The 124,437-nt window shown below is 36.8% G+C and overlaps 2 protein-coding genes across 4 annotated transcripts; one reads left to right on the top strand and one right to left on the bottom strand.

The window, feature by feature from the left end:
- Positions 1-3,960: 3,960 nt before the first annotated feature.
- ptprea (protein tyrosine phosphatase receptor type Ea) lies at positions 3,961-99,655 on the bottom strand. 3 transcript variants are annotated; one of them, XM_058406623.1, is made up of 21 exons: positions 99,501-99,655; positions 61,748-61,963; positions 40,669-40,728; positions 38,972-39,068; positions 38,324-38,397; positions 32,097-32,233; positions 30,818-30,908; positions 29,755-29,831; positions 29,541-29,577; positions 28,851-28,948; positions 27,771-27,890; positions 26,182-26,345; positions 23,759-23,894; positions 22,150-22,299; positions 21,879-21,972; positions 10,492-10,568; positions 9,796-9,930; positions 9,411-9,539; positions 7,960-8,111; positions 6,642-6,777; positions 3,961-4,901 (listed from the first exon to the last, which is right to left on the bottom strand). In XM_058406623.1, the coding sequence occupies exons 3-21, from the start codon at positions 40,721-40,723 to the stop codon at positions 4,827-4,829; spliced, it is 2,034 nt and encodes a 677-aa protein (XP_058262606.1). In that variant the 5' UTR covers positions 40,724-40,728; positions 61,748-61,963; positions 99,501-99,655; the 3' UTR covers positions 3,961-4,826. The 3 variants fall into 3 exon arrangements, with proteins under 3 accessions (XP_058262606.1, XP_058262607.1, XP_058262608.1); XM_058406624.1 differs by lacking the exon at positions 99,501-99,655 and adding an exon at positions 72,033-72,170; XM_058406625.1 differs by lacking the exons at positions 38,972-39,068; positions 40,669-40,728; positions 61,748-61,963; positions 99,501-99,655 and adding an exon at positions 38,522-38,677.
- A 12,034-nt stretch (positions 99,656-111,689) lies between these two features.
- Positions 111,690-115,129, top strand: LOC131363888 (clarin-3). The gene is made up of 3 exons (XM_058406853.1): positions 111,690-112,035; positions 112,812-112,997; positions 114,223-115,129. The coding sequence occupies exons 1-3, from the start codon at positions 111,804-111,806 to the stop codon at positions 114,495-114,497; spliced, it is 693 nt and encodes a 230-aa protein (XP_058262836.1). The 5' UTR covers positions 111,690-111,803; the 3' UTR covers positions 114,498-115,129.
- Positions 115,130-124,437: the final 9,308 nt, after the last annotated feature.

Below are 124,437 nucleotides of genomic sequence, written 5' to 3'. Positions count from 1 at the left end.
ACCTACAAGCAAAACCTCCTACTGAACACCAAATTATAGCAGCAACTTAATAGACTGGATGAGGTGAGTTCGATGAAGCCTTTCTCTCTCACACAAACACACAGAGAGAAAGGCACAGGATTATGCTTTTCCATGACTACATAATAATTACATACAGTATGGGCTACAAACAGCGCACTTATCTGTATCTGGGTCAACTGCAGGCACAAGAAACATACAGTGATGGGACCACAATCAATCAGTTTGTTATATTTGTTATCATTTATTATTTGAATTCTTGAATCTGACTGGTGTTCAGGTATTAATTTTCCGTAGCAGCAGCTCGGACAGGAGTTACGGCTATAATTCCATTCACAGGGTGACATTAATGCGCTCGTTCTAATTTGTTTCTATGTTTTTATTGCAACAGCTAATTTATAGGTACTCGTTTCCTTTTGAGTCTGGTTCTTCATCATATCGTCTCAGGGAGATTTTTCTAGCTACCTCCACCTCTGGCTTAATCATTAGAATTAAATATAAATCTTTATTTTTTTTATTTTTTTTATCCAGATTTTTTTGTACAATTTTTTTATTACAAAGTCCATTGATAAAAGCGCTATGCAAATAAAATTGGATGGAGTTGAACTGTAGCTATTAATGAGCTTGTTTTAATGATTTCTATAGTAACAGCTCATTCACAGGGACTTATATAGAAGCGATATGTAGCACCAGGATGTGTATTACACACTGATAAAAGTGCATTACTGTTGATATGATGAAGCTTTTTGTATTCTGTATTGTGAAATCTTGTACAGTATGTCAGAGATTTCAGCAGGGTTTAACTTTTACACCATGGATCTTGAAGTGATCTGGAGTTTTAACATCGCTCTACCATGTTGCTGATTATTAATATACTAAAAGAGCACCATGTATTTTTCCTTATGTATTAGTAATGTGTTGCCCTCACTGATTGTTATGTGGTTAAGGTTCTTTAACTGGGCTTTCAGGAAAGGCCATTAGTACTCTGCTTTGTGTTTAGGTTAAATGCTGTGTCTCCAGCCAGTCCCTAAAAGTAAAAACACGATGTTTGTGTAAACCCTGTAGTGCTTTGTTACAAAGGGAACTCAATCAGGAGCAGCAGTTATATTAGTTCATAACTACACTTGCTCATGACCTGATTTGATTGTTGCCCCTGTTTGTAAATGGTGCTGTCAGAGCCTTGTCTCAAATGCACAGTTTCATTAGGATGAGTGTGGGAAAGAAGCCATGTTTTCATCTTAACCTCCTGCAATGTTTAATACTTCTGTATGAAATTAGAAAGCCCCAAAATCATTTGTCTTGATCACATGTAGTTCATGCGGTTCATGCTTTTATGGTTGCGTCTGACTTCATAATGTGTAAGTTTGTTTTCAGTGAGAATGCTGATTCTGGAATAAAAATAAATAAATAAATAAATAAATTAATAAATAAATAAATAAATAACACATTATTATTATTATTATTATTATTATTATTATTATTATTATTATTATTATTATTGGTGGTGGTAATATTATGGTAATATTATTTAAAATTAATTTGGAATAAGATTTGATCTGATTTGATTTGATTAAAATTAAATAAGGTATGAGGAAGGCAAGCAATGGCTGCACAAATGGTCTCATGATGATCTCAACCCAATACTGACACCTAGTGGTGAATTCACAGGGTTGCAAGAAGGAAGTTAAAATGATGTTTATTTCTGCTCTTTTCACTTGTGGAGGTTGAGGGGGGTGATATAAGGTGCTCTAGAGGCTCAAGTTTGTATCATGCACACATTATACAACTAGACCAGGTCTCATTAACTGCTGTCCTGGAGCACAGTCTGGTGATTTCTGTATAACAGACACTTGACAACAGCTACAGTAATGATTTTACACCCATTACAACCGGGTAACCTTACTCCATCACTAACCTTCCTCAAATATGATCTAATTTAACAAGCTAGCTTGGTGAGGTAATGCTTCAGAAAAAAAAGTTGGCTAAGTAGCCTAGCTGAATTCTTTGAGTATGACTTTGAGTGTCACTGGCAATACAAACATTACTTTTAAAGCAGCTGAATAAAACTTCTTTACAGACACTCTTAGCAATGTTATTAACTGCCAATGATTTTCTGTGCCAGTGAATTGATTTCTCCAAGACAATCGCACATATCTAACATTACATGAATCTGTTCCTTAACAAATGACAATGTCTGAAAACAAAACGTTTAGCTGAATAAAGTTAGCATGACCTAAATTAGCTAAATTATGTCTGGATTCTTGGCAGCCCTACAGCATTAGGTTCAACAACGTGTTTATCTAATTTACTCAAATTTACCAATTCAATATATGCTTTCTGAAGAGTTTTATTCATTTGGTTCATTTGATTGGATTCTACTGACAACATATCTTAGAGGATGAGGCCTTGCACAAAGAAAGCCATACCCAAGTGTTCACCAATCTGTAAGTCAGAGACATGAGGCATGATTTTATTTTAAAGGCTTCTATCACGTTAGCTAGCTATCAAAGTCAATCAATCACTTTAAATAGAAAACAGATAAATAAGCCTGCCAGCTATGTGAACTCTAAACTGAAGGGAAATTCCAGTGACTAAAATCTTTTGGAATGATATTAAGAAAGAAATGTGACAACATACAAAAAGAGAGATCATTTTTAACCCTCAATGTACCTCATGTAAACACTGAACTTTTGTGTTTTGCTAATCGCTAACACAGTGATCAAGGTTTGTACCTGTTTTCAATCTTTTGCTCATATTTAGTCTGAATAATGCAAACTATTACGAAGGTGAACGTATTTTTTTAAAATTATAATAAAAAAATATTTATCTCGATCACAAAACCTGCTGGAGAAAAGAAGGAAAAGACATATAGCAAAGGGCAGATTTCAGTAATTAAAGTTGTAATATAATAGCGGCAGGGGAAGTAGTCTTGACTATCGAAAGTTTGACTTATATATAATGTTTCTATTTACTGTTTTTCTATTATCTATTTTCTATTCCATCTATATATTCTTTTTGTTTCTAACATATATATAAATAGATAGAAGAAAAGAAGACCAACCCAGGTGTTGCTAAACACACAACATCTGATACGAAACACCAACAACTTAAGTAATCTTTGTTCATTAAAAAAATAAATAAAAAAGCCACACAATACGCAATGCGAGTTATTTACACTTGGTCACATTTCTCACAATGCTGATTCCTCATGTTTCACTGTATATAGCATATAAAACATAATGCTATTCATAGAAAAACCATCAATGCCAGGATTGTGTGATGCCACATCCTATTTTTTATCCATTTATATTTATATTTATTATTAAGGAACAACCATGAAAGTAGCAAGTTCCTTTTCTCACTCACATTTTAGCAGCTATAAGCAGGCTCCGTCATCAGCTTCTATTTTTTTATTTGCTCTTGATGTCAACACACACCCAAAAAAAAGTTATATTCCCAAGTAATGTAATCTGGGTGAGTCTCTTACAAACTGCTGATACTGGAGACTAAAGATTAAATACTGTATATTTCCTAACAGAAAAATTCACAGTATTAACATGTTGAACAATGTGTATTTGTTCCTTTATTATTTATAAGTATCTATGAAAGCTGTGAATATGTTGTTATTATGGAAAGGATAACGTATTGCAAGGACATTAACAGAAACCAGTACAACCGACAGAGCTGCTGTTATAGAAAATTAATCACCACCTTCTGACCGGTGGGAATTTAACAGAGGTGGACTGTGGTTTAACAAAAATGAACTTGTAGATTAAAATCGAGGTATTTTTAATGTATCTTTAAAGTCATCCCAAAGGAGGAAATGTATCTTTAAGAGTTTGAGAGTGAAGTAATTCCTCTTTTTCGAACTTCTCTAAAAACCTTCGTGTGTTGTGACTACTCTCGTAACGGCCTCAGACAAAAAAGAACACACAGAGGAAATTGTTTATATATATCATTCTTTAATAACCCATTTCATTTGAATATCCTTGGCATTGTGCAATGATCTGTAATCAATGTGCTTTTAAAAAGCCCATGCAGCTTTTCCAACCTTCAGACAGGTACGAAAGCCTCAGCTTCCATTTACAAAACCGTCAGTTGTGTTTCAGAAACGCTGCCGATGCTGCCTGCCGCTTTCCGGGTGCGAATGAAAAATGGGCGGGTTCCTATCTCACCGAGTGTGAAATCACTCCGATACAAATTCTGATACAAAATCTGTCTTTTTTTGTTTGTTTGTTTTTTCCACAAGATAGACTCACTGAGTTTTGAAGGTATTCGTTGAAACTTATACATGGCTGCGATTGTTAGATTTTTTAAAGTTAAAGAAAAATAACATTAAAAAAAAAAGGACACTACTGATGATGCCAGTCGTCTTAATATGTACGACATCGTGTCTAAATAAATAAAAGTTCAAACATCAACATAAACATTTTAAAATATGTAAGAATGGACTGTAAGCAATAATACATAAATACATTTACAATACCTACAGCTTTACAAATTTTTACACAGGTTAAAAAAAAATAAAAAAATTGAAACCGTTACGTCATTAAGACCCAGGATTAAGCGAGAAATCAAAACTGTGTTTGATGGAATGATACGACGAGGTGTGAAAGACACAGACCTTATATACTTAGAGATACAAACCTTTGTGTAGCTTTTAGTATATGACATTGTATTACAGACAGATATGATCTTTAGAGGACAAGTGCATAGCAAAATAGAAGCAAAGTTTATCCAGTTATGGGCGTAAATTCCTGACCGACTGGTATAAAAACACTGAACAGAAACATTTAAGGCAAATTTGATCATTTGAAATTGGCATAGTCTGAGAAAATGTCGACAAAGTCCTGTACCACTCTGTAGCAGAAGTCATACTGTTCCTACAAAGAAAGGAAGAATAATAAGGAGCATTAAATAGTGAATCTCAGAGCCGTGATCACAGCACGTTCAGATCTACAGAACATTTTGGACACGAATTCAGGGAAAAACATATGCTGCTATAATCAGTTTTCCAAAGTAAATTGTTTCTAGGTATCTATTCATGAAAATGCTGAGGAGGATCAAACTAAGAGGAAGGGCAAGGTTGACCATGTAGCTATGGATGATGTCATGTTGCATGAATGACAGTCCAATGTGGCAGTCAATAACGCTCAATAAAGAAAAATAAATGTGATACACAACCCCGGAATATCAACTCAGACTGTATATGACTGTAGACTGTAACATAACTTTTTCTTTTTTATTGAGATTTAACATTACTTTTTCTTTTTTATTGAGATTTAACATTACCTTTTCTTTTTTTATTGAGATTTAACATTACCTTTTCTTTTTTTATTGAGATTTAACATTACCTTTTCTTTTTTTATTGAGATTTAACATTACCTTTTCTTTTTTTATTGAGATTTAACATTACCTTTTCTTTTTTTATTGAGATTTAACATTACCTTTTCTTTTTTTATTGAGATTTAACATTACCTTTTCTTTTTTTATTGAGATTTAACATTACCTTTTCTTTTTTTTATTGAGATTTAACATTACTTTTTCTTTTTTTTATTGAGATTTGACATTACTTTTTCTTTTTTTATTGAGATTTAACATTACTTTTTCTTTTTTTTATTGAGATTTGACATTACTTTTTCTTTTTTTTATTGAGATTTGACAACTTTTTTCTTTTTTTATTGAGATTTAACATTACTTTTTTATTTTTTTATTGAGATTTAACATTACTTTTTCTTTTTTTATTGAGATTTAACATTACTTTTTCTTTTTTTATTGAGATTTAACATTACCTTTTCTTTTTTTATTGAGATTTAACATTACCTTTTCTTTTTTTATTGAGATTTAACATTACCTTTTCTTTTTTTATTGAGATTTAACATTACCTTTTCTTTTTTTTATTGAGATTTAACATTACTGTTTTCTTTTTTTAACTGAGATTTAACATTATTTTTCTTTTTTTATTGGGATTTAACATTACTTTTTTATTTTTTTATTGAGATTTAACATTACTTTTTTATTTTTTTATTGAGATTTAACATTACTTTTTCTTTTTTTATTGAGATTTAACATTACTTTTTCTTTTTTTTATTGGGATTTAACATTACCTTTTTCTTTTTTTAACTGAGATTTAACATTACTTTTTTTTATTGAGATTTAACATTACTTTTTCTTTTTGTATTGAGATTTAACATTACGTTTTCTTTTTTTATTGAGATTTGACATTACTTTTTCTTTTTTTAACTGAGATTTAACATTACTTTTCTTTTTTTATTGAGATTTGACATTATTTTCTTTCTTTTTTTGATGAGATTTAACATCACTTTTTTATTTTTTTATTGAGATTTAACATCACTTTTTTATTTTTTTATTGAGATTTAACATTACTTTTTTTATTATTGAGATTTAACATTACTTTTTTTCTTTTTTTAGTGAGATTTTATTTGACTTCTGGTCTACACCAAGGTTTTCACAGAATTCAGCTCTAAAATGACTGAAATTAAATTAAATTAATTACTTATAAATAAACAGACGGTACTAGAATTCACAGAAACATTTTTAACAGCTTTTCCTAAGGGAAAAGGATCCTTTGTGAATCTGGTCATGGGAGGTTTAGTACATACCACAGTCTGCACCATGTGTGGCCGCTGCATTCGCAAACTCTTCACAGTCTGAAAGACGTCCAGCAGGCCCTCTGCCTTCACACGCTCCAGAATATTACTGAGGGCAATAAACGTACCGGTCCGACCCGCTCCAGCACTACACACACACACACACACACACACACACACACACACACACACAAATTGAGAATGAATGCGTACAGAGTTATAAACACATCCAGCTTTCTAAATTTTGTTGATTTATTTATTTCATTTGATAAATAAAATTTGACTTGACACATTCCCTCAACTCAGGAAACACAGGAAGATCTCCTCAACCCTGAGTTCAGCAAGTAACATCAAATCAACATGGCTACTCAGTGCACAGTAAACAAAGCACTTCCTTACTTTTAGATATGTAATGCCGAGCTATTATTTCCTTTAGAGCAATCAACCTACTGACAAAATAGCTTTTTAAATCAAATCAGGAAATATACATCACTCATCTCATTTAGCATGTTAGCTTGTTGCTAACAGAAATATGAACATGGAGGTGTCCATGTGTCTGTGTTTGACTTTGCAACTCAAACAAAAAAAAGTTATATAAAATAATGAGTTACATAATAAAGTCGCACATTTCACAAGCTTTCAAAATCTAGAAAACCAGTGCAACTGGCAATGTTGCAAGACCAAATATATGTAGTTAAATTAAATGTTAGCTATGTTTATGTCTAAGCCTAAAGACATCAAATATATTTCACATGCATGACTTTATTCATCTGCTGCTACGTCTATATCACAACACCGTTCTCTCTACTCTTCTTCTTCTTCGTTCTTATTTTCTCTACACTTATTTTCAGTACCATGCACAGGCCCTGTGTAAACACACAGTTATACTGTTGTGTCCTGCAGAAACAATATTTTGTCCCAATGTAACCAAGTTAGATGGAGGAATAACAATAAAATCCACTTGACCTAACTTGGTGACCCAGATCTAAAATTACACAAGTGAAAAAAGCTATACTGAGGAAAGTTCATGAATCGTGATTAGTATGCAGGTCATTTGAGCAATTTGTATAAGATGCCCAGAAATCCATGTGAAGCATTGACTATGCACAAGCCTGAACAAAGATGATGTTTCCAGATTTGGCAAACATAGCCAACTTCAGTCATCGATTCTAGCTATGACCTTATTTCCAGTAGGATAGTGTGCCATATTACAAAACACACACCTGTCATTATAATGAAATAATGAAATAAAGACCTAACTAGATAAAGTGATCATTGACGGAAGGGTAAAGTATGCATGTCTGTGTGTGTGTGTGTGTGTGTGTGTTACCTGCAGTGTACGACAATAGGATGGTTTCCTGATTGCTGTTGCTGTTTCTGCACCGCAGCAATGATGTCGATCATTCCCTTCCCCTCTGCTGGAATTCCAATCTCCGGCCAGCCGTGAAAGTGGAAGTGACGGACCAATCGTGTCTCCTTCTCCTGCTCCACACAAAACAACTCACATTAGAGCTGAGATGAAATTAAACATCTCTATACTATAATATCTGTACGATGTTATTGGCTATGTAGTATTGAGGTATACACTCACTGAGTACTTTTTCAGGAACACTATAATAATAATAATACTGGGTAAGGCCTCACTTGGTGTGAATTCCACAAGATGTTGGAAATATTCCTTTCAGATTCTGGTCCATGATGATATGATATGAATCACACAATTACTGCAGATTTGTAAGAGCACTTTCATGTTGTGAATTTGCTCTACTCAACTGTGTTCTACTGGATCAGACCTAGTACCTGGGAAGGCTAATGAAGAACACTGAACTTATTGTCATGTTCATGAAACTAGTTTAAGATGACTTTTCTTTTGTGACATGGTGTGGTGTATTATCAGCTGGAAGAAGCCATTAGAAGATGGTAAATGGTGGCCATGAAGAGATGCGCATGATTCAACAAAACTCAAATAGGCTGTGGCATTCAGGTGATGATCGATTGGTCCAAAGTGTGCCAAGAAAACATTCCCCGCACCATTACACCACCTCCTCCATCTTGGCCTGTTGAATCAGATTGGATCCATGGATTCATGGTGTTGGCACCAAATTCTGATCCTACCATCTGTGAGCCTTAGCAAAAATCTAGATTCCTCAGACCAGGCTAGGTGAGTCTCTGCCCACTGCAGCCTCAGCTTCCTGTTCTTGGCTGACTAAGGAGAAACCGTATCTGATCTTCTGCTGTCACCTCAAGGTTAGACATGTTGTGCATTCTGAGATGCTTGTTTGCTCAACATATTTGTACAGGATTGTTATCTGAGTTACTGTAACCTTTCTCTGAGCACATACCAGTCTAGCCATTTTCTGTTGCTCCCGCTCATCGACAACGTGTTTTTGTCCACAGAACTGCTGCTCATTGTTTTGTTTTTTTCTTTATTGCACCATTTTGAGTAAACTCTAGAGATTGTTGTGTGTGAAAATCTCAGGAGATCAGTAGTTCTGGAAATACTCATATCAGCCCATCTGGCACCAGCAATCATGCCACGGTCAAAATCACTGAGATCAGATTTTTCTCCCCATTCTGGTGGTTGATGTGAGCATTACTTGAATCTGCTGCATAATTTTATGTTCTGCGCTGCTGCTACAGGATTGGATGATTAGATATTTGCATAAATGAGTAGGTGTACAGGTTTTTCTTAAGTTTGCAATGAATTAACTGTACTGATATACACCTTTTATATTTCTTTTCTATAAATACCAGTAAACACACACACACACACACACTTACCGGGTCATATGTGAGTACCAGATCTCTGAGACTGAAAGTGTCATCACACTGAGTATCAGCTTTGATTTCCACTGTGTAGTCTCCATATTTCACTGAGTCTTCTGTAGGCCAGTACTGACAACACTTATCCTGCACAACACACACACACACACACAATAATATTTAATATTACATCTTTATTAAAGACCTTGTTTCGAACCTCTAAATGGTCGCATGTAGATAACTACTTATTTATTTATTTATTTTAAAAAATTTGGTACGTAGATTAAAGTTAAGATTAGGTTTATTTCTATCATAGCATTAATTAGATTAATTTGCATATGTCAGAGGGACAGCTTCAGAGAATAGAAATAAAGTGTGTGTGTGTGTGTGCGTGTGTGTGTACCTGTTCTCTCTCTTGGAGTTCTGTCAGCATGACTATGGAATGACATTTCCATTCCCAAACCATCCTCCAGAAATCTTCCACCGTGTGGGGTAAAGGACCTTGTGTCGCTATGAAGTAGTCTTTTTGCCTGTAGCCCTGTCACAACCGAACAAAACCATTCAACACACACAGACACACACATACACACAGACAAAATCAGTACACAGTAATGTACACAGCAAATAGTAAATACAGTAAATATACTAGGAAGTATGAAAGCTATTGTGGAATATTTTATCTTGAATTTATGATTTAATATTATGCAATTGTGACTTTGTCTTTCCTCACGCTTGCGAGTCAATATCCACGATTTATTGTGTAGATATTAACAAGTTGCCATTGTGAGATAATAGTAAGCAGTTGTGAGATCAAAAGTCACAATTGAGAAATATATAGTTGCAATTGAGAGCTCACATTTGCAAGATAAATCAGCACAATTATTTCGTATCAGGCTTCCACAGTTATTAGTTATAGGATATAAAACTAATATATCCTATAACATCTAGAGTTATTGGATATAGAATATTTAAAAATGATTCATTGATTAAAATCCTTTTTGTCAACAGTAAACGGTAACATAAATGCTATAACTATAATAAAACCACAAAAATCATTCATCAGTAAACAATTAGAACAAAAAAAAAAAAAAGGACTCACATCAATAAAAGATGCATTAATGTAGTCAGTGAATTCCTGCCCTCTCCTCATGGATAGGATCACCCTGTTAAAATCATCTACAATAAAGAAGACGGAAAACAATATAGAACGTGTGAATTGTGAAATATATAAAGAGTGCTTTTAGCAACACTGTTCAACTTTTAGCAATATTGTTCCACTTATTAGCATTGCTCTACTGCTATCACCACAAGTTCTAGCTATTAGCAACACTTTGTTAGTTATTAGCACTGTTCTAACTAGCACTGTTCAAGTTCTAGTTATTAGAAACACTGTTCTAGCTAGCAGAACTGTGTCTAACTATTAGCGGCAGTTTTCCAGTTCTAGCTATTAGCAACACTGTTCTAGTTAACAGCAACACTGTTCCAGTTCTAGCTTTTACCAACACTGTTCTAGTTAATACTAACACTGTTCTAGATAATAGCAACACTATTCCAGTTCTAGCTTTTACCAACACTGTTCTAGTTAATACTAACACTATTCTAGATAATAGCAACACTGTTCCAGTTCTAGCTTTTAGCAACACTGTTCTAGTTAATACTAACACTGTTCTAGATAATAGCAACACTATTCCAGTTCTAGCTTTTAGCAACACTGTTCTAGTTAATACTAACACTATTCTAGATAATAGCAACACTGTTCCAGTTCTAGCTTTTACCAACATTGTTCTAGTTAATACTAACACTATTCTAGATAATAGCAACACTGTTCCAGTTCTAGCTTTTACCAACACTGTTCTAGTTAATACTAACACTGTTCTAGATAATAGCAACACTGTTCCAGTTCTAGCTTTTACCAACACTGTTCTAGTTAATACTAACACTGTTCTAGATAATAGCAACACTGTTCCAGTTCTAGCTTTTACCAACACTGTTCTAGTTAATACTAACACTGTTCTAGATAATAGCAACACTGTTCCAGTTCTAGCTTTTACCAACACTGTTCTAGTTAATACTAACACTATTCTAGATAATAGCAACACTGTTCCAGTTCTAGCTTTTACCAACACTGTTCTAGTTAATATTAACACTGTTCTAGTTAATACTAACACTGTTCTAGATAATAGCAACACTGTTCCAGTTCTAGCTTTTAGCAACACTGTTCTAGTTAATACTAACACTGTTCTAGATAATAGCAACACTGTTCCAGTTCTAGCTTTTACCAACACTGTTCTAGTTAATACTAACACTGTTCTAGATAATAGCAACACTGTTCCAGTTCTAGCTTTTAGCAACACTGTTCTAGTTAATACTAACACTGTTCTAGATAATAGCAACACTGTTCCAGTTCTAGCTTTTAGCAACACTGTTCTAGTTAATACTAACACTGTTCTAGATAATAGCAACACTGTTCCAGTTCTAGCTTTTAGCAACACTGTTCTAGTTAATACTAACACTGTTCTAGATAATAGCAACACTGTTCCAGTTCTAGCTTTTGCCAACACTGTTCTAGTTAATACTAATACTGTTCTAGATAATAGCAACACTGTTCCAGTTCTAGCTTTTAGCAACACTGTTCTAGTTAATACTAACACTGTTCTAGATAATAGCAACACTGTTCCAGTTCTAGCTTTTAGCAACACTGTTCTAGTTAATACTAACACTGTTCTAGATAATAGCAACACTGTTCCAGTTCTAGCTTTTAGCAACACTGTTCTAGTTAATACTAACACTGTTCTAGATAATAGCAACACTGTTCCAGTTCTAGCTTTTAGCAACACTGTTCTAGTTAATACTAATACTGTTCTAGATAATAGCCACACTGTTCCAGTTCTAGCTTTTAGCAACACTGTTCTAGTTAATACTAACACTGTTCTAGATAATAGCAACACTGTTCCAGTTCTAGCTTTTAGCAACACTGTTCTAGTTAATACTAACACTGTTCTAGATAATAGCAACACTATTCCAGTTCTAGCTTTTACCAACACTGTTCTAGTTAATACTAACACTGTTCTAGATAATAGCAACACTGTTCCAGTTCTAGCTTTTAGCAACACTGTTCTAGTTAATACTAACACTGTTCTAGATAACAGCAACACTGTTCCAGTTCTAGCTTTTACCAACACTGTTCTAGTTAATACTAACACTGTTCTAGATAATAGCAACACTATTCCAGTTCTAGCTTTTACCAACACTGTTCTAGTTAATACTAACACTGTTCTAGATAATAGCAACACTGTTCCAGTTCTAGCTTTTGCCAACACTGTTCTAGTTAATACTAACACTGTTCTAGATAACAGCAACACTGTTCCAGTTCTAGCTTTTAGCAACACTGTTCTAGTTAATACTAACACTGTTCTAGATAATAGCAACACTGTTCCAGTTCTAGCTTTTAGCAACACTGTTCTAGTTAATACTAACACTGTTCTAGATAATAGCAACACTGTTCCAGTTCTAGCTTTTAGCAACACTGTTCTAGTTAATACTAACACTGTTCTAGATAATAGCAACACTGTTCCAGTTCTAGCTTTTAGCAACACTGTTCTAGTTAATACTAACACTGTTCTAGATAATAGCAACACTGTTCCAGTTCTAGCTTTTAGCAACACTGTTCTAGTTAATACTAACACTGTTCTAGATAATAGCAACACTGTTCCAGTTCTAGCTTTTAGCAACACTGTTCTAGTTAATACTAACACTGTTCTAGATAATAGCAACACTGTTCCAGTTCTAGCTTTTAGCAACACTGTTCTAGTTAATACTAACACTGTTCTAGATAATAGCAACACTGTTCCAGTTCTAGCTTTTAGCAACACTGTTCTAGTTAATACTAACACTGTTCTAGATAATAGCAACACTATTCCAGTTCTAGCTTTTAGCAACACTGTTCTAGTTAATACTAACACTGTTCTAGATAATAGCAACACTGTTCCAGTTCTAGCTTTTACCAACACTGTTCTAGTTAATACTAACACTATTCTAGATAATAGCAACACTGTTCCAGTTCTAGCTTTTGCCAACACTGTTCTAGTTAATACTAACACTGTTCTAGTTAATACTAACACTGTTCCAGTTCTAGCTTTTACCAACACTGTTCTAGTTAATACTAACACTGTTCTAGATAATAGCAACACTATTCCAGTTCTAGCTTTTAGCAACACTGTTCTAGTTAATACTAACACTGTTCTAGATAATAGCAACACTGTTCCAGTTCTAGCTTTTACCAACACTGTTCTAGTTAATACTAACACTGTTCTAGATAACAGCAACACTGTTCCAGTTCTAGCTTTTGCCAACACTGTTCTAGTTAATACTAACACTGTTCTAGATAATAGCAACACTGTTCCAGTTCTAGCTTTTAGCAACACTGTTCTAGTTAATACTAACACTGTTCTAGATAACAGCAACACTGTTCCAGTTCTAGCTTTTAGCAACACTGTTCTAGTTAATACTAACACTGTTCTAGATAATAGCAACACTGTTCCAGTTCTAGCTTTTAGCAACACTGTTCTAGTTAATACTAACACTGTTCTAGTTAATACTAACACTGTTCTAGATAATAGCAACACTGTTCCAGTTCTAGCTTTTGCCAACACTGTTCTAGTTAATACTAACACTGTTCTAGCTTTTACCAACACTGTTCTAGTTAATACTAACACTGTTCTAGATAACAGCAACACTGTTCCAGTTCTAGCTTTTGCCAACACTGTTCTAGTTAATACTAACACTGTTCTAGATAATAGCAACACTGTTCCAGTTCTAGCTTTTACCAACACTGTTCTAGTTAATACTAACACTGTTCTAGATAACAGCAACACTGTTCCAGTTCTAGCTTTTGCCAACACTGTTCTAGTTAATACTAACACTGTTCTAGATAATAGCAACACTGTTCCAGTTCTAGCTTTTAGCAACACTGTTCTAGTTAATACTAACACTGTTCTAGATAATAGCAACACTGTTCCAGTTCTAGCTTTTAGCAACACTGTTCTAGTTAATACTAACACTGTTCTAGTTAATACTAACACTGTTCTAGATAATAGCAACACTGTTCCAGTTCTAGCTTTTGCCAACACTGTTCTAGTTAATACTAACACTGTTCTAGTTAATACTAACACTGTTCTAGTTAATACTAACACTGTTCTAGCTTTTACCAACACTGTTCTAGTTAATACTAACACTGTTCTAGATAATAGCAACACTGTTCCAGTTCTAGCTTTTACCAACACTGTTCTAGTTAATACTAACACTGTTCTAGATAATAGCAACACTGTTCCAGTTCTAGCTTTTGCCAACACTGTTCTAGTTAATACTAACACTGTTCTAGATAACAGCAACACTGTTCCAGTTCTAGCTTTTACCAACACTGTTCTAGTTAATACTAACACTGTTCTAGATAATAGCAATACTGTTCCAGTTCTAGCTTTTGCCAACACTGTTCTAGTTAATACTAACACTGTTCTAGATAATAGCAACACTGTTCCAGTTCTAGCTTTTGCCAACACTGTTCTAGTTAATACTAACACTGTTCTAGATAATAGCAACACTGTTCCAGTTCTAGCTTTTACCAACACTGTTCTAGTTAATACTAACACTGTTCTAGATAACAGCAACACTGTTCCAGTTCTAGCTTTTACCAACACTGTTCTAGTTAATACTAACACTGTTCTAGATAATAGCAACACTGTTCCAGTTCTAGCTTTTGCCAACACTGTTCTAGTTAATACTAACACTGTTCTAGATAACAGCAACACTATTCCAGTTCTAGCTTTTACCAACACTGTTCTAGTTAATACTAACACTGTTCTAGATAATAGCAACACTATTCCAGTTCTAGCTTTTACCAACACTGTTCTAGTTAATACTAACACTGTTCTAGATAATAGCAACACTGTTCCAGTTCTAGCTTTTGCCAACACTGTTCTAGTTAATACTAACACTGTTCTAGATAACAGCAACACTATTCCAGTTCTAGCTTTTACCAACACTGTTCTAGTTAATACTAACACTGTTCTAGATAATAGCAACACTATTCCAGTTCTAGCTTTTGCCAACACTGTTCTAGTTAATACTAACACTGTTCTAGTTAATACTAACACTGTTCTAGTTAATACTAACACTGTTCTAGCTTTTACCAACACTGTTCTAGTTAATACTAACACTGTTCTAGATAATAGCAACACTATTCCAGTTCTAGCTTTTGCCAACACTGTTCTAGTTAATACTAACACTGTTCTAGATAATAGCAACACTGTTCCAGTTCTAGCTTTTAGCAACACTGTTCTAGTTAATACTAACACTGTTCTAGATAACAGCAACACTGTTCCAGTTCTAGCTTTTGCCAACACTGTTCTAGTTAATACTAACACTGTTCTAGATAATAGCAACACTGTTCCAGTTCTAGCTTTTAGCAACACTGTTCTAGTTAATACTAACACTGTTCTAGATAATAGCAACACTGTTCCAGTTCTAGCTTTTAGCAACACTGTTCTAGTTAATACTAACACTGTTCTAGTTAATACTAACACTGTTCTAGATAATAGCAACACTGTTCCAGTTCTAGCTTTTGCCAACACTGTTCTAGTTAATACTAACACTGTTCTAGTTAATACTAACACTGTTCTAGTTAATACTAACACTGTTCTAGCTTTTACCAACACTGTTCTAGTTAATACTAACACTGTTCTAGATAATAGCAACACTGTTCCAGTTCTAGCTTTTAGCAACACTGTTCTAGTTAATACTAACACTGTTCTAGTTAATACTAACACTGTTCTAGATAATAGCAACACTGTTCCAGTTCTAGCTTTTGCCAACACTGTTCTAGTTAATACTAACACTTTTCTAGCTTTTACCAACACTGTTCTAGTTAATACTAACACTGTTCTAGATAACAGCAACACTGTTCCAGTTCTAGCTTTTGCCAACACTGTTCTAGTTAATACTAACACTGTTCTAGATAATAGCAACACTGTTCCAGTTCTAGCTTTTAGCAACACTGTTCTAGTTAATACTAACACTGTTCTAGATAACAGCAACACTGTTCCAGTTCTAGCTTTTAGCAACACTGTTCTAGTTAATACTAACACTGTTCTAGATAATAGCAACACTGTTCCAGTTCTAGCTTTTAGCAACACTGTTCTAGTTAATACTAACACTGTTCTAGTTAATACTAACACTGTTCTAGATAATAGCAACACTGTTCCAGTTCTAGCTTTTGCCAACACTGTTCTAGTTAATACTAACACTGTTCTAGCTTTTACCAACACTGTTCTAGTTAATACTAACACTGTTCTAGTTAACAGCAACACTGTTCCAGTTCTAGCTTTTACCAACACTGTTCTAGTTAATACTAACACTGTTCTAGATAATAGCAACACTATTCCAGTTCTAGCTTTTACCAACACTGTTCTAGTTAATACTAACACTATTCTAGATAATAGCAACACTGTTCCAGTTCTAGCTTTTAGCAACACTGTTCTAGTTAATACTAACACTGTTCTAGATAATAGCAACACTATTCCAGTTCTAGCTTTTAGCAACACTGTTCTAGTTAATACTAACACTATTCTAGATAATAGCAACACTGTTCCAGTTCTAGCTTTTGCCAACACTGTTCTAGTTAATACTAACACTGTTCTAGTTAATACTAACACTGTTCTAGATAATAGCAACACTGTTCCAGTTCTAGCTTTTAGCAACACTGTTCTAGTTAATACTAACACTGTTCTAGCTTTTACCAACACTGTTCTAGTTAATACTAACACTGTTCTAGCTTTTACCAACACTGTTCTAGTTAATACTAACACTGTTCTAGATAATAGCAACACTGTTCCAGTTCTAGCTTTTACCAACACTGTTCTAGTTAATACTAACACTATTCTAGATAATAGCAACACTGTTCCAGTTCTAGCTTTTACCAACACTGTTCTAGTTAATACTAACACTATTCTAGATAATAGCAACACTGTTCCAGTTCTAGCTTTTACCAACACTGTTCTAGTTAATACTAACACTGTTCTAGATAATAGCAATACTGTTCCAGTTCTAGCTTTTGCCAACACTGTTCTAGTTAATACTAACACTGTTCTAGATAATAGCAACACTGTTCCAGTTCTAGCTTTTAGCAACACTGTTCTAGTTAATACTAACACTGTTCTAGATAATAGCAACACTGTTCCAGTTCTAGCTTTTACCAACACTGTTCTAGTTAATACTAACACTGTTCTAGATAATAGCAACACTGTTCCAGTTCTAGCTTTTAGCAACACTGTTCTAGTTAATACTAACACTGTTCTAGATAATAGCAACACTGTTCCAGTTCTAGCTTTTAGCAACACTGTTCTAGTTAATACTAACACTGTTCTAGATAATAGCAACACTGTTCCAGTTCTAGCTTTTAGCAACACTGTTCTAGTTAATACTAACACTGTTCTAGATAATAGCAACACTGTTCCAGTTCTAGCTTTTGCCAACACTGTTCTAGTTAATACTAATACTGTTCTAGATAATAGCAACACTGTTCCAGTTCTAGCTTTTAGCAACACTGTTCTAGTTAATACTAACACTGTTCTAGATAATAGCAACACTGTTCCAGTTCTAGCTTTTAGCAACACTGTTCTAGTTAATACTAACACTGTTCTAGATAATAGCAACACTGTTCCAGTTCTAGCTTTTAGCAACACTGTTCTAGTTAATACTAACACTGTTCTAGATAATAGCAACACTGTTCTAGTTAATACTAACACTGTTCTAGCTTTTGCCAACACTGTTCTAGTTAATACTAACACTGTTCTAGATAACAGCAACACTGTTCCAGTTCTAGCTTTTGCCAACACTGTTCTAGTTAATACTAACACTGTTCTAGTTAATACTAACACTGTTCTAGTTAATACTAACACTGTTCTAGCTTTTACCAACACTGTTCTAGTTAATACTAACACTGTTCTAGATAATAGCAACACTATTCCAGTTCTAGCTTTTACCAACACTGTTCTAGTTAATACTAACACTGTTCTAGTTAAAACTAACACTGTTCTAGATAATACTAACACTGTTCTAGATAACAGCAACACTGTTCCAGTTCTAGCTTTTACCAACACTGTTCTAGTTAATACTAACACTGTTCTAGATAACAGCAACACTATTCCAGTTCTAGCTTTTACCAACACTGTTCTAGTTAATACTAACACTGTTCTAGATAATAGCAACACTGTTCCAGTTCTAGCTTTTAGCAACACTGTTCTAGTTAATACTAACACTGTTCTAGATAACAGCAACACTGTTCCAGTTCTAGCTTTTACCAACACTGTTCTAGTTAATACTAACACTGTTCTAGATAATAGCAACACTATTCCAGTTCTAGCTTTTACCAACACTGTTCTAGTTAATACTAACACTGTTCTAGATAATAGCAACACTGTTCCAGTTCTAGCTTTTGCCAACACTGTTCTAGTTAATACTAACACTGTTCTAGATAACAGCAACACTGTTCCAGTTCTAGCTTTTACCAACACTGTTCTAGTTAATACTAACACTGTTCTAGATAATAGCAACACTATTCCAGTTCTAGCTTTTGCCAACACTGTTCTAGTTAATACTAACACTGTTCTAGTTAATACTAACACTGTTCTAGCTTTTACCAACACTGTTCTAGTTAATACTAACACTGTTCTAGATAATAGCAACACTATTCCAGTTCTAGCTTTTACCAACACTGTTCTAGTTAATACTAACACTGTTCTAGTTAAAACTAACACTGTTCTAGATAATACTAACACTGTTCTAGATAACAGCAACACTGTTCCAGTTCTAGCTTTTACCAACACTGTTCTAGTTAATACTAACACTGTTCTAGATAACAGCAACACTATTCCAGTTCTAGCTTTTACCAACACTGTTCTAGTTAATACTAACACTGTTCTAGTTAATACTAACACTGTTCTAGTTAATACTAACACTGTTCTAGTTAACAGCAACACTGTTCCAGTTCTAGCTTTTACCAACACTGTTCTAGTTAATACTAACACTGTTCTAGATAATAGCAACACTGTTCCAGTTCTAGCTTTTAGCAACACTGTTCTAGTTAATACTAACACTGTTCTAGATAATAGCAACACTGTTCCAGTTCTAGCTTTTAGCAACACTGTTCTAGTTAATACTAACACTGTTCTAGATAATAGCAACACTGTTCCAGTTCTAGCTTTTAGCAACACTGTTCTAGTTAATACTAACACTGTTCTAGATAATAGCAACACTGTTCCAGTTCTAGCTTTTAGCAACACTGTTCTAGTTAATACTAACACTGTTCTAGATAATAGCAACACTATTCCAGTTCTAGCTTTTACCAACACTGTTCTAGTTAATACTAACACTGTTCTAGATAATAGCAACACTGTTCCAGTTCTAGCTTTTAGCAACACTGTTCTAGTTAATACTAACACTGTTCTAGATAACAGCAACACTGTTCCAGTTCTAGCTTTTACCAACACTGTTCTAGTTAATACTAACACTATTCTAGATAATAGCAACACTGTTCCAGTTCTAGCTTTTACCAACACTGTTCTAGTTAATACTAACACTGTTCTAGATAATAGCAACACTATTCCAGTTCTAGCTTTTACCAACACTGTTCTAGTTAATACTAACACTGTTCTAGATAATAGCAACACTGTTCCAGTTCTAGCTTTTGCCAACACTGTTCTAGTTAATACTAACACTGTTCTAGATAACAGCAACACTGTTCCAGTTCTAACTTTTACCAACACTGTTCTAGTTAATAGCAACACTGTTGGAAATAAATAGAACAGTGCTGCTAATAAGGAACAGTGTTGATAATAGCTGGAAGAGTGTTGCTACATATGATGCATATGACTGTGCCACTGGATAATAGTATAGTGTAATAATATGTGTAAGCTTGCAGCCTATTAACTCGATTTGACTTAGCGTGAGCTTCTCACTGCTGGTGCACATTAGTGTGGCAGGAAGGACTTTAATGGGTGAGGAAAGGAAGTGTGATTTCAGATTCACTTCCCTGTAAACAACAGACACATGTTGCTCTTGGATACCAACAAGCACGAGGTAGTATGGTGATTTTCAGTTTAGCAGAACAAACAAGAATATTTTTATAGCAAATATAAATATAACGCATTATGTTAGGAAAGAGGTGCATGGCTGTTAAATGTAAGATAATATAAAGTGCAAATGAAGTCCATACTTTAATCTTTAATCTAGCAGGGCTTGTGTCATTTAATAATGTGTTTGTTGTGTATGAGTCTAAACAGACGTACAGCAATTTATGCACTGTGTACATGCATACAATGCAATCCAAAAGTATTGGCACCCTTCATGAAGATGTGCAAAAATAAAATAAAATGAATAAAACATACAGTGTGAATCTTTGAGGCCAAACATTTATATGATTCTATAGTTTTAAATGTTTGTGTGTGTGCGTGTGAGAGAGAGAGAGAATGTGGTCATGAAACCAATTCCTGGCAAATTTCCACTGTTCAATTGTTCAGAGATATGAAACGTCTCATTACTGCCCTAATTTCTTATATATTTATATATCCACTACCTAATTTATCCAGCTGTTTCTTTTAGTATTGAAAGTTTTCTGGGGGTTTTTCCATAGCAACATATGGCAAGATATTTTTCCATATTTTTTTGTGCAACCTCATATTTATACCCTGGAGAAACAGAACATGAAAAACAACCATTTTTCACATTCTTATGATCAGATTTTAAATAGATAGATAGATAGATAGATAGATAGATAGATAGATAGATAGATAGATAGACAGATAGACAGATAGATAGATAGATAGATAGATAGATAGATAGATAGATAGATAGATAGATAGATAGATAGGGTGCCAACAATTCGGGAGAGCGCTGTATGTATATATGTATGCAGGGCATTTGAGGATTACACAAAACGTGTACAAATATTATTTTTATTAAAAACTGGGAAACCAATAAATTGGGAATCTAATAGAATTTCATCTGTGTGCATGCTCTCCTCACTGTTTATTTGTTGTGATCTTCATGAAAAAAATCTTCATGTAATAAGAAGTGCATGTATTACCACATTCATCTCAAATGTTACACAACCTGCACTTCTTTCATGTTATGTAATTGAGCTTTTCCACTTCTTCCTAGTGGCTTGTGAACTGCAGCCAGTGATTCCCACAAAGCATGCAGTCCAGTGTGTGAAAATGTGACAAAAAGCTACAGGTTAAGTAAACTGAAAGTCCATTTTCAGCACAACATGAGACCATAGTGTGGCCACATCAAGTTGCACCTTTCTCAAGTTGCATTTTCACATCTCTTCACGTTTGGCTCTTAGTATCTTGTTGCTGTGACTACAGAATATCGTCATATTCCAGATTATTTTCTAAGGCTTTTCAGAACCTTTCCAGCCAAAATACTTACATGGAATAATCTGGAGCACTCGGTTCTTCTTCATATTCGCCGGTAGATTTCCCGTTCTCATGTTTTCCTTCATAATCCGCATGTTGGTCAGCTTCTGCAAACAGGAGAAGTGAAGCATTCATCTGTGAAACTGATAAATATGGACACTTCATGAAATGCTTTGATGGACTACTTTCAAAGCCACATTTGTAAATGGGATTCATTGTGTCACCGTGTCGTGTTTCAGCTGTTGGTTTCAGTTCCTCTTCCACCACTGAGGCATTGTACTCACCTTAAACTCATCCTCGAGCCCTAGACGGTCGAGCGGTGCACAGGTGTTGTGCAGTTTGTCCAGATGTCCCTCTAGGGAGGACACGTCCAGCTCGGTGTCCCCGTACAGGAAGTACTCCAGCAGGGCCTGGTAGATGAACGAGTACTGCATCTGCACATACACATAAACATACACATACCCACACACACCACAGTTAGAGGAACTGGGAGGGGAAAATCCCACCAAGATGCATGCATGTATAATTAGAATTGTCACTGGGGATTTCCCTAGACACCATCGTTTGGATTTTTATAGCAAATGAATATTACAAGATATTTTATCATGGAGGATAATAGATGATGGATGACGGTCAGTGTTTTTCTTATGATCGTCAAGGATTCTTATATATTTTACTGCGTTGTCACATCTACAGTATTGTTTCTTTATTTATTTAACAGGAATAATAGCTGTAACACTTTATTAAAGGTCACAAAAGATGAAATGTACATAGAGCTCCTAGCTGATGCCACAGTCCCAGGTTAGGCTTTTACAAACGTGTGGATATATTTCTGTAAAAAATCATCATTGAGGATACTGATACTAGAAACTTTTTCTCTGGCTGCCTGCTTCCTTGAGAAATGACTATAAAATGTTATTTGTTTTTTAATCTCTTAATTATAAAACTCCTACTATGGTGCAAACCATGTCTTAAGAGCCTCTAGTGCTAAACACTTTAGGCAAAACTTAACAAGAGAGTCAGGCACTATCTATCTCAGATAAGGAAAAAAAAAACCAAATAATCAAAAAATAAGAAAATAAAACTTATACTTATATATAATAAAACTTAACTCATATTATTGTAAAAATTAGAATATAAATACAGTAGACAACATTAAAATAATTTAAAATTATAATTATAATATACACTTATGTTTTATATAATTATGAATAATTTATTATTATTTTCTGTCTATATAGTATTTGCATGTCTTATTATTTTATCAATGTATTTTACTTCACACAATAAAACATTATGAAGCTTATTAATATAATAATTATTATTATTATTATTATTATTATTGTTGTTATTATTAATTTGAGATCTTTTTATGTGTGTTCGCAAAATGTTTTTGCTTTAAGCTAGTATTTCACCCTCATATTAATAACCTTGTCTAGAATGGACCATGGCTTTAATTTTTGTTATAAATATATGTTATAAATTTACTCAAATAGAAAAGTTTGTGTTCCATCCAGTTAATCCAAACTTACAGCTTTTATTTCCAGCCATATACTTTCCTATTTCATTAAAAAAAAATATCTGGTAGTTATAGTCACTCTACTTGGGTATCTCTGTTAGACTGACAAGGAAATGTGTAAATGCAGAGGTGTGAATAAACAATGACCTTGTTATTACCAACATTCTGGTAGTCATGAGCAGCAAAGTGGTACAGTACAAGCGAAGGTCCTGAGGCTAAAATTAATACCTCTATGTTTTTTTTATTTATCTTCGATGTACTGTATGCGTTAGATGAACTATTAATGTTATTGTGTAGTTAGCAGGACATTTCCTTTGAGTATTGCCAGCCTTGCCAGTGCAAGGGAGAACACCACTAGAAGATGGCAAACTTACGTCTGTCTGTACAAGTTGTGATCGCTGGTCTCTGATTTTGGACACGAACCCAAATACATCAATCTTTTGTTCCTCGTGCATCATGTCAATCATTGCGTCGATAACGATGAAGGTACCTGTCCTTCCAACCCCAGCACTGAGAGAATACACACACACACACACACACACACACACACACACACATATACATTTTATATACATACACGCATGCATGAGAACAAGCAGACTTTATAATAAATAGAAACATATGATCACACTTCCTTCTCCTACATGGCTGCTGTGAATTCCCCCTCTCAGCTCGATGTATTTTTAAGTTTGTTACCTAATGTGTTCACATATTCTGACTTCATCCCTTGATTAATTTGTCTTTCATGTTCCATGTCTCATAGAAAAGTCTTGTTCATTGTTAATGCGAATATCTGTGCCTTAGTGTCTCTTGTTCCATGTTTTTAGCTTCCAGTTGTGCTTCTGTCTTTAGAATGCTGGTGTTCTTGTTTAAGATTATAGACCATTATACTTTGCCACCTGTTACTTGGCCATTAGATTGCCCTAAACAAACAACAAACCAATTGAACATACTTCTGACCCTTCACATACTGTATGTTACAAAAACTGAGTAGATTAACAGACAACAACTTTAATATTCATTGTACCAAACTGACTAGATATTTTAGATTACAGTTTGTGATCTTAGAAATGAATAACATACATATACATATAATACAAAGGTCTAACTTTTATTAAAAACAGTACGTATAGAGTTGATGTGTATATTATTCATAAATATGGACAAACAGAAAATAGTTTATAGGGAAATAAGGGTATTGTACTTGTCCTTGAAACACTTTCTTTTGTATAGATAAGCAATGTAACTTCCTGAACATCAGTTTAGTTAAGCAATGATATCTGTCAACATGTTTCTCACAAGAGCTGATTTTTAAAGAAAAAGAGAAAAAAAAAAAGGTTTAGCTCCTTTAGTTCTTGTTCAAGTTAGTTAGCCCAGAGAAGGTATCGTCAACATAATCAAACGAAACTATCAATCCTTTGCACAAAATACAACATCATTACAAAAAGAGGAAATTTGGACAGCAGCCACTAGTAAACAAATCCACTTAAATGGTTGAATGTTGCTATTCGCCAGCATAGCAAGTGTGTGTGTGTGTGTGTGTGAGTGGTACTGTGTAAAACACAGTAAAGATCACAGTGTCAGAGTTAGAACATACACACTCCTGCGACACTGGAACATGACACACAACTAGATCAGAGGCTGCTTGATCAAACTCTCAGACTCCTGACCTACATATTTCAGAGTTTTTTTTTCTCTCCTAACTACACAACATCGTGAATAGCCCTGAGTTCGCCTAATTCAAATTATATGGTAATCGCTTTGAATAATGCATCATTGTCTGCTAAAATAAATTATACATGCATGACGGATACCTTCCAAATGACACTGGGGGGGTCCGCAAGGTCTTCTGAATAATGGTTATGCAAAAATTGGCCTTTTTCCAAGAGTATAACATAAGTGTCTACTTTCATAGTTAGCCTTAATAAGGCTGTTTGAGCATTGTTAAAAAATATAAATAAATCAATGGAAATAATAATAACAATAATAAAATAATAATAATAATAATAATAATACACTATAGATTTCTGTAATGCCCAGTAACAGTAACCCTTTATAATTCCTGGCATCCCTTCTTCTATCTCAATATTCCTTCTAGTACCTTTACTCTAGTAACAGAAGAATTATTAAAGTATTATTATTAAAGTATTTGTAAAATAACATGCTCTACAATAAACTAAATATTACACTAAATATTACACTGTGGTGGTACGGAGTTAAACATTAAAAAATATTCTCTTTTCAGCTTGAGATTTAAGAATCTGTCAGTGTGATCTGGTATTAAACTTGATAATAATTTTAATTTATGGATTAATTAATATAATAAATGTTACTCATTTAGAATATATTATGATCAAATATTTATGTCTGAAATAGTTCAGTTTAAAATGCAATTTTTTTTTTCCTTTCTTCACACACCAGATGCATAAAGACATGTGACCTTTTTCCTTTTACATCAGTTTATCTGTCATTTTCCACTTCAGTAGCACTAATATAGATTGTAAAAGATGGTTTGCTTTTAAGAGTCTCTGTGTTGAGCTGCACTGTTCTTTTTTTTCTCACATTTCCTTTTCTATACTATGAGATACTTTAGCTATTTCACTATTTTTTTTAAACCTGCTGTGTTTACTCTGTAACTGAGATTATTACCCAATTCTGACTAACACAATATTCTAAGGAACTTGTTTAGCAAAAAAGAGCAGAAGTTCAATTAGAATTGGGATTGAACCTGCACTGAAGGGCACATGTTAAGCAGCAGGGTTGTGTCTCTATGTGTTGTTCGTGTAAGGTTGCCTACCTGCAGTGCACCACGATGGGACCTGCATATGACGGGTTCACCTGCTTGACTTTCTTGAGGAACTTGAGCATGCCAATGGGCGAGAAGGGCACGCCGAAGTCTGGCCAGCTGGTGAAGTGCAGCTGTGTGACCAGGCGAGGGGTTTTAGAGCCATCACTAGCTTGCTGGGGGAGGAGGAGAGAGAAAAAAGATTTTCTTTTTTATTTAATAAAGCCTACAATAATTAATTCTTCTAAACTAGCAGAATGACCTACAGTTATCTCTTAAGAACTCTGTGTGACCTTCTCTTCCCTACTAATTAGATTAAAATCCTCATGTAATTTGTCATGTTTTATAATATAACAACTATCAGGAGAAAGCCCTGAGCACGGTTCACGGAATTACAATCTGCGCTGATGAATTCTCAAACCTCACTGGTCAGAAAGCTTTGATTAACTTTTTATAACAGCAGCTCTGACAGGAGCGTTGGCCGTAATTCACACGTTCATATTAATGCCTTTGTTCTCATCCATTATCTTTCTATAGTAACACATTCTACATAAAAAAAAAACATGTGTAACTGATCATTTATTTAAGCTTTAAAACATTTTTAGAAAGAGACTCTAGTGTCAGGTAAAGCTGTGCTAATGTTTTCGGATTGGCGAAAGCTTCGGCACAGGCGGCTTTGTGCTACACTGTGATACAAGCTGTGGTGTTTTGTGTGTTTTTTGTCACTTTAGTGAAGTGGAATTAATTTGAATTGCAGACATTTTACAACATTAAAAGGAACTATACGTGGATAAAAGGTGTGCCCCATACAGTAATGGCTTAATAACTGTAATAGCTGAGATGTGGTAGCTTAGTGGTGAAGGTTGTGAGTATAAATCCCAGGTTTACCAAGCTGCCACTGCTGGGCCCCTGAGCAAGGCCCTTAAACACTTAAAAAAAATGGCAGAAATGTAATGTAATAAGCTTTAGCACATTAACTGATATCAGAGAAAAGAGGTGCTTTTATAGGAATATGGGTAACTTTATCCACTCCATAATTTTTTCTATTTCCTATTACAATTACATCTCGTCTTACTTACAATTTATGTTCCTCAATACACCTAATGTTTCGTAACATAACACAATGGGAAGCTACGTGGACACTGGAGACAATGGACATGCCTACTGACTTTGCATATCCGACTACCACATTGCAAATTGTACAAACATTTCTGCACAGTGTATTTATGACTTATTTATGACCTCCCTGACCAACATGTAAACATTTTTATACAGTTAATCCATACAGAGACCCAGTTTCATGTTTGTAAAAGACTTAAGAGCTATCTAGATGCACATTCATTCTTTTATTCATGTTATTTGTGAGTATTGTCCTGCTCTTGTGTTAAGTCCCTGTTGTTCGTGTGGTGTGGCTATTAAATAAATGTGCCCTTTCTACAACAACCTATTATAACACAAAAGAATAGAATGATAGAGCTACAGTATAAAAGCTGCTTTTGCTTTAAAAGGATTCCAAAATCATGAAGAATGAGTTTTTTCTATAACTCTTTAAATATTCAATGACATTTTGTTGCTTTTGCCGTCACACACTTGAGACTCACATATTGCACACAGAATTTGCGTATCGTGTAATCAACCAGCGCAGTGATGTCCTCCACAGCGACTCGCACGTTCCCATATGTCCAGCACCCCTTGTCAGGCCAGTACTGGTAACACTTGTCCTAGATTGAAGAGCAAAGTGAACAAATTTGTACTCTAAGGTGAACAACACTGTACACAAAACTGCAGATTTGTTTATCATTAATGTGGTTTCATAAACAGCCAAAAGGGAGCCAGAGCTTTTAAAAAGGTGACTTCTGAGCCTCAGCGGTGTTGCACAAACTCAATCAGTGCTGCCTGTCACTGAGAATTAGTCAGCCTGAGCTTGATGGATAATACACACATAATGACACTCGGCTGAATAATTATGAGAGGATTTTATTAGCCATTATTTAATTATCGATTCAGCACCCAGACCAAAGCTGATTTAACTTGCACCTCCATTTGTGCTTTATTGATTAGTGGGAGCTGTAGAAAGGGTGCCCAAAGACACGAGAGAGAGAGAGAGAGAGAGAGAGGAAGAGGGAGAGAGAGAGAGAGAGAGAGAGAGAGAGAGAGGGAGAGAGAGAGAGAGGGAGAGTATGCACATCTGAAAGTGAGGCTATGAGTGGGATTTTCCTGTACAGTACTGTGTATAAGAAAGAAAGAAAGAAAGAAAGATCACAACTATTTCCAGTAAAGAGTAGCAAGTAAATTCAGTTCAATATTTGATGTGATCATCCTCCTCCTTAAAAAACTGCATCATTTCTCTTAGATGCTGTCATGCAGCTGGATGAGGAAAAACATCTGGTAGGTTGTTTCAAGCCGTGAAGATTTTTGAGACTCAGAGATCAAAGCATATGTTGCAGAACCCCTTGTACGTCTTTTCACTAGATAGGACAGATAAGTGTTCTTACTGTTTGGGAAGATTGTTTGACAGTATACAGGGGCATGAAATGCACATCATAGGCAAAATGTACATACTAAACCGGATGGGCGGTGGGGGGGGGGGGGGGGGGTAAACTGTTGAAAAATGTTCTGTTTGAGTTGTGCAGCTGGCACCGGACGTGTAAAGACCTGAACATGTGTATGAGAGGACTTACCTCTTTCCTCTCTTTCAAGTTGGTCAACATGACAACTGTAGATGATTTCTGTTCCCATATCATTCTCCAGAAATCAGCAGAAGTCTCTTGTTTTGGTCCTAACACACACACACACACACACACACACACACACACACATACAAAACAAATTCAATCTTGTAACCAAATCTCATCTGCGGAAAAATGCAGAAATCGTAAACAGAGCAGATTTCAGATTTGTGGCCTGATTAGATTCCATTTTACAACAATAATATCAAGAGAAGATTTGGTTACATTTCTACTACATCAAGCCCTGACGGTACTTCTGGCTTAATATTAACGCAGTGCTCAGTCGACACGCTACCGTTTTTAAAAAGGTGCGTAATTACAGGAGATGTCTATTTCTAACATTTATACAGGAAGTGGGAACAGTCAGAGGTAAAGCTGTAAATGTTAAGCTTTCTGACATTCAGGCAGTTGCATCTGTCTTGGTAACCACATAAAATCTTATTCACTCGGAAAAAAAAAAGAGATAAAACCTAGTGACAGAACAACTCTTTATAGATGTTATAAGTTCTAACTTGTTTCATAAATGTTCCACAACTTAAAAATAAATAAATAACATAATGTTTCACGTTGAGCTAGATGTCACTGATTATTTTCTGATAACTTCCTGTCCTTTAGGTTTTATTCCTCCCACGATATGCTTACCTTGTGCTGCGATGAATTTCTTTTTATCTTTGTAACCCTGTGAGACACAAAGCAGACTTTAATTCAAACAGCCTGAAAATGAATCACAATCAAAATAGTAAATGATGTTTATATATTATAGATTATTTATATATACATATATATATATATAATTTTATTTTATTTATTTATTTATTTATTTTTTCATGCAATGCAATGATAGAAGGATACTTACATCTATATACGAAGCATTTATATAATCTGAGTGTGGAATGCCATCTATCTGTGTCAACACTATTCTGGAATGATCATCTGATTAGCAAAAACAGAGAGTGTTTAGTGTTTAGTTGAACCAGGCTAAGCATTTTTTTTTTCAGCTGCATTTATGAAAGATTAGAAAGTGACCCCTCACAGCTCTAAACATGTCTGTGATAAACCTTTTAAAACCGCAAACACTACAAATGAAAGTGAGAAACTGCTGATTTTCTGTTTCTTTTTTTTTCCAGCAAAATACGCTGTACTGCAGAGCACCGTTTGTGCTCTTAAAAGCGATATTTTAGTCAAACTTAACATTTACACCATTTTTCCTTACATCTTCGGTCCGCTCCTTTATTATTTCACTACAGCTACCGTTAGCTGACGATGCTGATTAGCGAGGGAATCTTATAGCCGCTAGTTTTAGTAGCATGAAAACTGCAAATCATCACTCGGGATTTGTTCTTGTGTTAGACTGATGTGTGCGGTTTCTGAAATGTCATGCACTGCTGTGAAAACGTGAAAAGCGTGTGTTGTGTATGAGTAAAAGTGCATCCACGGCTAAATCCTCCACAGTGTAGATATTAGCTGAAGTGCAGCTCTAAACATTGCTTGTTTTTGTGCAACTTTCACACATCAGACGTGTTGGTTTATACATCTAACGACCTTTCGAAAACTAATTATTCACATCAAGGTGATGAAATAGGATTTATAAATAGTGCTCCTGCGTTGCATATGTTCGTTGAAGTTAACGTTTTACTGGTTTACAGGTTAGCACATGCACTCGAAAATGTGAGGATGACTAATTGAAATGCAAAAGAGAAAGAGAAGTACAAAAAAAAAAAAAAAAAACGTGTTCACTACGATTGCTATATGCTAGAAACATGACAGGTTGGTCTGATGCCTCAACACAGAGACAGGAAATACACAGAAGCAGAAAACCACAAACACAGACTCTGCGTAAACTGAGTGCATAGCCACTGACTATCTGAAGAGAAAGAGTAAGAAAGAGAACGATAGATGGAAGAAAAAAAAACACTCACATGGGAGAATATTGGGATATCTGTTCTTCTCTTTGTTATCATCTTTGTTTGCCTCTTCGTATGTGCCTTGTGGGTTTCCGCTTGGTAACGACTGCAACGGCACAGAATAGATATAGTATGTAGGAAAAAAGTGCAAAAGCTCTAGATGCTCTGTTGTCCAACTCAACTTGTTTAAATGTAAATGAATGCTATAGTGGCCAAAATTAATGGCACCCGCCTAAAATGTTTATAAAGTAATACATTCTATCCTATATATAAAGACTATACACCAAGTAAGTTTTTGCAAATACAGAAGCATTATATCGTTTTACTGGTATCAGAATGATCAGCATGCTTACAAATAATATGCTGGCTCTGGAGGAAATAACAGCTTTGTGTAATATCTAGCAAGGTCAAGTGATTTTAGTCCATTCCGTCATGCAGAATATTTAAGCTCATTGATGTTTGTGCATGTGGCATTTTTTCACACCAGTTGGATTCAAATCTGGAGATTTTGTGATTTTCTTTTTAACCATATCTGTATAAATTTGGGATAGATTTTATAGATTTTCCTTCACTGATGATTTCATTTGAACAGAACTTCAACAGAAGGTTATCTACTGGAACATATTTTTGTTAGAACAACAGTATGTAATTGTTGGGAGTGGGTTGTTCTGAATTATTATGGGCCATGTTTATTTAGTTCACTAACTTATTCTTAAGGGCATTCTACATGTGCTTTGTTTAGCATGTGCAGCTACTTCCTGTTTGGTGCAGACAGCTTAAGTATCCATTAAGACTACAGGACATAAACATCCTTTCCATGAGAAACGGAATTCATTCATAAAGTATGTGGTGGCTGAATCACCAGCCAATGATTCAATTAAGATGGCTATGGAATGACTCGTGAATCATCTGCCTTAAATTGTAAATTGGGTAATTCTTCAGTGACTCACCAGTGAGTGAACCAATGTCAAATGATTCCCATCCATCAGAATTACATTTAAACATGGTGGGAAGCAAATGCTTCTGAATTTCTACTGAATGTGCTGCTTGTGTGTGTCTAGCTGAACTTATAATCAGGTGACAGTTTTCATAATACAAAGTCATTCTGTTTACTGACGACAAATATTTTCAACTCTGTAAAAAGCATTAGCGTTTCTGTTGACTTTGTTGCTACCAAACAAAGTCACCGAAGAGGAAAGACATCACATGTAAAAACTGGCACTGAGGCTCTCTTAATGCTTTTTTCAGACTCTATGATCTTCTTTAATCAGCACCAAAGAAATAGGGAACTCACGTTGTATTCTTCTCGTAAGAGTTTCCCATCATCCGCCGACCGGACGCGGTACTCGTCCTCCAGGTTGTCTACGGGTAGGGGGAAATAGGTTTTGGATGTGGAGGGCGATCTCTGCAACAAAACCACCGTCTGTGCCTCTGTAACAAAATGAGAGGAGAAAATTAAAGTGTAAGACTTCGGATATAGAATCATCTTCCAATTCAGAGTTTGTTTATTCATTTATTCTTCTGAAGTAAGCAATTCTGGTCAGGGTTCCAGTAGATTCTAAGCCTATCACAGGTGCATTATGTGCTAGATGGGAAAACACTAGACGGGAAATCGGTCAACCACAAGGTTTTTCTCTCTCTCTCTCTCTCTCTCTCTCTCTCTCTCTCTCACACACACACACACACACACAAACACACACACCTGGAGTACTTGAAGAAAACCCACATGGACAGTAATCTCGAGATCAACACAAATACTTCCTGCTGCACCTGCTCCCCTGAGTATATTATTTTAGCATTTGTTGCTATATTAGCATTTGTTATGTTTCAATAATTATTTTTTGATCAATCATTCATTCTTTTTTACATGGTTACTATTCTATAATAATCCACCAAACTGAAATACATTAATAAAGAACAGTTTAGGTCATCTATATTTCTACATTTTCTATAATCAGACTATCCAGTGTCATCAAGATGAGGAAGAATTCCCTTTTGTGTCTGGTTCCTCTGAAGGTTTTTTTTTTTACTCATATCATCTCAGGGAATTTTTCCTTCTCTCCATCACCTCTGGCTTGCTCATTAGGGATAAATATAAATTTTAAATGTATTATTTATATCCTGAATTTACACTACCTTTTAAAAGTTTGGGATCACTTGGCAATTTCCTTGTTTTCCAGTTGTGCACCTGAGCCTCTCACTCCTTTTTCTGTTCTGGTTAGAACCAATTTGCGATGTTCTATGAAGGGAGTATAGACCGCAGCATGGAAAGCTAAGTTCTTACTATTAAAAGAACAAAAGTTCTTTCTTTCTGGTCATTTTAAACCTGTAAAAAAACCACAAATCCTGATGCTCCAGATACTAAACTAACCTAAAGATGGCCACTTTCATTGCTCCCTTAATCATTACAACAGTTTTCAGCTGTGCTCACACAATTGCAAAATGTTTCTCTAATAGTCAATCAGCTGTATAAAATAATTAACTTGGATTAGAGAAAAATAACATGAGACTGAAACAGAGCACTGATGGTTGCTGATAATGGGCCTCTGTGCGACAATGAAGATCTTTCTTTAAAAATCGTCTGATTAATTTTATGTTTTTGAAATGGATAAAAATGAGTTTTTCTTTGGAAAACCAGAACATTTCCAAGTAATCTCAAACTTTTCAACGGTAATGTGTACATATTTCTGTAAAGCTGCTTTGCGACAATGTCCGCTATAAAAAGTGACATCTTAAATTAAATGATATGCTAAATTATTTCTTAATTATTAAGCAATATAGAAGATCTGATTATTGCACCCCATCACCGACTAGGATTAACAACAATAAGATCAACAAATGACTCTAACAGCAAATTGAGTAGAAATTAAAATCCTCTAAAATTAGTTTACATTCAGGGAATCATTAAAGTCATTTTAATTAAAGTGAACCTGCAGGAATTATTGAATTTTCTGAGCGATAAAACACTGCATGATAGCACCCATTACTTGTTACATGCTTGTTAACATAGAGAGCACAACACAATCCCAGTCCAAATAACAACACACACACACACAGTCACAAGAATACAACAGAAACCTGCGTGAGGTGAAAGACCCAGAAACTCTTACTTTAAAAATTTTAAAGTAAATGTGAGAATGACACTTTTTGTCACTTTTTAGTTCTTTGATTTTATCTCTAAAGCGATCCTTAGAAGTTCCACATAAATCCAGAGGTTCTATGCATTCATACACAGGATCTGTGTAGAACAGAGTGTTTCCTAATATATACACTACCAGGCAAAAGTTTGGACACACCTTTTAATTCAATGTTTTTTGTTTAGAGATTTATTTTCTACATTCTACAACAATACTGGAGATTTCAAAACTATGAAATAACACACACGGACTTAAGTAATCCATATGTAATGACAACAAAAAACGGTCAGGTGTTCTGGAATGGTTCTTGCAAGAACAGTAAAGTGTCAAGTGCATTTGCAAAACCCATCAAGCACCATGATGAAACTGGCTCACATGAAGACCATCCCAGTAAAGCAAGACCAAAACTTACCTCTGCTGCAGAGGAGAAGTTCATTTAGAGTTACCAGCCTCAGAAATCACCAATTAACAGCACCTCAGATTAGAGCCGTTATGAAGGCTTTACAGAGCATCAGTAGCAGACATATCTCAATATCAACTGTTCAAAGGACATTATTGTGTATTTCGACCGCCTTCAGCATTGTTTTACAATGTAGAAAGAAATAAACATCAGGAAAGACCATGGAATTAGAAGATATGTCCAAACTTTTAACTGGTAGTATATATAGCTCTGGAAAAAATAAGAGACCACTGCAAAATGCTTATGTTTTTTTCTTACAGGTGCATGTTGATGAACAGTTTTGTTAATTTTTTGTGAACTGCTGACAATATTTCTCCTAAATTCAAAATATAACTATTGTTATTTAGAGTGTATATTTAAAGGAAATGACAACACATAAAAATAACCCAAGATCATGCAGTATCTGCAGAGCTTTAATAACTCAAATAAAACAAAATGCAAATAATGTGTAAACAAATTGTGTTAATGCTTTGGCTACATAACATTAAGAAATCAGTATTTGGTGGAATAACCCTGATTTGCATGCGTTTTGGCTCCATGCTCTCCACCAGTTTTTCACATTGCTGTTGGGGAACTTTATACCACTCAGCTTTGTAACAGCTCAGCTTTGCTTGATGGTTTGTGACCATCCTTCTTTCTCTTGATGGTTTTCAACAGGGTTCAAATCTGGAGATTGGGCAGTGGTCTCTTATTTTTTTCCAGAGCTATATATATATATATATATATATATATATATATATATATATATATATATATTAGAAGCCATGACTCCTTAATTATCCAAAAAACCTTAAAGAACTATTTTGTCTTGATTGATTTTTTTCTTAGACAGGCTCTACTGAAGGGACCTCTGATTAAAAGTGTTGCCCATAGTTTTATGACGTTTTTGTTTTCACACCTTGCCACTATAATTATTTGTGAGATATGAATATCTAGTATATGAATAGATAGTGTGAAGTGCTGGACATGCGTTGCGTTTAGCAGATGAAGCATGTTTTATAAAGCAAAAAAAATAAAAAAAATGCCAGGCCGGGTGACCAGTAGTAAGACTTTGTGTGAACAGAGTGATTTGCATATTATTTAGAGAGATCTACTTCATTATTCAGAGAGTTTCATTTTAAACTCCAACTATGGAATCATAAAAGTAGGAATCAGCAATGAATGAGAGTCATGAGAACTGTGAGTCATGTGGTTAGGACTTGCACACAGGCTTAAGGGAATTCATTTGCCAGACTCAATAAAATGGGTTGTTTAAATGAAATACTTCATTCCTTTATCACGAACAAGGCTAGCATTACATACTTGGATAGGACCGATGTCATATAGCATCACTATAATCATTTTAAGTTGAGTAATCTTAAACGCTACTTATTGTATAAAGTGTTTATCTAGATATAAATACTAAACACTGCAACTTGCACAATTGTTAACACGGATAATAGGCACAGGCTTGGAGCTGCGTGTTAAATAGGTTTTAAAGATACGCAGTTGACCTGCTGGACATGACGGGAATTATTCATAGCTTCCACTAAGAGTGTTTCTGATTGCTCCTATTTGAGAATTCAAGAAATATGTGCAAAATGAGAAATTAAATAAAATGAGAAATTCATGCCAAATTACAGTCCAGGTCAAGTAGTAGGAATAATGTTCAGGTTACAAATGATCACCCCATTAAAAGTCAGTCATAACTGTAGAATATATAAATGTCTCAAATTATCAAAATTGAGCCAATCAAAGTTTATATATTCACATTAGGAGTTCTTGATGATTAGCGGATTACACATCAGGTAAGACGAAGACTGGAGGTAGATATATTTGAGATTTCTATAAATAAAATCCAAAATGGTCACACGCTCACTCGTATAAAACTTGCCCATGGCAAACTCTTTACTGTTTGCATTCATGGAAATAAACACGCAACTTTATGACATCGGTTTCATGAAATTACGCACGTAAAATCCTGAGTAATATTTTTAATCAACGCACATGATAATCATTTCAAAATCATCTCAAAACTTTAACCTCTTTTATGACAAACTCCTCTAAAAGTGTTGTAAGGAGGTTTTTCTTAAGGATTCTTGAGGATTTCTTAACTAATCTTTCTTAGCCAATTTTCCACAAAACATCCTTGTCGTCATTGTTCTTCATAGAACTAGAGAACTAAAAAAAAATAGTGTTTCTCAACTAAAATACCCAAACAGTCACTTCCTGTTAAAGCTATAATGAGGTCAGTGCAGAAATGTTCAGCAAGTCAATATTAATTTACTGCTAATTACAGATGCATGGCACCATTGGGGTTGGGTGGGTTAGCAGTACAATTCTGTATTAGTACCAGTTTGGAACTTGCTACTTAAGTGGAGTTTATGCTAGCTTCATGAGCTAAGTGATGAAAGAAAGACAATATTATAATTTTTTCAATATTATAGTTAATCAAACATGCTTATTATTACATAGTCCAACAGTATAGAAATAACAATGACCTTTTCCCAGATTTCTTTTTAAAAAAAATCTTAATTCTGGATAATCCCTGAGTTACAGTTTAACCCACACTTGAAAATATTTTACAGTATGCACACTGTTTTTAAGGGCCTGCCCGATTTTACAGGTAGACAGCTGCAAACTAGAATTATATCTAATTTTTCATAGCTCCTCTACCATCCATCAGCATCACTTTCTGACCACAGCAATGCCATGAGTGTATATTTCTGGGTGGTGGATTGTTTCTTAGATGAGCATTACCACCTGAAACAGTACACCTGTAACACTACAACACACTGCCATGTCATTGTCACTGCATCCAAGTGGTGTAGACATCATATTATAGCAGTACTACATATAACAGGATGCCTTGTGCCGTCGTGAAGTTGTGTATATATATCACACACACACACACACACACACACACACATATATATATATATATATATATATATTTATTTATTTACCCCGTTAAACCTGTTTCAGTTTGTTTAATGCTGTTGTTTGGCCACATTGTGTTTAAGAAACATGGGAAAATCTCACTGAATAATCTCACACAGACCATATAACACCAATTATCATTATCATTACCAATTTGTGCCTTTATAATTTCTCAATTTCTTGACAAGGTTAGTGCTGAAACGCTGAAAAATGAAGAAAGCACAATCAGTCTTGGTGTTACGGTATTTCTAAAGAGTAGATCGAAGCTATAATTTCACCGTAGTTACTGAATAAAGGATGTGAATTTTAAAGGACAGGAATCTGCCAAAGACTGCAGGACTGAAGGAACTGAAATCTTTAAATTGTCCATCAACCTATGACACTTTATGTAATACTGTACAGGGTTCCTTAGTTAAAAGGTACTGATCATGAGACATGTAGGATTCCCACGCATGAGAAGAAATAGGAAATGGTACCTGAGCTGCAAAAACTACCTTTATGACCGTGAAGAGAAAAATGAATCTAACAGGCAAGGCAAAGAAAAATAACAACCTGATAACAAGACACCCTTCTTTCATTTTCTTTAAATCCTAATTCTCTCAGATCTCCACTAATTAAAACCAAAACATTTAATCAAACACTCACTCCGTACAGCATTTGTCATGTCTAATTATAGGTTTACTACAAACTACCTCACCATCCTGGACAAATAAGCCTCTGAAGAACTATTTAACAAACCCCAAAGGAAAAGACTTCATTTGAATGAACTGTTGATTTCATTCTTAGTCACAGCTTCTTGTTCATCAGTCTGGAGCGAACGCCAGCGCTTTACATCCGGTTCTGAATGCAAATAAACAGTGAGCTACTGAGAAACCACGTCACATTCTCATCTCAGTGTGCTTCCACCGACTTGATACAGAAGTGTATGTGACAACTGCTAGTATCTTTCAACTCTTTTCAGTAGAGTGTGATCGAGACAGAAGTTTAAATGACAGCTCACAGTACCTTGTTCTTCCAGAATGCCATTTGGTATCTTCTTGTCGACTACAGTGATGTCGGCTTTTTGGCGGTTTTTGAACCTAGGCACATAAAAACAACAGTGATAAGAACCCGGTAGAAAAAGTCAGCTGTCTGTAAATCATACCAGTAATCATATCAAATCAAAACATGTTCAAACAAGAAGAAAAGTCTTTTTTTTCTTACCATCGGAAACTAAGGCTGTTCTTTCTCATCAGAGGTTTTGCCGCTTATACTCAACACAACACGTTTACAACCCAGAGAGCCTAAAACTCTAACCTTAGTCTTGTCTCTGAGTGTGTGTGTGTGTGTGTGTGTGTGTGTCTGAGTTCCTATGTGTTACTTTCAGTTCCTGCCTACATGAAGTGGGTGGAGTGTCTGGAAATGATGTAACATTCAGTATGTATGTGGATGAGTGTGTGTGTGTGTGTGTGACAGAGAAAGAGAGAGAGAGGGAGAGAGAGAGAGAGAGAGGGAGAGAGGGAGAGAGTGGGTTTGGCTGTGCGAGTGTATGTATAGGTGGTTGTGTGTGTGTAGGCGTCTGTGTGGGTTTGTGTATGTGTGTGTATGGGTGGTTGTGTGCGTGTAGGTGTGTGTGTGGGGTTGTGTGGGTTTGTGTGTGTGTGTGTGTGGTACCTGAGGCAGTAGCAAGTTGCCAGAGCCAAGATGAGCACTAGCAGTGAGAGTACGAGCAGTATGGGCAGGATATGAGGGTTGGGGAGCCCTTGGCTGTCTAAAGGAAGAAGGAGAGGCAGTCAAAAGCATTGCAAACAAAGGAACAGGAAGCTGAGCCCCCACTGAGCTGCACAAGCTGGAATGGAAGTTCTGGGTGAGCTGATCCTGCCCTCAGCTGCCAGCTAAACTCATTATGCCTGATGTAATAAACTGCTTCGTGTGTTGTTTTGACGGCGCTGGTAAATCCCAGTCATTTACCTAACAGGGGGTTGTGACATTAAACCCAGCACACAGTATTTTACAGCAGTCTGGCTATCAACAACCACTCTGATATTATAGCTCATTTTAAGCCACAGCACACTCAGCATGACTGCATGGAGTGAAGATGACACTTAGATAAACATCACAGCATGCCTGGAGTAGCAGTTACAGACAATATTTACATACAAAGCTGCAGGTCTTAAAGGTATTCATTTAGTTTACATAAAATCCCAAAAGGTGTTTCCCATTAGGAAATAAGGAACTGAAAATCTCATTGAGAAATGTGTGCAAGTGTTATTGAGTCATAAAGATTAAGAGCCAATCATGTTTCAGTATGCAAATATACACCATATAACATTACCACATTTTTACCTAGTTGCATAATTACGCTTTCTAAATTTCTTGATAAGGATAAACAAAGAGCACAGTGAATTTTCTTCACCACACAGGAAAAGGAAGTAATTAGGAAACTACGGGCTCTCGGGTTATTTTGAATGGAACATAGCAGCGTATTCAGTTTGTCTCGCAGTTGCAGTAAAAATCACAGGCCTTTTTTCCTTCACAGTCTGTTATGCTTCGTTTTAAAATGTGATTTAATGGGGATCAGCTCAGAAATGTTCATAACTTTTGAGGTTGTATTTTAAATGTCAGGAATATGAAATATCGATGATCAGGGGTGTACAGACGTATCATGAAAACAACATGTGGTATTTCATATCAGCCATGCAGAAACCCACCATATACACCTGAGACTATTCGTGAAACAAGATGAATCTGGTAAACATTTGACCTACTTCCAGCAAATGCCAAATACCACAATGAGAGCACAGATCTGTGTAAAGATAGTAGTTCATTCAGATAAATGGTATTTTAGCGAGTATTCGCCATCTGATAGAGCATATCTGGGTATGTCTTTTGAGTTTAAAGTTAGAAAAAGGGAACAATGGTTAGAGCTCACTTTAATGGACAATGGACGGTTATTATTTATTATTATAATAAATGTAATTTTATTAAGGTCCAAAACTAAACTTCTTCAAAAGACCATTTTAGAAACGTCTTTAGCTGTTTTTAACAATTCAAGGCTCCTTAATCATATTTAATCAGGATAAAGACATAAAGAATCTGTCTCAATCAAGACACAAGCAACCAATAAACTAATCATTGTGAATACACAAGACTGCACAGTGCTGAGTACAATGGTCTTATTAAAGACATGATAGCTTATAGTGTACAGACAGTATATTAATATTAAATATAATATACAAAAAAGAAACCTTTGCTTTATACAAAGTTTGACCTACTATAACTGCTGTTGTGTTTCATTCATGTAAGACAAAATAAAAGCATATTCTAAATAGTTTAATGATTTCTTTTTCTTTCTTTCTTTTTAAACTTACCAGTTGTGGTGTTTGCACTGGGTGTCACTGTTACCAGAAGCAGAACTGGGACCATTATGGCTTGGAGAGAAAGAGAGAGAAAGAGAAAAGTGTTTATAAGAGATAACTTCCAAAATAAACGATATTTTAATAGATGAGTGTAATAGTGTGAATGCACCACTAGATGGCGAGCTTGTCATTCATTTACAAAACTGGTCATTGGAAAACGTGCAAAGCAAGAATTAAGAATAAAATAATGTAACAATATAAAATTATTTATTTTAATTGGCACATCTAGGTAACCATTTTTTTTGATTTTCCTAGCTGTGCGATGGTAAGCCGAGTCACCGTGAATCCAGAGCCTGTCACAAGGTAAGTCTACACCCAGGATGAGACACTAATCCATCAGAGGGCACCGAAAACACACCTCCGAGCAATTTACATGCACTGGTCTATCCTTCGGGTAACCACTGCCTCGTTACTGTGCCACGGCAGACTTAATAAGGTCTGTGACATTTCCAGATGATCTAACCTGTCTGCCAGCACTTCTGTCTGGGTCATAAATTGTTGTACTGTCTGATTAAAATGTGCGAGGATGGAAGCTGCTTATTGTCCAGGTCCTTTTCGCTCCCTGTGCAGTTGTATGTCTAATCCGTTCAGCCTCCAGGAAGCGTGTAACAAGCAAAAAAGGGAAAGAGAAGGCTCTTGGATGGGATGTCAGTCCATCACATGGCACAATACACACCCACATTCATGCACTCATTCACACCTAGGGGCAATTTAGCATGTCCAATCTACCGAGCAGCATATTTCTGGGAGGTTAGAAGCATGAAATCTACATCAGTTCCTGAGAAATGACAAAAATCACTTATTTTATACATTTATTAAGGCTTATTCCAACAGACACAAGTTGTCCTAAAGGGCTGAGTAAAGAAGCATAGATTTCTAAGTGCATAAAGAGTGTTGTTATGATATATTTTCAGTGGGCATATAATGTTTCTGTAGTTTTATGTCAGTTGTTATGAAAGGCTTATGTAGGTGTCATGGAGCCCTCTGGACAATAGCACAATAAAGCCTACATTGCAAAAAATGCTACCATAGCAAAGTCAATTAAAAAAAAACTTGAATACAATCAGTTAGCAGGAATTTCCTATTATAAGCTTGCAATAAAGATTATTAAAGCTATCTCTAAATATTTTTGTTCATTTCAAGCTTTAAACTCTCATTTTTAGGCAGCTCAGTTGTTTCTGGAAGGAATTGCTATAATCAATACCATACGCAACACTTGCCAAGACGCCATTTTTTTGCACACTTGAGTTTTAATAATTTACGTTCCATGGTGACAATTTACACTTGTCTCATTTAGCACATAACCAAGTCACTGTTCCAGAAAGCGAACAGAATTACAGACACATGCAAGTCTGCCTGCTTGTATTTAGTCAAAATAAGGATCCCATTGAAAGTCAGATGTATCCTGAATATACACACAGTGCACAGAGCAAGAGAAACAGCCTTATTCACAGCCAGCACCGCAGTAACAAGCCTAATGCCTGGATAATGAGCAGTGATTAGTGATGAGCAGAAACAGACTGTTTCACCTCTGTGGAATGCCGGTGCTGTCAGTAAGTCTGTCCTCTCGCTCCTCCACCAAGCCTCTGGTAATGAGCTATAAGCTTTAGGCCATTAACACACACCGTACACTCCTCCTTTCTGTGTAAGGGTCAATACTGCATCTCATGGCTATTAATAAACCTACTGTCTCACCCCTGTGATTGACTGATGGGGGATTACTAATGAGAACTGCAGACACAGGAGCAATACTACATTATCACACACACACACACACACGCACATCAAAATTCCATCTGATTTTGATTCAGACTACCGACAGACAGAACAATTCTTTATGTGTTTTGTTGATTTAATAAAGGCATATTAAGTGTAAATTTAATTACTGTGCTGTCAAAACAAAAAAATTTCAAGAGACAAAAAAAAAAATCAATATTTTCAGTATTTGCCCAATTCCCTTATTCCTGCTATCCCTCAGCTTTTGTCCTGACAAGCTGCCACTGCAGCTGCTGAAACCTTAAACAAGACCCTTAAAGACAGCATTTCCTTCAAGGCTGAGATAGACAAAGAAGAATTTTAATTCAATTCAGTATAATTTTATTTGCATAGCGCTGGATATTAAAGCAGCTTTAAATATGTGTTTATATATCTACACGAAACAGATCTCAGGGCTATCTTTCATCTTTCTTTCAGAAATATTTCCTGTTTAATTACTTCACAGAGATCCCGAAGCTTCACTTTAGTCCCTTTGGTCCTGCATTCTGAAATCATGAAGTGCCTGTGTGGCTTTTTGCCAACACCCCACAGGGGATCGTGGACGTAACTAGGCCATGTCTGTAATTCACTATTACCTAAAGTGGAGTTTAGACAATGGAGCTGCAGACTATTCTGGAAAAAAAATGATTTATTATAAAAGTCTGTTTTGCACCTTCGGTGTATTGCATGTTCTGATGTTTAACCAATGCTGTTTCCACGCTTTTCCCTCCTTTAAGAAGTGAATTTGCCATGTCCCTGTGTTTGCTGATGCCTCTGGCCTGACTGTGTGGGTCAGTTCAGAAAGACATTGTTGTAAATAGGTCATGGGATAAACTTGTGCGTGGGCGTCTCTTTATGGGAAAGACGCTCACACGTCGCCTTGGGTAAGGCTTTGGGGAACTCACTTTTAGCCATTATGTCCCTGACTGGACTTATTCATCTGCGAGAGAGTGTGTAAAGTGTGTGTGAGAGAGAAAAAAAAATGGACATCTGTTCCAGAGTACGTAATCACGCAACACTAATAGACAAGTCTTCTTTTCCTTCCCTTCTATCAAGCCCATTCCCTCGAATAAAACTACACATGCCTTATGAGTAACCTTTTAAGGAAAAAATTACAAAGCAAACACAATCTGCGTGACTCGCCACTGATTACTTTCATGTATTCACTAGGGAGTGAAGGTCAACCATGCAAATTCATCTCAACGTTATGAAGCCTACTGCACAGAACTTAACAGCAAGAAGTCCTTGGCTGTTTATTATTTGACACAGCCTGTGCTGTCTCACTCTAGTGGCTTTGTTTTTACTTGACGTGTGTAAATTTGGGTCAGTGAAAATCAAAAGCGCTAAGCTAATGTGATAACTAATGCCAGCTTCACCAGACTTTAAGCTTATTGTGTTGCTTATGTAGGGAATTAAAAAAAAAAAAAAAAGGAACGTTATACTGTTTACTAGAAAATAAAATAAATAGAGGCAAAGCTGACTGTTTAAAAACTATTAGAATGATATTCACTCTATGGCCAAAACTGTGTGGACCGAAACACACAGCATAGTCACTCCCTCTTTGTTGTTATAATAAGCCCCACTTTTCTGAGAAGGATTTCCTCTAGATCTTCGAGCACGGCTGTGGGGATTTGTCCATTCAGCTACATGAAGTCAGAGGTCACCGTTGTCGGGAGATGAGGTCTGGAGTTCAGATGATGTTTCAGTTCATCCCAAAGGTGTTTAAAGGGCTCTGTGTAGGACGTTTGAGTTCTTACAGTCCAGCCGTGGCAAACACGGAGGTGGCTTTGTGCACAGGGGCATTATGGAATGTTTTTCGGCCTCTTAGTTCCAGTAAAGGGAAATCTTAATGCTACAACATACAAAGAAATCCTGTACAATTGTGTGCTTCCAAATTTGTGCAACAGTTTGGGGAATCTGGCTGTGATGGTCAGGGCTCCACAAACTTTTAGTCATATAGTGTACTTGCTTACTCACAGTAAGAAAACACTGAAATTAAATTCCGTTATCCAACAAATCAATCAATTAATGTTATGTGAGTCATGAGCAGTGTAAACAGTAAGGTCTGTTTAAAAAAAATAAACCTGTGTATGGGCTTCGGAAATCATAACCACATGTGCTGCAATTTTACAAATAATGTATTTGATTAAATAAATCACTTGCCTTTGTAGTTTCTTCGACTAGTATGGAACCCACAAGTGTTTTTGCATCAGATAGATCAGCACAAAGATGAATTTTGACATCATGTCACGAATCCTGTCCTCTGTGTCAATGGTTCCCATGGCGACAGGCACCATGTGCTCATGTTTGTTTTGGTTTCTGTTCTGGTCCTGTCATCTACTTCAACCTCCCTGGAAACAGTGAGGCCTCTTTCCTCTCCAAATATTTCTGGCACATCTCTGAGCTTGCAGCAAGAGGAAAAATTCCCCCCATAAATGTTTAATAGCCAGTGTATGTACATACAGAAAATATGCATTGAGTGAAAGAGTATTAGGAAGAATTTTTGGGAAGGAATCCTGTCTCCGTTTTTGTGTGGAGAAAATTGTCTTCCAAATATATAAATGTAAATGTGTGTACGTGTGAGAAGGAGTGGTGGTGTGTGAGGAGTGTGTGATAGTGATAATGAAGTAATAATAAAGAGTGATAACAAAGAGTCATATTATACAAGAAATGCAGAAGTGGGCATTATGTACAATACACGACTCATTAAACCCTTCAAATCATAAGAGGTTAGTTTGCGAGATTAAGGATGTGTCTCGCTTTTTAAAAAAATCTTTATTTTAACCTTTTTTTTAACAAGATTTTGACATACGACCCTTATTTGCTGAAATCTGTCAGTGGATGTTCTGCTGCAAAAACAGGTTCTTAGGTATTAATGTCCATCTGCTGCTGCATCAGCAAGAAGACAAAGGAAGAAGAACATAGCTCAAGTGTTTGGACTCAAACATACACATGATCCTCTCTCTCTCTCTCTCTCTCTCTCTCTCTGTCTACTGTTCATTAATTTTATCCCTGTCCATGCCAAAATAGCAATATACCCAAGCAGGAAAAACAAAAATGGTACAAAACACAGATTGTGATGCAAAAAGAGTATGGGGGATTTGATGATGTTCGAGTCAATGTGGTGTTGTGAAGAAGCTCTGTGCTCTTAAAGGAAGAACTTTATTTTGCATCAGGATTAGACCAAGATCTATCTATCTATCTATCTATCTATCTATCTATCTATCTATCTATCTATCTATCTATCTATCTATCTATCTATCTATCTATCTATCTATCTATCTATCTATCTCTCTCGGTTATACACAATACTGTTAAGAAGTATAAAATTTTTTCAGGCATTATATTAGTCATAGTTCCGCAGTGGTGTGGCCTTGATAAAAAAGAATTTCAAATGAAACCACAGACACATATAAAGCACAAAAGCACAGGACCACATGAACACACACACACACACACACACACACTAATATTCACACAGCTCTATTTCGGCACAAACTTTCTACTGGTGGTGAGGGATGTCTCATTATGTGCCAAGAGATAGTTTTGCTCACAGAGGTGATGCATTACAAAACATAAAAATATTGAAAATACTACAAAAAATATATATATATATATTTATAAGAATAATGTTACAGCTTCACTCCCGCTCACTGTGTGTGTGGAGTTTGCGTGTTCTCCCCATGCTTGGTGGGTTTCCTCCAGGTCCTCCTGTTTTCTCCCACAGTCCAAAGACATGCTACTAGGCTGATTGGAGTCTCTAAATTGCCCGTAGTGTGTGATTGTGTGAGTGAATGAGTGTGTGTGTGTGTGTGTGTGCCCTGCGATGGGTTGGCACTCTGTCCAGGGTGTATCCTGCCTTGATGCTCGATGACGCCTGAGATAGGCACAGGCTCCCTGTGACCCGAGGATAGATCGGATAATCAGTACATATAATGAAATGAAATGAAAAAATGTTACAGCTTACATTATGTGCAATGTATCCATGCTTTATTTTACAATATTGAATATCACTACTTCCAATGAGTTTCTAATACATTTTTTAAATAATACCATGAGATTTATGATGAGAATTTATCATGAGTTTAATATAATATTTTCATCTTGCTCTACACACACTTCACAGCATGCAGTGCTTTGCTCTCTATGTGCTTTATGTCTATAATTAGGGATTTGGTTACAGAAATCTCACACTGACTCAAATTAAAAGATGATAAATGAGGTGTGTGTGTGTGTGTGTGGTGTGTGTCACAGCAAGAGATGACAGCATACAAAAAATTCTCTCCTCGCTTTTTTCTTTGCTTCACCAAGGCGAATAATCCTCAGCAGGGCCCAATGGGCTGTAGCAGATTTACTAAGGGGGTTTTCCAAACAGCCCCAGCGCTCTGGTTGTCCTGGTTACACCAGGCTGTAGGGGAAGCTGGGAAATGGGAGGAGGCAGATTCTGGTCTGCCGGGGGTAAACCTCTGGCCTGGAGAGATGTCTCACAGTAATAACTACACTCCTCAGTGACAGAGGCGGCGAGGCATTCATTAAAGAGGCCCTACATCAGGCCAACAGAACAGAGCCTCCTTTTTTTATCTTTCTCTCACATTCCTTGTCTGTGTTTCGCTCTCTGTGTACTTTTTCTGTGACACTTTGAAGCATTTAAGCACTATTTTTTTCCAACTTTCTCTTTAAAACATTGCTCAGAATAGTCCCACTCTTCTGTCTTTTCTCTTTCCCTTGCTGAAGCCTTCTGTCTAAAAAAAATCTTTATGTTCCGACAAGGAGATAACTTCATCTACATTCTTATTCCTGTCTAGTGCTCTAGGGGTATAAGGCAAAAAATATCCTTTCAAAATAAATTCTCAATATATAGGTTTGGTAACAGAGGAAATCACTAAGGCAACGAATAGAATGATTTTTTCTTTGATACAAACATGAGGCAAGATATATATCACAATCTCATATGAAATTCCACCATTTTAAACTCTAAAGAGAGAAAACCCCATTTAAAGATTTCTGTCCGTCGTGCCGGAGCATCACAGATGTTTAGATAGGCAGGAATCTGATTACAAGCTGCATTGATTCGCTGTGGCACGTAGCTACCCGATAACTTGCAATAATCAACACCTGACATTCATTCTGTCAGGAAATTACACTTAGTGTGCAAGATTTTAGACAGACAGCGTGATAGGCAGAACTTACTGCTGTTTGGTATACTAGCTCCATGATCTTTTCAGGCATGCACCAAGGCAAAGACTGAAAACTAAAATCATTTCCACCTCATATATACTTCTTAAGTTTGAGGTTGAAGTCTTTTATAGGCAGAAGAACAAAAAAATCTATTTTGGCCCAAACCCAAATCTCTTTGAGGTATTTGCTGGAATTCCTCACACAGTGACATCCAGTGGGTCATCATCTAGCCAGCTATTTTCTGCTGATACTCCTGAGTTGCTCAGCCTTATTACAGAAGGTATTGAAGTAAGGACAATATTAAAGTAATCTTCAAGTAATCTCTCTTGGCGTAATTTATTGCACAGCCTGTGTACCTGTGTCACCTTCTGGCTCTCCCTTTTAGTTTTGTTGTCATGGCTAGTCTTGCCGTGTCCCTGCTTGCACTGTGTACACAATGTACATTGTCCTCAAGCCTTACATGATAACAAGATAACAAGCCTAATATTCAGTATTCAATATTCTCTCTCTCTCTCTCTCTCTCTCTCTCTTTCTCCCAATGATCCACACATCTTCTGTTCCCTGGACCTTCCTGTTGGAGTCTCATCACTTGGAGGCTCGTTGCTGCTGAGGATGTCTCCACATGGACAGCCAGGAGATAAATGAGATTGCTGTGGATGGTACCACTTTGAAATAATGAACGTGGCTTTGGATTGCAATTGCCACACACAGTTTTGCACTCAAGTCTCCATCGATGATTCACTTTACTTCAAGACAGACTTCATGTTATAATTAGAATCAATCTTGTGGTTAAGCAAGTGCACTTTTTGCTCACATAGTACACAGTTATAGAAGGTGATCAGGGGATTTTCACGGGACTTTTGTACTCGGCCTGATGCTTAGTGTCTTTTGGTGTCTTTTTAGTGACTTATTGAGAATTGTGACTACAATACATCCAAGTTTTGCTCCTTCTCATCCAAGCCTACAGAGTCTTTAGTGTTTATTAAGCTGTTTAGTTTTGCAAGTAAATAGTAAGTAACAGGTAATTGGAGAAGACCCTGGACCACCCTGTGATGTGTCCACTAAGAAGGGGAGAATCAGTTCCGACATGACCCAAATGAGGACGAGGTTCCTTTCAAAGTTTCTTCCTCATATACTCTCACCTCTGGCATTAAGGATCAATTTAAATGTTTAATCTATTTAAATGTTAAAATTTTATCATTTATATGCTGAATGTATATTAACACTGCTTTGCGACAATGGCTATTGTTAAAAGCACTCCACAAATAAAATTTAACTGAATTGGGCCAAACGTTTAACCTTTTAAACTCTCATGAGCCTTTAGAGTGTCTACACTTTTATAACTATTTTACCTTTACTATTTTACCTTTCCTTTTGTTTAAACACACACAGCACACACACTGCACACACAGCACTAGCTTCTATATTCAGTGCAGTTTAAAGGAAACAAAAAGACAACTATAATAAGCATCTCAAATTCATTAAAAAAAATATTTTATTCTAGTTAAAATAAATGCATGTACTCATCCTTTTTAAGTCATATTTGATTAGACAATCATATCTAATCAGACTTGTCTGAGAGCACATTAGTGTCACTTTAGTTTTTCTTTCTGAGCTGCATGGTGATTTTTTTCAAAAATCAATACCCAAAAAAAAAGGCTCAGGCACATTTTAATGAAAAACGTCATCATAAAATGTAAACGTATCCTGTGAAAACTGAACTCTAAAAGAAATTTGAAGTTAGGGTTTTATATAGACATCTCAAAAGCTCAGGATCAATTAAAATTGTGAACTGGAAAGTCACACTGCCTCACAGTGTGATAGTAAATATTACTTAATGCTTCTGAGAGATTTGGTGTATAATTAAAAAATAATAATTATGCAGCAGATTTTCATATCCAATTAGACCCATATGTCCAATTTAATTTATTACTGACCCCTTAAAAAGTCAGACTGTTTACTCCACCATGTGGCACACATACACACACTCATACACACAACTATGCACAAGCATTTATTTCTAATTGAAATTATTCTGCTGGTGCACAACATTGCAGTCAGGTTTTTGGTTTGTAGATTTATTTTTTTTTCCTTTGAGGTACTAAGCTCAGGTACCGGCCATGCTTTCTTTTACTATTCTAGGCCTCAGTATTCATTTTCAGTATGCAGTCATTTCTTCTGCTGCTGTCTTTGGCTTTCTAAAGTTAGCATATCACCTCCTTCCACAGCGCACTCCAGCTCTCTACGGTAATCAATCAGGATCTCCCGGCTGTGAGTGCTCACACTCGAGCGTTATAAGTGACCTTGGGGCCTGCGGAGACGCCGTTTCTCATCTCTTCATGGAGCTTGTGCACAGAGGCAGGAACTGGCGACACTAACGTACAGCACACATGCCATGTTGAGTCAGGCGCATGGAGGAAGAAAAGAAAAAAGCAGTGTGAAAATACTCTATGGCTCTTGTGAGAAGATTCAGCTGTGATATTACTTTGACAAGTGTGGAACAGCTACAAGCAAAGACCTTACACTTATACTGCAGCTCATATCTGCTAACATTCTGCAACACAGTAAATCATATTCTGGCTTTTATAAAAAAAATAAAATAAAATAAATGTAGCGCCTTCACAAAGCTCAAAGTGGAGGTAACTAAAGTTTTGTGCTTTGCATATTCATTTCAGGGAGGGTTTTCTCTCAAAGGGCAAACACTCCCGAGGAGATTAATTAATTTATTCAGGCTGTTATTAATTACAGACTTATAATAGTGCACAAAACTACAGAGTCAGCATGTTCCAAAAATATACATTTAATAAAAGATGTTTCCAAAATGCTTTTATGTTCAATAACCAGAAAAGCCGTTCTGGAAAAATATCACATGATTCTGAACGTATGGAAAGGGATGAAAAGTCTGTCCATTCCTAGCACTTAGGGTTGGGTACCGAACTCTGTACTTTTAAGGGTGCTGACTGAACTACAGAGTACCGATTCACATTAAATCAATCGTTGCCAAATTTTGGTACCTGAGAAAACATCTGGGCACCGTGCGAGAGTACGTTAGAGAAAGAAAGAGAGAGCATCACCCCTGCAACTTGTTCAAACACAACAATGAAAACGATCGCAAGTGTGGTTGCATTTTACAGAATTAGATGCAAACAACGTTATTTGCAATATTTGTAATTCTAAATGCAAGGCTGACCATGGCAACACATCTAACCTCAGGAAGCTCCTAATCAAAACACAACATGGATAAAAGCCAGGACTGTATTTGGCAGCCTGATCTCCCGCAGCAAAATAGCAAAAGTAGCTGCGGCTAACACACCTGGTGAAGTTGAACCACTGGACGAGGAAGACAAAACGTTAAGTGAGGACTTCAAAATCTTCAGGTAATTAATTATCCTAGATAATCTGATAAGTTGTTGTTGGAGAAAATGACACTTTCAGTTAACACTTCTAGTTAATGGACCGAAATTCTGTACCGTGCTCTTTATGTTTAACAAATAGTAACGTTAACATTATGTGAGATGTCCGAAATCTTAGTATGAAACCACTAGCAGTAGCCTACTATTTATGGGCTAATATTTTCTGTAAAGTACCAAAAAAGGTACCGTTGGGTACTGGTACCAGTAAAACGGTACCCAACCCTACTAGCACTACATCTACAGTGTGAGCTAAATGTATTTTTAGATAGCTAGCTATAACACAAGCCTGTTTTAAGGTATAGGGATCTCTTAGCGCTCAACTTTGTTTAAGGCTTATACTAATGAACTAAATAGCAGTGTGAAAAAAATTCTGGTTGCTATCGATGTCCGCTTTATATTTCGGAAGCTTTGCGTTCTCGGACTAGCTAACTTCATGGATTTCATTTTGCTATTAGTTACCCTGGTTTTGTGAAATATCGATCCCACCTCCATCATGAGCAATGTCTGATTAAAAACATACATATGACTGACAAAAATGTACCTAAAAACATCATATGATGCCACTATAGACAGTTTGGAACATTGCATTCAACTCGATCTTGAAGAATTATTTTACACTTTATACTTATTGTGTATTTTACAGTCAAACACACTTCAATAAAAGAAAAACAAACATGTAATGTAATCATTATTAAGCCAACATATTTAAATATTAAGCATAATTATATCATAATCAATTAATAATAAAGCTTTACTTTTATGTAGATCTACTCCTATGTTATGTAAATGGTGATGAAAGAGCAAAATGAAGCACCACAGTAAACGTTTAACATAAGCAGAGTGAACATCGAGAGATCTTCATTTATTACAATTATTTTAATAGGACACCCACAAATATCTAGAAGACAAAAAAAAAAAAACCTTGTCATTTCACCAAAAAAAAAACCTGTAAACTTTTCTGCACACTTCTCTGCGTACTGAACATGACAGCTCTGACATCTGGGGTTTGCTAAATAACACGTCTAAATCTGGCTGTTATTGTTAGATTAGGTGGCATGTCCACCATACAAGACCCTGTCTTAGCTGTTACTCTAGAAACATTAAAGTAGTAGAATAGTATGTGTAATATGTCACTTAGCTAGTTCAATTTGTTGTTCACAAAGTGGCAATTTGTCTTTGGCTCCAGCACATAGTACAAACAAGGACAACAACCTAAAAACAAAAAAACAAAACAAAAATACACACCCCATAACTCATAAAAACTCTGTTTTAGGGTAAAATCTTTATTTAAATATAAAGACTTCATTTGTGTTATAGCCAGAATTAACAGCCTCCACATGTGGCTCAGACTGTAGTTCTGGCTATAACACAAATTAAGCCTTTATATTTAAATATAAAGACATGTTGTCATAGAAAATTAAGCAATTAAAAATTCTAATTCACCATCCAACATGCACACAGTTGAAGCTTGTACAAGCAGATTAGTAACCTGGAAACTTAAATCAGTGACAATTTGTAAATTTAGTCTTGGATTCGAATCCAAATTCATTTGAATTAATTTTATTAGAAATCATTTTCTGTATAACTTTGTTGTGCTATATCAGCTGCAGGACTCAGGACTCATGTGAGTCAACGTTCTGTCACTAACACACAAATACAAAACCAAACACTAGTTACCAGGCCACCATTACCATGATGCCGCTCTCAGAAAAACACAACGCTTTTGTTTTTTACCACACTGAAATGACAAAAGCAGAAAATTACAGAGTGAAAAATAATCATAGCAGTGATTATGACACACAGGTTGTGTTAAACATCAGCTAGGTGAATGTGCTTTAGTCAGCCAGAGAGCTGTTTGTATTGCTGAACCAACCAAGCGTGTTATTATTGAGTAAATATTTACTGAAAATTGTGTTGCTGACACCAAGCAACGGCCATCTTTAGAGTTACACCACGAAGGGAATAAACACACCTCATGGTGAACTCTGAGATGTACCCAGATGTTATCTCTCGAAGAAATCTGATCTAATCTGAAAATTTGCACATATTTAGGCAAAAAAAAAGCATCGGCATCGACTGAAAAGCTGAACTTGAAATCCAGGTACATGTTAATCCATTAAGCAACATCATGATTATCTATCCTGCAGTACAAGGTAAAACTAGAGAAATTCAAGAACATTTGCAATTGTTCAAATACACCAGATGCATAATCCTTAAAGTAAAATGTAACTAGATTCTATGTTTTTGTTAATTACATATATATATATACAGGGGTTGGACAATGAAACTGAAACACTGGCCAATTTAGTGTTGGAGGTTTCATGGCTAAATTTGACCAGCCTGGTGGCCAATCTTCATTGATTGCACATTCCACAAGAGCAGAGTGTGAAGGTTTAATTAGCAGAGTAATAGCACAGTTTTGCTTAAAATATTGCAATGCACACAACATTATGGGTGACATATCAGAGTTCAAAAGAGGACAAATTGTTGGTGCACGTCTCGCTGGCGCATCTGTGACTAAGAATTCACTGCAGAATTAAAATTGCACCTCAACTCTCCTGTTTCCACCAAAACTGTCCGTCGGGAGCTCCACAGGGTCAGTGTACATGGCCGGGCTGCTATAGCCAAACCTTTGGTCACTCGTGCCGGTTCGAAACGTCGGTTTCAAATGGTGCCAGCAGCGAAAACCTTGGGCTGTGGACAATGTGAAACATGTATTGTTATCTGATGAGTCCACCTTCACTGTCTTTCCCACATCCAGGAGAGTTACGGTGTGGAGAAGCCCCAAAGAAGCGTACCACCCAGACTGTTGCATGCCCAGAGTGAAGCATGGGGGTGGATCAGTGATGGTTTGGGCTGCAATATCATGGCATTCCCTAGGCCCAATACTTGTGCTAGATGGGCGCGTCACTGCCAAGGACTACCAAACCATTCTGGAGGACCATGTGCACCCAATGGTTCAAACATTGTATCCTGAAGGCGGTGCCGTGTATCAGGATGATAATGCACCAATACACACAGCAAGACTGGTGACAGAGTGGTTTGATGAACATGAAAGTGAAGTTGAACATCTCCCATGGCCTGCACAGTCACCAGATCTAAATATTATTGAGCCACTTTGGGGTGTTTTGGAGGAGCGAGTCAGGAAACGTTTTCCACCACCAGCATCACGTAGTGACCTGGCCACTATTCTGCAAGAAGAATGGCTCAAAATCCCTCTGGCCACTGTGCAGGACTTGTATCTGTCATTCCCAAGACGAATTGATGCTGTATTGGCCACAAAAGGAGGCCCTACACCATAGTAATGAATTATTGTGGTCTAAAACCAGGTGTTTATATATATATATATATATATATATATATATATATATATATATATATATATATATATATATATATATATATCAGGAAGCATGGTGCAGTGCAAGGAGTAAAAAATAAATAAATAAATAAATATATATATATATTTCATTATTATTTTTTTTACTCCTTGCACTACACCATGCTTCCTCTTAGATCTACTAGCACTGCTCAACGGGTCCCACCATCTCTCAGGTTAAGATATAGGTCATATACGTCAGGACTCTTTTATGTTCTGGCACTGTTCTTGGGCAATGAAACCTCCCCTAGATGTCCAAACAGCTGAGTCACTGGCCGTCTTCAAACGACGGATGCAGATCTTCCTCTTCCTGGAACAATGAAACTATTTTCCATGAAATGAAACTTTTTTTTGTTTGTTTTATGTTTCCTGTTCATTTCATGTAAAAAATAAATGAAAGAATTAATTTAAAAACTGTGCTATATTTCCTTCCAACACAGTTTTAGACTGATGGCATCTTAAGTGTGTGACCTAGTTAACCAGTGTTGATGTATTCATCAACAGAGACTTCAAAGCACTTTTGTGCATCGCTCTGGATAAGGGCATCTGCCGAATGCCAGAAATGTAAATTTAAATTTATTTATATTTTGTATTTATGAAAGGACTTTTATTTTAACAGAAAGATTCTAAAGGACTTTTATTTTTATGGGAAGGATCTGTTTTAGAAAAAAAAAAAGGTAGCAGTTGAATTGTAATTAAGTGAGAGATGAGGCAGCTGTGACCTCTTGGGTCGGGGAACTAAAAAAATAAATTAATAAAAAAGGAAAAAAAACTATTAATGAAGATCATGGCATAGTGTCCATGCCTTTTATTATTATAAAGCCCCCTAACACACACACCACCAATAAACCATCAGCTTAGAAGGTGCTAACTATATGAATTCGTCTCATTCTGTCTCAAAATACTCAAAGAGGTACACATTATAGGAGTAAAAACCATGTGACTGAGGAGTAAAACTGATGATTTTCTTGTCAGATTGTGTACACAAAAATACAGTAAAAGAAAATGTTTTTCAAATCAGGTTTGCATTTGTTACAGAGGAATTGTAAAGTGCTTTATTTAGAACTATTACAAATACATATAGCCAGCTGTGTGGGTGTGGAAAAAGTGGGAACTGCTAATTTGTTAACGCATTAATTTGACTGACTGCTTCCTACGACCATAACCTACTGTACTTAAGTTTGCAGCCTTCAGTGCAATATTAGTGGAGTTACTTTGACCTCTTTACTGTGTTCATACATACAGTTTGATTGTACAAACAAATAATTCAGAGCGTTTCAGAGACATGGCCTCCCAGCCAGCAGAGGTCACCCTCACTCAAATACTGAGTGTACACAGCATACACCTGCACTGATTCTCTCTCACCTGTGCTGTTTAAACTGAATGTAAAATAAAAGCCAAGTTGTTGATTATGATTATATAAAACTTCAGCCTACACTGTGTTGTGTATTCCTGATTTTTTGTTGTTTGATTCTGATTTTCAGATTCTGTCTGTCAGTTTTGAATTGCTTGTTGACGCAAAGATCCCAGTTTGTGATTGAAAAACACTACATTTTTTAATCTTCATACATCTGTATTCACATTTATGGCATTTCAGCAGAGGTCCTTATCCAGGAAGGCTTACAGAAATGCTTATGAAGTCTTTATGAATGAAGACATCGGTACTGCTTCACTAGGTCACAGGCTAAGAATGGCATCAGTCTAAAACTCTGTCGGGAGGAAATATACCAGGAAGAGCACACAGGCAAATAATTATTTATTTTTATGTATTTCAGGAAGAGGTAAGTATTTAAATGTAGTTCTTGAACAGTGTTAATATAGGGACACTCAGAACTAAAGGCATTTGTTGTGGGGAAGTGGTAGCTCAGTGGATAAGGGCTACATTTACATTTACATTTCTGGCATTTGGCAGAAACCTCATATCCAGAGTGACTTGCATTTATCTCTTCTATACAACTGAGCAGTTGAGGGTTAAGGGCCTTGCTCAGGGGCCCAGCAGTGGCAGAACTGGGATTCAAACCTTCCTATGAGTTGTCTAACATCTTAACCAGTAAGCTAGCACTTCCCTGATGAATCCCAGGACCACCAAGCTACCACTGCTGGGCCCTTGAGCCGGGCCCTAAACCCTCAAGTTCTCAGTTGTATAAATGAGATAAATCAGTCTGAATAAGGGGGCGTGCCAAATGCTGTAAAATACCCAAAAATTTCCCAAATTGTAGAATTATTAGCTAAATTATTGGCTATTACATTTGTCACATTTTGTATTTCTGACTTTAAGAGGTATTTATAAGTATTGGCTTTGTGTACCAACTTTTATATATATGTTAGATCCAACTATACTCTACAATCACAGACATATACGGCTTCAATTTTCTGTTTTTCTCCACATACTGCGATCTGTTTTTGAAATCCATGAGGCAGTTCCTCATAATCAGAATAAATTGTTACATAATTTTCATTATATTAAAGGCTTGTTATATGACAGCTTTCATTTCCAAACCTATGGTGGATTTTTTCCAGTCAACGTAGCCAGACACACTTAAATGTCCAACTGTTAAGATGGTAAACACTGTTAGAGAGTAGTTCTCAAACACTGAGACTGTGTAGGCTGTCAGCCAGGATAACTTCTCACATTCCCTCTTAACTTGAGTTTAAATGGCATCTGAGGAATAAGCTTTCACTTTTGCTGGAAATAAGATCAGATTCCTAAAAGTGAGCACTATGGGACAGCCTCGCTCCTCTTACTGCATGATTAAAGTAGGAAATATTATCCACGGGATGGAAGTGGGGCAGGGGATAAAGGGGGAAAAATGTTAAAATTCAAAGGAACAGGATCATCCAGAATACCCATGGAATTGGAATGAGTGATCGTTTTAGGTCAAATTAAAGCAAAACTCTTTTTTTGGTTACAAAAATTATTATTTTTTATCGAGTACTCTATTGGTTACTCATTAGCAGATCATTAAAATTAAGCTTTAACTTTTGAGAAATTCAGAAAGAAATTCAGAAAGAAAGAAATTCAGAAAGAAAGAAAGAAAGAAAGAAAGAAAGAAAGAAAGAAAGAAAGAAAGAAAGAAAGAAAGAAAGAAAGAAAGAAAGAAAGAAAATTTTAAAAATTGTCATTTTACATTTTAAATATTTTAACAAAAATATGCCACTAAAATGTAGATTTCTGCTATTACTGTTTTTTTCTTCAACATTTGATGTTTAACATGTAATGCAGACTGTCATTCTACATTTATACATTTTCATTTTTTCAAATTTTCATTTTTATTTTTTCTCCACTTAATATTTTCTTCTTTTTTTTTTAAATAAATAAAATGTCATTTAATTTATGCCTATCAAAACTATTAGGTCAGCTATGCTGTCCCTGTTATCACTGCTGTGGATTGTCATTGCTGATTTTTGTCACAGTTGCATTGTGGGTTTGTTGTAACCTCATTGTTGTTTGTGATCATTGTGGATGCAACTCACGAGTGTAATAGCATGATTCTGGACCACACAAATAAACAGCGCTCCAAAAACACGTTGCCCACGGCCAGAATGTGCCAGTCATTCTGGATCATTTTCACAGATAAACACTGGAGTGTTCCAGGACTGTGGAATTCCATAAATGAATCTCGGATCTCTGGGGGAGGAAAGATATGCTTGCTCGCTCCGAACAATAGAAATACCACTGAAATATGCGACGGCACCCATCAGGCGAGCGGCCTGAATAAAGCCATTCACAAGCTAGAGGCTAAACACGTCAGTTTTGACTCTAAAGGTCTGCACAAACAACAAATATAGACGCCTCGGAACAGTTTCATAAAAATCAGCTCAAAAGTTCAACTGTAGGACAACTGCATAACTCCTTCAGCTTCCAGGCCTCAGCTGTTCATTTGACTGTAGTTACAGAATAACTCACTTTAACATAAATAACCAAATGAAATTTTGCAGTTTTATCAAATTAACATGTGCACTTATTATTTAACTTCTTCTTCTTCTTTTTTGGGCTTTTCCCTTCAGCAGTCACCACAGTGAATCATCTCTCTCCACCTATTCGTATCTTCTGCATCCTCAACACTTGCACCCACTAGCTTCATATCCTCATTTATTACATCCATATACTTTGGCCTTCCTGCCTGGCAGCTCCATGTCCAACATTCTCCTACCAATATACTCACTCTCCCTCCTCTGGACATGTCCAAACCATCTTAATCTGGCCTCCCTAACTTTGTCCCCCAATCGTCCAACATGAGCTGTCCCTCTGATGTACTCATTCCTAATCCTGTCCAACCGTGTCACTCCCAAAGAGAACCTTCAGCTCTGCTACCTCCAGCTCTGACTCCTGTCTCTTCCCCTTCCCCTTGATTCTCGCCGATATTTTTACACACACATAGCATTAAATTTAACTATCAGTTAAAAAGTGCAGGGTTTCCTCAGTAATAAATTAGATTTTGTAATATTGTATGGGCATACTGCTACAGAAAATGAATCCACTTCAGGGATTAATGAAATGTTGTTTATTTAAAGGATTTACTGCAAGTATCACATAATTGTATTAATATACCAAAGAATGCATGATTTTTTTATGTGTACAATCATACACAAGCTATAAGATTTTTTTTTAGCAGAAGAAAAGCCTCAAATGTGTGAACTTGATGACTGGAAGTGTGTGTGTGTGTGTGTGTGTTTCTGCAGTGTAAGCACATGCTGTCCTGCATCTGGTGTTTGATAAAGGCAGCTTCCTTTCCTGAGCAGCCAGCCTTCCTGTTCCACTCTAACAGGGAAATCACACTCATACACACACATACTCACACACTCTCACACTCACACTCACACACACACTTTTATAGTCCAGACATACAAACAAACCTCTTTTTCCACCCGAAACACCGAAGATTTATTTCTTTGCTGTAGCACTGAAACTTCAAATCTATCAGAATGACAGACATCTTTTATTTTTTGCCTCCATCAAACTACCTCCTTTACTTAATAGTACAGACAGACCCAGATGCACACTCACAAACCCTGTGTGTATAGATACAAGTGGCCAAAATATTAGCACTATGTTGCCCTTAGCACACACCATATCTATTTATTCATTTATTAACTTTATTAGAATAATTCATCATAAAAGCAACAGTCAAAAGAGCAACATATAGTTAAAAGAACATCTGTACCAGTCTGCATCCTCACTGTATTGTTAATACAGCAGCGGTGATAACTGAGAACAATGGTGTTATTTAAAGCCTTGAGACACTCTGAATATAACCACCTCCATATCTCTAATGATGAAAAAACAGCAAAAAGAGTCACTACCTAAAACCACGGCTGTAGTTAAATGTCGACCACTGGCAAGTATTAAGCTGTGACCCTAGTACAGAAAGAAGGACAAACGAAACTCAAACTGTGAGTGAAATGCGTTTATAGCATCTGAGTCAGATGGAGAACTGTAAAACTTTCTAAAATGTTCAGAACAATAAGTCCCCAAGATTTAATATCATTTATCAATATAACTGCTTTAATTCTTTTTAACCAGAGGTCGATAACAGAAACAGAAAACTCTAAAATTTGTAAGCGCTACCTTCAACCACCAAAATTCTGTGTAAGGTTGTCCAACAGAGGGAAAAAAAACACAACCCACACTGAAAGGCAACAGAGTTCTGACTCATTTTATATCAGACTGGGTTCTGTCAGACCCAGATGGGACACCAGTCCATTGTAGTGCTCCATGCACACACACTTTTACACACTCATTCACATCTAGGGCCAATTTAGGATAGCCAGTTTGCTTAGCTGTCTTTTTTTTTAGAATCAGAGAACCTATGGGAAACCCACACAGAGACAGTAATACACTGTGCATATTACCATTTAAGTGCAAACTGTTTGGCATGCAAGAGACAAGATCAGCGTAAAAATATTTACAAGATATGATACGATTGTGGGCCAGGCCAGCAGAATTTTACTCCCAGTTCAATTAAATCTACTTTCCCAACATTGCTCTTGGTTACTCCACATTAACTAGAAGTTTGCACACAGCAGTTCCTGTAACCACACACTACACATTAAATACACGCTACATAATCAGTCCAAAATGGTGCATTGATTTTCCCAGCAGATAAAAGGTCACGTTTTGAAATTGACAATAAGCTGCGTCTATGCTTTGCTCGGTTAAATTCTCATTTCTTTGCCTACTTACAAGCAGAAACAGGAAAAAAAGTTTGTCATGAGTTCATAAATAAACTAAAAATGTGACATGCTGAGTTGACTCAAGTTCTTTTACAGGCCACATAGTTGCAAAAATCTTGTTTCGCATCAGTACTTAGTTTCCCTCTGGGTGTGTAAAAAAAACTATGGTAGCTGACCACAAACTTGCTGCATGAATCACACGCTCACACACACTATCACACGTGCACACCATCACACGTGCGCACACACATATACTACATGTGACAGTGTGTACGGTGCTCTGACATAGACTGGCAAAAAACATGGACTGGCATAAAGACACCATAGCTATAAAAATAAGCAGCTATGTTCATTCTTATGAAGGAATGGAAAAATATTCACTGACAGAAATACCAGTGGCCAAAACCTGCTTGACACCTGACCATCACGCCCATTCCAGATTCAATTCTCCTTTACTCTTATAATAACCTCCACTCTTCTAGGTAGGCTTTTGAAAACTTTGGAGCGTAGCTGTGGAGGATTGTGATCATTCAGCCGCAACAATATTACTGAGATCAGGATGTTGAGTGAGGAGGTCTGGGGTGCAGTCAGAGTTCCAGTTAATCCCAAAGGTGTTCAGTGGGGTTGAGTCAGAGCTCTGCGTGGTACTCTCGCAGTCTTCCACTTCATCTTTGGCAAACCATGTTTTCATTGTGCTTGCTTTTGTGCATTATCATGCTGGAACCCTGCAGATTTGGGTTTCTTCAAGTGCAAGTGAAAAGAAGTTGCATGGGTGTGGGTGTCATGTGTCCACAAACTACTGGCCACAAGATATACAACAAATGAAGAAGCTCTTTATAGGTTGATTCAGTGAAAATAGCGGAACCTGTCGACTCTGAGCTAGAATTAGTGCAGCTCTATATCTCCTCTTTATGCTTGATGTTTTTATCTTTAAATACACATGGCAATAATGGACAGGTACTTGTGTATACTTGTGTATACTGTGTATTTTATTTGTCCCTTAATCATATCACATAATTTATAGGAGCTGACAGAAATACATTCATTCACAATTTTGTCCCAGAAATATATGAAAAGGAGCCCAGCTATACTGACATCTTTACTGACACTAGATAATGGAGTAGGACTTTACCTGATAGAATGGAGAATTCGCCAGTGCATTCAGCTGTCCATCATAGCTGGGGTTCTGCTGGACGACACCAGCTGTCACATCTTTTCTCCACCTCTTCTCCTCACCAGTCTGCTCTTGCTTTCCTTTTTTCTTTCTTTTCTTAGTCTGTCCTTTCTTAGCTTCCAGAACAGGTGTGGCACAGCAGCAGTCACAGCTCTTACTGTAGCACTTTACTACCTGGGAGACAGAGAGAGTCAGCAGCAGGTTAGATATTAAGCATTATTTAATCTTTTGAGGTGTTTAAAAATTGAAGAGAAGAAGCAAAGCCCATAAATTATGGGTATGCATATACACAAATATAATAAACACAAACAGCTGAGAGGTGTGGGCATTGGTTTTACCAGTTACACATCAGCCATTATGACTTTCCAACACATTTCCATAAACAAGAGCAGGAAGTGACCTGGTAACAGTAAATGTGTGTGAATAGATTAAAAATGTTGTAAATTCAAAACAGAACACTGAAGAAAAAATCAGACAAGACCCCATCTACCTTAAGGAACAAATATCAAGAACATTTCAATCCCCGCTCTGCACCATACTCCCTTCGATCCACCAATACGGCTTGATTTGTCCTGACCAGACCCATTATCCCTCAAGCTACAAGGAAGACAGGCATGAAGATTTTTCTGTGTACTGTTAACCAAGGGTTGCAATGAATTTCACTTGGTTGTCCCTTTCTCTCTTCAAATGAAGACTGAATACCTACTTCTTTACCACGCACTGAAAAATTCTTGACTTGCCGGTTTTCTTTTTGTAGTGACCTCCCTCTAAAAGGGTTTAAACTTAATAGCATTCTTATTCCCTGAGCTATTGAACTTTCATGAGGATGTGTTTATGTGAGAGACTAAAAAGCACTTCTCTAAGGTGCTCAGGATACGGACGTCCGCTAAACACCGTAAATGTAATGTAATGGGTTCAATTATTTTTAAATCCTCTTTTTATTGGATAAAATAATTCAGCCTATTGTATTAATAATAATGCTCGGTGAATTTACCCTGCTAGGGATAACTTTCCTGTAACTGCAAAGCCGCATATTCCTCACACAACACGTCCCTAGCGACTTGCGACGAATTACAATTTTTCAACACTACATCATGCTTTATAACCATTTCAGGTGACATTTAATGTAATCTACAACAAGTTAAATCCTGTTAGCACATTTATTTCATGTTATTACAGCTATAAACGTGCATTCCCTCGTCTTTTTATTTTAATAATACAAAGTAAAAGCAACCTGAGATTTTACAGAGTGAATAGCGCTCACATCGGAAAAAAATTACTGACCATTACAAAGCTACGACACCCTAAACTCCTCCCATAAATGGTAAATAAACATCTTCTTCCGAACAATGCTTTATGCATATATCAGTGCGTATAAGTTTAATATAAAATAACATGTTTTATAAATCTGTTTATTATTAGACTTGGATTAAGTGGAATGTCCATCATCCAAGTCCCTGTGAATTCAGTGTTACTATAGAAACGGTAGGATACATATAAGAAGGAGGATGGAAATATAAACCATCATCAGTCATTTGAATTAGAGCCAGAACTGCTGTCAGAGCTGCTGTTATAGAAAATGAATCAGCACATTCTGACCAATCAGGTTTGAGAATTTAATAAAGACGTGATATTAAATGATTTCCCCATTCTTTGTAACCCAAATAAAGAGAAAAATCCGATCTTAGCCATGAAAGTTTGGGTTAGTTTTGGGCAATTTTTTTTAGTAAAATGGGCTAATTTTGAGGTTTTCGTTCTATCAAAAGCCAAAACCCAAACTTCAAGGGGCTTAATGGCTATTTTTTTATCATTCTCCATCAAGAGTAACTGGAAAATGTCATTCATTCACTACCCAGGAACAAAAATCGTGTTACATAGTGTTATTATTACAACAAATAGAATTGCACCATATTTTATATACAAGGTATACACATTCTATTTACCTGACCTTTAACTACATTGTTTTAACAAATTATTACCAAACTCACACAGTGCCCTGTGCTGCAACAAAATAAAACCAATAACCAGCACGATGTAAAGCAAGAAAAAAACGTGCAGGAAAGACCATATATGCCTTTAAATGAGTGTGACTAGGGAGAGACAGAGAGGCAGGGGGTGTGTGTAAGAAGGGAGTTAGCAAGAAAGCTATATACCTGGGAAAATAGCAAGGCTTATAGGAAAAAAAAAACCCAGTGCAAGTACATGCCACGCTGTTGCTATGGCAATGGTCTCATTTAGCTGCCAGACGGAGCAGGGGGTTATAGGCTCATTATTTTTTTCTTCCCATCCTTTACATGGCATCATGGGTAAGGTGGCTGCATTCCGTCAAGGTGTCAGCAGCGTAATGGATCCCGGTGTCCTCATATCAGTGTGGGAAAATGAAATGTCTTGCTGTGACAGGTACAAAATGACCCACATGAAAGTTGCTACTGAGGTTTGTTGAACTGATGGGTTACGGAGGTAATGCTGACTATTGCTCTGAAGGAATCAGGATGCATAATGACGAGCTTATTAGCATGTGTCATGACGAAATATAAAATAGAGCTAGCTGCATTGATTTAAAAGCTCTGTGTTGAATACTTATCCATTTTTGTTTCAGCTCTATGTACAAAATGAGGTACAGAACACAAACGTATGCATTCTGCAATGCATTCTATATTAATGACTGTTATACAGAAAGATTAGACGAGCAAAGCAAAACTGTCTGCCTTGATTCAAGCATTTCCATCTGAATTAATCAATCTAATCAATGAAGACATGCATCTTTTATCTTCCCAGCATGCTCTCCGCCTCAGCCCCGTGGAAAGGTGGGCCGAGGTGACCTTTAGAGTGCCAGATGAAAAGAACCGTGCTGCGACTGATGACTAGCAGAGCGTAAAATCTAGTTATAGCCCTTTAAAACGTGTAGGACAAGTGCCCAGTCAATTGTGGTGCTCACCTTTGCTCTGTGCTACCCCGCTTGAACATGTGTGTCATGGAACTCCAGCTGTGCGCTGGTTGGTGTTAGCATAAGGTTTCTGAGAAGGTTCAGAAGAGGGATGAGGGAGAAAGCGCGGGATCATCTAGAGCATGTTGGATAAGTCATGGATGTGATGTGTAGCAGATATTTTTCCAGTTTTTCATTAGGAATGAATTATATTTATTAAAAAAAAGCTGCCATGACTTCTTGAAATTGCTACACAAACAACAATACAGATTATTGAATATTCAGATTTACATATAAATTATATGAATATTATATAGCATGTGCTGATCAAAAGGAACATTGTTATTAGGTAACAAAAATCCTTGGCAGTGATATTTGTGCAAGGGTCATTTTATAAGAAAATTGATTTAAATTTATTTCTGACGCTAATTTGTTTTTTTATATACAGTGCAGTGCTGCGTAGGAAAGCAAGCCCATCGCTGCTAGAAAAGAATCTAATCTCTGCAAGAATCACAAGCATTAATTGCACTCCTACAGAGTTATCTCTGCCCCTACAGGGCTGCATTTGATATAATTTATCTCCATGTGGGAAAATTAGAGATGAGAGGAATAGATTTTTGAAAAGAACAACTGTGAGTCAGCTTTCAAACATTATAGCTTGCAGTCATAGTGCAGAATGGTTTAATGATAAATAACACATTCAGACTGATTATGCTGCAGGTTTATTTGGGAATAATTATACAGTATGGAGCTGAAATGTGGCAAACTGGAGACACTGGCAGACCAGGATTGACATCATGCTCCTTATTTATGTATTATTGTTTGGCTCCTTCTGCCCAAACCCCTGAGCAATGATTAGGAAGTAGCACACTCTGAACCAGACCAAGTCCCCTTTGCCTGCTCACTGCATCTCAAAATATCAGAGCCAGTCACATGTCATGTTTCTGTCCCAAAAAGACCTCATTTCTGTGCTCCAGTTTCAATCAATCTGTCAAAAGAGAGGCCCGTTTTTAATAATAGACCTTTTTCTCATGCCAGTTTTGTCAATGTGTCTATATGAAATGAGGGAAAAAAACAACTATGTTTAATTTGCATAGTAGATTATTTATTAAGTAATGATTTACACTCACAGCATTTGGCAGACGCTCTTATCAAGAGCAACCAACATGTATCTCATTAACTCTCAACCAAGCCATCGAGGGTTAACAGTGTTGCTCAGGGGCCCAGCAGTGGCAGCTTGGTGATCTTCCAATCAGTAGTCCAACATCTTAACCACTGACACACACTTAACACACCATTTCTAAAAAAATATATATAATTAAAATGTATTGATAAAACAATTGCAGGATAATTCAGCAGGTTTATAAATGCTATATGAAATATATAGTTTTTTAAAAGGAAAAAGAAAAGAAAAATTAAACCTGGCCGGTACATACAGTGCTGTGAAAAGGTTTTTGCCCCCTTCCTGTTTTGTTTTTTTTTTTTGTCACACTTAAAAGATTCAGATCATCCAACAAATTTTTATATTACACAAAGATAATGCAAGTAAATACAAAATGCAGTTTTTAAAATGAATAAATTTCATTTATTAAGGGGAAAAAAGCTGCCCAATCCTACCTGGACCTACATGAAAAATTCATTGCCCCCTCCTGTTAAATCATGAAAAAACTTAACCACATTTTTTAGAAAGCTGAGTTAAATTTCACTAGATTCAACAGGTCTGGCAGTAATCAGGCCGGGGTTTGTCGAGAAATCACTTAAATAGAACCTGTCTGAAGGTGAAGCATGCTTAAAGAGCAACACATCATGCCGCGATCTAAAGAAATTCAAGAACAGATGAGAAACAAAATAGTTGACATGGAAAGGGTTAAAAAGCCATTTCTAAGGCTTTGGGACTCCAGCAAACCATGGTCAGAGCCATTATGCACAAATGGAGAAAACTTGGAACAGTGGTGAACCTTCCCAGCAGTGGCTGGCCTAACAAAATTACTCCAAGAGCGCAACAACAACTCATCCAGGAGGCCATAAAAGAACCCAGAACAACATCTAAAGAATTGCACACCTCACTTGTCTCAATTAAGGTTACTGTTCATGATTCAACAATAAGAAAGAGACTGGGCAAAAACGGCATCCATGGGAGAGTTCCAAGGCAAAAGCCATTGCTGACCAAAAAGAACACAAAGGCTCGTCTCACATTTGCCAAAAAATATCTTGATTATCCCCAGGACTTTTGGGCAAATATTCTGTGGACTGATGACACAAAACTTTTTGGAAGGTGTGTGTCCCGTTACATGGCATAAAACCAACACAGCATTTTATAAAAAGAAAATCATACCAACAATCAAGCATGGTGGTGGTAGTGTGATGGTCTGGGGCTGCTTTGCAGCTTCAGGACCTGGACGACTTGCCATCATTGATGGAACCATGAATTCTGCACTCTATCAGAAAATCCTGAAGGAGAATGTCCGGTCATCAGTCTGTGACCTCAAGCTCAAGCACACTTGGGTTATGCAGCAGGACAATGATCCCAAACACACCAGCAAGTCCACCTCTGAATGGCTCAAAAAAAACAAAATTAAGGTTTTGGAGTGGCCAAGTCCAGACTTAAATCCGATTGAGATGCTGTGGCATGACCTGAAACAGTCCATTCATGCTCGAAAACTCTCCAATGTGGCTGAATTAAAACAATTCTGCAAAGAAGAGTGGGCCAAAATTCCTCTACAGCGATGTGAAAGACTCATTGCCAGTTATTCGCTAATGCTTGATTGCAGTTGTTGCTGCAAAGGGTGGCACAACCAGTTATTAGATTTAGGGGTCAATGCATTTACTTGCATTATCTTTGTGTAATATTTTTCACTTTTCACAGCACTGTATGTAAGACGCTGAATGTTTAAATAAATCCACACAAAAATAGAACACAAAAATAATATTTAGTCTAGAACTCGTAATATGATGATAGTTGATATTGATATCATATGTTACATTATACTTTCTGAGATACTGATATACATGTGTTTTTATATCCATTACATGCTCTGTTTGGAAGCAGTTTATCTGATGTTATCGATTGATGTAGGCCTGCTAAATCTAGGAACCTGGAGTGGTCTTCGGCTCCCTGAAGGGTCAGTTTGCTCTGCATTCTGAGAAGCTTTTCTACTCACCGCGGTTGTAAAAGAGAAGTTATTTGACTTCCTCATAACAGTCTCCTCTAACCTCTCTCATCAGCAAGGCAGTTAAGCCACAAAACTGCTGAAAGTTGATGTTTTTCACACAATTCTGTGTAAATTCTGTACATTGTGTGTAAATTCCTGTAACTTCAGCAATTTATGAAACATTTAAATATCGCTTTCTTTGGAAATCACTGTGGTAACATTTCCCTCGTTCTAAAATTCGATGTGAACATTAACTGAAGTGCTAAGCCTGTATATGCAAGACTTCATACATTGTATATTGTCATAAATATTGTGTAGCTTTTTGTTTTTGTAGTTTAAGTTAATACTCAGCCTGATTATAATACATGTCCCACTGTCTCTAGAATTAGCCACATATCTGAATTTAATAAATGTATGTTCATAATTAGGCCAAGGAAATGTAATTCCTTTTATTATACTACATTTAGCTAATATATTCTTTAATTAGATTAGAACAAACCAAATATAAGTTTATTAAACCTATTTCCATCCATTTTTAATAATAATTTTAAGCTTGAAATATTTTTGTTCTATTGGCAGATCATATATTCTAATTTATTTCTATCCATCCATCCATCCATCCATCCATTGTCTATACCCACTTATTCCTAATTAGTGTCACGGGGGTCTGCTGAAGCCTATCCCAGCACACATAGGCTGAAAGGCCCTGGACAGGTCGCCAGTCCATCACTGGGCCACATATAGACAGACAACCACACACACATAATTTATTATATAAGATGCAAAATGGTATAAGAAAAATTGAAATGAGTACAGCTATCTAGAAAGATGTTCACTGATCATATTTTGTTTATTTTCATCTCATAAAAAAGAATATACTAGCTAAATTTGACAGTAGTTATTTGCTACACTGCCATTTTTGTAATGTACAACCCATTTAATACACACAGAGGCCATGCTGTATTCCTTCCATTAAAAAGCACTGGGAATAAAACTTTTCATCACTCATCATCTTCCAGGAAGAATCATCCTGTGTTTTGTTGATTAAAATATAAGGAAGCTCGCAAGTTTACAACCACGTAAATCCACCATCATTCACACACCTGCATCCAGTACAGGGACTTCCCTAATTTGCCTGGTGTTTCTATCAGAGTGCTCTGGCTGAACTCTCTCTGCTTTATCACTCATTTCCTCTCTTCCGCTGTCTTTTCTCCCTCAGCTGGTCCCTGAGCAGAAGAAAGGTGGGCATTGTGGCAGGAGCCTGCACCTGGTCCACTGTGCCCATGTCCAGTCCTGAGTCAAAAAGCTGAAAGTGTACACTTCAACTGATATCTGATAAGTGTCCCTAGTCCCAGTTCTGGTGTTATCATTTTCATGATTTTTTTTTGCATTTGGGTTCCTAAAAGCCTGAAATATAAGTATTTGTATGACAACTCTGACAGCTGATTAGGATAAAGGAAGCTATGCAGTACTTCTGGAAACTGTACCAGCTGACATTTTGAGCAATAGGTTTAATTTGTCTTGGCTTAAGGAAAGAGAACTAGAAAAGGGGGCAAGAGAACAGGATCTGAATCTCACTGACAGGACAGCAGCTCATAAATCAGCAGCTCTCTGCACCCTGTGTTCTGTTCAGCTCAGTGCTATATAGAGTATATATATCTTAGTTTTTTTTTTTTACCTTGAGGTTAAAAATAGCTATCCTTGTGTGTGCTCAAACACAAACCACACACACACACACACACACACACAAGCACATATACACTTTGTATTGCTCCTCTTCCTATTTCTCAACGAAGCATCCGTAATGTTATGTGGCTTCAGGGTTCGGTCTATAAGATTAGAGAATTGAGGCAGCTTCTATCAGAGAAGCTGAAAGTCTTGTTAAAGACAAATGTTCTAGACAACGAGAGGCACCACCAACCATACACATTTTTGTCACTATGCATTAAAGGTGGGCATATTTATAACAAAAACACCATGTGTTTTATTACATTATCACAACATGTAATATGTATCATGATACTGTGCAGTATATGCTAGGTTTTGCTTGCAAAAACACAACCACAAGTTACGGCATATTATGAAAATTAGGTCCAGTATTACTAAAACATTCAACAAGAAATTAGAGAATAAACACACCAGGTTATACAAAAAGAAATAGATTTTTAGCATCCAATCAATTGCATGTAACCAGGATGAGGACTAGGCTGCTTATCAATAATATCAATCCTGATGTCAATGTCAAGGTCACAAAATAATTATTCATAATAGCCATGAAATGTTATTTTTTCTATCATCAATTGTCTAATTTTGGTGACTGGTGCCCAGTGTAGCTTCAGATTCCTGTTCGTGGCTGAAAGGAGCAAGACGTGGTATGCTTTTTCGCTCACCATGTTTGTAAAGGGGGCCTATTTGCATTATCATAGCCTCCCTGTGACCTCAAACCAGTCTGACCATTCTCCTCTGACCTCTCATCAAAGAAACAAAGACACAGACAGATGCGGTATTTGTTGTGTTAAAATATCAGGAAATCTGCCAATGATGCCGCAGACAAAGTCACTGAGATTACATTTTTCCTCAGATGTTTGATAGGAATATTCAAGCTTTTGACTTGACATGATTTTATGCATTGTGGTGCCACTGCATGATTAGCTGATTGGATAACACTGTCCACAATATCCATCATTGCTTAGACCAACACCATGTATCTTTTCAGCCAAATGTCATCTTTTGACACATTTTTTCCACATGATTTCCAAACATAACAACATTTCTCATTATTGTACCAATCCAGGACTAAATGTTGGTATCAGATTTGATTCTTCCCAGGATTGATTAGATCAGATTTGGTGTATTTTTTATTTTATGTGGTGTATTCAGTATACTCTGAGCTCTGATGTCTGCATTATATCATGGGAATAAAAAAATGAATCAGTGCACTAAAGATCAAATTTGGCCCTTAATCAGTCTCCACTCCACATGAAGTATGCCTCCGTAAACCCATACTAATACACTACTGTTCATCTCTATGAACTACTGAAGTAATCCAAATTCTGAATCATTCATTCAAATATAGACTTAGTAATTTAATATGTTCTGTCAAAGTGTCATAACATGCTGATATTATAACACCACCGAGAAAATTTCCCTTCGTAATTATTCTGCCGATTCTTCCACTTTATATTCGTTAACTCAAATGCTGAAAGAGCTTAGCTGATGAATCCACTTCCTGGAGATGTTAAGCATTTAATCAGGCGGGTATCTGATGAGGCCAAGTGAGAGTTATTAATCAGAAGAGGCTTTGGAAGAGCAGCACCAGACAGCTGATGTAGCTAAGCTGAATTTGGATAAATGATGTTTACCGACAGCTAAGTCCCTGGGTTCAAGAAGAAGAGTAGGACAAGAAGAAATGATGTGAAAGGAAAACGAGGAGGAAAAGAATGAGAACAGGCATTCGAGCCACTCATCAATGTTCATTTGGGCAGGAATGAGACATGACCTTTTCTTTGTTGTCTGTTTCTCTTTCTTTCTTTCTTTCTTTCTTTCTTTCTTTCTATCTATCTTTCTTTCTCTTGCACTTGTCCTTTTCTCTCTATCCTGCGACTCATTCAGGCTGTATGATGGCCTGAAGCCAGACTAAGCAGAAAGTTTGCTGATAATATCAGACTTTTAAGAAACGTTGGAATTCACCTACTGAGCTCTCTCTTGCATCTAGGAAAGAGGAAGTCATATCTGCAGGCGTTTTCTTATTTTCTCTTTTCTAAAACTCTCTTCTAGAGTTTGACTTTAATAAGTGGACATTATAGCCTTTAAGAGACAGACCACATTGAGATCATTTGAAAAATGAGAAGAAAACTCAAATATTAACCCACATCAAACCCACATTAACCCAAAATACAGCCAGTATTTATATATATATTGTAATTGCACATGAGCGAGCAGTAAACTGAACAAAATGCACAAACCTAACCAAGAAAACACTTCCAATGAATAATAAACACTCCAGCACACGATCACAGAGGTCAAGGTTAAATGTTTTTTAGTGGCATACCTTCTGATGTTAAATATTTATAGAGATACCGCTCTAGCATGAAAAATTTCACACAAAATGCACAGACAAATAGAGTTTAAAAGAAAAGCTCTTATTGACTAACAATGCATGTACCTCAATTACATTGGCATCCTGAGTGAGTCCTGTAGGAAAGAGCTCCTAAAATCCAAAAAGCCTGCTAAGTTTACAGAGCAGAACAGAGATTTAATAGTCTAGGATCAGCAGAGCCGGGCAGCTGTTGTTGTTTTCAGCTAGAGGCATTTGAAGAGATGCCAGATCTCTCTGATGAGCCAGAAAAACTGAAGCGCATGACATCACTTCCTGTGTGGAACCTGGGTGTTTGCAGTCTAGTGAATAAACGTTTAGCTTGGTTGAGAACTTCTTATATTCAGAGACACAGCATAATACAATCTTTCTCACATTAGAAGCAAACAGTACAATACTGTCTTTCTCTTAATGCCATACTGAACCTGGAATCAACTTGGTTTCAGTGGTAAGCAGGTGAGTTTCAGTGACCTACAGATTAAACATCAAGCTATTGTTCACTGGAAATCATCTTGCTTCCCATGATGCTTCAGCAACTGCCAGTAGGTTAAGCCAAGTTCCCTGACACGGTGTGTCCTGTGGAAGAAAAGGTTTTACTTGTGATCCTCACACAAAAACTGCCAATTTGTTCTAGAGCCCTGATACCAAATCAGGCTTTCAGGGAATAGTTACGTATCTGCCAGGAAAGTATTAAGTTAGAAGGATGAATGGTGGCCTTGAAGCTGATAAGATATTGGGACAGACTAGAGTCAGAGGAACTGTATGGCGGACATGAGAACTATTTCCCGAGTCAGACAAGGCTATCTGGAACACAGGTTTGAAGAATACTTTTACACTAGTTTCATTTGAGATCTAGGCCATGTTTAATCATAATACACTTCAAGGATGTACCATGTACCTGGACACTGTATCTACTGCATTCGCTATTCATACCAAATTCTGCCACATACCGAAGTCCTCACTTTCGTGTATTTTACAAGGTTGATAAAATAGCATGCATGGATGATGAACAAAAATCAGGTCAGAATCATAAACAGTGATTTAAACAGTTAAGGTGCTGGGTTATTGATCAGACGGTCATACATTCACCACTAAGCTACCACTGTTGAACAAGGCCCTTAACCCTTTGTGCTCCAGGGATGTTGTACCATGGCTGACCCTGTGACCCATGGCTCTTCCTAAACTGGGATATGTGAAGAAAACAATTTCACTGAAATGTATATATATGACAAGCAATGGCTTCTTCATCTTTGTATATGCAGAAACAGTGATGAGTAAAATGCATAGCAAAGTGGCCCTCTTATAACCCTCCTATGTACAGTCTCCTAGTTAAAGACAGCACTAAATAAGATCTATAAGATCTGTCATATAAGGACACACTTCATAACCAAAAAATTAGCCAATAACTTCCTGATGTAGCAAAGTGATGCACAATCATGTACTCCTTTGTTCTGCTTAGTCCTCTTCTATTAAGGAACTTGCAATTAGACAAGCTTAATTTTTTATTACTTGTGTTAATACTTTATATTCTTCAAGATACCACTTTTTAGCCCAGTCACTTAGGATTCCAGGCAACCAAAACATAGATGTGGCCATCATACTGAAGTTTTGAATTGTCTACAGGGCTAGCTAATGTATTTATGACTTGTTCACTGCTGTAAACAGCATTTTTTTTTTATCTGGGCATTTGACAATATTACTGCCACCATCCCTGGACCTTTAAATGTGATTGAAATCTAATGAAATTGTAAAGTATTGTAGCTGTATATGAAAAGTGAATGAGGGTGCATTAGCAAACAGAAGCTGAACATCTCCTCATGTGATGAGGTCTCGTTCTAATACTCAGCACATGTGGTTCAATGGCACATGGCATCAGGTCAAAACAGCATCCTGGATGTGCATCATATATAAAATGGCACTAATTTCCTGTGTATGAGAAATTCCTCACCTTCCCATGTTTCCATGTAGCTTAGCAACCCCACTGCCATGGTTACTCTTACCGCTCGCTGTCTGGTATATATTTCTGCTCGATTAATCTTACAGGTTAGCTGAAGGAGTGCTGGGGAAGCAGGTGCCTGTCTCTTCCTGATGCAAGCACACTTTTTTTTTCTCAAATAATGCTTGTATTCGCCTGTCTGCTTTGTATGTAGAATAAAACATAAAGCCTTAATCATCCACAATCAAACTGCAAAAAAAATCTGACCCTTAAGTTTGAGGGGTTTTATTTCCTATACAGGATTCTGCTTTCAGAAAGCTTGACCATATCTGGCCTTTATAAAATTTGCAAATGATCAAGTTCCTCCTTTCACTGTTTTCTTTCAGGAGGCTCTTCTGCTCCTTCTTCCCTTTTCACTACTCTGAACCTCAGAACGCCTGAAAGCTGTGAAGGCAGCCTTTGTTTGGATGTTATTTATTCAGTCCTGGAAGGAGTGCAGCTTCCACCTCCGCATCCTGGAGACAACAAACCCTCATCTGATCCTTCCTGATAATAAAGCACAATTCAGCAAGTCTGCACAGCTTCCACCTAAGGCCTTCCACATAGCCTCATAGCGTCTAGACGTGAATATGTGGGAGAGAGAGACAGAGAGACAGAGAGAGAGAGAGAGAGAGAGAGAGAGGCGACCATGCAAATGCAGCCAGCCAATCGAAACATGCAGTAATTGCATTCTTCAGTAACCTTGTTTATTATCTGCTTGACTACTCTGCTTGATGCCAGCAAGCTGCCCATTTTGATTAGCTCAAAAGCACTATATGCTCTTTCTACTCTGGCTTTCCAAATGCATTTAAAGTCACCTTAAAGAGGAAGTTTGTCATTTTTGAGGCCCTCTTCTGCCTGTGAGGCAAATCACAATTGTAATGAAAACATTGACAAGACGTCTTATCCTGCAACCATATTTGGCCTTAGGGATGGTTTTTAAAGAAAGCAGATCTTCTAGCTACAGGTGGTTCAGCTTCAGGGCCAGAAAAAATATAAATATTAATCAAAAGCCTAAAATAAATTCATCTAGATGTAATACTGAAAATAATTTTTTCTAAAAGTATCTTTAAAAATGGCATGATACCAACAGGTCTACACACAGTGTTAAATATTATAAACTGCACCTATAACCAAACTCTCAAAATAAAGGCCATTTTTTTATTGGTCAAATTTACTCTAGAAGTCATAAAAATCTCCTTGACTCGGCGCAGTATTGAAGATTCATCTGAATACACTCATAACTGAAAGTCAGCCATTTCACTTACTTTATAGTCGCGAAATAGATTGAACAAAATCTGTGAACACATATTTAGTGGTAAAATTCTCACATGCACTCTCCTACATGTCTTTTTAATGCTTAGTGCCACAAACAGCAGGCCAAACATAAGCAAATCTTCATGTATTTCCAACTGAGAGTGTGGAAAAATGTCAATAACTTCCATCATCCCTATTTAATTTCTATACCTCAATAGACACTAGAATTTTCTAACCAACCTGAAAGTCCCATTTAAAAAACAAAAGCAGCATTAGAGCTTGAATACTGGAGATGTACACCAACTGTATTGTCATTAATTGAGTCTGAAAGAGAAAAACAAAATGCAACGATCTGGATGCCACACTTTCCTCTGAGCAGAGGTCAGAAATGCCTCTCAGATTAGACCCTCATTAATTCAGAAGCAGGATTATGGAAATCCTGAAGCAAGCCAGATTACTACAGCAGCTGCCACAGGAAAGTGCCAAAAACAATGAAGATTGCTGTTGCTTTGTGATGACAGGACGGGAGGCTAACAATGAAGCTCTCTATCCCAGCACACTCACAGGAGATTAGAGGCTATGCTGAGGCCACAGAGCTCTACAGAATCGGGGTTGTGCAGATTAGGACTCTACAAACAATCATTAGCCTATTACAGGCTTCTTAACTTTATCCTCAGTGAAGAAGGAGAAACCTAGCTTTATAGCATGCATTTCTTTTATTTTTTTAAACTCCGGTCACTGGGGTTTGTACAGTGGAGCAGTGGCTAGCTTTGCCACCTCACAGCTCCATTATAGGAGTTTCAGTACTTGTTTCCCTTATGTCCACATGGGTTTCATCTGGGCTCTCTAGTTAATTCACACCTCAAAAAAAAAACAGGCCAGTAGGTGGACCGCACTAAATTGCCCCAAGATGTGAACGTGTAAACCTGTGCATGTGTATGTGTGTGTGTATGTGTATGTGTGTGTGTGTGTGTGTGTGTGTGTTGACCTGTAATAAGTCCCATTCAAGGTGTATTCCTGCACAGTGTTCCAGGATCTAGCACAAACCTGACCAGGATAACATGCTTACTGATGTATCTTTGTGATGTAACATATTCAAATTTTACCAAAAATTGTACCAAACTGAAAACCAGCAATTAAAATGTAAAGAAAATAAAAATTTCCCTGTTCTAAAATCTCTAGTCATTCATTGAAATGAGTAATTACTTGTCTCCTCCATGAATCCTGTAAGTTATGAGTAAACCCACCATAACAAGAGACAAGACACTGGAATTGTATGATTTTTTGTCTTTAAAGCCCTCAAGCAGGACATGAAATGTCATAGTCGTGCTATGTAATTAGATCATTTGCGAGTGATAAACACAGGCTGGTGGCTATTTCTTTAGCTTAATAGTCTCCATTCAGTATACAGCACCAGTAGGACTAAGCAATGTTACAGCTGTTGTGTTTACACCTGTTTCTATATTTATAGGTTTTTTTTTTTTACAACTGCCTATAAAGTTTATTCTCTAAAAATTTCATTTTTCCAAAACTCTTCACTTCTGTCTGTACAAACACAGATAAGCATATCAATTCAGGACGTGACCTAAACCGAAAAAAGTCTTTGATCAAAACACCAGCACTGCTTCTGTTCCAACAAAAACACTGTGACACCAAGCAATGGGCTAAAGCACTAAGAAATATGTTTGGACTTTAACTGCTATATATATATATATATATATATATATATATATATATATATATATATATATATATATATATATATATATATATATAATGTAAAATTAATATAATATATATGATACCATCTTTCTGTGGTTGAGTAACAGTGTCTTCTTGTATCATGGTAATGTTTGCATGATCTCTTACCTGTTTCCTTCCATAAAGGTAATCAAAATAAAAAAATCAGGAAGTGTGGTGTGATTTCCCTGCATACACACACACGCACACACACAGTGTATTTGGGATCTGTGTGAAGCACATTATACCCTGTTTAGGGTTTAGTTTATTATACTGTTTGTTACTTAACTAATTACTACCAACGTAACCAAACCTAATAATTTGGTTTAGAAATTGAATGTTATTAGTTTTGACACAAAGATAGGTCGTTCCGCCTCAGTGGTTAAGGCTCTGGGATACCAGATTCAAGCCCCGGCACCGCCAAGCTGCCACTGTTGGGTGACTTTAATGCCTTTAATGCTACCTGATCCGACTTCAACTCCCTGTGATATGCAAAGAAAAGTATTTCACTGTAAAGTAATCTACAGTATATGTGACAAACGAAGGCCTTCTACACTCTACAAGTGCATAAACATTCGTAAATTGTATATACTATATGTAAAGATATATAGTTATCGTATAAGATGTGTATTTGCTGGTAGCAGAAAATGAGTGAATATGTACACAGTGGGTGGTACGGTGGCTTAGTGGTTAGCATGTTCGCATGTTCGCCTCACACCTCCACACAGTCTCGCTCCCACTCACTGTGTGTGTGGAGTTTTCATGTTCTCCCCGTGCTTGTTGGGTTTCCTCCCACAGACCAAAGACATGCTTCTAGGCTGACTGGAGTCTCTAAATTGCGTGAGTGAATGAGAATGTGTGTGCCCTGCGATGGGTTGGCACTCTGTCCAGGGTGTATCCTGCCTTGATGCCCAATGATGCCTGAGATAGGCGTCCCTGTGACCTGAATATAGATCGGATAAGTGGTACAGACAATGGAATGAAAAAAAAAATGTACACAGTGATTATGAAGACTGTCTTTTACCATGTATTTTGTGTCAAAACAATAAAAGCAAATATATTTACAGTTTACTGCATAGACTACTGTTGTTCTCATTGTGTGAAGTGTTTTTAAAATGACTGTTGTAAATACTGGAAGAAGAAGAAGAAGAAGAAGAAGATGAAGATGTTTCATGTTGTGGATCTCAGTGCAGGGCATTGTTACTGTAGGTCCAGATCTATTAACCCAGCTTCATTCAGGTCATGCTACCATTCAGTATCTAGAGATGCACCATACACTGTGCAGAAGTGTATATAAGGCTCTGGGTTGTTGATCAGACACTGAGTTGCTGTTGGGTGCTTGAACAAGGCCCTTAACCCTCTCTGCTCCAGAGATGCTGTATCATGGCTGACCCTGCACTCTGACCTCAACTTCCTAAGCTGAGATATGCAAAGAAAAGAATTTCACTGTGCTGGATTGTGCACGTGACAAATAAGGGCTTCTACTGGATTACTAACAATGACAGGGATGTCCAAGGATTAGCAATGTATGATATGTATGATAGGTGGCCCACCTAACACAATTTTTCCTTCTTTTTTATCTGACAGTGGCTTCAGACTTATGTGTCACTAAATATATCAAGTGATACCCTGCTGTAGGTATTCCACTAACATTTAATTCACTATAATGCATTTTGTTGGTATTGCTTTTTTGATATGATGTAATCTGGCTCCAAAAGTTTAAATGTCCCTAAACAATGTGGTCATGGAAGCTACACAACATGCTTTAGTTGGAAGCAGACAAGTCTTGTCTCGTTGAGCGCTTAATTAGCACTGTGGTGCGCTTTTATTTATTTATTTTGTTTTTTTTAATGTTCTCGACATGGGTGATGTAATTTGCAACTTGCCACACATAATGAAATTAGGACTATGAATTGCTTTCCTTCAAACACTCTATTAGCACTATACACACTTTAACCGCTGGGTTGCGGCCAAAAACACACACAAAGAACCAAATACGAGATGCGCATCTTTAACAGTCTTGCTCCATCAAAGTGATTTCACACATCAATGGTTTGGTTTAAATTAATTTAAAGTCTTTAAAGAGAATCCATTTAACACAGAGAAATTAAATGTAATTGAGTTAGTTGATGAGATAGGGCATCTAAACAAAAATGAGATCCATTACTATGGAAACGACTTCTATACCGGAAAGGACGGCAGAGGCATTTGTACTGAAAACTGTTTTCAGACATTAAGTTATCTAAAATGTCGTCTGGGGCAATATTGGGCTACTGTTTGGCCTTTTGGTCAGAAAAAAACTGAGTAATATGAGAAAGACTGTAGGGAGGCAGCGCTCAATGTCATGACAGGATACACCGATAGAAGGCTTTACTGTACCATCTCTTCTGAACCCAGCTCGGTTTCTCCCCAAATGAGGAATTTGAGATGTAAACAAGCACTGGCAGGAGCAGGAAAGCATGGTTATCATCTGTCTGAGCGTGCATGTGTGTATAGGGTGGAGGTCAGAGGGGCTTCCTTCCCCATAGGCAGCTTGATCTATTGGCCTGAACGAAGATGACAGAAAATCATTTGGAATCTGGAGAGCTTAGAAAGGTCATGAGTTGAGTCTCTTTTTCTCAGATGCTTCAAGGCCACTGTTTCTGTAGAAGCCATGTTTAAAATCGTCCTGTCATCTCACCCCTGGGAGAGGTTCATAATAACAACTTCTGACATTTTAAACACTGACAGAAAGAAACAATGCATCAAGCTGATATCTTTCTTCTGGGGTTATTGGATGCTTACATTCAGTGTTTGTTGTTATGTGTTCCCTATTCGTTTTTTTTTTAAATATTGCTTATTTTAATCACATTTAATAATTAGAGGAATGAGATTGTGATGCGGCAATATACTTATTTTACTAAATATTTCTAAGGCTACCTCCATGTAAAAATCCACATTATTTGTTGAATTTATTAAATTAGCATGGTTAAACCAATTTTATCAAAGATAGGCCAAATCTCAAATTGCTTCCTGTTTACTGTAAATGCTCACTACTTGCTGTATACAATAATGTTGCTGTAACAACTGCACAGTACAGTGCATGCGCAATAGATTACCATTTGTGAAACAACTAGAGTCACCAACTACACTGACTAGCTACTTTATTAGTAACGCCATTCTGTTACTGGGCAGTACCACCCTTTCATCTCTAAACAGCTTCATTTCTTCGTAGGATGGATTGCAAAGAAAGTGTTGTAAACATTTGAAATTCCAGTTCATGTTTATCTGATTGCATCACACAGTTGCAGCGGACTTCTTAACTATCATGTTCTCCTAATTATCAAGGTTTTTCAGCCTTCAAAAAAAAAATGACGCTATATGGACGTTTTTTGTTTTTAACACCATTCTGTGGAAACACAAGATCGCAGGAGATCATCAGTCTCTGAAAAACTCAAACCAGCCCATCTGGCATCATCGACCATGCTACAATCAAAAAATGACTAAAATCACATGAACTATACCTGAATGATTTTTAAAATTGCCCTTTTGCCACATGATAGTATGAATCAGCAGGTGTGCTGTTATTAATAACATGGCTGGTAAGTTCATATCCTTTTATATGATCTCATTTTATTGATCCAGTGCTCCAGTTTCTCCTTTTAGCATGGAATAAAAAACCAAAAACCACCGTGAAATGTTCCAGGGCAACAGTATATCATGACAGATGGAATGAGAGGCTTAGTCTTACTATAAGTAATCACAGTAAACACAGTATAGTGAATAATAATTCACAGGAAAAGCATATGTAAATGATTTCTCATTACCTCCTGTAAGTGCACAGGCAGCAAAAGCGCAATGTGCAGTGACAAATTTACAAAGACCCTTCATTTCTGCTGAGGATGCTAAAACGGACTGCACACAAATACACACACACACACACACACCCCTACAGAGACTCATACTTCAGCATGTCCTCATGTAGATCAATGATATCCACATACTTCATGCACTCATCACATAAACAACCGTTTAAAGATTTGCGGTGACTGCAGCGTGGACGAGAGAGAGTGCTGTTCCAGGCTGTTATTTCGGCACCCAGTGAAGATCACTAAAGCCTTAACTGACAAGCTCTGCATACAAAACACATCATTAAACCGGAGGCACAGCCCTAGCAGACAGCATATGTATTGTCAGGCTCTATCGCGTTCAGAACCAACGAGATATGCTAAAACGTCTTTTTCATGGCTCTTGAAATTGATTGCAATTCTCTCCATTGAAGTGTAGTGATGTGATAAATGTTTTACATGGCTTATGGTTGCACTTCATGCAAGCAAGGGACACAGTTTGCTAAGTTTGTTTCTACGCAATAAAGGAAATGAGTGTGTAATCGAGGCTGTCAAGCATTAGCGAGGTTTTGCAAGCATTCCATCTAGCCTTGGATTAACTATGAATCAATTCCTTTCATGCCACGAGCTGTTCCTTAATCTTAGAGTCAGTTCAGATTGATAAGCGCTCACTGAACAGTGATTAGGAGTTTGAAGTGAAGTCGTCTGTATCTTTACGGATCGGTGAAGGTTGAGACCAGACCAAAACCTTTTTTTTTTCCCCTCTATCTGCTTCTCAAGTACCCAAGCAGCTCACAATCCATGAATAATGCAAACGTTAACACATAATACAGACACTGTTTGTTCTCCAGTTATAGAGGGAAAAGTGCAAAGAATCTGTTTAGTGCTGATAATTCATGTTTTTGCATTAGACTGGACTTCCAAAACAAAATCAGTGAAACATCATCCTCTATGAATCGTTTGGTCTGAATTACTTACCACTGCGCCAGCCTTGAACAAGGGTCACAATGAGAATGATTGTTAGAATGGCCTCTCCTAGAGCATGTGACATGGCTTGATATTGCTCAGTGTAAGATTCACACTTGGACGAGCTATGAGGGACATACTGGTGCTGTTGTGATAAAAAAAAAAAAAAAAACTAACTTCTTAACTGCTGCACTTTTAGTTTACATTTCATAATATTTCAGGAAAGCAAACAGTTTGTACTTCTTATTTCCAGAGTTGTTTTTCCATAATCTGTTACAGGAAATTATAAAGGGGGTTGTACAGTGGTGCAGTGCATAGTGTTGCCTCCAAACAGCCTTAGGTCAGGTTACTGTCTGTGTTAGTGCCATGTTCTTTGCTGTGTCTGTGTAAGTTTTCTCCAGTTTCCTTCCATCTCCCAAAAACCAGCCTGTATCTGGACTGGCTAAGATAAATTGCCTCCTAAGAGTGATGTTTGTGTGCGTGATGCCCTGTGATTGACTGGCATCCTATCCAGGGATTATTCATGCCTCATCCCAAATGTATCCCTCACCAGGATCGAGTGTTTACTGAAGATTAATAAACAGACATAAAGGTATAAGGGCAGATACTTTCAATTTATACACTGTAATACCAAACTACATCTCAGCACACATATACTGTAGAAAGTGTGTGTATGTTGGAAACATATGTTTTTGCATTTATTCTTATTTACACAGAATAATATTAACCGGCAGAAATAATTCATATTTCAGTTTTGTGTTCACTGTGTCAATTGCTTACACAAGATTCAAAATTGTCATCTAGAGCAAAGATCAACATAAAAGATGGAGGCACTGATGAAGCCACACCAATCAAGATAGTAATCATGCCTTTTATAAGATTCAATCTGACTGAGTTTTGAAATCTGGAGCAACAAAGTTTTGATATCGCATCTAGCAAGACTCCAAGTACCGAAATCTAAATTTAAATACAGCTCCCAACAGGCTACGCAAATCAAACATGCATATTGATTGGCCATGGCCACCTATATTGCACATTCCTGAATGATGACTGACTGGAAAATGAGTTTAGAGCTTTTTTCAAATATTATACCGAAGGCCTTGTGAAATAAAAATAATAATATTAATAATAATAACAACATCAAGAGAATAAAATATCCCTCAGTAAATAAGTTAATTAGTTTTCGATCAAAATGTACCGTATAATACTAAGGTCATGAAATAACAAAATAACAGCAACTCTAACAGTACCACAAGAGTTACAGCTATATCATTTATGGGAACCACTAACAGCTATACCGAGAACCCCACCCCTTCCACCATGTTGCCACTTTGCCCCAACCACCATGAAATCTGAAATGAGGCTAGTTGGACCCATGCAAATGAAAGATGCTTTAAAAACAAACAAATTCCTCCTTCATCTTGTGGGAATGATCTCTGGCAGTGGGGCGCCAGTGGGTGCCTGCGTTTTCATCTCACCATTTAGGAGATACGGGCACTGAAACTGTACACACCCCCAAAACCACACACCATCCCCTCAAACCAGGAAGACAACACACAATTAGAACTCCTCTCGTGCGGCCTCATTTGCGCTCGGCTACACCATGCTGAGTGCAGTCCCCCATACTGTTTTACACGTGACAGCGAGTGGCGCTCACTGTGAGAATCAAAAGACATACAGACCCTTCAGTGACACCAGCCCACAAAAAAAACCCACATCCCAACCCCCTACCCCCTTTTCAGGAAGTGTCTACTATAGTGCCCTCTTTCCAGAGGAGAAGGAAAAAAGACTGAAAAGCATCTGCAAGCTTTTGACACAAGACTTCCAGTCTGGATGGTCGAGTGCCTGCTTGCCTGCTAGCCTGAAGCAAATTACACAAGAGCTAAAAAGGATTGAAATGGAACATTGATAACAAGTGACCCTGTGAAGAAGGCTTCATTTGCATGTTTGGCATAAGCGAGGCTTGCTCTGGTTAACGGAGCGACTAATAGAACTCCTGTATAGGCTCAGATGCTGAGTGTGACAGCGCAGGAGGGAGCTAAGCAAACACACAGAGCAGCTCTTCTCCAATCTCACTCCTCCTCCAGCCAGGAAACACTGTAGATTCAGTCCATGCTTTGTTTTATGTTGATATAGGGGTATAAAGCCAGCATACTTACTGTATACATATCTATTTCTGTTTAGTAATATATCTATTCAATATATTCATATCGGTATATCTGTGGCTTTGACCAGAAACGCTTTTTTGGCTTAAATATGACTCAAGAAACACAATGGAAAAACCTCCATAAGTAGTGCCGGCATTGTTAGTATGGTCTGTTAATTCTGTCTGTGAAAGTTCCTCAACCTCAGCTACCTCACTTAGTACATAAACGATTGCAATTATTATTATTATTAATATTTTTTTTTACTTACCTACAGTATTTTCTTTTTCTTATATATTGAGTTGGTTCTATTCCCCAAAATATAAACAAAATAATGTAGCTGGAGTTGTGCAAGCACCATATATACTCAAGTTAAACAAGTGGTCTTTTTCTATCTCACAAGATTCTTATCTGATGCCTACAGCAAAGTAAGAACCTCCCACACCCCTAATCTCAACCATGTATACGATGTAGTTTTTCATCTTGTGACTGAAAAAAAACACAAATTTCTTAACATCCCTTAATACATGTGTCAAATGTTTCCAAAGTAAATGCACCGCTCTGGATACTGAAAATTATGACCCGTGAAAAGGTTTACTGCAGCTTTCCTTTGCCTACTGGAACATGCCAAATATGCTACACATCACATCTAAGAAGGTTTTGGGGTGTGTCCTTTGCTCAGGAAGTGAGATTTTATCCTTTCTCTTTCCTGCCTGCTAGTACCTTTTCATGAAGAGTTCAACTATGCTGTAAATATCTGACACTTTTCACTCTTGGGTATTATGAATAAGGAACACGTCTTGAATACAAAGCTAAGCCATGAATGTATACAAAAAATACTTAGAATGCCTTCACAGTCTGATTCTAACTTGCCTGGATAAGTTATGTTTACGTTCATATTATCTTCACAGCTGAAATTATTCTCCTGTGTTGTTATTTCACAGAAGGTAGTAAAATTTTTACTCGAGGGGAGACATTTTTATTACCTTACCCTCCTTCCTTATTCCATCTAAGGATTTTTTTTTTTTTTTTTTGCCACTGTGGCCTCTGACTAATCCATTTCTTATCTAGATCTACAGGTCTATTTTTAAAAGCTCCGTCGACTGAGTTGAGAGGACATAAATTGGCATACACTACATATTTTGAGAATATAACAATAAGAAACGTCAGTAAACGTTAGTCATATTTCCACCCGTCTAATGCGCCGGGATGAAACATCCTTTGAGACTAGCCTTTTCCTGACATTTCAGTCGGTTCCTGATGTCATAATGTTCCATCAGGGATCTCCAAACTATTATTCACCAGTCACCATTAAGCAGTGCCCTTTTAATGTCAGCAGTTTCTTGCGATAAAGAATGGAGTGGACAAATGGCTTATAATGTCAGGCAAGAATTACAACTGAGCCATGTTATGCTACATTTTAGTCTTGAATCATAGCTATGCCTTGTTATGTTGTCTTAAATGTTTAGCTGCAGAAGAATACCAGCTTCACACTCCGGTTTTTACCTTAACTGCAACAGCTGTGATGAACATCGGGAGATCTATTACTGTTGTAATCTTTTTCTAATTAGCGTTACCATTAAAATGATTTGGAGCCTGTTAGATTTTATCCTTTTTTTATTTTTATTTTTCAGCAGAAAAGTGCCACTTTTGAGTATTTTGGCGGATTTTTTAAATGATACCATTAATAAAATGTCGTTAACTGACTTTCAGTATATACGTCTCGCATGTTAACTAAGTCAACGATACCACGATATACTGATACACTGATTTTTATTTCACAATATTTAACTCCACACCTTCTTTCTTTACCTTAAGAAAATTGAAAGCTCTGAATCGGGACATCTTTCAAGCAGGCGACTGAAGGGGAGATGAGAGAGGGCATTTGTATAGATTTCCCTCATATACACCTTTGTAACTCTCAATCGTTCTGTAATCTAGATTCATGCGTCTGTGAGCTTATCCGACATTTTTACTGTGGGGAGAGATAAGTCTGTCTTTCTGCATATTTTTGAATGATAAATCACAGCAGCGTACTCCAGTCTCTGCATTTGCTAGGATTTAGTCATCAGAAGTAAGATTCCAATTAAATATGCTATCGCTTGTGTGTATTTACTTTTTCTTTTTTTTAATTAGCTATCTGCTCACTGACAATTATTTGTCTTTTTTTTTCTCCAGCACCAGATGTGCAGAGCAGAACAAATGATGCTATGCTGAAAAAAAACGGCAGGATTTTTCGAGGAGATTTCTACCTCCTCCTTCCCACAGAGAAGAAAATCAGATGGAGGCCTGAACCCAGATTATTACTGTGATTGTGATATTTCTCTGGAACGTTACAGCTACTTCCACTCGTCAACAGGGTTCGAGAGAGACTCGAAAGAGTGCACTGATTTACTCCCAAGCATTGCATCTGTACTAGCACTAAGAGGAGAGGAAGGAATATGAAGAAGGTTTGAGCAAGGTAAATACAAATGAAGTGTTTCCAACGGTCAGCATCCGTCCTGCACTGGAATATGAAAGACTGCCCAGTTTATTTCCAGAAGCTTCAGCTCCAATCATAACAGCTTACAGAAACAGACCCAGGAGTATCTTTAAAAAAGAAAACGGACCAGGATTGGATGACTTGTATGCTTACTTCCACATTCCATAACATTTCTTCGGCTGAAAGCAATTTGATGCTATCGCTCCAGATGCTGTTAAATCTTTGTTCAAAAATCATAAAGCAACGGGAAATCAATTCTCCTGGAGCGCTGCACTGTTGCAGGATTTATTTCTCCCCCATCTTACACTCCTGTATCTGATCCAACTTCCTCAGCATCTTAATGTGCTGAAGGACACAGGACGGTGTAGGAGTGGAATAAATGTATACGTGCCATGCAACACAACAGAACGAGGACAGATTCATTTAAGGATGGACTCTGAGTTCATGGTCATTTCAGTTCGAAAATGAAAGATCTGGAGGGTGTATTCCCACTTTGCACTAAGGGATCCTGGGATATTCTCCAGATTCACCGTGACCCTGAGCAGAATAAAACAAGCAAGTGAGTTAATCAGTGTCATAGGAACTGCAGTGAAGTTTACTGCAATGAAATATAAAGCATCAGCCAGTACGGTGGAAAGTATGCCACGTGAGGTGATAAATGTGCAGACCTGATCTCATGGAAAAATCTGTAGGAAGTCAGATATGCAAGGATTTTTTATTTTTCAATTTATACAGCTTAGGTTACAGTTTTAAAAAAATGTATGAATGCTAGCCCTGTACCTAACCTGAATAAAAACAAGACATAAATTTGCATGCTTCTAACATCTCTTTCTTTCTTTTTTCACTTTCTCTGTCACAGAATCAGGAAGAGTAGCTTGTACGATGCTGGCGCATCAATGATCTTATTGTTCAGAGTACTCAAAGCAGATCTGAGGCAAATATGTCAGTTGATTTAGCCTCTGGACGAGCACAATAAAAGAGCATCATGGCACTTATTTTTATCCCAACTCGCCCCGCACGCATACATTTCTCACAGCATTTTACTTCACAAACTGCAGCTGGAGCATAACTGTTCATAGCTTTTTTAATACAAGTTTGCTCTTTTTAGAAATTCAAGATCATGATCTCTGTCTCAGAGATCAGTCTCTGTACAAGCTACAGTGAGGGCAGAATAATATGTAATATTCATGGTGGAGTGAACCTAGCACCTGGTTCTACGAGCCAATATCTGATTCAGTTCATCACACCTTAAACATAGGTCACAACCTAGCACAGTATCAAATTATTCCTTCTCATTTTTAAAATAAAACAACAGTAAATGTCATATAAGACTGCACCAGCATTACAGCTATATACCAGATATCGATATCACAGTCAATACGGGTATGAAATGCAGCATCAGCATCAGGATGACGAACGATCCGGTCCACTAATGTTTTGATAATGTGGACACGTGGTGCTGACTGACACGACACAGATCATACATGTGAACAGAGAAAACTGGCTCAGTGCTTAACAGAAGTTCTTCCCTCAGGCCATCCAAGACCTCAGCCACTACAATACCTAGAACCTGGTCTCGCTGACTCAACAAACTGGACATATTTTTGTATAGTAGATAATTTGCACTACATGTATTGCACATCACAATAGTCCTTCACTGTTCTACCACTGAGCTGCATTCACATACACATTTTTAGATTTTTCCATTTTTAGATATTCTTAATTCTATTTCCTAAATTATTATTATTATTTATTTATTTATTTCATTCTTTTTATCCATTCTTTGATTGTTTTCTTGTGATGCATGCATGCTTGACTGAACACATCATACTGTGTATGGTTGTATTTGTGGCAAATTAAAATGTGAATTTGAATAAACATGCAGCTCAGGGGTATCCTATTCCCTTTATCTTGCACTAGTTAGGCAGTTTTGTCATTTTATGTAAATAATATATGAAAGCATACTGTAGAATACCCAGAACCCTCCTGGTATCCCAGAAAGTCCCCAAACAATGCAATCTACTAAATACTGTACGGAACAGCCGTAATGCACTTTGCATTCTATAGGAAATATGAAGTAGGGTGCCATTTCAGATATGGGACAGGACCGGGTAGGAACCACCCTGTTAAAGAAATGACTGCGAGAGATTGTAGATATCGAGCATTTCTTAGCCAGAACTAAGAAGCAGGAAATGTCAGCCATATTTATAGACGTTTAATGTGTTGGTGATGGAGGATAATAACAGTGACGTTTTATAAATAGCCAAATATTTTGTTTCCTGCTAATCAACTCTCGCTCAAGCAAATAACCGAGGAGCAGCAATGCATTCTTGATTGTTATATTTTATATATTTTGTATATTCTTGTCTACGTTCCTGTGTGTGTGTGTGTGTGTGTGTGTGTGTGGGCTTAAGCTACAACACCATAAACATAAATCTGCTATGAAATGAAGATGTGAGTGGGAGCACCCATGGAAGGACAATCCCATCACTTCACACTCACAAGGGATAAACAGCGCATGAGTGATGTTCCCTCTCTCTCTCTCTCTCTCTCTCTCTTTCTCTCTCCTGTCTACTGTAGCATACTATTAATGGCCACAGTGATTGCATCGCCATCTCAGCAATGGAGATTCACAATTCATTTGTCAATTCAGCAAAAATCCCAGCAACGCTTTGGTAACTAAAGCATATATATTATGTTCAAAAAAGATGGTATAGCCAGGCTCAGTGTAATATACCAAACAAGGAATGCTGAAAAAGCACTACGGATACTATGGATTTGCTAACAGAGAACATGTACATATTGCTGATGCAGTATAAAGGAAAACTAACCAGCAGCCATTGTCTGTTTGAAAAGGAATTAAAGTCCAGTTCTAATCATTCTAATAATAGTAAGAAAGGGCGAACTATGCAAGCTACTAAATACAGAACACCCATAATGCACTTTGCATTCTGTAGGAAACGTGGTGTAGAGTGATATTTCAGACATGGGCAAGGTCCAGGTTGGGAACCAACAATTACAATCTACTTTAATAGATTTTAGATATAGATTATTTCAAGGTGTTGCTCTTCGTCTGCATTAAAAAGCAGAGCCATTTTCCTACACATCTGCATAAGAGCATCAAGATGGTAGTGAAGAACAGATATATACGTATATATTGCTGATGCAGTGTTACAAAAAAAAAAAAAAAAAACAGCAGCCATTGTCCATTTTTAATAGATTATAAAAGTTATAAAGACCTGTTCTAATAACTGGAAGAGAGGACAAGCCTATTTTCATATATAATGCAAGAGCTGGGAATTAGCATTGGCAAAAACAGGTATTATTCATTGGACAACGCCATGAAGCTGCCCCAATGTACCAATAAAGATCATCTCTCCTTTCTTTCCTTGCCCTGCCCTTTCCTGTCTTTCTCATTAGTCTATACACAAGACTACTTCATAACTTAAATATTAGAAATAAAACACAGAGGGAACAGACAGCACAGTGAACCATGATGCATTGCTAAACAATCTATACAGATATTAGAGCAGAAGTAAAGAAATAAATATTAAATGTCAAGCAAAATGAAAAAAAAAAAAAAAAAAAAAACAGAGAGAAGAAACGTGTTAACATAATGCAGAGGTGGTAAAGGCGCGCTGAATGGAGCGTACCAAAGTGGAAATTAGTCATAAGAAACCGTAACTCAGCAGTGGCAGTTCCCTTGATGTTTCACACGGCTGAAAATTGTGTTAGAGGGTTGCAAGAGGACAGCTGGAGGGCTTCAAAGTAGAGGAGAATTATGAGCGCTGTAATGTTTCCTGACATCTGCAAATCACAGAAGATAATGCAAAGCAAAAAAAAGCGTTTTCTCAAATTCTCCCTTCATTCATTCATTCATTCAAACACAGTGGTATGAGATTTTATTGCTTAGGGAGTGTCATATGTTAGATAAATTATAGTTTGAGTAGGCCTAAATTTGTATGAATTGTTTTCTTTTATTTTCATAAGAGCAAGATGCATCATGATGTGTAATACCTGACAGTCTGACAGCAGTAAAGTCCTCTTTACATTCATGTCACAGACCTGACTTAATGCATCTCATCACATGGATTTGGAGAAAAAGTACAAGATGATAGAAAAACATAATATCGCACTACAATTAATAATAAAATATCCAGAATTATTGGGCGGCATGTGTGGACCCTTTATGGAAGGTGTCCACATCGTCAGTGCTTTGTATGGGTCAGGTTGTATTGTATTGGTAGGTTTTCCACCATGGGCCAGTCCTCCTGACAGAGGGCTTTCCAATTTCTTCTTCTTCTGATGAGGCTACAGGCAAGGATTGTTTAAAGCCGTTGTCCTGTAAGTCAGTGTCAAATGTATAACAATAAAGTCCAGCTGAGAAATTGCTGTCATATAAAAAAAAAAAAAAAACATGATGGGGTGTGGTGTTAAAGGAGAATAATCAGAGTCGGCATAATGAGACCTGAAATGTAGAATAGTTACTGTTACCACAGAGGAGTGGATTATTTTTTAGCAAATCCTTTAATATTTAACTCCACTTTTATTACAGACATTTCTCAAGGATTACAACTTTTCATTTATAAAAGAACGACACGTTTTATTTTAACCTTTTCCATCGCACACTGACGTCTAAAGGTTATTGCAAAAGTTCCTTTTTTTTGGTTTAAACGCTTTCAAGAAAAACAGAAACCTTCAAGGGATGAAGTAGTTTCCTCATGACTGAACTACAGCTGAAGCCTGACCACACACAGAGGTCAGATTTATGGCAATAATGTGAACTGTACGGTTTTTTTTTTGTTCACAAACAGATTAAAATAATCCTCATTAGCTTTCATTTGCAGACACATATTCCAGTTTTTAAATTTATGACCTATTACAGCCATTCACAAGACTTGGAAAAAGGTTTCTTTTTATGTAGATATCACACCCCAGCCATTCTATACAAAAAGTACCATCTATTTACTTATTTTTGGAAATCCATATGTAGCTGTGTACATTAAATCTGTACTTTTTAAGTATTTGGCAGACCTTATCCAGAGCGATTACAACTGAGCAGTTTAAGGGTTAATGGTCCAGCAGAGTCAGCTTAGTTGTCCTGGCATTTGAACTCACAACCTTTGGATCAGGAATACAATGTCTTAACCACTGGGCCACTGTAGATCAACTTTAGATGATAACAAATCTAAAAATAAAATAATACAATAAATAAAAACAATAAACGTGGTGGCCTGGAGATCTTCAAACCAACTGAGGAGCAAAACATCTCATGTATTTAATACAATAAATGAAATTACTCTAGCACAATATAGCGCTTTCTTCTGTTCATATCCAGGAGTGGAGCTCTGCCTTACTTCGTATTACTAATTTTGAAAATCAGGGTTTATAGCTGTAAGACAAAACAGAGACAGATGAGTAAAGAGATGAAGCAAAGTGAGAAAGACAGGAACAGAATGATGAACTAGGGAGGAGATGTTTCATATTTATAGATCTGTGAGACTTGGGTGGTTTTTGCAGAATATACTTTAAACACCATCTTCCACCCAGCAGCAACACGGGTCACTGCACTGGGCACAGAGTTGCACCAAACAAATTCACACACATTTCCTAGCACTTACCTCACCCACAAAGTGTCACTTACTCTAAAATACCGAACTATTTAAGCTTCACTCACAAATATACAACCCTCACACATATACACAAAGGAATCCCCAGACCTCTTAAAGCCACTGAGGGTCATTTTCCTGGCAAAGCCTATCCATTTAGTCTTCACTGAATAATGCAAAACCCACCGACACACACACACACACAAACACACACACATCCCCACACCCTGACCGCAGTCTCAGCAGTGCACTGAGATCATCCCGCTATCCCATTTCAAAGGTGCAGTTGCCTACAGCATTCTCTCCTGTAAGAGCCTAACACGGCACTGCACTGTAGTAGCTAAGTGGAGCTCTTTGTCTGAAGAATGCTCTTCAAGCCTGCTCCTTCAGAAGTATCTCAGTGTTAAGATCATCATCACTGTTCAAAGTGACAGAGTTTCAGCAATAGCTCTTGTGCACCAGCACTTTTGGGAAAGAAGCCTGTTTAGCGCAGATGTCTGTCACATGTTGTGGAGTTATGCAGAATTTCCAGCTCGCTTACAGTACATCCCGCCACACACCGATACAAAAATACAGCAAACACAGATGACTAACAACATATCCTTTTTCAGATAATCACCAGATGTTGTTAACCTGAACCTCACAAAACCCCTAGAGGTGTCTGAAAGCATTCTCGCTTCAAGCTAGTTATTTTTAAGTTTCAGCTCCGTGAGAGGAAGAGAGACGCTGACGTCTATGAGAAAAAAATGCATTAAAACAATGTGTGAGGAGATTAATTCTCTCCATATTGTTTCTGGGCAGCCACTCGATATGACATCATCTGCCCTTCCCTGTCACCACTGATTCAAACCATATCTCCTTCACTTCAGACACTTCTTTTCCTCTTTCATTCTGAGAGAATAAAGCAGAGTTTTTCGGAACATAGTCAATGCTGTAACAGCTGTGTGTGTTTGTGTGTGTGTGTGTAAGATATATGCATGAGAGCCACGTAAGAGTCAAAGAAAGTTCAACACATACACCATAGTCCATAGGCCAGTTGCAGAACCAGCATTTGAGTGGACCGAAAAGTGTACTTGAAATAATACTGTAGCAGAGCCAAAAACATGCATGAAAAAACAGGCTGTAAATTGGCAAGTCAATCAATCATAGCCATATTGAAGCAAAGCCGATTAATGTATGGAAAAGAAACTGGACGCAATTTAGTAAGTCTGTTGCGGTTTCTGCAGCCAATTGTCTGTTGAGATTTTTAATCCAATTGCATGAATTTACAGTTTTTTCAGTTTTTGCAGTACACTAAAAACATCTGGGTGTGAGATCAAAACAGGCATATGAGACAACCGATCAGTGCTTCATCTTTCATTTCCTGATAGTTACATCTAGATGTCTTAAACAACTTAAAACATGGCTTTTTTTGTTTAAACCCCTATTTATCAAATGAGCAAACATTCTGGAACATTCTAGTTAGCCAAACATGCCCTGTTAGATTGACTGCTTAATAAGTTAATAGCTCTGAATGTTGACTCTTGGGTTCAGTCCCGGGTTTTGCCTGAGAAGACTGCATTTGTTGATAAAAAAGATAAATCAACGTAAAGGCCTGAAGCTGAAAAAAAGAGGGACAATCTGAGGTATTACACAATCATTGGACTTAACCGTTACAACAACCTGGAATGTCCTGAACGAGAATGAAACCACTGGTGCACTGAGCAACCAGACATCAAACTGGTCAGCCAAGGAAAACAGCAGGCGATGAAAACAATAGTCAGTGACATCACCAACAACCTCCACAGGGTAGAAGTGAAGGTCTCACAATCCAACGTTCAAAGAAAACGTTAAGAGCAAGAATATAGAGGCCATACTATACAATGCAAACCATTTGTCAGCAGAAAAGCCAATTCGAAGACAAGATTAACCTCAACCAAAGTGAAGCCAAAGTGTGGAGGAAAAAGCAGATCTGCTCATGATCCAGAACAGCTCATCTGTAAAAAATGGTGGTGATAACCAGGAAATTTTAATCTATCATCTTTTCATTTGACCTGAAACTGAAATGTCTTTTGTGTGTAGCAAGAGCAAAAGAATTGGTCTTGCTGTTCCAATACTTTCAGAATTTCGTAATTAAAGTAAGCTCACTGGACCAGATTCAGAGACATTTGTTCAAAAATGTAAGAATTTTCACAGACTTTCATAGATGCTTAATTTTATTTACCCTACCTGGCCTGATTAAGGAAGGACCAAGATTTGCTTAAAAAAAATCAACATTAAAATCAGAATGCTTAAAGATGAATTGACAAAGAAGCATACATTTATTTATCCTTCATCAAAACAGATGTTTCCTCCAGCCATAACTGAATGATGTCATGTATAGACCTATGTAAGCAAGGAATTTTATCACTGGAACTTTACAAATTTCACCTCTGCTCTAGAGAAAGATCAGGATAAATGGAGAAATGTCAGAACTTCTAAACTTCCTAAATTCCTCTAACATACTATACTAGATTGCTCAACATGGGTTTAGCTTAAACATTCTCTTTTTCCACTTCAGCACATGGCATGTGGTTCCCATACTTCAAGTGTTCTGTTGCTTCAAACATTGCACAGTAATGTTAGGCCTCTTTAAATCCTTCCTACAAATGGCCTTCAGTTGTGATGGCAGAAGGAAGCAAAATTCCTAACAACACAGCTGTGTATCACAGGTAAACAACTTTGGAAGAACGACTGGTGCAGGTTCTCATGCTATTAAAATTTCACATTATAATGACAGTATGGAAACCGTCCTAGTTTACAAAGACAAAGAAAATCCCATTTTTTTTAGCATGTAGTGCTGTCTAGACGTGTTTCAGGTCCTTCATGGCCTTCATGGATTGAATTACATGGATAATGGAGTACACAAATCTCTTCAGGACTGGAGCCTAACACCCCTGATCCAGATGAACAACCTCAGTTCATCCACTGGCTATAACTAAAACAACACTTTTGCATAGTATTTACACAGTGCGCGTGTTAAAAGTGTTCCTATGAAGCTGTATGCTATCTGGAAGCAAGTCAAGGTGGAGGTTTCGAGGCAGAGTTCAAGCCTCACAGTTGTGTGTTCTGGGTGACGGAGGAGGCTGTTACTCAGCTGTGCAAACACAATCGCTATTATGCCAAGCACATGGCTTTTCTACACAAAACCACACCTCTTCTGACACACAGCTCTCACCACACTAACAGCACCATTTAATCTTAACGGCCCAAATACTTCAAAGTTAGGTACAATTAAATCTGATCATAAATGCTCACATGCAAAGGTTTTATGTTTGGTGCATCTGGGATCAAACTCACATCTGTGTGCATGTTAGTTAGTTCGAGAATACCGACTGTAACAACCTGCAGTTAAATAATCCGAAAAATCAGCAAGAAGTGTAGTATGAGTAATAACAACGAAAAAAGAAAATAACAGAGATAATTGAATTGTGCATGATGACCCTTGTACCAAAATGCAGGCAATAGCCTTGCATTCCTAGGATGTGAGAATATGAGGTTATTACATATTTTTTTATTATTAACACAATGCTATTTTATACCTTTTGGTGTTTGATTACTTAGTTTCAGCGTTTCACTTACTAAAAATAAGGATTTGTTTATCACACTCATATTCTGTAATATCCTGTCTCCATAAGCTATTCCTTTCAGCACTTCCTCAGTTAGAAACGTGCGGCACCTCGAAGCTGCACCCGCTGGGGGTTTGGGGTGGGAACTATAAATACAACTTTAATTAAATCCGAATTCATTTCAATCCGACAGCGATCTAAAATCTATAAAAACAGCTGTGAATGGAGCAGGTGAAGCTTGGAAAGCAGTTTGGAGAACCCCTGATGTTTAGAAAGCTTTAAATAGAATTATTAAAAGAAATAAAATAAAATAAAATAAATACAAAAAAATTAAATTAAATTAAATTAAATTAAATTAAATTAAATTAAATTAAATTAAATTAAATTAAATTAAATTAAATTAAATTAAACAGCCCACTCCCATAAGCGTCTAAAAAAGATATAATTGCAAAGACAAACCTATTGCCCCATTGCAGTTTTCATCCATTGAAAATGGCTTTCATTGCACTTTTTCATTCTGCTTTATCTTGGTCAGGGTCATGGTGAAGCCAGAGCTTATCCCAGGAAAGGCGCTGAGGAATGTGGAGGGAATACACTCTTGATGGGATGCCAGTCCATTACAGGGCGCCACACACACTGATTCACACCTAGGGAAAATTTTAGGCAATCTGCCAACTACCTATTTAGACATGAGGAAACTGGAGAACCTTGAGGAACTCACACAGGAACAGGGAGAACATGTGAAACTCCATACAGACAGTAACCCAAGCTCAGGATTGAACCAGGGACACTGGAGATGTGTAGCACCAGTGCTATCCACTGCCCCCTCAGATACAACACCACAAATATGTACACAAATTTTCCTCCACTTAATTAGCTGCTTTCTTTTTTGCAGATTTATTCATAGGTCTTTCCGCCTCCTCAAATCTGTGCACGTTTTAATGCAACTCTGATAAATAAGAGGCAATTTCTTTAGCGTCTCGGGCAATGACTGACGCATTTGTGTCAAGTGGTTAGTTAGGCTTTTGTATAATTAAGCTGGATAAACAGCATTCTGTCTGTGGAGGTTAGAAAAAGAAAATAACTCAGTGCATAGTGTTGTAAATTAATCAGTGTTGTGCCATGTGCCTTCAAATCCCAGTTACAAGTTCTTGCATAGAAAACCAGACAGCGTTTCTTCAGGTTTCATTATTTTTAGAGCATGTTTGTGAACTTTAGTGCTAGTTGTGGTGGTGGTGATGGTGAAGGGGGTGGGGTTTCAGGGCGAGAGTTTGTGGGGGAGGGAGGTATGGCAGAGTGTCTTTAGTGTTTTTCTGATCAAGGACAGGAAATGAGCAGCTGGCCAAGAGCTTTTTTATACTGTACTTTCCTGTATATTTTAACACACTTTAGCAGGCTAGCATAACCCGTGATCTTTATATACACAAGATTACACCAGATACAATATATATTACTATGCTCTGTGTGGACTGTCAATATATACTGGGTGATATGGCAAATAATATATATTTTTTATTTGAGATATCTTTAAAGCACTGACATTGTCAGTCATGGGTGGACCTTATAATGTTTTTGCACCCATGTTTCCCCATTTCTTCTTCTTATGTAATTGTTTTTGTTGCGATGTTAAATAATAGCTTTTACAGTTTTATTCTTAGTGGCCACTACCGTTTTGCTGTTCAGGAAAGCAATATATTGTAATACATAAATCGAACATACTATATTGCGTGGTTATATTTAAACATATGGTGTATCATGACAGTGTGCAGAAGTATCATGATCATTTCTACCTACTGCTTATCCTTGGTGCAACAATATTCAAATCTCCAAATAATCCTGGAGTATAGGAATGTGGAGGCCTTTTCTTAGTGTGAATAAAAGGGAATATTAGATTGGTCCTCCAACACATTACATAAATCTGTTATTCCACGCTTTCTAAGAAACGTCAATAATATTCCAATGAAGTCAAGGAGAAACTCAGACAATGAGGCACCAGGAGAGCATAATCATGGCTTCATATGAGCTCTGATTGATTTATGTGCCAGAATATTGATCAGCCTCTTATAACAGCCAAGCATCATGTGCAGTCATAATAGCACAAAATGTCTGCTGGAATGGAAAGCTTATCTAGCAGAAAGCACTTAATCTTAAACATGTTTAAGTAAACAAAAGCTCTGATTCAGGTTCCTTTGCCCAGATTCAGCTTTATCTTTTAATTTCTCCATTTTTCCCAGCAAGAGAATGAAGCTTTTAATGGAAATCCGTGTAAATCAGTTTCAAAGAGAATGTTATATGCACAAACACCTCAGAGACGACACGGCGCAGCAGAAAAGTCAGCAGGGGACTGGAGTCATGAGCCTCGCCCTAATTTAGGATGAACACTTTTACTATCTGAACAGGCAATTCCAGGAATTTTTACTCCAAACACTCAGATGACTGTTCAGCGCTATATTCATAATGACGTGGACAGACCTGCCCACTTGGTCACTGCTAAAGGAAACATCACTGATTATAGTAAACAACCCAAAGGAGATAAACAGGATTTTGACACAGAATGACATGCAAGCAAGAGGGAGTTGGCTGTGACATCCTGTAGCCATCGGTTTGCTTATAAATGAAACTAGTCTGAGGAACAAATGCATGTATTTTGAATGCATCGTAAATTTACACCACTGGTTAATCTCAGCATAATCCTGAGAAATACACTCTTTAATTAGTGCCGCATAAGAGAATGTTCTTAGTCTGCCACTAAAACTTGTGGGAATCTTCTCGTTGATTCAAAATGGAAGATGCTTTAAATGATAATGCTGGGAAGAAACACATTTAAGGAGCTCAGTTTGTCTTGAATGACCCGAAGATAAAAGATCCCAAAATGCTTCAACTCAACTAGGATTTGTAGCAATAGTAGTAATATTCAGAAATACACAAACCAGGCAACTCTTTCTGGATCAGGGTTGCTGGTTGAAGTTACTTGACCTGACAAAAAATTAAGCAGCCTCCTCCATTCGAGCATCAACGCTTTCCGTAAAATGCAACACAGCAGAGAAACAGACAAACAGATTACAGTGCTTAAAGCACACGTGATGCTCTCGTTTTGTTATCACAGTTATCAAAGTTCTTACACTTATCATTGAGTTCTTATAGTCATAAGCCTGCTGGACTGTTTACTTGGACTGAGTACGTTTAATCAGAAACTCAATAACTGGGAAGGCCTAAATATAATATCATCTTCAATTTGTTCTGTGAGTTGATGGTTGAGACATGAAAAGCTACATGGCTTTAATAAATCACCAAAGCATAACGTTTGGAATCCTGGCTTTGAGGTCTGAAGAGCTGGGATATATTCTGAGCTGGAATTTATTTTACAGATAAAGGGGAACCACAGATAAAGTTTGTGAACAACTGACAAAGTGTATTCAATCTGAACAACTTTTTTTTCTCTACATGTGTATATTATGAATGTATGACAGCCTTGTTTGTATTAAATTTAGATGCCACGCTGTTTATTTGGCACAAATATACTAGACAGAGCGGATACTCTACAGGGGAGTGGTTTCTAATCGTATAGAGTTAGATTTTCAGCTTTAATGCTTGTTCCACTAACCCATATTCCCACTTCAAACTGTCCTGAACCCCAGACTGGGCGCTTCCATAAGAAACGGATATACAGCAGGATACAATGTAGGATACAATCCAACACTGTGTATAGATATTTCACAGGCTGCTGTACAATGATTGGTCCCAAACCTCATTAACTACTAACGTTTTAATCCATACATAACACCAAGACTGTCATTCTGGCGGGCTACGTCCAAATCCGCATACTATATCCTATACTATCTAGTACAGTAATGTGTGGGTTAGGACGCAGCCCTGGTTCCACGCAGACAGTTAAAGCCACCTTACGTTTATTATATTAAATGAGAAATAAAAACCATCCAGAAGCTTACCGTGGAGATACGCGGAGTTCCGCGCGCCCGGTTGCTGAAAGCACGCAGTGGATCCGGTGTGCACGCGTTCCCGGATCTGTGGACGGAGTTGGTGTTGACGGAAAGGAGGAGAATTCCTGCTCGTGCGCGGATTTACTCCTCCGTTATCAGCGCGGTTCAGGGTTTCAGCGGGTGTTTTGGAGGCGCGCCATGGGAACACGCGCCCCCTGGCGGAAATATATCCGCACAACGGAGGCATGTGTCGGGAGGGGACAGAAGTGGAGTTTCAGTCACAGTCGGTTATTCATTTCATTCTTTCGGTCTTTTATTTTCAGTACCCTGGCCTAGTGGTTAAGGTCAGACGGTTGTAGGTTCAAGCCCCAAAACTGCCAAGCTGAACAAAACCCTCTCTGCTCCATTACCATGGCTGATCCTCAGCCTTGACCCCAGATTCCTAACAAGCTGAGATATGCAAAGAAAGAATTTCACCGTACAGTAATGTTTATGTCATAGATAAATAAAAGCTTTTATGTTATCTGTTTTATCCTCACCAGAATGGAGGTGGCTCCTGGGTGTGGTGCTGGAATAAACCCTGGATGAGACACCATTCCATCTCAGGGTAGTTATAATAGATAAGAAAATAAATGCTACTGATACTTCTACTGTGATGATGATGATGATGATTAGAAGTAGTAGTAGTAATGTAACAAATATTATATTAAATTAAATACTTTTGACATGTGTGCGCATTATTCCAGTGAACGTAATAATAGCAATTTTACTTTTCTTGTACAACTTTTTATTATTTTGGGAAAAATTTCTGCAGGAGTACTGCACCACTTTGGAGAACATTGTCAATAAAGAAGACTTAATAAAATAAACAAATAAATAAATAAATAAATAAATATTAAAATAAAATTTAAAAAAATGCTTCATGGACAGATTCATTTGCCTTCACTACTGATGATACGGGTTTAATGGTATGCTCGATGTGGTGAAGAATTACATAAAAAATAAAAATCTTATGTAGAGAGACATTTCCAGAACAAAAACACAGCATTTACTGAAAAGTACAAAGCTGGAGATGAGCGAAAACTGCTACAGAAAGCTGAGCAGAGCAAATGTACTTTCAAGAAGTGGATCAAGTCTACAAACTCAACTACTGTTGCAAGTTTTGTGGCTTTCATTTAATATGCTATTATTTTGCAAAAACATATATTTGTATATTGGACCCTGAATTGGTGAAGTTGTGGTTTATATTCAGTCTCGATGGTTGAATGCTGTAGGTGACTGAGAAAAGAAAAGAAAGGATGACGGCACACTGAAATGACCTTCAGTCATAATTATTATTTTTTTTAATTATGTATATTTTTTTAATAAAGTGAGCTGCTCTTTATTTTATTTATTTTCCGCAAACAAAGAAAGGATTCAAACAACCCTGTATTATGTATTTTGTTTGAAAGTAACCCTACATGTGCCATTGTTTGTTTTTCCTATAGTGTTCATAAGAGTTTGGAGTTTTGCCAGTAACAGCAATAAAACGTTCAAATTATTTTCTTTTTGTAGTTCTATAATTTCATAAATGCACCAAACTCTAGAGTTATTTATATGTAGCCTAACTGGATATAACTGAACTTTATATGCTGTGTTATCTTTATTTTAGGGCTCAAATCTTTTATGACTCCATGTATATTTTATTCGGTGGAAAAGGGACAAACATGGCTCTTTTAATGTTGAAGGTTACCGACCCCTGACCTAGGCTGTTTACTCCTATTTGGGGCAATGAACAGTTTGCACCTGGAAAGAAAGATGGAGGATTTAAGTTATGGAAAATAAAAGGTATTCAGAAAGTGATGGCTCTTTACAAAGAGGGAGTTTTACTCACATTTTGTGATTGTGCTGGAAGAGTATGAAGAGGCCATCTGTGAGAATGTGGATAAGGGAGATATTGAACTGTATTGGGTTGGAAAGACAAACTTACATTGCTAAAGGCAAAGCAGAAAGTTCTGTTCAGGTCTGGGACCCATACATGAACATTGTGAAAACTAAGAATAAAGGCATTACTTGAAAATAAACAATATTTGTAATTATTGTATTGTATTGTATTTTGTTTTGTTTTATCTTGTTTTATTTTATTGTATTTATTTTTCTCATGCAAGTGTGATCAGTAGGATATGTGTATTTGTGTAGGTTGTTTCCAAGGTATGATGAGGTGTGGTGGAAGAAGAAAATGACAATAAACATATAAACATATTGAAAAATAAAAACCTTACTGCTGTAATCATAAAAACTGAGCTGATCCTGAGACTCTTATTCACAATAGATAGATAGATAGATAGATAGATAGATAGATAGATAGATAGATAGATAGATAGATAGATAGATAGATAGATAGATAGATAGATAGATAGATAGATAGATAGATACTTTATTCATCCCAGAGGGAAATTCACAGCTTTCAGCAGTATCCACAAACACAGGTAATAGATAAAATAGTACTAAATAATAGTAAAATACCCAAAGGTACAAAAAGATAACAAAAAATATCAAATAACAAAATATTACACAATTTAACAAAATATAGCAGAAAACTACTAAATACAGAGATTTAAGGAATAAATATAGAGAATTGGATGAAAAACAAGATAAGTAATGTGCAAAACAAGTGTTTAAGGTTACAGACCTAGTTGATGTGCAAACACTGTGTGTTTATGAGTCCTGTGCAAATCTTAGTTTAATGAGAGTTCTGTATAAACCGGAGTGTATTGTGTGTAGTGTGCGGTTTATTCTACAGTCCAGTACGGAGAGAATATGTTCATACCAGTGACATTCGCTGTAAGCTTTGTGGTCAAAATATATTTACAAATATTTGTGAATTCAGTAGAGTAATTAGAGGTAAGCAGTAGTAGATTCAAGCACAGCTTCCCTCAGGCTGTCTTCCTAGGGGAAATGATCCACTCTGAAATATAGTTTTGCAGATCACTTTTATAATTGGATATCAGGGAAATAGCTAGAAACAGATGCGTTTGAGCACTTAGTATCATCAGCATTTGTTTCACCCCTGTGGACTTTCGACATGAATACAAAGACAACTAGCATACTTGCTACAACACTGATCAAAGTTGGGTATATCTGGTAGTTGGATACCAAATCTTGTGCAATTGAATTTTCTATACAGATATTAAAATTCATTTTTAAAGGTTTTATTTTTTCATTCTTCTTTGGTATTAGAAAAAAGTTTTTTGCTTTGGTATTTACATTTATTAGCTATTTCCTAGCAGATTTCAAATATATTCAATTGCTGCAAATTTTCATCCCCTTTATGTATTTGACTGGTCACTGGTCAGTGTTGTGGTAAATGTGTTGATTGATTGCCTGAATGGAGGCAACTGTAACTTTCGGTTTCAAGTCAACAGACATAAAATAAATGCATGTGGTGACTTACAGCTGAAATGTGTCTCTTTCCTCATCAATCATGAAAGTGTCCTGCAAAACTATATTAAAGGGTGCCGTCTTCAATTTGTAGTTCATTGGAGCAAAGTTTAACAACTTTGAACCACCTTTTGAACAACTAGAAGGCTGTTTATCTCTGTAGGCATCATGCTCAAACACTGTATCAATCTAACATTTGCTTTGTGTATGTTTTCTGGCTGCAGAGAGGATCATGTCAGCCCACAGATGCGAGTCCTCAAACTAAACTAGTGACAGTACAAGCTTTCCAGTTTCTCGAACATCATGTCCAAGTCTATCCCATGTATTCACATAAGTCTGGACTCAGTGACTCATTCTTCTTGTTCAACCAGGGAGAATTGACAAATGAGACACAAAGGTGAGATTTTCAGATAGCAAGATCTCTCATAGTTTATTCAGGATTATGAGCAAACAAACACAACTTGGCATGCAAGTGGTGTTCCAGTGGTACCAGTATGTGGAGGGTTTTGATTGGCCATGGACTATATACCCCCCCAGGTTCTAGCCACACCTCGTGTGATGTCACGCTTTTAATTCCTGACACAGAAATAAGGAAATGCTGGGACAGATTACACATTAGAAAATGCAAATACATCATCCCTATAAAGTTTACTGGTATCTTATTCGGTTACAATGCACAAGTCAAGTTGATTATCTAGTTAGCGACATTACACTACCAACTGTCATAAGGTACAGGGCTAACCTATAAATGGTATGAATAAAGAAATAAACAAACTGTGTCTAGGTTTTAGTTCTCTTATCTGTCATAATAAGATAACACACTGAACAGAGCTATTACTAGATTTAATGCTTAAGGCTCGTCCCTATTTGTTAATGTTGTGAGCTAATCTGTGGAATCTACATTGAAAGTTTTCCATCTGTCCACTGCTACACTACACAGGGGTGTTTTGTTTTTGTTTTGTTTGTAGGTTGCCATTAAGCATGTTCGCAAGGACGGCTCGGACCTGTACATCACAGTTGTAGGTAACCTTAATTCACTGCTGTGATAGTAGCAAAAAAAAAAAAAAAAACAGTTTACAATTGATTTAAAGACCAAATCTATGTTTCTAGGATGTGTTCATTTACTTGTACCGGCTACTATAAATAAAAACAAGCAACCTGCTGTCATTTTTCGGTATAAGAATCCTAGATGCTGCATTAGTCACTTTTCCTGACTACTTTCATAACACCCCCAACCCAATCAGATAGTTAGGGGCAATAACTAGATTACATCACATTACATATACATATATTACATATATTACATATATTAGTCTGGTCAAGAAGGCTCACCAGCGCCTCTTCTTTCTGAGGGCTCTGAGGAAGGAACCATCTCTCTTCAAACATCCTGGTGAACTTCTACCGTTGCACCATCGAGAGCATCCTGACCAGCTGTATCACTGTCTGGTATGGGAACTGCACTGTGTCAGCCCGGAAAGCGCTGCAGAGGCTGGTGAAAACTGCCCATCGTTGGAGCTCCACTTCCTAAGATCGAGGACATTTACAGGAAGCATTGTCTCACCAGAGCACGCAAAATCATAAAGGACTTCTCTCACCCTGCCAATAGTCTCTTTGCCCTCCTGCCTTCTGGGAGGCGCTACAGGAAACTCCGGACCAAGACAAGCAGGTTTAGGAACAGCTTTTTCCCCACAGCTGTTTCTTTGCTGAACTCTGCCTCCACCCGATCACACACACATTGACTGAACACATTATTACCAGTGTATATAACCTTTTCTGTATATAAACCTTTCTGTGTACAGTTTACATATGTGTACAGTTTACATATGCAAATATTTATCATGGTATATAATATCTTCCTCACTGCATACATCTAAATCATTGCACTCATTGTACATAACTCCTTCTCTGAATACTGATTACATATTTAATTATTTTCATTGCACCACCTATAATCATTTGCTCATTTGCACTCATTGTATTTACCTCCCTCTGTTTACTGTTTATATACTGTTTATATATGCAAATTATTTATATATTTTTATATATTGTTTATATATGCAAATTATTTATTGTTTATATACTGATTATATATGCTAATTATTTGCACTGCGAAAATGCACTTCTGGTTAGATGCTAACTGTATTTCGTTGCCTTGTACCCACATGTGCAGTGACAATAAAGTTGAATCTAATCTAATGTAATATAAGCAACAACATATTCATTATAAATTGATCAAGTAATATAATGTGAGCTAAAGGTAACTGACACTTCAAACTAGCGTACTTTCACCATGGTAACACATCTTACTGGACATCACATGACCTCCAAAATATCACATACATTAGAGAAGAACTGAGATTGAGATAAAGGAAAGCTAAACAGCAAAGTAATTCCTAGTCTTTTATACTTGTTCTTTGTGATTCTTACATCCATTTGCTGCAAAAATCTTTAAGTCTAATTCTCCTCAGTTCAGTCACATTAGTCATAGCTCAAAGCAGCATCTAGGTTTTGTATACTGTATCTATAATGTTTCCCATTCTGATTTCACAAACTATGCTAATTTTATGTTTGTTTTTTTATTGCTAGCCTGGCGAGACCTGTGAGCTCCATCTAGAGGTGGCTTTAATGCAAAAGCTTTCAAAGCCACCTCACTGCCAGTACGTCCTGCAGATTCTGGATTGGTTTGAAATGGACAACTGCCTCCTGTTAGTCCTGGAAAGACCAATCCCCTGCATGGACGTATGCGAGTTATGCCTAAGTCAACAAGGCAAACTCGATGAGCTGCTGGCCAAAATCATCATGCTGCAGGTGATTCATCTTTTACCATGGCCCCTCTTTGGCTAACAAAAGAATTTGTTTGCTGTTGATTTGCTTGTTCTTGAATGACTTGTCATAACATGTTTGCCAGCTTTATCAGCTGCTTCACAAAGTAAAATTCCCATCCAAATGGAGAACACAAAGTGCTGCACAAATGCAAATAATAGTGGTGAAGTTAGTAATATTAAGAAAAACAATGGACAAAGGCATCGTTTGTTTTGTGTTTGTGTGTGTAAGTTAGATATGTGTGTTAGTGAATTGCTTTCATTTAGGGATACTGATATATGGTATGGCTGTGACTATGTCATGTGGCTTTAAGTGTCCAGTCTTTCTGAGACTGATTGTTCTTTTTAGAGTATAGTACATAGTTACATTGATCTAACTAGTTGTGTTTAGATGAAATTTAATTTAGATATTTTGATCCTGAGAGTTTTCTTTATTATTATTGTTATTATTATTATTATTATTATTATTATTATTATTATTATTATTATTTCATGCTCCAGGTGGTCGAGTCGCGACATCAAGGCAGGAAAAACTCCTTTTCAACCCCGACACCTTGGATGTCAAATTGATTGATTTTGGCTGTGGAAATTTGTGGCAGGACACGCCCTATGTGGAGTATGCAGGTAATTGCACATCAACAGATATTGCACAGATTTAAAGGAATATCTAAGTTGTGATCTTGCTAATGTTGTTCTTGCTCTTCTGCTCAGGAACTCCAGCTTATTGGCCTCCTGAATGGATCCAGCAACAGGAATACTACGCAGACCATGCTACTGTCTGGAGTCTTGGCATTCTCCTGTTCACCTTGGTCTTTGGAGAATTCCCCTTCAGTAATGAGGAGGAAACTGTTGCTGGGTTCCTCAATTTCGCACCTGACCTGTCTGAATGTGGAAGAATATAAAAACAGCATATTGAGATATTACAACAAATCTAAGAAAATTGGTACTGAATTTGCAAGCAGAAGTTGAAAATTAGTGACTAAACGTCTGACTCTGTTTAAATCTCTGCCCACACAGCCTGTCGCCATCTGATCCAGTGGTGCTTGGAGCAAGATCCCACCAAGAGGCCAAGCCTCGAGCAAATCCGTGAACATGAGTGGTACACAGAAGGCCTTTCAGGTTAGCCAGGCAAAACATCAGACCTAATTAAAATGAACTGACACAGAATATAATCCAGATCACATGCATTGTACTAGAACAGTAAAGTATTATGTAATTTTATTTTCATAACCGAAACATGAATTGGGCAAGAAATAAAATAAGGAAACATTACAGTATGTTCTACAATACTCTATATTAACTGACATGTTTTTATTCCACAGATGATTAATAGGCCATGCTGGAGAGGCCATCAGCACCCAACAACTGATTCTAATTTCCAGTAAATTAGAATTATTTTAAATACCTTACTCTAAATACATTTGAATTATTGTAAATACTTTACTGTAAATCAATCTGAATTATTGTAAATAAATTATGATCATTGTACCTGACTGGCTGCTGTTTGCTTTTATTCAATATCATCATGTTTATTATCTTCTGCTTGGAGCCGTCTGCATTTATGACTCAACTTCTGCTGCTGTGGATGAACATACATGAACATCTTAACAATCTGCACTTCCCATCAACAGTTTATGCCCAAATCTCACCATTTCTTTAGTCGATGATCTCATATGAATATAATGTAGACTTCAATTAAAGAACTTCTGCTGTGATCATGAAAACTGATCCTGAGATTCGTATTCACAATATACTCATACTGAATATCTTTTTAAATATATGTAGAACTGTTGGAGTTTATATTATACAATTGTATAGATTTGCATTATATATGATATACACCGAGTAGGCCTAACATTAGGACAACCTGCCTAATATTGTGTTGGTCCCCCCTTTTGCTGCCAAAACAGCCCTGACCCATCGAGGCATGGACTCCACTAGATCCCTGAAGGTGTGCTGTGGTATCTGGCACCAAGATGTTAGCAGCAGATCCTTTAAGTCCTTTAAGTTGTGAGGTGGGGTGTGTCTAGGTCATGCCACAGATGCTTGATTGGATTGAGATCTGGAGAATTTGGAGGCCGAGTCAACACCTCAAACTGATTGTAATCTCACCAAACTATTCCTTAACCATTTTTTGCTTTGTGCCACGGCACATTGTCCCTGCTGAAAGAGGCCACAGCCATTTACATGAAAGAGTGTACATGGTCTGTAACAATGCTTAGGAAGGTGGTATGTGTTAAATTAACATCCACATGGATGGCAGGACCCAAGGTTTCCTAGCAGAATATTGCCCAAATAGGACAAAAGGAGCAACTTTGCCTAGTCCCTTTTTGAAGATTAAAGGGACCAGACAAAGTATTATTAGTACCTGAGTTGTAGGACTTTATACAAAATCTTGATCCAATTTATAAAGTTATCACCTACGCTAATACTGTGAAAAGATTCTACTCTATCGAATGCTTTTTCAGCATTGAGTGAGACTATTACTAGATTTTCTTGAATAGTAATACAATAGTAATACAGTATGTTAAAAAGGAGCCTCGTATTTTATTATTAAAAATAAAATCAGGAATAATATCAGGAATAACTGAAGAATTTTTTTTTTGTATGCTTCTAATGAGGGATTTTGTCTATTTTCATTATCTAAATGATTTTGTTTCCCTAACTCTAAAAGTCTTGTTTTACACAGTTTATTTCTGGACCCCTGATAAGAGATAACACATCCTCTTAAAAACGCTTTCAAAGTTTCCTAAAGTAGTCCTGGGGAAACTTCAGGGGTATCATTATTCTCAAAGAATATTTCCAACTGTATAAGCATGTAATCATAACATTTAGGATCATTGACAAGTCGAGGCTCCATTCTCCAATTATTAAAGGCAAGTTCAAATGTGACAGGAGCAAATTTGTATATCATGGATCTTATTATACATGATATTGCAAATTAATTTATTTTCTACTAAAAAGTAATCAGTGTGTGTATATACATTGTGAACTTGTGAATGAAAGGTATAATCTCTCGCGGTGGGATGAAAAAGTCTCCATATATCCACTAAATTAGAGTTGTTAATAAAAGCATTCAAAAAGTTCCCTGAGCTAGACTGAGCTCAAGGAACTCAGTAGAAGATGACCTGTCCAGGCTCTCTTAGAAGATGACCTGTCCAGGAATGTGTCCAGGACACAGTTAAAGTCGCCCCCTACAATTAGATTAGTTTGAGACATATTAGGAATAAGATCAAATACGTTCTTGAAAAAATCTGGGTCATCATAATTTGGAGCAATAACATTCACTAATGTAATGGGAAAGGAATGCATCTAACCAACAACTAGAACCAGCGGCATGAGACGAAGTAAGCTAAATTGAAATGAAATTTTTAAAAATAGTATCAGAACAGTAATAATAGGAGTAATAACACACAAATGAAGTATTCTAGAAAACACCTAACATAAATATCTTATTCATTGACCAACAAGTGCACTCAACAAGTGATCACACATCTCAATTACGCAACATCCTTAGAACAGTCATCCTGATCCAAAGCAGTTTTCTGCAAGCTTAATGGCCTTGTCTGGGTCCGTGAAGTAATGTTCCTTGCCATTGTACATGACCCTTAATTTTGCTGGATACTGTAGACCATACTTGACACCACGTTTGCCCTTTAGCAATTCCCTTGCTTGTTTGAAAAGCGTGCAGTGTTTAAAACTGCTGGCGGGTAATCAGGGAAGATGTTGATTCTTTGCCCTTTAATAGTAACTTGCTGCAACTTTCAAGGTACATTTCACATTCAGACCAGCTCACTTAAGTTCTGTAAGTTGCGAGTTGGGGCCCATGGAGATGTGCGAGGAACATCATTGGCCACTGTTACAGAGCCAGGTCAGAGGGGTGCCAATATCACCATGTGTGCTGCCATCTCCAATGATTGTGTCCGGTGTCACATACCAACTACTGGCTCACACAGTTCAGAATGCCTCATCAATGCATTGAATGAAAGACTGGTTCCACCTGCAAAGAGAGAGCTGTTGAGGCCTGGCATGACTCTGTATCTGTCTCATCATTTGAGACAACATTGCCTTCCAACTCTCACCTTGTGAATGAATGGCTTCCAGCAAATCCCCGTATGATGATGCAGTTTTTCCCTGCATACTCTCCTTTTTTGCATCCAATTGAGGAGACTTTATAAAATGATTTTCTCAAGTCTTGATGATCTGCTCCTATTAAACAATAAAGAAAGTAAGACATTTTTTTTTATATATATACATAGTTTAATAGCCTACTATTCTTTTTGGCAGAATTTATCATTTTAATCAATTTAATTATTTCCTGGATTTTGTATCACCATAGTCCCTAAATGTATGTGAATGCAGGAAATGGGATTCAAGCCGGAAACATTTCCCCCATTTTGTGCCCCCCCCATTCTCAAACCAAAGTTACACCCATGGTAACGATAATAATAATAATAATAATAATAATAATAATAATAATAATAATAATAATAATAACTGAGGTTTTGCAACTGAGTTTTTATGTTTCTCTGATGTGACATTAGAAGTTTTTAATCATTTGTACTGCTCACTTGTTACCTCTTATGAATCCTCTGTACAGCTTTCACATCAGTAATATCTGCCCCTCATTCTTCCTAACATACAAGTTATAACACACTCAGATTCTTGGTCTAGCTTTGTCCCTCCATTCTCCCTGAGATTTCTGTAATAAATGCGTCAAGATGTTACGTTTTAAATCAGGTCTGGGGAATGAGAAGGTCACGGCAAAAAGTACTTTTTTCTTCTGATTTTTTTCAAACTATAATGTTCATTTATGGGGCAAAATATTGTTTTTAAAGCAAATTGTGCAATTGTGATTGGAATGAAGCTCTTTTTCTCATGTTGTTATTCAAATGAGTGAAAAGTGACACCCTCTGGACATGATGAGCACACACAGCTTTCTTTCAGCCATTTATTGTCAACAGCTACTTCCCCACTTGGTTTATATCATGGGAGAATCTCTCTCTCTCTCTCTCTCTCTCTCTCTCTCTCTTTTACATAAAATTAGTTTACAGTATTCAGGTCACTTCCAGCTATGACTTCAGGATGTGAGTGTGACACTGACACAAGGAGAACCATGCAGGGAGAATATAAGAGACTACATAATGAGAGCAACTAGAACACAGGATCCAGCCCAAGACTCTGGTGGTGTGTAATACCAACACTATAATTGCTGCACTGATATCCAGCTTTGTATTATAAAAGCTACAAAAAAGCACAGTAAAGCCATACACATCTGACCATTTCTGGCCATGGTGCAAACACACCGCCTTTCCTGGGCCGTAAATGTGTCTGGTTTATCACCATGGGGATTTATAGATAATTAAATTGCTCAGCACAGGACTTTGGACCAGCAGATGCAGTTCTGGATTGCTACATCTAAAAACAGTTTCAATAATTATCACTTAGTACAAAATGGTGTCGGTTTTTTAAACATATAGAATTATAACGTCTAAAGCCAAAGTAGAACCTCAAAGATAAAGTGTTTATAGGTAGAGCTGAAACTATATTAGCTGGTTCAATTTCCAAACACTTATTAAATCCACAACAATAAAGTTCTCAGAAAATATGCATCATATCCACGTCATGTGTTTAATTCATGCCATGAAACAAGGGAATGACATCGTATATCATTCCCTTTTATCGTGTTTATAAATAAATCTTCCATGACAACTGCAGTTGCTCCCTGACCAAAGGTCTGATTATTTTATTGCACTTGAAGAGGAAAGGCTGTATTTCCTTTTGCAACTGACCTCGCAACAGATTCCTTGCTCTTAATCCTGTTATTATTCATTCGGAGAGAACCACTAAACAGGTCTGGGATCAGAAAACATAACAATCTAGCAGTAATGATGACGCACAATGACTCTTGTCCTCTGCCTCTACTCCACCCAGTCCTGTAGTTCCCTGTTACAAGTGCTAGGAATAGGAGGTCTTTTTTCTTTTCTCTGTGCATCTGGGAAACAGGCCTGGGCTACTACACTGGGAAAAATATTTAAGACTTAGAACTGAGAAAATACACAGCAGAACCATGCCATCAACTGAGAAGATTTTGTACTTCCTGTCCAGCGCGTTGTTAACTATAATCGGGGTGGCTGTCCTCAGTTATGGGATGACGGCGGAGTGGTCCTTCTCCACCATGGCCTGTTCACCTGTAGGAAGCAAATTCTTTAATGGATCTGCAACCATTTTCATGGGCCTGTTCAAAGGCAGAGAGTCCCATGTATCCTGTCCTCGGTTTACAAGTGAAAATGATGTTGTTGGTAAGTTAATGAGGTAAAATAACAAGTCAATTTAAAAAAGCTCAGATTACTGTGACAATGTTAGTGTTCTTTATTTAAAAAAAGGTAGTCTTTGTTAAATAATATATTATGTAATAAAGCATAGCATGTATATTTTTTTTATTGTATTTAATGTTTAAATATTAAAATATCAGATTTCTCAAATTAAAAACACCAGATTATTTTAGTGTATACATATATATATATATATATATATATATATATATATATATATATATATATATATATCCTAAAAAAATCTGGTGTTATATTATATATAATCTATATATATATTATATATATTATTTAAAGGTAAATGTTAATCATGACTGTTTTAGCTTTTTGGTTCAGAATTCAACTGCTTTCTTCCTTGTTTCTGTTTTCTATACACTTTATTTTGGAAAAACAGTGATTCACAGTAAACATCCTTGTATATTTACACTTATTTTTATTATATTATACATTCATTACCATATTTATTACTCTAAGTTATCAGATATCACAGTGAGTGTATTAAGAGTGTACAAATTTTTTCCTACTAAGCTCTAGTAAAACATCACATATTTCAATTATTTTCCCACTGTCTAACAGTTCCCACTGTCTTTGAGTCCATAGCCTTGTGGAGTACAGTGCTTTGTTTGTTCTTTTTGTGTGTGTCACTGAAGCTGTTCTGGATATTTGTTTTGAAAACTGTTATATTTGATATTTTTTAAACCAGACTGATATTTACCACTAATATAAAATCTTCTCTGTGACAGTGTATGAAAGGTTGGGTGAGATAGGGGGCGCTGGAGAAACCTTACATGTCCTGGTTGTTGTGCTCTTGGTCTTTGCTCTGCTGGCCTCTGCAGGTAGCATACTCATCACTCTCTACAACACCATCAGTAATCCATATGAAACCTATATGGGTCCCATTGGACTGTATGTCTGCAGTGGATTAAGTGGTGAGATATTACACACACACACACACACACACACACACATACTGCATTTAATACAACCTCTCAGAAAGTAATCTGTTCAGTGTATATTAGACTCATCTTTTCAGAAGAACAGAACAAAAATATCAGTATCAAGTTTGATTTGTCATACAAAGATCAGGCATAACATTATGATCACCTGCCTAATATTGTGTCGGTCCCCTTTTGCTGCCTAAACAGCCCTGACCTGTGATGCACTGTGTATTCTGACACCTTTCTATCAGAACCAGCATTAACTTCTTCAGCAATTTGAGCAACAGTAGCTCGTCTGTTGGATCGGATCACACGGACCAGCCTTCGCTCTCTAGGTGCATCAATGAGCCTTGGCCGCCCATGACCCTGTCACCGGTTCACCACTGTTCCTTCCTTGGACCACTTTTGATAGATACTGACCACTGCAGACCGGGAACACCCCACAAGAGCTGCAGTTTTGGAGATGCTCTGATCCAGTCGTCTAGCCATCACAATTTGGTCCTTGCCAAACTCACTCAAATCCTTATGCTTGTCCATTTTCCTGCTTCTAACACATCAACTTTGAGGACAAAATGTTCACTTGCTGCCTAATATATCCCACCCACTAACAGGTGCCATGATGAGGAGATCATCAGTGTTATTCACTTCACCTGTCACTGCTCATAATGTTACGCCTGATCGTTGTATACCACAGCAATTACAATTTATTATTCAATAAAGTTTATAGTTAACTTTTGTGATGTGGAACGTCCTTGAAAAAACCCTTCAGTTATTCACTCACCAGATCTCATTTTCTCTCCAGTGAAATGAATAAGACAAATATAACTTGTTATAGAGAACTACAAAATACCTTTTTATACTGAACACCTTGCCATGTCAAACCTTCTGACTGTTACAAAGCACTGACACTGAAGACTGGAGAGACCTCTCAAAAAATGCTAAATAACTGTATTAAAAGAAAAAGAAAAGAAAAGAAAAAACCTTAAACCGGTACACAGTTTTGAAATCCATTTATTTGGACATTGTGTTTCTGTGGAAGGTTTCTATAGACATGATAAAGTATTAGAGCATTAATAAAAACCTGTAATTTGATTTAAAGCTGCCATTATATCAGAGCTGCTTGTTCAATGTTCAGTGCTAAGCGGTATTAAACTATTATAATTATTCTAAAGTCTGTATGAATTCATCTCATTATCTCATTTTTTCTTTTCTATAGCATGCTTGGCATTTCTAGCAATGGCCCTGTACTTTATTAATCTGGTTGCGGTCAACGTTCCAAAGGACATGCTGATTGCAAATATAAAACAGAGCGTCATTCTGAAGGATCCGGACGTGAGATTCCTGACTGGCTTTTTTATGATTGTGCCGTACATTATCGTTGACCTGTTCGCCATTTTCCTGGTGTATCTGTACGCGCACATGGCCTACAGACAACGCATGGAACAGCAGAGACCCACGGAGGACGCGCCCAAAGAGATTCTGATGTACTAAAATGTAAAGGAGTCTATCCATAAGACTATGTGATCACAGACATGAACTGATGATAGGAGCAACACAGATGTTTTGGATGCAAAGCAATACAAAATTCATTACATTCTGCTTGTCTGTTTTTTCCTAAATATATTAAAAATACGTTTTGTTCTATTGTTTTCTGCCCTAAGGATTTGATGTAACTGAATGGCTTCAGAATACACCCAGAAATGATTGAAGAAAACCGTACGTTTATATGTGTGAAGGGAGTTATACTGTACATATCAGCACCACTTCACACATATCAGCTTGTAAATATAGCCATAATTATTTATTGATACCAAAGATCTCTCTCTCTGATTATTTCCTTCCAGCTGTCATTGTTGCTTAATATGAACCCTTTCATGACCTGTTGAATTCGACCACATTAGCAAAACACATTACTGTCTCTTTTTTGGAACTCAAAAAGATTTGTCAGAGATTTCAGAATTCCAGGGATTTGGAACTTTTAAATATAGGAATCAGAAAGTGGACTCTTTATGGAATTGTCTTGTAGTTTTACTGATTAGTGAGACTTATTGAGCAGTTGTTTAATTGGTCATTACTCTTCTTTTTGATCTGTTCAACCTTCAACCGTTTTTCTGACTGTGAAATAACACTAACATTAATTATTTCTAAATAAGTAGAAAATAGAAATAGCAAATAAATAGAAGTAAATTATTTCGCTGTATTTAAACAAATAAACTGTATCAGATTTACAAGCTTTTCATTCATCACTGGACCGTCACATGTCCAGCGTTCATATAAATTCAAAAACACATTGGACGGTCAAATCTTGACCTGTTGTATAAAATATGAGACAAATCTAAGTCGCTTTATGTCTGGATAAAGGCATCTGCCAGTAATTCCATGAATGTAAATTCACCACAATATTTAGGAAAAGACATTGTTATGGTATACTTTACTTGTTTCACAATATGTAAGAAAACTTTAATCGTTTAAAATATAATAATATCTAGAAACCTAGAGGATCCTTCCACTCCCCCCGACTTTGTTTTAACCCATTATTTTACTTGTGTTGTTTCATAGTAAGATATTATTATGGCATGTTCTACACCAATGAAGCCGTTGAGCCTTCAAATTATCTATCCATATACTGTCTCTTTTGGTGTAAAATTCAAAATTTATTAATAATTAGCACCAGAAATGTGTACAGCAGTGAGAGAGTGGGGAGCATTTACCCCAGTGTGTGTTGACACTAGGTGGCAGAAGTGTGTTTTGTCAGTCTTTCTCATCTCATCTAGTCTCTGTGAGTGTTTCAGCTACTGTCCAGGGGTTCCTTTAGGCATTTGTGTCTTCAATATTCTAAGACCTAAGGAGTTGCAATCAATCAGGAGCACATAATCTGCTAAAAATGTACGCTAACAAATTCAGTAAGTTACAAAATCCTCCCTTAAGAAGCCAGGTCAAGAAGCTTTTATTGACATTTCAACTATATATAGCTGGTGCAGTACACAGAGAAGTGAAACAACGTTCCTCCAGGACGCTGGTGCTACATAAAACAATACACAGAACTAAACACATTTTTATGAACAGTATTTGTACATATGTGTGTACTTTTGTTCCAAGCTGTGTATTCTTGGCCCACACACTGAACACTCGATATTTACCTTTTTTTCAAGCTAGATGCCTGATTAGCATATACTTGACAAGCATACTGTATAAAGACAAAATTTAACACAAAGTTTTTCATCAGAAATGATATTATCAGCAAATAACGTGAACAGAAAGTAGAATCTTAGAAAAATGCACATGAGTATTATGGTACATCTCCTACTTTTCTTTAATAACAGTGTACAGCTATGATGACATGGACTCCACAAGGCTGTAAAACCTGACGATCCATGATAGATCAAATCCATCTGTGTGTCTTCCGTACATGTGCTTCAGTGGAAAGGATGAGACTCATGGAATATCTGGCATTTCGTACAAAGCAGTAAACACACTCAATATTAGAAATTTGATTACATTTAAAAAGTGAAATGGAAATTCTTTAACATTTTGATTATTGAAAAGTCAGAATGTTGCATATTTTATTATTTCTTTTTAGAATGTTTTCAAATATGTTTATTATCAGTTTCATCCCAGATTTTGAATGTGTTTAAACTCTTATAAATATGCTAAAATATAATTGAGAAGTCTTGTATAATACACGCAGTACTTTTCTAGAATTTATGAAAGGGGACAGAGAATGAATGTTTATTTTTATTTCCAAACACCAATCAATATTTATACTTACTGTATGTTCTTTAACATCTGGATGCACTGTGATTGTATGTGATTTGATGCTGTGTAGATTGGAGGTTTTGGATGGGAGCAGTGTTGAAATTTGCATTTTTATTGTAAGAAATGTCCGATTTTTTGTTTTGTTTTGTTTTGTTTTGTTTTGTTTTGTGCTGAAGAGGAGTACTAGTGCCTGGTTTCATGGAGAAGAATCGAATAGAATAAATTGTAAAATAAATAAATAAATAAATAAATTATTAGTAATAAGTATTATTATTATTAATAAATAATTGCAGTACACTGTAAAATAAAATAATACACCTCCAGGACCATGGTGCTACATAAAATAAATCTCTAAAAAAATCTCTAATTGAATATAAATATACACTGTAATTTATTGTCATGAATACACATTCTCATTTCAACCATATATGGTGTGACTGTAATGTTAGCAGGACCCAGTTCACTACCAGCGTTTTTACTGGTTCATCTTTTATTGTGCACTTAATTATACTGTAAATCAACAAAAAAGAAAGAAAGAAAGAAAGAAAGAAAGAAAGAAAGAAAGAAAGAAAGAAAGAAAGAAAGAAAGAAAGAAAGAAAGCGAAGTGATGTGAATTCAGAGCAAGCAAAACTTCTGAGAGAGCTTTCAGCTGGATGCAGGTATAACAGCACAGAATTATCACACCAAAGCAAACCAATCTAACATCTACTAAAGTAAACGAGATGGAGAATAGAAATATTGTGTTCCAGTCAACCCCCATGAGTGTCTAAATATTTCTCAAACACACAGACACACTACAGTGAAACATCTTATATCATGATGTTGCTGAACTCTCAGTTCTAATTTAGATAACAGCAGCTCTGACAGTATTATAGCTTTCCAGAGATAGGAGAAAAAAGAAAAGCTGGTGGAATAACAGCTGCTTATATCTATAGAAACATAGGTGATAATAGAAACTAATTTGTTTCATGGTTCATACATGTTAATTAGATTCAAATTAAACAAACATAAAGTGTAAGATTGTTCTTTAATAAAGCTAATAATAATAATGTTGGGAAATTTTGAAATAAAACCCAGGGTGTGCTGTTATATGAAAATATAAACTTCAGGGTGGTAACAAGAACATTGCTTCATATCAGACCACCTTTTTGAAGAGGAAGAAGAAGAAGAAGATGAAGAAGAAGATGAAGAAGAAGAAGAAGGCTTTATTACTGTCAGATATATGTTATGTCAAATTCATTATTTGTATATCTCATTTTCGTAAGTTGGGGTCATAACACAGGGTCAGCCATAATACATCACCCCTGGAGCAGAGAGGGTTAAGGGCCTTGCTCAGGGGCCCAACAGTGGAAGCTTGAACACCGATCTTCATCAACAACCAAGACCCTTAACCACTTGAGCTACCACTGCTGAGAAGATTCGAGATTATTATGTCACATACACAGTTATATATAGTATACATTGTGCAGTGAAATTAGAATCCAGATTCTCCTCCTAGACTGTGCATATAAATAAACTAATAAAAAAGCAACAAAAAAAAGAATAAAACTAATAATAAGAAAAAGAGGAAATAGAATGAATGTGCAAAATGTTCGGATGCTACATGTGCAATTATGTTACATGTTGGACTATGCAGTGTCAATAAGAATCACTTGAAAAAAATCTCTCTCTCTCTCTCTCTCTCTCTCTCTCTCTTTATATATATATATATATATATATATATATATATATATATATATATATATATATATATATATATATATATATATATATATATATATATATATATATCCCCCTCTCTCTCTATTTCCCTCTCTGTCTCTCTGTCTCTCTCTCTCTCTCTCACTCTCTCTGATGAAGGTGGATTAAGCTGGTGCCCTGGGTTCAGGACACTGGGATTGTGTGATAGGATTAAGAAAAACACTATGACTCCTGCAGCGTGCATCACAGAACTCTCTGAAACACACACCTGTAGCTGCAGGGTATGGATGCTCTCACACACAAGATAAGATAACACACAGGGCAGTGTATACACATGATGCCTGACACTCAGCCTTGCTTGTTCTCTCAGGTCTCAGTTTCAAGCTTTATTTACAAGAGGAGCCGAATACTAAGTCAGGAATGATGAAATTCTCGCTCTCATTTGCTTCCTGTGCATGTACATGAGCCCAGGGCAAAATCTGTGCAAGCCTTCGCGCATTCATTTTACAAATCGGTTGATCCAATACAAACACATGTAGTTAGAATTAATTATAATCAAAAGTCTATTGAAATGCATTCCTATAAATTCTACTGATTTTTTTAAAACTAAAATAAGGTTAATATATATATATTTTTTTTTTCATCATTAGCACTATGAGAAAAAAATAATTTAAAAAAAATAAAGAACAGACATAACATTACATACCATAAGGAAATATGTACAATAATATTTAAAGTTATAATCAAATAATAAAAAATAAAGTTGGCACTGCCAAATGTTTTCGCTGTCTAAAATAGAAAATGTACTTATTAATGCAGCTTAATTATTTAATATGTTCAAGATCATACGGAGATCACTTCCATACTGAGATCCAGACACCTTTATAACTTTTCTATTCATCAACATGGAGTCAAAATCACGCCTACAAATGGCAAAAGGTTGGCGATTAAGACAAAATGGAAGGTGATAAATTATAACTCATGATTAAAAAGTAAAAGAGCTTTGAGTGTGTTAGAATATTAAACTGTAGGCAAATGTTTATTATTGAAATCCCAGCAATCAGAAACGGCGATGCAAAGATTTTAACTATCATGGCAGTTTTCAGTTATTATCGTAACATACACTATCCTTTGCAGCCTGGGTTTATACAAATACATTTTTTAATCTATCCTAGTAAATGTACTGGTTTAAATTGTAAATTATTTTATACTCAACTGTATTTGAGCTTCTTACGTGCATAATAAAAATTTGTAATTTCTAAATAATTAGTCTTACATAAATAATAAAATTTCATATGAATAGTTGTATTAAAACTGCAGTGGTATTCGATTTGCCATGATTTATACTTTTGTTAATCTTCAGATTAGATAATGGAAGTGATCAATCAATTAGGCTTAAGGTTTAGAAATCAAAATAGACCTTCTGGCTTTACACCATGTGAGAATCACAGCTACAGTGTGAAATTCTGCAGAGAAGCAGGAATCTTTGTGTGAACACCGCTCTCTGTCCACCCAGCCCCAGGCTTTGATAAAGATCTACCATCTAGTGACCTGTCAAATCCTCTAAATCCTGCACAATAAAGAGCAGTGATTTAGATCCAGCGATTTACTCTGCAAGTATGAAAAGCAATTCTCAATAATGAGAAATGTGAGGTGACAAAAAGTCAAGCGGGTAGAAGACAAGTTTTCTTCTACTCATTTTGAGTCATGTTCGAGACTTTATGCTCCGCCATGTAGCATTTGATCATTATATCATGCTCACAACATTTTGGGGAAAAAACGAAGCACATCAATAAATTTTATTAGTGTCAAGATGCCTTGCTTTGATATTTTTTTGTCTCTTGTCGGCTAGATGTAGCATGAAATTGCTCCAGAGAGTTGTAGACAGTTAAAATGTAACCTAGAGTCGACTCCTAAAGTGCAAAAGAAATGTAAACTCTTAACTCATATATTTTTGAGTTTGTGGCTTTGGGGCTGTTGTGTAATACGTGTACTTGTAGGTGTCACTTAAATGTGGTTTATCTCCCATTTATCTCCATTTTCTGTTGTGTGTTGGGGCTGTTGTGTGATACGTGTACTTGTAGGTGTCACTTAAATGTGGTTTATCTCCCATTTATCTCCATTTTCTTTACATCTTTTACAGCATTTGCATTTTTACATTATTTATTTTATGTCATCTTTCTTCTTCTGTAAATTTTATAATAAGGTTTAGATTGTTCTGTTATGGCATTTTGCTGCACAACAAATTACATTTGCTTACATATACACACAAATTATAAATATGTATAATATGTAAACATGCACTAAACCATTCATAAAGGCTACAGATTAAAGGTGCATTTGATAACAAAGAAAGGTCTAAAGATTTAGGTTGGGTATAACTTCTCAAAGATTGTGCTCTTGACTGTATTAATAGCGTCTGCACTTCAGCACAACACACACGAACACACGATGTCGTAGCATATTAGAGTTGTGTTTTGAGCTCCTGGCTGAAGATGTACCTGTGTGCAGGACAGACAGGGAGGAGCCAAAACTTTATCTCCATCATTTATCTTAATTTGTCAGTGAAGGCAGAGAGTGGAGAGGAGTGGAGGGAAAGAGGGATGGGGGGGCAGAGAGGGTGTAATTGCACCCCTGCTGCTCCATTAAGGTGTCATTCCTCAGTTAACATCAGATAAGATCTTCTCTAAAACACCTGCAGCTATTCCTCCACTTTAGCAAGTCCTCCCTCTCTCACACACATTCACCTCAAGGGATTGATAGATTCCAGTGTGAGCGCCTCTGAATCCGCTGCTGGACAGCGGTGATGGAGCACATAAGCCAAGACTAAAAGCTAAGATGCTTTCGCGCTCTGCTAACTCTTGTGTCCAGGGCATCTCCAGGACTCTTCCCATTATCTTATTCCGTACTTTGACTCTCTGAGCTGAGACCAGGGCACAGTGTGTGCATCTTCCTCTTTACCTTTATCACAGGGTCATTCTGTCTCTAACAAGACCACTGTCCCCTTTGGCAGGCCGGGGAGACGAAGGCGTCACCCATCACTGCTGGATTGACGGATAGAGCAGATCGAGTCTGAGCACTTTCTCTGCGCAAAGCCTCACGTCAAAGCCACTGATGGATGAAACATGGCTAAAAGACAAGGCAGGACAGGCCAAACTAGAACAGAGCTCTTTAACCCCTCTGACACATGACCGCATGAGGCTACAGTCCGTCACTCACGTAGACTTGGATGGATAAAAGCACATGCTTTTCTGAAGGAGGAAGTTGGGATGTAACTAAATACAAATACATTATTTAGAATGATCAGCTGATGTGGTAGCTGTAAATTCAGATATGAATTGGATCCAGTCCTTCTTTCTAAACCCATCCACTCTGCTCAGAGTCCGGTTGTGATCTCACTAATTTAAAATTTATTGTGGAGCAAAGATATAAGTAATTCGGACAGATCTCAGGTTCAGAGAGAGGAGACTGTAGGTTTGCACATCACTGAACATCACCCCAAAATGTGTGTTGTTTCATTCTGAACAAATTGTGTAATGTGGAGAGTTTGGCGACTGAAATATAATTATATATAATGATCACAGAAAGCATTATGAATTGTTAATTAGTGAATGAGTGAATTAAGATTTATTTATTTTAATCCATCCATTTTTGTTGTTGTTGTTGTTTTTTACATATTCAGTTATTGAAATAATAACATTAAATTAGAACTAATGTTATAAAAGAAATGCACAGCATAATGTTTAGTGTATAGTTCAGATCTGTTACTTCAGCATAGCACATCTGTAGACGTCTCAGCCTCTCTCTCTCTCTTTCTCTCTCTCTGCTTTAGTCAAAGGTAACTGAAGCAGTTAGGTGAGAAGATGAAAGCAGAGGAAGCAACTGGAGCGAGACAGACCTGGAGAGATCAGAGATTGAAGTCTGAAACCGAGCCCCGGACTCAGAGTGCATCCAAGCCGCTCAAACCTGCAAATGGCCATAAAACAGAGGAGAATCCCAGACAGCAGACAGCTGCGATCATTTGTTGTGTCGCAGTAGGTATCAGGCTGATATCACACAGGCCATTTATAATTCATTTCAGCAGTTCCATCATCATACGCCTCCTCAGTTGTTCGCCGAGTGACAGGGCGGTGAAATATTCTCCTGCACAAAACAAAACGCTGAAGAAGCTGGATTATCTAGCGGAGGCTCGGGCTATAAAGCATATCAGCACCATGTGATGTTTCAATGCCATGTAGTCAGAGTTGGGAGTGCTGAGTGCATAAGTATGAAGCATGAATAAAGGACTGTTTTGGAAAAAGACAACAGAAGGGAAAAAACAGCCAACGCATTTTTCAAAATCATACATTTAAAGCAGTTTTCAAACACTTCTAATGTTAACTTTAAACCTTTACATCATATCTAACTTGACACCGCAAACAATTATAAATCTATTTTGGATAGCACTCATGTTTATTTGAGCTGTTAATGTCTTTAACAAATACAAAGGTTTAACATAGTAAATACATCTTGACTGTTATAAGCCACTAGAGTGGTTATTGAGGCATACTAGAGTGCATATCTCATCAAAAGTGTACATTTTTTAAGCAGGCATAATTGTTGGAATAGCGTATTTAGGACAACTACATGAAGTAATCTTTTGAGAGAGAGAGAGAGAGAGAGAGAGAGAGATATTTTTATGATTACTTTAAAATAACTCTGGCAATCGTATTACTTATCAAATCGAAATAATTCCCTGATACAGCAGTATAAACATTGTTACTTGATAAAAAAAGAAAGAGTAAAGTCAAACTCCAGTCCTAATACCCCGTCACTCCTGTCAGTCATCGTCTCATCCTCCACCGCAAAAAGGCACACATGTGCTATAAAAGCATCAGCTCCTTCCTCTGTTGACTAAGTCTCCACCTCACCGCCTCTTTCTGTCACACACATGCCACAGGCTCACAATTATGTTCCGACAGCACTACAAATTAGCACCCCATTCCAGGGCCTTTTTACAGCCATCCATAGGAACGCTGTGTGGGAATTTGATACCGCTCCTCCTCAAAGGCTCTTTCCACAGAATGAGGTCAGGACTTTTAGCAAAATGGATTAGATGTCATGTCCCAATGTTTTAATTCACATTATAGTCAGGAGTCATTGTAAGGCTAGTAGTGTTTCACATGACCCAATGGATTTTGTTTAAGCAAAAAAACCAAAAGAGGAGTAGAAGAACAAAAACAAGGTGTGTGTATAAAAATATACTATGGATATCACAGGAAGAAGTGGACCAAGCCAAATGTTGTTTGTGAGGGCAGTACATTTTGTGGCAATTCATCACCAGCTGATGGTTTCAGAGGAAGAGGCTGAAGAGAGTGATGAAGACAGAAAGACAGCATGAGAAAAATACGGAAGGATCACTTTGCGTCCTGCATTGTCTGTGCACTTAAGCTCCAGTCAACAGGTAGGTGTGACGGCCAAGCCCGGGGGCGGCACTCAGTTCGCAACTTTTGTCATTTCTCTACCCTTCTCTATCCTCTGCTCAGATATTCGCCTGGAGCATCGACACTTCCTGCATGTTCTGGCCTTTAACACTAAGCAGAAAAGAAGAAGGATGATTTTAGGGAGGTTGTGTTAAGATACATATTAGACTTGGACAGAAGATTGATCAGACCTTCAACAGACAGGAAGAACAGAAAGTTCGTTTCAAACATAAAATAAATTAAATTTGTCTGTCTGTTAAATGCAGTGATTATAATTAATACTGATCTAAGAAGTGATTCCAGTGGCACCTTATATTGCAGCACAGTAAATACGCTGTATTTAGTACACAAATATATGTTAATTACTGTTACATTCTTTTCTAAGTTACATAATATCTTGTATAAAAAGTAGCAGGCTTGTACAGCAGATCTCAGAGCTACATAACTTACATGAGAATAATAATGTAGCAGTTGCATACTGTGCATCTGGCTTTAATAGTTAAATAGTACG

The sequence above is a fragment of the Hemibagrus wyckioides genome, linkage group LG13 (genome assembly GCF_019097595.1).
Source record: "Hemibagrus wyckioides isolate EC202008001 linkage group LG13, SWU_Hwy_1.0, whole genome shotgun sequence".
In the NCBI taxonomy this organism is placed as follows: Eukaryota; Metazoa; Chordata; class Actinopteri; order Siluriformes; family Bagridae; genus Hemibagrus; species Hemibagrus wyckioides.
The sequence above is the reverse complement of the archived record's forward strand: the minus strand, read 5'-3'. Positions and strand labels throughout refer to the sequence as shown.

Bases quoted from the DNA above. Each gene is read 5' to 3' on its own strand.
- LOC131363888 (XM_058406853.1), top strand. From the start codon at position 111,804: ATGCCATCAACTGAGAAGATTTTGTACTTCCTGTCCAGCGCGTTGTTA. The intron at 112,036-112,811 runs GTAAGTTAATGA...TCTCTGTGACAG, and splicing joins AAGTGAAAATGATGTTGTTG to TGTATGAAAGGTTGGGTGAG. The intron at 112,998-114,222 runs GTGAGATATTAC...TCTTTTCTATAG, and splicing joins TGTCTGCAGTGGATTAAGTG to CATGCTTGGCATTTCTAGCA.
- ptprea (XM_058406623.1), bottom strand. From the start codon at position 40,723: ATGGTCCCAGTTCTGCTTCTGGTAACAGTGACACCCAGTGCAAACACC. The intron at 32,234-38,323 runs GTACTGTGAGCT...ATTTTGTTACAG, and splicing joins TGGCATTCTGGAAGAACAAG to AGGCACAGACGGTGGTTTTG. The intron at 28,949-29,540 runs GTAAGCATATCG...TGTGTGTGTTAG, and splicing joins GAAATTCATCGCAGCACAAG to GACCAAAACAAGAGACTTCT.